The sequence below is a fragment of the Corythoichthys intestinalis genome, chromosome 11, assembly GCF_030265065.1.
Source record: "Corythoichthys intestinalis isolate RoL2023-P3 chromosome 11, ASM3026506v1, whole genome shotgun sequence".
Taxonomy (NCBI): domain Eukaryota; kingdom Metazoa; phylum Chordata; class Actinopteri; order Syngnathiformes; family Syngnathidae; genus Corythoichthys; species Corythoichthys intestinalis.
In genome coordinates, this window is record NC_080405.1 from 52,790,043 (window position 1) to 52,930,725 (window position 140,683).

Here is a 140,683-nt window from a genome sequence, read left to right on the forward strand (position 1 = left end):
CAGGCATGAGAATGTCTAAAAGTGCACTTGACGTAAGGAATCCTAGCTTGCAGTTTAATGATCGACACTATAGTCATGTGATCAGACTTGCAACAAATGGGTAGGAACCTCTGGGTACCTCCCCATACGATACGCGATACAAGGCTTGTGTTGAAATTCGCCTCCCCAGACAAGCCGCACGGAAACAGCTGAATAAAGTGCCGCTCTGCCGATGCTGCCTCCGCGCGCGCCAACCGGGAAGGCGGAACTTTGCGCGTTCATCTCTGATATTAACCCTTTGTACTGACTCCATATTCCAAAAGTTTGAAAGAGACTCGCCGAAAGCAGGTTGACAATTTATTCGTCGACAATGGTCAAAAACAAGGCAAAAACAGACGACGGAGGGACAATTCTGGATCAAAAACAAGGCTACATTTTTCCGAGCAGCAAAATCTGTCTTATCTCAGTGTCCAGTGTTTTTTAAGTCCGTGAGCCGGCCGAAGGTGTGTCCAGGCGTTGCTTTGGGATCAGCCCTCTCTGGCCGGTTTCAGGCTGTTTAGGTTCATGCGTGGATGGAATGTGGTTGCCACAGCGACCGACGCTGGTCTTGACGTCACAAGCGCCTGCTTTCAACTGGCACTACTTGTTTTAGGACAAAGCGCGCTGGTCTTTGTCCTTGTTCGTTTGTCGGGAGGACTGATTGCCAGAGTTGGTGTGTCAATCTTGCTCGTGGCGCACACGTTTTGGGCTTCTGTGATAAGACTGCGTTGTGTCTCTACTCTGTTTCTTTAAACTATGGTGTGCTATTTATTTTACATTACTGGACTGTCTCAGAAAATTAGAATACACAATATTCTAATTTTCTGAGACAGTCCTGTACATTAATCCACCATTTAAAGCAGGGGTGTCCAAACTTTTTGCAAAGGGGACCAGATTTGGCGTGGTAAAAATGTGGGGGGCCGACCTTGGCTGACGTCCTTTACATAGAACAATATACAGGACTGTCTCAGAAAATTAGAATATTGTGTATTCTAATTTTCTGAGACAGTCCAGTAGGTGTGTTAGAGTAGTGCAGTCCTACAGTGAATATGAGAAATGCTACTATTCCCTGACTGATTATATTACGTGTGTTCGAGTAATGCAAACAGTTAGACGGTGCCTACAAGAAACGATACCATTTTTCCTTTTCCCCCTCATGAGCGCCGATAAGGTGATTCACTTTACTTTGTTCAAGGCCACTGAGTGGAGTCTGCCTAAACTATAGTTAAATGAATGTGTTATACTAATGCAAACAATTATATGGTGTGTGCGAGAACGGTACCTTTTCCCTTCACTTGCAATAACGATTTCACAGTGGCTGTATTTAAATGGACAACATTTCCTTAATCTGATCAGTTTTCTGATTCAAATTATAATGAGAAGCACTTTTTATGGACACAAAAAATATTCATCCGATTAGGATTTGCGTGCTATTTCTAAATGGAAAAATAAACGATGTTCATTTTTTGCACTGTTGCAGACTGTCAGTCATATACTTTTGTCTTCATGCAATTTTATTTATTTCAAGGGTGTAGGTTTGGGCTTAACATTGATAGGGACACTATAACAGCATAACATGCATGGCCACTTTTTGCCAGGGACGGGACAACCAAACAGATTGGGTAAACGGGGGTCAGGGCTATATTTCTCACGAATATGAACCTAATTAATTGATAGGCTAACTGAACATTGCAAAATAAATCTGTATTGAGTTATAACAGTGCTTCTCAATTCTTTTCTGTAATGCCTCTCATAGGAAGACACTATGCGCTCATAGGTCTTCAAAAAACTACCGCTTTTGTCCACCAGCGTCGCTAAAATCGACCAAAACTGAAAAGTTACCAAGTGTTGCTTTAAGACCACATAAATAAAACAAAAATGAAAATTGGGTAGAAGGGGGCAAACCTCGGTTCACTACATTTCTCACAGTCTAATTAACGTTAACTGCAGAAAATTCATACAAAAGTGGAGGATACGTCCCTCTAAGGAGCTTCCTACTCGAGTTTTGCAGGTTAGCAAATTCACACAGTTTAATGTTATGCAAACTCAGGTTGTGGCAAAATTTCAATAGCAAAATTAGTGGTGTGTTCCCCACCTCCATAACAGTGGCTGCTGCTGGCTGAAAAAAATTCTAATATCCTTCCTCTTTGAAGGGGGCGGATGAGGCGGCATGTTGGCGACATCTTGTATTTTTGTTGGGTCGGTGCGCGCGTGTGTGTGTGTGTGTGTGTGGTGGGGGTCATCAGCCAATCAAATGTGAGTTTGAGGGCGAAAAAAATGGACCCGGACATTCAGCAAGTGAAAAAGTCTGAACATAATGAAAATAATTCACTTAATAATGGTAGGGTCAATTGTATCCTTACAACATATGGGAAGGTAATCTAAATTACCTATATAATTGAACTCATTATAAAATGCAAGTAAGTTTGCCTAAACGTTGGTGGGGACAATTTGAGCATCCTGGAAAGTTGCTCGTGTTATGTCCCTACCGTCCCTATGCAAACCTACGCCCTTGATTTATATGTATTTCATTGCAACATTTCTGTCGATTCTCCTCCCAGTCAAAAATAAATTGGACATCTAGTGCTGTCAATGGCAACCAATAAGTTAATGTAGACACTTGTGGAAAACTTTGTTAGCAATCTGCTGTGTCCTTTAATAACACAGAGATTTCTTTTTTAAAATGGTATATTGATTCTTGGTGGGCCATCATATCGATGAGTTACACTTTATATTTCTTTCTCCAAAATTTCAAGTGCTGATTGGAGAATAATTTTGTTTTGCAGTGGGCTGCCGGTGGGCATCTGACAGCCATTTGCTGATCTTTCGCAATTGCACGATGGCCCTTTTCCCCTCTTTTAGGACCACGCGGCTCTCAAAGAGACGTCCAATCACTGGCTCTGTGCAATTAAAGGTCAGCTGCGGTCATCCGTCGTCCTCCGTTTCCATGTTTCTCCTTGGGCAATCAGTGGACTGCCTCTCTTTTGTACTCTTAAGTGCAACTTCCGACAATGCTTCAGAAAGTAAGCACAAAAAAAACAATTTTCACCAAAGTTTTGTTCGATTATGTTGAAAAAAAATTGCGAGAAACTCCATATATTGACTTTCTATCTACTTCTGTTAGTGCAGGCCAAAGCTACTGAACTGGAAAAATTGCACAGTTGTCAACACACACCTGGCGATTGAACCTCGCATTTGTGCCACACACAAACACGAGTAATCACGGCTAAGTTAGCATCAAGCGCACTCAGAGGTGGGTAGTTATGCGTTATAGTCAGTGTTGTCACAGATTACTTGAAAAAGTAATTTAATTATTGACGACTGATTATGCCTCAAAAAAGTAATCTAGTTACTTTACTGATTACTTCATTATCAAAGTAACTAAGTTACTTTAAGAGTAATCTATCAGTTACTTTTTACCCATTCTTCTCCCTTTGCCGCCTCAACATAAGAATGACAATAGAAAAGTGTCATCACATGTAATTGACTTTCTGATGATTGAATTTAAAGGGGAATATCAGAATTCCGCGCTAGTTTAGCCACTCCGGAGCCCTGAAACTAACAAATGTCTGACAAATTGCTTGGAATTTGTTGACATCAGACTCGGGACCAAAACAGGAAGTAATCAGACTCGGAACCAAAACAGGAAGTAACTATGAGCGGTTACCATAGAAACGAACGTGTAGTGGGAACCTTTCTAACATTTTCTATTCAAAATGCTTTTCATACATGACTACAATATTTTTCATTATTATGAGGCAATAACAACATAGTAATGCACAGATACTAAGGAAACTAACTTTCATCAGATTACTGGTTTGGAAAAATTAGCGCGTTAGATTGCTCGTTACTGAAAGAAAGTAATCAGATTACAATGACGTAACGCGTTACTGACAACACTGCGTAACAATGGTCACATGACCAACACAAGCTTGCAGTTGGAAGTCCTACGATCACGCCGGCTCGTTCAATCACATAGCATCTTTAAAGCGCCGTAAAAACTAAATTATTTGACATAACATGTTGCCGTCAACATGACTAGAAAGCGTGAAAACTGGCATTTGTCTCGTTGTGTTCTAGGCTCCCAAGCCACGTTTTTAGCTGATGTCATTGTCATGAAAAAATTGTTAATTTACGAAATACTTTCGTTATCGTCACTGTTGACGAAAACGAAACTGCTACCCACCTCTGCTACTGTCCACTGATTGGTTGAGAGTGAATTGTCCCTTCTGCCTTATGGTGGAATGTAAGAATAGAAAGGAACTATGCGAGCAGCTAATGCATTATTTACACATGTCACATAACGCAAAAACAACAACAAGGTTTTATCTGAACCGTTGCCATGAACTGAACCGAACGTTCATCTCTCGTAGCTAGCTGGATGTCTCAAAGTTCTTGCCTTTCTCTGTTAAAATCCTTAGAGATTTACCTATTTCCGTCAAATTTTGTAGGCAAAGAGACTCGTGTTACCTCTTCCATGCTTCTCCTCCGAGACTCGTGCAACCGTAGCCGGTCGCTAGTGTTTCTGCTTTTGAGAGGAAGTTCCCAATGAGAGGACACTTTACTTGAGCCTCAAGGGACGTATAGAGCTTTACAGCGCGGGTCTATCTGTCAACAGGGTCTAACATTGTCATGATGGCAAAGTTATGAGTCTGATTGAGTTAGCTTTCAGACCTCCCCAACTTGAGCATTTCCCTCAGAGCTGCCCTTCAGCGTCACCTTCCTGTGTTGTTTTTGCCCCACTATTTTACGACTACACCGGTGATCCGTCGCCACTGGCAGAGCTGCTGGTGTCAACACGGCTGAGGTGCTTTGTATTTTTAGGAATGAGGTCCTTTTACAACAGGGGGTGTCCAAACTTTTTTCCAAAATCTTCCTGGCTTTCTCAGATAAATTTTAGCAAAGTCCAGCCTGGCTTTTTTATGTCTCTGGGTCAGAGTCCCCTTTTCATTCAGACGCCGACGAATAGTACAGGTTGACACTGTTGTACCCCTTGGACTGCAGGACATTTTGAACTTTTTTGGATGTTAGTTGAGGTTATTTATCCACCATCCACACAATCTTTCGTTGAAATCTCTCGTCAATATTTTTTTTTTTTGTCCACATCTATTGAGGTTAGCCACAGTGCCATGGGCTTTGCACTTATTGATGACAGTACGCACGGTAGACACAGGAACATTCAGGTCTTTGGAGATGGACTTGTAGCTTTGAGATTTCCCATGCTTCCTCGCAATTTTGCTTCTCAAGTCCTTAGACAATTCTTTGGTATTCTTTCTTTTCTCCATGCTCAATGTGGTGCGCACAAGGACACCCCCCCCCAAAAAATGAGGTGTTGAACTGACATAAAAAAATTATGGAAAGAATTTGCACCTGATAATATTGCTTTCCTTCAGCATTTAGCAATTGTGTCCTTTTAACATAAAGCACACATGTCTCGCCAACATTAGGCACTTATGTTGCGCGAACATAACGCACTGTTGTTGAGCCAACATAAGGCACTCATGTTCACCCCAAAATACATGTTGAACCGACAATAAAGAAATACATAATTTGCACCTGATTAAATTGCTTTCCTTCAGTATTAAGCAATTGTGTTCTTTTAACATAAAGCACACATGTTGAACCAACATAAGGCACAACTAGGGCTGTCAAATTTATCGCGCTAACTGGCGGTAATACATTTTTTAAATTAATCACGTTAAATATTTAACGCATGTACAGAACGACCCACTCATGCATTGCCGCAAACAGACTACAATGGCGCCGTTTTATGAATATATAGAGTTAAGAGGCAGTGACAAGTGAGTGGAGTGGATGCAGGCATTCATTTGGACCATGCTTTTAATTGCCTAAAGCTTTGACGTGTCTTCCACAACAATACTAACTATTGAGGTGAGCAAAATGGGGAAGACTAACAGGAATTGATCTTTTTCTTAACACCCTACATTTTACACAACACGGAGACGATATAGCATTTGCAGCCGCTACACACAGTCATGGTTACCCATTTCCCATTATGCATTTGGGCAGAACAGTTTTGTCACTACACTATCTTTTACTGAAAGCTCAACAAATACACTACATGGCAATATTTAGTCACAATATACAAACTCACATTTATCCTTTAACAATCTATCCGTGGATCCCTTTCACAGAAAGAATGTTAATAATGTTCAAGCCATCTTGTAGCTTTATTGTTATAATAAACAAATACAGTGCTTATGTACAGTATATTGAATGTATATATACGTCTTGTCTTATCTTTCCATTCCAACAATAACTTACAGAAAAATATGGCATATTTTAGAGATGGTTTGATTTGCGATTAATTAGGATGAATTAATTTCTAAGCTGTGATTAACTCGATTAAAAATTTTAATCGTTTGACAGCCCTAATTTTAACGTTAATGGCCGTCAATGGCATCAATTTATATATGCCTCAATGGACTCCAGTACATTGGCATCAATAGTAGCGACATTCATGATAGTCAATGGCATGGACGTACATAGCTGTCAGTGATATTGACTTATTTAGGCGCCACTTCAGTGTCAATGGGCTGTAATGGTAAGTGGTCAAAAATCACAACCACCTATGTTTTCCTGTCATTGAAAATGAAGGGAAAATGTTTGCCATTAAAAATGAATGGAATTCCGGTCATTTTGATATTTAAACGGTGCCGGTCGGTCAAACGGTTTGGAGTCTCCAGTGCGGCGAAAAAATGTGGATAATAAGATTATGAAAGAAAGAAATAAAGATAAAATTGAGGAATTTTACTAGCTGGGCCTATGCCTTGCAAAGCCCCATATAATAATAATAAAAAAAAAAACATCTTTCTCAAACAAAATAATAATTAAATGGTGACCGTTATGAGGCTGGCTGGCTCTACCAATGAGGTGTCACTTATTTTTTCAGGGAGTTGGCAACCCTACTTTTAAATCTCGCGACAAATGACGGGACTATTGCAATTGGTTGGAAAGGCACGTTGACATTATGTTGCATCAACATGATCTAATCTAGCTCCTCATTCACTGTTCATGTTTATGTAGAGAGTGCATGATTCAATCATGGTCACCTTGGAAGCATGATGGTTTCTTGCTGAAAATGCACATTGTCTTTTAGTAAACTTTACAACCTGCCTGATTCGTTTTTTTTTTGAGTGCAGGACAGAGGTTAAGTCAACTTTAATCCATTTAAATGGCTGCAAGTGTTATTTAGTCATTGCCACCACCTGTTATGTGCTACAGGTAAGAGTTTTGTGTACAATGATAATGATTTAATTTTTTTTCCCCATTCTCTTTTGTGGTTATTCATTGCAAATAAAATAAATGAAGATATTACCACCAAAACATTTGTAATTGCAATCATTTTCTGGGAGAAATTGAGCATTATCTGCCAGAATTGCAGGGGGGCCAATACTTTTGGCCAGCACTGTAAGAAAACAAAAGCAAAATGTAAAAGCTGCACCTGACACGTGTTTCACAAAAGGAGCCTGGAATGGGCACATGTGTAAGTCTATGTGCTTGGTGGGGGAGAGTCGGAGGAAGGTGCAGCATGTCACATGAGTGACACGACTAAACACTGCTAAAATGCGTTATAACTACACATACGATAAGAAAATATCTCACATTGTGAACTCATGACGGAATTTTCGTATCGTTCTCATCTCGTCAGATGACAACTGGCATCTATCTGTTTTAGTGTCCGAAGACACGTTTTTAGCTCGTCATCGTGATGTCATCGTCATGAAAAAATTGCTCGTTGACAAAATGTTTTCGTTATCGTCATCATATACGAACACAACACTGCTCAAAATCAACAGGGCATAACCCAATATGAACAGGAAACAAACCTGAAATTTTCCAAAATCAGCAGGAAGTGATCTACTGTATTATCTACCAAAAGTATGAGTTGCCTCAAAATCAACAGAAAGTGGCATGATACACCATCCATCAAAGCTATCATCACAATTTGTCCAGAAATGGCATTTTCTAGTGTTTGCTGCAAGCTAATAAAAACTGGGAAGTGTGCCTGACCCCCCAAAAATATACATCCAGGTTATTGTATAGTATGTGCAACCATCTGTTATTTATAAGCATTCTGAATATTACTGGTAATCAACCAGTGCCAAAGTATTTATATTTACAAGGAGCTAAACACCTGCTAGGGCGATAAATTTAGGCGTCACCCAATATCTTGCTATACTCACCCGCCACTCTATCAGCATTAAAGTGACATGAATAGAACTCGTGTTGCACCGATATCATTTTTATGTGGCTATGTGATATCGGCCAATGCCAATACTGTATTGATACAAGGTTATTTAAAAAATAAGCAATTTTTGAAGTAAGTTTAAAGAAATTTCATCATGGTCAGACAATGCTTAAATTATTGGCTGACATTGACGGCGCTAGCATTGACTGGACGTCCACGATTGTTAATTAAGTGTTATAAGTATATTAAGTGAAGCATTATACCGTTTGGACCATAAGGCGCCACCCACCAAATTTGACACGAAAACAGCATTTGTTCGTAGATAAGTTGCACCAGACTATAGACCGCAGCTGTCCTCTCTATATTTACACCAAAAGATATTAACCGGTTACACTTTATTTGACAGAGGCATCATATGACTGTCACAAGACCAAATGAACCACCATGAAGCTTTGAACCAATTGGCTGCAGAGTTTCATGCTTGAAAAAGCTTTATTTGGCCATCACTGTTCCCTTGGAGGAGACAGTCAACCTCTGCTGCTACCTGCTGTTAACACTGTTGTTGTCCAACATGCCTCCTAGCATGCTTTGCAACGCTACAGATGTAAATAACAATCAAAATTCATGTTTTGTGCTAATTATGTCTTCAGTTCCTGTTCCATTTGTTTCATTAATTGCTAGTTATGTCATTTGGTACCATAGGCGGAGTTTGACTTTTGGGGCAGGGGGGGCACAACATGTTGATGACCCAAAACAGTGTCAGCAATAAAATGAACTTACAAGAAGAAAAATAAAAAATAATAAGTTGACGATGAGCGTTTTTTGTTTCCCATCATTCTTGAGGGGAATTCTAAATCAAGCTGCTTAGGTAATACTTTTCGCAAAGATCGTCATCCATTGAATTTGGTACGCCCGCCAGTGTCGTGCCAATGTAGTTACCTCAGTCAAAAATTGTATCCCCTGGGCAGAGCCATATGGACGTAGATCTGTGTCTTTATTATTCAATCCAAAAAAAAAAGTTGCTTCAAAAAAAAAAAAACTTGCTTCAATCAAAATATATATTTTCAACCGAAAAAAAGTCGCTTCAATTAAAAAAAAAAAGTGTTTGAATGCAAAATTTGAAACTCCAAACACATTAAAAAAATGCATGTGAAAGCTATTTTTTTATTTTTTATTTTATTTTTGATTGAAGCAACTTTTTGACTGAAGTAATGTTGATTTGTGTTTCGGCCACATTTTGGCTTGGACATTTTTCTCTTTATTATTCAATCATGAAATAAAAAATAGATTTTCAAAAAGAAAAATCACTTCAATCAAAAAATAAGAAAAAATTCAATCATAGAAAAAAGTTTTGGAATGCGAAAAAATATTTGCGATTGAAAAATTTGCGTATGGACACTTAATTTTTCATTGAAAAAGTTTTCTTTGATTGAAGCAATCCTTTTTGTGTTTGGGCCATATTATGATTAGGACATTTGTGTCTAAATCATTCAATCCCCCAAAAAAGTTATAATATATTTTTAATTAAAGAAAAAAAAACATTTTAAAATATATTTTTTTCTCTAATATAAAGTATATATATTTTCAATTATATGCAAAGCAAATGACTGTCTAAGGTGCTCGAAAAATAATTTCGACCAATTATAAAAATGTTTTTTTTGTTCATTTCATTCATTTTTGTTGCAGTTTTATTGCTTTACAACTTATATATATATACAGTGCCAGATACTGTTGTGGAGAAGTTTAAAGCCGGATTTGGATACAAAAAGATTTCCCAAGCTTTAAACATCTCAAGGAGCACTGTGCAAGCCATCATATTGAAATGGAAGGAGCATCAGACCACTGCAAATCTACCAAGACCCGGCCGTCCTTCCAAACTTTCTTCTCAAACAAGGAGAAAACTGATCAGAGATGCAGCCAAGAGGCCCATGATCACTCTGGATGAACTGCAGAGATCTACAGCTGAGGTGGGAGAGTCTGTCCATAGGACAACAATCAGTCGTACACTGCACAAATCTGGCCTTTATGGAAGAGTGGCAAGAAGAAAGCCATTTCTCAAAGATATCCATGAAAAGTCTCATTTAAAGTTTGCCACAAGCCACCTGGGAGACACACCAAACATGTGGAAGAAGGTGCTCTGGTCAGATGAAACCAAAATTGAACTTTTTGGCCACAATGCAAAACGATATGTTTGGGGTAAAAACAACACAGCTCATCACCCTGAACACACCATCCCCACTGTCAAACATGGTGGTGGCAGCATCATGGTTTGGGCCTGCTTTTCTTCAGCAGGGACAGGGAAGATGGTTAAAATTGACGGGATGATGGATGCAGCCAAATACAGGAACATTCTGGAAGAAAACCTGTTGGTATCTGCACGAGACCTGAGACTGGGACGGAGATTTATCTTCCAACAGGACAATGATCCAAAACATAAAGCCAAATCTACAATGGAATGGTTCAAAAATAAACGTATCCAGGTGTTAGAATGGCCAAGTCAAAGTCCAGACCTGAATCCAATGGAGAATCTGTGGAAAGAGCTGAAGACTGCTGTTCACAAACACTCTCCATCCAACCTCACTGAGCTCGAGCTGTTTTGCAAGGAAGAATGGGCAAGAATGTCAGTCTCTCGATGTGCAAAACTGATAGAAACATACCCCAAGCGACTTGCAGCTGTAATTGGAGCAAAAGGTGGCGCTACAAAGTATTAACGCAAGGGGGCCGAATAATATTGCACGCCCCACTTTTCAGTTTTTCATTTGTTAAAAAAGTTTAAATTATCCAATAAATTTTGTTCCAATTCACGATTGTGTCCCACTTGTTGTTGATTCTTGACAAAAAAATTAAATTTTATATCTTTATGTTTGAAGCCTGAAATGTGGCGAAAGGTTGCAAGGTTCAAGGGGGCCGAATACTTTTGCAAGGCACCGTATATATATATATATATATATATATATATGTATATATATATTATATTTAATGCATTTGTAATGTAGTTTATTTATAGGAAAGTCAAATACACGCAATGACACTTCTCGACCACCTGCCCCCCCCCTTAAAATCAGCTTATGTTTGGTAGCACTTTATCTGACAGCAATGCCATAAAACTGTCATAAGACCATCATAATGGTGACACAACACTGGCATGAACATTAATGAATGCTTATGACAGATTTAATTTTGTGTCATCCGGCAAATTATCTCACTTTGGAATGGATGTAAAAGATCCGAGCTGGACATAAATGGAGTTATTGACATAATTTGCCTGATGACACTTAATGACATCCGTCATAAGCATTTATTAATGCCAAATAAATCAACAAATAAGCCGCACTGGACGATAAGAAGCAGGATTCAAAATGAGGCAAAAAAAGGAGTGGCTTCCAGTCAAAAAATTACAGTAACTTGCTATAGTATTGTTAAATATTTCCCCATACGGATAACATCATTTTAGTATCGTGTCAGTATCGGTACTAGTAACACTAATAGAAACAATGAGAGAGCCGCACGTACCACGTAACACCTGCTGGCCATTAAGTCACACGTGGGTTTGAGCTTGGCTGGGCTTGTGAACTTTCCGTGTGCAGGTGATCAGTTAGCTGCGTAATGACGCCCGTTGTTGAGAGACTTTCGGGGTTTTGTTGGTGGTACCGCCATAGAGCCAACAGCACTAAAAGTTTTTATGATGTGGCAGAAGTTGATTCCGGGGGTGTCTGCCAAGACTAGAGCCATCCAGATGTTTCTTCATGCATCTGTTTCAGCTATGCACATGTACACACAAACATACTGTGTTGTGTTGCGGCACTATTTGTTTTATTTAAAACAATGGGGAGGCACTAAAACATTTATATGACTTACACTCAAAGTTAGGGGTGTAACAGTACATATAAGTCACGGTTCGGTCCATAACTCAGTACGGGGGTCACGGTTCAGTATGTGGTCGGTACAACAAGAAAAACAAAGAGGCTTTTTGTTGTTGTTATTGTCCTATTAGCTAAAACTAATAACCAGCTCTTATCAAAGTGCAAAATAAATAGAAGAAAAGATCAAACTTGGTGTTTCGGACATTCTTTGTTTCAGTTTATGTGCAAAAATAAACAACACACCTTTTTTTGTAGGGATCGACTAAGGCAGTGTTGCCAACTTGGCCACTTTCTTGCTAAATCTGGCTAGTCATGTCATGTTTATGTGCCTTCTCAGTTCTTTTCTTTCCTTTCCAGCACATTATGCAGCTGGATGGGCGGGGCTGTGCTGCACACCTGTGGCACATTTGGAGCGCTCATTATTTAAGGACTCCTGTCACCGTCTGCGAGTGTCGGACTATTGCATTTGCTTGTTACCTGCTTTGCTTACCGCTGTGTGCTCATCGTCACCCTTGGTGCTTCCCGACATTCTTCGATCGTGTTCTGGTTTGATCTCATTTACCTTTGTGTTTTATTGGGATTTTGTAATTATAATTTTGTACTGTTATATTCACGCCATTTTGGCGTGCTCTCTCTGTTGTATTTTCTTACCCGCGTTACTTAGCGTGCTCTCTCAGTTGTATTTTCTTACTCGCGTTACTTTGGCGTGCTCCCTTTGTTCTCGTTTTTTGTAATAAATACTTCTAATTTCAAAGTCTGTGTTTGGATCCATATTGTAACATAACAGAATAGTCCGACCATGGATCCCACAGATTCTGAAAGTACTCGTCGTGTAATCGCCTGTCACGGTCACGTGATCAGCCAGCACGAACAGTCACTGCGTGAACTAGCAAACGCGATCGGCTCGCTAATTACACGAGTAGAAAAGATGACGTCACCTTCACAGTCTTGTGGCATAGTTGACGCTGCGGTGGCGCCCGATCAGCTCCCTCCCTCTTCGATGGGTCCGCCGGCGTCCTTTCGGGAGCCGGTGTTGCCACACCCCCATCGATATGAGGGAGAACCCGGTGCTTGCCGACAATTTTTGCACCAGTGCTCCCTTGTTTTTGACCAACAGCCATACACATTTGCGAGTGATAGCTCCCGTGTAGCATATGCCATGAGTCTCCTCGCCGGTAAAGCTGCTACGTGGGCCATGGCGGTAAGCAACTCTACACCCACGATCCGTCAGTCATACGAGACTTTTAAGACTGAGTTTATGAGGGTTTTTGACCATCCGGTTAAAGGCAAGGAGGCAGGCAGCCGCCTGCTGGATTTTTTTCAAGGCGATCTGTCTGTGGCGGACTACTCCATTCAGTTCCGCATTTTGGCCGCGGAGTGCGGTTATGGCGAAACGGCTCTGTGTGGTATTTTTCGGCGGGGGCTGTCGCCTGCTGTCAAAGATGAGTTGGCGGCCCGGGATGATTCATCAGGTCTGGAGGACCTGATTTCTCTGTCCGTGCTTTTGGACAATCGTCTGAAGGAGCGCGAGAGGGAACGAGCCATGGAGACTCGGGGACGTCGTTGGCCTTCGCCGCGGGACGGCCCGACAGCGGACCGTGCAGATGGCTTCGTCGAGCCGTCATTTGTCTCCACGCCGACGCGGGGTCCAGGCTCGACAGGAGTGGAGCCTATGCGACTCGGTGGCGGTCGTCTTTCTGCAGCGGAGCGACGGAGACGGATGACAACGGGTTTGTGTCTGTACTGCGGCTTGCCGGGGCACCATGTCGCCGCCTGTGACGCGATCCCTTCAGGTCGCCTCGGATCTTCGGCCGCTGGGGCTCCCCTCGCCCGAGGGGGAACGAGATTCAGGCATGACCGCAGTCCATCGAACGAGTTGCCTCGCGACAAATTAAATGAACCAATACACCCTCGAGGTGATTTGAGACTGCAACTGCCGGGAGAGGTGTCATATAGTGGGATTAATTTTAGGTTTACTGCTTTAGTTGATTCGGGGGCGGATGACTGCTTTATAGACCGAAGTGTTGTTGACGCTCTTAAATGTCCGTTGATAAAACTAGCTCGGCCTAAAAAGGTTTTAGATCTCGATGGGCGACCCCTGGCGGACGTGAGATTTATTACGCCTCCGCTCAAAACAAAGCTTTCCGGTAATCATTTTGAGATCCGTAGTTTTTTAGTGATGCCGTGCAAGTCGGCTCCAGTTGTACTTGGGCTCCCCTGGTTAAAAGTGCATAACCCTAATATTGATTGGGCCAAGACACAAGTAGTGACGTGGAGCTCATTTTGTTATGCGCACTGCTTACGTTCTGCATGTTTACTTCCTGGTCAAACGCAGGCGGCCATCGAGCCGGTCAATTTGGAGAATGTTCCGGCCGAATATCATGACCTCCAGCACGTTTTTAGCGAAGAGCGTGCCAAGACCCTGCCACCGCACCGTCCGTACGACTGTGCAATTGAATTATTGCCTAATGCCGCGTTGCCTAGCTCTAGATTATACCAGGTCTCTAAACCGGAACAAGAGGCAATGAGGGAATACATCTCCTCTTCCTTGGCTGCTGGCCTTATTCGCCCGTCATCTTCTCCTTTGGGGGCGGGGTTTTTCTTCGTCGGCAAAAAAGATGGGGGTCTTAGGCCGTGTATCGACTATCGGGGTCTCAACGAGATCACTATCAAAAATAAATATCCGCTGCCGTTGTTGGATTCGGCTTTTGCTCCGTTGAAATCAGCCACAGTATTCACCAAATTAGACTTGCGCTGCGCTTACCACTTAGTCAGGATTCGTGAGGGAGACGAGTGGAAAACCGCTTTCAAAACCCCGCTCGGGCATTTCGAGTACCTGGTCATGCCTTTCGGCCTAACTAACGCACCTGCTGTTTTTCAGAGCCTCATAAATGATATATTGCGTGACATGCTAAATGTGTTCTGTTTTGTTTATTTAGATGACATTCTGATATTTTCTAGAAGCCTGCAGGAACATCACCAACATGTCCGCATGGTTCTGCAAAGACTACTAGAAAATAAACTGTTTGTCAAAGCTGAAAAGTGTGAGTTCCACCAAGGGTCAATCCAGTTTCTTGGTTTTATTGTGGAAAAAGGGCAGCTACGACCTGACCCAGCTAAAATTAAGGCAGTAGCAGAATGGCCGACTCCCACTTCACGTAAGCAATTACAAAGATTCCTTGGGTTTGCCAATTTTTATAGGCGTTTTATCCAAAATTATAGTATGAGGGCTGAGCCCCTGACCAGGCTGACCTCTAACAAACGCCCCTTTGTGTGGTCTCCAGTGGCAGAGGCCGCATTCGTAAGTCTTAAACGGTCATTCACGAGCTCGCCCGTCCTTGTCCATGCTGACCCAGATCTTCCTTTTGTGGTCGAGGTTGACGCGTCGAGTTCCGGAGTGGGGGCAATCCTGTCCCAGAGGTCTTCAGTCGACCAGAAACTGCACCCCTGTGCCTTCTACTCCCGCCGCCTCACCCCTGCCGAGGCGAATTACGATGTGGGCAACAGGGAGCTGCTCGCTATAGTCCAGGCTTTGCAGGAATGGAGGCACTGGTTGGAGGGCACAGAGGTACCGTTCCAAATACTTACCGACCACAAGAACCTGCAATACCTTCGGGCCGCCAAGCGTCTCAACTCACGCCAGGCCCGTTGGGCATTACTCCTGACGCGATTCAACTACGTGATCACTTACCGTCCAGGTTCAAGAAACGGGAAGCCCGATGCGCTTTCAAGGCTTCATGAGCCAGCGGGGGAGGAGCCTTCGGAGGAGCCTGTTGTTCCTGGAAACCTGATAGTCGGCGCGCTACGCTGGGAGGTCGAACGGCTTGTGGAAGAGGCCCTGCAAGGCGTTAAGGTGCCTGGAGGCTGTCCTGCTGGCAGGCTATTTGTTCCGGTTGCTCAGCGTGCAGCAGTGCTGAAGTGGAGTCACACTTCAAAGTTCGCCTGCCACCCGGGTGTGTCCCGCACATTCTTCCTACTTTCCCAAAAATTTTGGTGGCCAGGTATGAGAAAGGACGTCATGGACTATGTTTCTGCTTGCTCCGTCTGCGCTCGGGGCAAGGCAGTCCACCGTGCTCCAGCAGGACTCTTGCGTCCCTTGCCTGTTCCATCTCGCCCTTGGTCCCATGTTGCACTTGACTTCATCACTGGCCTTCCACGCTCCAGGGGTCATTCCGTCATCTTGAATGTGGTGGACAGATTCTCCAAGATGGTACACTTCGTCGCTCTCCCAAAGTTGCCTTCGGCTCTGGAAACCGCTGACTTGCTGGTAACGCACGTGTTTCGGACTCATGGCATCCCGTGTGACCTCGTCTCCGACAGGGGACCCCAGTTTGTCTCCCGGGTTTGGGCAGCGTTCTGCAAAGCCTTGGGGGCCACGTCAAGTTTGTCTTCTGGTTACCACCCACAGTCCAACGGGCAGACTGAACGGGTCAACCAGGAGCTGGAGGCCGCCCTCCGTTGCGTCTGTCACCTGCACCCAGCTTCCTGGTCTTCACACCTCCCTTGGGTGGAGTACGCTCACAACACCCTCGTTTGCTCAGCCACCGGGAGGTCACCTTTCATGACCGCATATGGGTTCCAGCCGCCGCTATTCCCGTCTCAGGAGGCCGAGGTCGTTGTGCCATCTGTCCAGGTGCACCTGCGGAGAGCCCATAGGGTCTGGAGAGACACTAGGGCGGCACTTGTCCGCACGGCAGCCCGCAACCGTCTGATTGCTGATCGCCATAGGAGACCGGCTCCAGCTTATCGTCCGGGCCAGATGGTCTGGCTGTCGGCGCGGGATTTACGCCTTGCTGGGACTTCTAAGAAGCTAGGCCCTAGATTCGTGGGCCCTTTCGCGGTGGACTCTGTGGTGAACCCTGTCGCAGTCAGGCTGAAGCTTCCCAGCTCGATGAAGATTCACCCCGTTTTCCACGTCTCGCTGCTCAAGCCTGTCTCCACCTGTCCTCTGAACCCTCCGCCAGTGCCTCCTCCTGCTCCTCGCATAGTCGACGGTGGACCAGTGTACACGGTGCGTGTCATTCTCGATTCCAGGAGGAGGGGTAGGGGGGTGCAGTACCTGGTCGACTGGGAAGGTTACGGCCCTGAGGAACGTTCCTGGGTACCCCGCTCCTGGATTCTCGACCCGTCACTTCTGCGGGATTTCCACTCCCTCCATCCGTTGAAACCAGGTGGTCCGCCAGGGGGCGTCCGTTGAGGGGGGGGTTCTGTCATGTTTATGTGCCTTCTCAGTTCTTTTCTTTCCTTTCCAGCACATTATGCAGCTGGATGGGCGGGGCTGTGCTGCACACCTGTGGCACATTTGGAGCGCTCATTATTTAAGGACTCCTGTCACCGTCTGCGAGTGTCGGACTATTGCATTTGCTTGTTACCTGCTTTGCTTACCGCTGTGTGCTCATCGTCACCCTTGGTGCTTCCCGACATTCTTCGATCGTGTTCTGGTTTGATCTCATTTACCTTTGTGTTTTATTGGGATTTTGTAATTATAATTTTGTACTGTTATATTCACGCCATTTTGGCGTGCTCTCTCAGTTGTATTTTCTTACTCGCGTTTTCTAGCGTGCTCTCTCAGTTGTATTTTCTGACCCGCGTTTTCTAGCGTGCTCTCTGTTGTATTTTCTTACCCGCGTTACTTAGCGTGCTCTCTCAGTTGTATTTTCTTACTCGCGTTACTTTGGCGTGCTCCCTTTGTTCTCGTTTTTTGTAATAAATACTTCTAATTTCAAAGTCTGTGTTTGGATCCATATTGTAACATAACAAGTCATAAGCGACTAGCGACAAGTTACTATCAATTTTCTTCCTGTTGTACTGTAATGAATTTCTGGTCCATTTTCGTTGGCAAGTTCAAAAAAAGGGTTCATTTGTCATTCTAAACATATATTGTTGTCGTTGTTTTTTTTTAAATATATTTTTTGCCTCTCCCACGACATTATTCCTCTCTCCTCCAGCGTCTGTTACAATTACATGCAAATTGCCAATTATGAAAATTAGCCAACGGCATCATCTAGTGTAGTCTAGTCTACTTTTAGGACAGCCAATAGCTACTCTCCTTACAGGAGAGTTGGCAACACTGGACTGAGGTATTAGTTAAAGTCAGCACTTGCTAGCTGGCAACCTTTTTATAAAAATAAGATGCTACCATTTTTGAAGTTGGATTACACGAAGTTAAGTGTAAACCATTACTAGTGAACATACTGTACATTCCTACATAAGATATACAGTGGGGAGAACAAGTATTTGATACACTGCCAATGGGTTTTCCCATTGGCAGTGTATCAAATACTTGTTCTCCCCACTGTATACGGAGCCCCTAAAGGGACATCGGGAGTCTTTTACGCATTTATTCACAAGAATTTTCACCAGAAAAGCTCTGTTTACATATGGTGGCCGCCACAGTGACTGACAGGCTAGCATCGTAGTTCGATATATTTACGTAAAATAAATGCTAACTGCACTGTTTTTTTGCTTTAACCAAGAATCGAGACCGTTTTACGCCCATATCTATAAAGAATTCAGGGATTGAAGCATTTATTCACAAGAATTTTTACCCGAAAAGCTCTGTTTACATATGGCTGCCGCCACATTGACTGACAGAATAGCATCGTACTTCGACAAATTTACGTAAAATAAATGCTAACTGAACGTTTATTTCTTATTTTTTGCGTTTAACCAAGAATCAAGACTGTTTTACATCCATATCTTTGAAGAATTCAGTGATTTAAGGATTTTTTTCACAAGAATTTTCACCGGAAAAGCTCTGTTTACATATGGTGGCCGCCACATTGACTGACAGACAAGCATTGTACTTCGACGCATTTATGTAAAATAAATGCTAACTGCAAGTTGTTTTTTTTTTTGCTTTTAATCAAGAATCAAGACTGTTTTACGTCCATATCTATAAAGAATTCAGGGATTCAAGCATTTATTCACAATAATTTTCACCGGAAAAGCTCTGTTTACATACGTATGTTGGCCGCCACATTGACTGACAGGCTAGCATCATCCTCCGACATATTTACGTAAAATAAATGCTAACTGCAGGTTTTTTTTTTCTTTTAACCAAGAATTGAGACTGTTTTACATTCATATCTTTAAAGAATTTAGGGATTTAAGCATTCATTCACGAGAATTTTTACCGGAAAAGCTCTGATTACATATGGTGGCTGCCACATTGACTGACTGACTAGCATTGTACTTCGACATATTTACGTAAAATAAATGCTAACTGCACGTTTTTTTTGCTTTTAGCCAAGAATCAAGACTGTTTTACGTCCATATCTATAAAGAATACAGGGATTTAAGCATTTATTCACAAGAGTTTTCAATGAAAAACGCTCTCTCTGTGATTCCACTCGGTCAGCTTTGACGGCCACACCAACAATGCAGGCCCCCTATTAATCGGCCCCGCACCCTGTGTCCCGTCAATATCATTATGAACTCTGTGGCTTATCTATGAACAAATGTAGTTTCGAGTCAAATTTGGTGGCTGGCAACTTATAGTCAGGTGCGCCTTATAGTGCGAAAATTACAGAACATATTTCCTAAAACCCAGATCTTTTTCACCCGATTCCGATTCCTCTGAAAATGAAGTAATCGGCTTGGGGACATTCCTGGTAATGTGTTATTTCAATCATTCCAAGGCAAGTGTGCCTTACGTCTGTGTTTCATTAACTACACTGTAGAGGAGTCACTCTGAGTTTTATTTTGGTCTTCCAGCCACCCAAACATGGAGGTGGGCCCTCCATGTCCTCCCTCTTCTCAGCATAAGTCTAGTGGCTGACAAGCAGTGACCCACATTCCAACAGTGACAGTGAACAGGACTTGAGTCACAATGCCAGATGGACCTTGAACTCTTTCAAGGGATGTCTGGCCTGGCAGCAATGCCCCTTCCCCTCAATATAGCTCCCTCTCTCACTTTTCCTGACCACAAACTGTAACCCTATAGCTTCATTGTCACGCTCCATATCCTCTCGCTGACCCCGGGCTCAATTATACAAGTGACCCAGGCTGGATGATATAACCTTGGGCGTCTTTTGGGGGCTGCTGTGGATCAAGCGGGTCCACCTCTTGTCTGTCATGACGTGTCAGCTCTGCGTGTGCGTTAACCAGACACTTCCCCGAGTGGTCCCAATGGGAATTATAGGGGCGGAATAGTGGCTCCAATGTGAGGTCTGCTTTATTCCAACACTTTCCCGTAAGGGCTCTTTAAGAGCAAAATGTCATCATAAAATAATTAAGAGAGGTTGTCCTACACACAAGGAATGGGACGATACACTTAAACTCACGATATGATGACAAGGTCACGATACGATATAAAAAAAAGTTACCAAAAAAACCCAAGTAATGAAAATTTACCGTAACTTCAAGACAATAAGTCAATACTTTCTTCACTCATTTTGAATCCTGTGCCTTAAAGTCTAGTGTTGTTTATTTGTTGATTTATTTGGTTTATTTGGGGGACGGGAAACTGATAAGCATTTGCTTCATCTCGTCCGCCTTTGTCGTCTTCTTCGGTTTCTTCGGGCAAATCATATCACATTTTGTAAATTTCAATGATTGTCAATGATACTGATGATGATGACAATAAAATTCCATTAAAAAAAATATATATAGTAGTGCTGCAACGATTAATCGATTAACTCGAGTATTCGATTAGAAAAAAAGATTAAATTTTGCTGCTTCGAGTATTCGTTTGATTAAAGTGGCGTTGTAATGGTTTATTTTGAAAGTGTTTGCATTTAGTTTGATTGATTTGGGTGGATGCACTGCCTTCTAGTTTGCCTCATTTCACATGGCTGAATCCCGGTGCTCCCTGTGAAGACCAACATAAGCTACGTTTTTGTTTGAGCTCATGTTTTTTTAATGCATTTGTAATGTAGTTTATAGGTATTTTAGCCTATTTTTGTGGGAATATGTGTCTGAACCATTTGTTAAGGTCATTATTAAAAAATTAGCATTTTATAGCATTTGAACTAGCGGACTTTTGCCATCTATGTTAGCCCGTTGTTCTTTTGTTGTATATAGATCCTCCTTTATTTATTTTTTACACCGTTTGAGGCTCAGCTCAGGTAATTTAATTTTTCATGTTCCTTATCCGATTACTCGATTATTCGAACTAATGGTTCATCGATTAATCGACTACTAAAATAATCGATAGCTGCAGCCCTAGTTAATAGGTAACACTTTATTTGACAGCGGCATCATATGACTGCCGTAAGACTGCTATAGTTATGACATGACACAATCATGGGCATTAATGAATGCTTATGACAGGTGTTATTAAGTGTCACCTGGAAAATTCTGTCACTAACTTCATTTATGTCCAGCTCGGATCTTTTACGTCTATGGCGGAAAACACTCAGGTGACTTGAAGTTCCGCTCTGAGACCCCCAATTTGGCCAAATTTCAAAATTGTCCTATATGCATGTGTGATGCTTCATTGGAAAGCTTAAAATCTCAATTTTCTGGCGGAAGAAAAAATTGGAACAGGAGAGCGTTTAAAAAAAAAACAAAAAAAAAAACATTTAAACAGCAAAACTCTAACTGGAGGCGAGAGCAGAATTAAAGACGCCACGATTTTAACGAGATATTATCGAGTCCTTACCTTGTTTCGATCCAAAAACTCTATGTAGCATGTATCACCGAGTGTCAAGACACAGCTCTGAATTGCCACAGCCAGATTTTTGGGGGATTTTATTGGTGAAACATGGTGATATAACGAGGGTCGTGATGCAGAAATCGCAGACAACAAGGAGAGGTTGAGATTTTCTTTTTCATATAGTTACCCTTTTAAATGTTATTTTTCAACTTTTCTTTGTTTGAATCGATTATTTATCATCTAACATATCGGGGAAAATGCAACAGTAACAAAAAAATATATAATTAAGCGATATTTATGAGGTAGATATCCGTGACTTTTTTACAGACGCCAAATTTTTCATTGTGACGTAATTTGTTTAAAAGTTTAAAATATGCGCGTGAATAATTTTTAAGTCTTTTTTTGTTTTTTCGGCTGTCACTCCGCTGAGTCAGGAAAGCGAGTGTGAGACATGCTGTTCTAAAAATAACTTTCAAATGCTTCACTCCCATTGGCTGGCTCACGCGCATCACCGCTAAGGTTTTTGTTTGTTGCCCACCTCCGCTCTTCAAACCCTCAGAAAAAAATGATTTTTGTTGTTGCAACGTGTATTAGTCCGGACAGCTTGAAAACCGGTCCAGACGGCTTGGGGTCCGGAACCGGACCGAGATCCGCGGTTCCGTGACCTCTGGAATAGGATGTCAACATATCCACTCGTACAAGTGACTCACATATTACAGGGCTCTACCCCTCACATTGCCAATTTGTGTATGCTCCACTCCGCCTAATCACATCTCTTTTGGACCCCCCCCCCTCCCCGGCCCACCACATGGTGTCTATGGGAAATACAATTAGCTAACGATAGCATCATGATATTCAGAGGTAGTGTAGGCCACAGGTGTCAAACCAATTCCAGAAAGGGTCTAGTGCAGGGGTGGGCAAACCGGTCCTGGAGGGCCGCAGTGAGTCCTGGTCTTTGTTCCAACTGAGCCAACACAGATAGTTTAACCAATGAGGTTTCAGCAGAAATGAGAAGCACCTGACTGCAATCGACTGATTGCACTTGTAAAACAGCAGATTGGTGAAAAGGTGTCCTCTTAATGGGTTGCAACGAAAACCCCCACCCACTGCGGCCCTTTGTGGAATTAATTGCCCACCCCTGGCCTAGTGGGTGCTGGATTTTGTTCCAACCGATAACGCGCAGAATTTAACCAATGAACTTCCTACTGAAACAAGCAGAACCTGACAAAGCTTAACTGATTACACATGTAAAAGATTTAATTGGTAAAAAAGGTGTCCTCTTCATTGGTTGGAAAGCAAACCTCCACCCACGAGGCTCTTTCTTGAATCGGTTTGACACCTGTGGTGTGAGTGTTCATTTTTTTTTTTTTTGTTCCTCTGTTCTGTCTCCCCTCTGTGTTGTATTTACTCTATTTTTCTGCCACACATTGCCAGTCCATGAAAAAAAGACGTCACACAGGTCCTTGTTCCAAAAAAGATGAGGGCCCCCTGGTATGAAGCGTCCACAAAACGCAATGGTGTTGTCAAAACGCCTGTTGTGACGGCCCTGGCCGTTTAATAGTTAAATAGTTAATTTTCTGAGGTTCTTCCAGTCAGCTGATCGTCGCCTCCACCAGCTGGCTGCTTCCCCTCCCACTGTGACGACAGCTGATCGACGCAGGACGGACCGACGACGTCACCACCGCTGATTGGCCACGGAAAAAGGCGCCAAGCTTCTTAAACCTGCCGCTGTCAACGTTCTGGGAGGTCGCAATTTGGCAGCATTCCGTCGCGTTCCTCCTCGCTAGCTGTTTGCTCGCCATTCACGCTCGTTTGCATTTTGATCGCTAGTTTGATACACTCCCGCTTTTTCGGTGAGGTCTTTTGTGTTTATTCGTTATTGGATCGTTTTTGTTCACCACTGTAAATAAGAGCACTGAAGCAAGTAAGGGTAAGTCACCATTTCTGTTCAACCCGTTTTCTCCTGTTTTGTATAGAGTAGGAAGTTAGGTTAGAAGCTGTCTTTTCTTTGTTCCTTTTACATGATCAGGGCTTAGTTAGCGGGTGGGGTTTCAGTGTAATTCCTTTTGTTTGTTGTTTTGGCCTGGGCTTACCCTGAAGTCACGCTTCCTCGGCATTTTGTACATATTCATTGCGAGTTTGATTATTGTGTAAATAAATTTGTGTCCACTTGTACATTTGTGTGGATTGTTTTATGTTACGCCTTTTGCGAGCCATCTTTGGCACGTAACACCTGTTGTAGCTGACCGCTCGGAATGATGCGACACGCAGAGGGCTTCGACGGGTGTTCTTTAACTTTATTTTCAGTCATTTTTTGTTCTTTTGTTGACACCGTGAAAACTACAAAAATTCAAACGTAACAATGGTGTGGCATTAAAATACAATTCACAAAACCAACAATAAACATTTTCATTTCTCCTACCTCCATCTGCTTTCCAAGCGTGCTATCTTCAATCGGACCAATACAACCTCTCCACACTACAGTCTTTACACAAATACAAGCCAAACTAATATAAACATAAATTCCCGCAGTAATAATAACCCTTGCGATTTATTTGTGGACTCACCTACGATGTGGCTGTGCTGCTTCTTAGACAGTGCAGCGTGTGGACAGGTTTACAGACAGGTGTGCTAGATTTCCTCATTAAGAAAAACACGGGAGCATGGGGTTGTGCGCGGTGCCTTTCAAAATAAATGCAAAAACGGAAGTGCCCGCAAATTCACAGACCCACACGCCATTTACACTCCCACCAAATTCTGTTACAATGAACAAACAGTAATATGAATTGTGCAGAATTTCTCGACGGTGTGCGTGTATAACTACTGTCAATTCTCCATGAGAAGAACTAGTTTTTGAATTGGTGTCTCGATAACGGACTTTTTAAAGGAGGAACTCTGAATTTCTTGCGCCTTGCGTGCGCCAACTTTGATTCGCCGAACTAAGTCATTGCCATCTTGGACTGCCTCAACTACTCGTCCTAATTGCCACTGATTTCTTGAAAGGTGATCGTTCCTTATGATAACAATATCATTGACATTTAGGTTGCGCTTTGGTAAGTGCCATTTCTTTCTTGTGCATATGTTAAGGAAGTATTTCCTTTTCCACCGACTCCACAATTGTTCAATAAGATATTGGACTCTCCTCCACCGCTTTGTCCCATATAAATCTTCCTTTACAAATACTCCAGGAGGAGGAAGGGAAACTTGTGCTTTCAACATGAGATGGTTTGGTGTTAAAAGTTCCCAAGTCTGTGGATCATTGTCATTTCTAATTAATTGAGCACAATTCACAACCTGTTTCAATTTGAGAAGATCATTCCTCCATTCCTCCCACCGTGGTCTAATATCTTCTGAGAATGGCTTGTCCCATCCAGTGTTGCGTTGACTAAGCTCTTGAAGGATTCGCTTTCCTGTTAGAATGAATGGGGCAATGAATCCAGGTTGATCGAAGAGAGAGGCGATGACGGACAAACAGCCACGGCGGGTGGAAGGCTGATCCTTTGCAGATATGTTAAAGTTGGAAGCGTCTTCTTTAATTGACCACTGAACACAGAGACACTGTTCTGACGGAGATACATCTTCATTCGACTTGAACTTATGCAGGCGCATGCCTCCTATTTTGCACAACTCTTGTGACTCGGTGATCAGTTTCTTGGCTTCTTCCACTGATGACACACTAGCTAAACCATCATCGACATAAAGGTTTTTCTCCAAAAATGTTAATGCCCGTGGATGATTATCCTTGTATTGTTTTGCTAGATGCTTGAGGCCAAAATTGGCACATCCCGGAGCCGATGCGGCTCCAAAGAGATGAACTGTCATTCTGTACTCTTGTGGTTCCTTCTCCAGATCACCACCTTTCCACCAAAGGAATTTCAAATAATTTCTTGACTCCGGAGAGACAGAAAATTGATAAAACATTCTTTCGATGTCACAGATAATGGCTACCTTTTCCTTTCTGAATCTACAAAGCACTCCTACTAAGGGATTAATTAGATCAGGTCCAGTTAGCAGTGTGTCGTTTAAAGAAATTCCATGAAATTTTGAAGAACCATCAAACACAACTCTTAACTTATCTGGCTTTTTAGGATGATAAACGCCATGATGCGGCAGATACCACTCTGTTTGACCTTTGAATGTTGTAGGGGCAGGCTCTGCATCACCCTTGTTAATAGTTTCCTCCATGAATGTTTTGTATTGATCATAATATTGTTTATCGGCCTTCAATTTTCTTTTGAGACACTGTAAGCGAACCATAGCTAATTTCTTGTTGTTTGGCAGATTAGGTAAACTGTCACCTTTGAAAGGAAGGGGCATCTCATAATGGCTGTCATGATTTTGCTTAATATTTTTACTGAGAAACTGTATAAACTGGACATCTTCTTGTGACACGTACCTATCCTCGTACGCTTTCTCACTGAAGTCTGCTTCAAGGGCCTTTATAACATCTGTCGTTGTTGGACATGGCAACTCCTTGACTGTGAGCCGGTGCACAAAGCTATGACTTCCTTGTCTGTCTAGGTGGGGGTTTGATGAACCTATTATACTCCATCCTAGTTCTGATCGTTGTGCGAACGGCTGGTTTGTGTCACCTAAAATTACTTCACGAGGAGCCAGTGCTGTAGGACAGTCGTATCCGATTAAGAGCCCGATATCACAGTCTTGAAGAGGTGGTATTTTACATGCCAAGGTTTTGAGATGAGGCCAACGCAATGCTGTCTCCTTTGTTGGAATATAAGACTTATCTACTGGGATGAAGTCACGACTATAGGCTTTTTGTATTTGAATGAGGATCTCAGAATTGAGTCCTCGTACTTGTAGACCATGAACGCACTTGCTGGGTATAATTGTGTCAATTGCGGTCATGGTACTAAGTTTCAAGTTTACTGGTTGGACGTTTACACTTAATTTGTCGAGCACATCTTCTAAAACAAATGTTGAATCACTTTGTGTGTCCAGCATTGCATATGTGAGTACTTCTCTGTGTGGTTCTTGAACTGATGACACAAAAACTGGTACAATACTTGAGGTGGCAGACGTATGTTGTGTTGATATGTGTGACACAGCATGGTGTGGCACTTGACTTTCATGTCCTTCTGTGGCAGCAGAGTTACTAGTTCGTGCTTCCACCAGTTCTTGCCTTCGGTCCTCATGCAAACAGGTTGGGTGACGTCGATTGCAGGTGCTACAGGTGTGTCGTCTTTTACAATCCTTGGTCATGTGACCCTTTCTCAAGCATCCAAAACAGAGTCTGTTTTCATGTATAAAGGCTCTTTTATCCTCAATGCTCTTAGCTGCAAAGGTGGGACATTTTGTGATGACATGTGTCTCATTTTTACACACAAAACAAGGCCATTTGGGTTTACTGCTAATTGCTACTTGGCTTTCGTGTGCAAGATCTCTTGGTTGTGTGTTTGTATTGAAGGCTTTAGCTCTCTTTAGGTTCCTGTCATCTATAGTTCTGAAATTTGTCAACAGTTGAGAAGTAATGGGATTACAAGAGATTCTCGCTTCTTTACTTAGGAACTCAGTGAAGCATGCGAAGTCTGGAAAGTTGCCTGTTGTGTCGAGTTCATCGACCACAATTCGACTCCACTTTCTAACAATCCATTCAGGTAGTTTTTTGAGCAACCTTTGATTTTCTTCACAATCGTTAAGAATAGCTAGACCACTGACGTGTGGCATTGCTTCAACACAGCTTTGGAGGAAGTCAGAGAACTCTTGTAGTGCTCGTGGGTCATTAGTGTTTATCTTTGGCCATTTTAAGAGCTTATCACGGAACGCTTTTTGTACAATAAACGGATTTCCATATCTGTCTTGTAGAACTTTCCAAGCTCCGTTATAAGCATTTTCGGAATCTCGGTAAAAGAAACCTTCCACAGCTCTGCGCGCCTCTCCAATAAGATAATTTTTTAAATAAAACATTTTTTCGCTTGCAGGGAGGGGCTTTCTGTCAATGAGAGTCATGAACGACATTTTCCAATCTGTAAATTTTAAAGGATCGCCACTAAACATGGTGGGTTCAGGCACTGGTAACCGATTCATACTCAAAGAACTAGCAATTGCTTGTGCTAGGCTACTTTCCTCTTGCGTCGTATTGTCAAACGATGCTTGGCGAGGTTGAAACGGTGCTGCACCTGGATTCAATGAAGGCTCAGTTTTAAGTCGTCTGTGACATACAGGGTTAATTCTGTCATTGATTCCTTCGTTGCGATTCTCATAGCCATCAAAACCATCATATGCTCTCACACGAGCTGCTGCAATAGCGACCTCCTTTTTTGCTTGTAACTGCTGCAGTTTGGCCCTCTCCTGCTCTAGCTGCTGCTGCGTTTCAACTTCCCTTTGTTTCATTTCCGACATCATTTTTGCTTCTTTAAGCTTCCATTCACTTTCCAGTTTGTGGACATGGGCTTGCTGTGCTTGAATTTCTTCCATGGACTTGGATCGTTCAATCCTAGCGGCTAACTCTGCTTTGGCCTCTACTCTGCTGCTTTGAGTGCTGCTTGACCCAGAATGATCACTTGTTGTTTCAGATGAACTTGTAGTTTCCGTTATGGTGTACCCAAAAACTGAGCCATATTCATTTTTATTTAAAGCTGCTCTGACTCGCTCTTTCTCAAGTTGGTCATTATAATCTTCGTCAACAGTTTCAAGGCGGTTAACTATTAGATTACTTATTTCCTTCGTTAAAGTAACACAGGCGTCCATTTTGTTGACAATTTCAGGTGTGGTGTTACTGTTCCTTAAAATAGGTTCATATTGCTCTCTTACAGCATTGTGCTTCATTTCAACATCTTGCTTTGATTTGTTGAGTTCTTCTGCTAAGCAGAGGGTCTTTAATTGAGTCCTTACATCCCTCGCCGTCAATTTCCAAGAGTTATAAGCTTTATGAAATATTTTAGCATGTTTTTTAGCCATTTGCTTCTGCATCTCTTGGCCCTTTTCTGTTAATTTTCTCTCACGTGAACTAGACCTGAGTGGCATGTCTATGGGATTGTCTGTTTTCTCGGCTTGAAGTGACATTTTAATTTTTTCTTTTTTTTTTTTTTTTTTTTCTGACTGTCTTATTTGCTTGAAACCTTTTATTGTCCCACGCTTGAAACTATACTTATAAGCTGCAGTTATTTTACACCACAGAGTAACACTTTGTCAAGCATTTAAAACTTATGGACCTTCAAATAGAATTTCAGCATACACAGTGACAATCAAAAAATGCCATTAATGGAAATCCCTAAATAGACATTAATAGCTATAGAGCTTCAACCGTATTTCCCTTTTATAAACAGACATGTCATGTAATATTATACCATAAACATTTGAACCAAAATTGCGCCCCAAAGTTTTTAATTTACGCCACAAATTACTTTGACGTCATCTAATGCGAGCTGTCATGGCTGGATCTTCAATTCCACTGCCAGATTGGGTGCGTATGTCCCTCCTCTTTGCTCCTTGTCGCTCTGTGTCATGTGTCTGTGTCCGTAGATTACCTTGAATGCGCTTTTCCCTGCGCAAGATGCCGATGGGAGTGGAGTTAGTTTAGTTGGCTTGTTGTTGGACGATCGATGAATTTAAGGTACGAGGGCGTCCGGGCCTCCACCGAAATGGCAATCCGTTGCAGCCGGGAAACATGCGCTGGTCGCCGCCGAGGAGTTTTCACTGTAGCTGACCGCTCGGAATGATGCGACACGCAGAGGGCTTCGACGGGTGTTCTTTAACTTTATTTTCAGTCATTTTTTGTTCTTTTGTTGACACCGTGAAAACTACAAAAATTCAAACGTAACAATGGTGTGGCATTAAAATACAATTCACAAAACCAACAATAAACATTTTCATTTCTCCTACCTCCATCTGCTTTCCAAGCGTGCTATCTTCAATCGGACCAATACAACCTCTCCACACTACAGTCTTTACACAAATACAAGCCAAACTAATATAAACATAAATTCCCGCAGTAATAATAACCCTTGCGATTTATTTGTGGACTCACCTACGATGTGGCTGTGCTGCTTCTTAGACAGTGCAGCGTGTGGACAGGTTTACAGACAGGTGTGCTAGATTTCCTCATTAAGAAAAACACGGGAGCATGGGGTTGTGCGCGGTGCCTTTCAAAATAAATGCAAAAACGGAAGTGCCCGCAAATTCACAGACCCACACGCCATTTACACCTGTCATCTCACATTTTGTCAAAAGAATGTTATCTAATGCTAGTGAAATACTTTCCAGCCCCAAAAAAGAAACTGTTTAAAGCCAAACACAGCGGAAAAGCTTTTATTTCTAAATGCTGCAAAGTTTCACTGCTTCATGAAGCTTCATTTGGCAATCACTGCTCAATGTAATTTCATTTGAAAGAGAATATCTGCCGGCACATGCTGTCAACACTGTTGTCCATCCATCCATCCATCCATCCATTATCTTCCGCTTAGTCCGGGGTCGGGTCGCGGGGGCAGCAGCTTTAGCAGGGAAGCCCAGACTTCCCTCTCCCCAGCCACTTCAGCCAGCTCCTCCGGCGGGATTCCAAGGCGTTCCCAGGCCAGCCGAGCGACATAGTCTCTCCAGCGTGTCCTGGGTCGACCCCGGGGCCTCCTACCGGTGGGACATGCCCGGAACACCTCTCCAGGGAGGCGTCCAGGAGGCATCCGAACCAAATGCCCGAGCCACCTCAACTGGCTCCTCTCAACGCGGAGGAGTAGCGGCTCGACACCAAGCCCCTCCCGGATGACCGAGCTTCTCACCCTATCTCTAAGGGAGAGCCCGGACACCCTGCGGAGGAAACTCATTTCGGCCGCTTGTATCCGGGATCTTGTTCTTTCGGTCACGACCCACAGCTCGTGACCATAGGTGAGGGTAGGAACGTAGATCGACCGGTAAATCGAGAGCTTCGCCTTTTGGCTCAGCTCCTTCTTCACCACAACGGACCGGTGCAGAGTCCGCATCACTGCAGACGCTGCACCGATCCGCCTGTCAATCTCCCGCTCCCTCCTACCCTCACTCGTGAAAAAGACCCCAAGATACTTGAACTCCTCCACTTGGGGCAGGATCTCATCCCCGACCCGGAGAGGGCACGCCACCCTTTTCCGGCTGAGGACCATGGTCTCGGATTTGGAGGTGCTGATCTTCATCCCAACCGCTTCACACTCGGCCGCGAACCGCCCCAGTGAGAGTTGGAGGTCACGGCTTGATGAAGCCAACAGCACCAAATCATCTGCAAAAAGCAGAGATGCAATGCTGAGGCCACCAAACCGGACACCATCAACGCTTCGGCTGCGCCTAGAAATTCTGTCCATAAAAATTATGAACAGAATCGGTGACAAAGGGCAGCCTTGGCGGAGTCCAATCCTCACTGGGAACGAATTCGACTTACTGCCGGCAATGCGGACCAGACTCTGACACTGGTCGTACAGGGACCGAACAGCCCTTACCAGGGGGCTCGGTACCCCGTACTCCCGGAGCACCCTCCACAGGACTCCCCTAGGCACACGGTCGAACGCCTTCTCCAAATCCACAAAACACATGTGGACTGGTTGGGTGAACTCCCATGCACCCTCGAGGACCCTGCCGAGGGTGTAGAGCTGGTCCACTGTTCCACGGCCGGGACGAAAACCACACTGCTCCTCCTGAATCCGAGATTCGACTTCCCGACGGACCCTCCTCTCCAGCACCCCTGAATAGACTTTACCGGGGAGGCTGAGGAGTGTGATCCCGCTATAATTGGAACACACCCTCCGGTCCCCCTTTTTAAAAAGGGGGACCACCACCCCGGTCTGCCAATCCAGAGGCACTGTCCCTGATGTCCACGCAATGTTGTAGAGGCGTGTCAGCCATGACAGCCCTACAACATCCAGAGCCTTTAGGAACTCCGGGCGGATCTCATCTACCCCTGGGGCCTTGCCACCGAGGAGCTTACCAACCGCCTCAGTGACTTCAACCCCAGAGATCGAAGAGCCCACCTCAGAGTCCCCAGACTCTGCTCCCTCAAAGGAAGGCGTGTCGGTGGAATTGAGGAGGGCTTCGAAGTATTCTCCCCACCTACTCACGACGTCCCGAGTCGAGGTCAGCAGTACACCATCTTCACTATACACAGTGTTAATGGTGCACTGCTTTCCTCTCCTCAGACGCCCGATGGTGGACCAGAATTTCCTCGAAGCTGTCCGGAAGTCGTTTTCCATGGCCTCGCCGAACTCCTCCCATGTCCGAGTTTTTGCCTCGGCGACCGCCGAAGCCGCAGTCCGCTTGGCCAGCCGATACCTGTCAGCTGCCTCTGGAGTCCCACAGGCCAAAAAGGCATGATAGGCCTCCTTCTTCAGCTTGACGGCATCCCTTACCGCTGGTGTCCACCAGCGGGTTCGGGGATTGCCGCCATGACAGGCACCAACACTGTTGTCATTAGGCCTGTCGCGATAACAAGTTTTAGTGTGCAATAATTATTCTCATAAATTATTGCGATATGCGATATTATTGCGCCCCCCCAATTTTTTTTAACCAATTTACAATAACACAGTGCGAATACAGTATATATTAATAGATCAAGTACACCCATTTAAACACGATAAATATTTACTCTTAAATTCAAATATACTTTTTAAGAAATCACAACTAAAAACAATAGACCCTGCCTCTTAAGTAAAAAACAACAATATTGATACCGCACAGAAACACAGAATAAATCAAATGTGTTTAATTAAAAAAAATTGCACTTAATAACTTAAGCATTTAGGAAAATGAAAACATTTCTCGTCATTGCTTCTGCAATGGTGTTCCATAGGAATGCAACGATACAGTTAAGTCATGGTTCGGTACGAATTTTGATATGGGGGACACGATTTTTGAGCCGATTCAATACATTTAATGCTCTGTAAAAAAAAAAAAAACAATTGTATTTTTTGTTTTTTTGTTGTTGTTTTTTTTGCTAACGAGCAAAAATTAAATTGCCATCATATTAACATGCATTTTAGTGCATAATATTTACGTGCTTACTTCTTACTGATATGAAAAAAAATTGTATAAAAGTGCTGAGAACAATCTTTACTGTTTGTAAAATGAGGCAGGGCACACCGTTGATTGCTACAGCTCTCTTAGCAGCTAGGTTTACTACATGAGCAAGACATCCTATTTATGGTCCGAATCCATCTGTGTCACGTACTGAATTAACAATATTTGCAACATTATCTATAGTCACTGGTATGGATTGATTTGGCCTTCTTAACCTCATGTGACAAATGACAGTTTAGAATTCATCGATGTAGTATATGGACTACATGTCCCATAATCACTCTGGGCTCACATAGCCAATGGCATGGACCGTAGCACATCTAGTTTGCCATTTCATGATATCTAGTGTGTGCGCGCAAGCATATGACGGCTTTCATAAACAGGACGAGTTTGAAGCACAGCGCTCTTAATTTCATTCAGCTGTTCGTTGTCAAAGTGAGGTTATTCGTAGCAGTCAAGTTGGTAACAATGTTTTGCGGACTTCGTTGTAAATATCCAGCGTTGTGCCGAAAAATAGCCGCCCCGCGTGAAATGTCACTCCTGACGGGAGCGCCCACACGTCAACAACACCGGCGCGCCATAGATGGTCCACAGTCACTCCGGAGCACTGATGCGGCCGGTATACGTTGAACAATAGGATATAATGGGAATGATTGGCTCTGGCGCTAGTTTTTGCCGGACCTGGAACGAAGATGCATTTTGCGCAGTTGGTAACGAACTTTTAACAGCATGTCTGCCGCACGCGCGCACACACGTGCACGTGAGGCGATAAATCGCAGCGGAAAAATTACCGCCTTCATTTTTATATATCGCGCGATAAATGGAATTAATGCATATTGCGACAGGCTTAGTTGTCATACAACATATTGCTACAATCCCTCATGCCTCCCAGCATGAAATGCGGCGCTCCAGATCTAAATTAAGTTAAAAGTTCATGTTCTGTGCTAATTACTTCTTCCGTTACTGTTACAGTTGTGTCATTAACTGTTAGTTATGCAATTTAGTTTGTTGTTATATGATAATTTTAATTTCCTTTTAAAACCGTGAATTTGAATGACCTTTGATTGAATGACCTGCTATTAATGCCGTTGCTCCGCTTACACATTTTAGTGAAAAATGATCATCAAATGGCTAATGGCCTCTCATAGTAAGATTGCTGGGTTAGTAAAATGATTTGACAAAAATATTTATGGGCTAAATTGCTCAAATCATGTGGCCGTACATCTAGTTTATGTAGGACACTGAGCTGAACATACTTCGCCTGATCTCTAGTTGCTTTTCAGGCTACCTGTCTTCACAAGACTCAAGCAGCTGATTTGCATTTGGGAAAGAGAAGGGGTGAATTTTAATACGCAGGCTCATCACTGAAGATACGAGGGACTGTTTTTTAGCTTTGCACATAAACCTCTGCCATGTGCAATTTAACTCAATGTAAATTTTATAGCGCTTACTTAACTTTTATCTATCGTTTTGCAACGGTGATAACACCGCTGCAGTTCAAGCTCATATATCTTTGCAATAAACCTTAGATATTTTTAATGATTGTGCACAGTTGATTTCTAGTATTTTTTTTAATGAAGCAAATGTTTAAATGACCTTTGTTAGACTTGATAATACCAGTATTTTATTATGAATCCCGTTGTTTTGAATTTGTCAGCATAAATGTCACACGATTCATTGCACTGTACAAAATAGAGCCGGGCGGTATACCGTAAATTTACCATTACCGAAATTCTTCACGATGACCGACGTAATTTTGACCATTTCGGTAAATTCGGTAATTTAATAAAACAAGAAAATAGTCTTTCCATCCCGCTTTGACTCTGTGTTGTTCGGCTATGTTCAATCCCCCTTTAAAGAGCATACGACAGGAGAAAAAAAGTCTTAAATAGCATTATTATGTGAATTACAATCATATTTTGAGACGATTCGACTATATGCAACAATTTAGCAAAGCGCAGATGACGAGAAATTAGTCTTTTAATCTGCCGGTTAGCCACGCCTACCGTTATAGGGCTCGGGAGACTCAGCGGGAGACTGGGCTCATCGGTTTTACTATTCAGTCCATTGAAGGGGAATTATTCAGAACGAGGAAAACGCGACGAAGAGAGCCGCAAAATGTCATTTTTTCAGTCTCTCTACTCCAATATTTTTACAGGATATTTTTTTTATCCAAGTATTTTCCCCAATTGCTAAATAAATGGCATGGTCATGACAAATAACAGTCTTGTGCTAAATGGAATATGAAAGCATAAAAATGCACTTATTCAGGACGACATGGCAAAATTACTCCATAATGGTCAAAACTGTCGACTTCACCTTTACTGTCACACCTCCTGAAAGATATTTTATGACACCTAAATCGGACATACAGTGCTGCTCAAAAGTTTGTGAACCCCCTCAACATTTTGGAATTTTCTATTATTTCAACCTGATTTCCTAATCAATCAATTCAGTAGTTTTTTTTTGTTTTTTTAACAGTTGTGTTGTCGAGACTAAATTAAAAAGAGTTTTCATCAACTGATGTAGGTGCAAAATTGAACTGTTTGGTCACAACCAAAACCGCCATGTCTGGCGAAAAGTCAACACTGCATACCACCAAAAGAACTTTCTCCCAACAGTGAAGCATGGAGGTGGGAATGTCAAGATCTGGGCTTGCTTTTCATCCTCAGGACCTGGACAACTCCACATAGTCCAGGGAATCATGAATTCTGAGGAATATTGTCAAATCCTAGAACATAACCTGACGCCATCTGTTTTGAAGTTAAAGCTTGGCAGAAGGTGGATCATGCAACATGATAATGATCCAAAGCATTCCAGCAATACAACCAAGGAATGGCTGAAAAAGAAGAAGATTCGTGTTCTGGACTGGCCCAGTCAAAGTCCTGAGCTAAATCCCATTGAAATGCTGTGGCGGGACCTGAAGCGAGCAGTTCATGCCAGACGCCCATCAAACCTCTCTCAACTGACTGCGTTCTGCAAGGAAGAATGGGCAAAAATCCCCCAAAGTAGATGTGAGAGGCTGATTAGTCACTACAGAAACCGTTTGGTTGAGGTAATCTCTGCAAAAGGAGGCGCAATATCCTATTAACTGAAGGGGTTCACATACTTTTGCACACATGATATCTGAGTTTTTCTTAAATCAACCACTTTTGTTAAATAAAGAATGACAATATAACTATTTCTTTTGTTTCAGTCCATTATTTGGAATGTCAGTATTGTGGATTTGGGTATAACTTAACATTTAATAAGGTTATTTTAGTTTTTTTTACAAAAAATCTGACCATCGCTGTGGGGTTCACAAACTTTCGAGCAGCACTGTATGTCATTTCCCTTCCCCGGCTTCGGAGAGTGTAAACAAACCAAGAGGCGTGACAGCTACCCGACATGCTAACCAGAACCGAGTGATGTTTCAAAGTCTTCGAAGCGGAAAATCACACATAACTAGCCCAGATTATTTGACATGACGACTGGGTTGTCGATTGTCTTCGCGGACTGGCAAACCGTCCGGCGGAGAGCAATTTACAGCTCGTTCCCCGAAGGAGGGCGGCTGCAGTTGTTGTGCAGCTAACGTGCAGCTAACGTGGACGAGGAGAGCTTTTTACATGCCTTTCAATGATCAAACATAAGTAGTCCTTTGTTTAAAGAAAGTTTGTAGTGTTTACATTGTAATCGCTGTATTCGTATTTGACATAATACAAAACAAGATGTTTACTCACTTCCTCGTCAGTCCAATGGTCCCAGAGTAGTCGGGCTTGTTTTGGCCAATATCCACGGTGAATGGGAACCTTTTGAAACTCCAAAAAGGTGCATACGCCTCTCCCTCATACAGCAAGATTTTTCTGCAGCCGTTTGGCTGGCGTGATGCGAAAAATAAACGTATTAATCCGCAAAATCAACTGAATCCTTCGTCCTCATACACAACAGTACACTGTAGCGTGAAGAGGACGTCTTCTCCCGTACACGTCACAGCGCCCTCCTCCTTAATGCAAGACCGAAGCCGGAAGTCACTCATTTTCCTGGCGCGGGATTCAAAAAACTAAATAAATATAGCGATCGCTTCCACCCACATCCAAGCCGTCCATATCATTCAGGAGCATAAAATACCGCGTATAATATGAAATAAACATGCTTTTTCGTGTCACATGCACTTTAAGAAAGCAGTCAGTGTGCTTACGTATGAAGTCACATGGTTATCAGGAACTCAAACAAACAGAAGCCCGGTAGGCTAACGCTAGCGGCTATCGCTACAAGCAAACTTGATAGAGTCGGGCTTAAGGGAGCTTCGCCAAACTTTCTTCCGACATTAAGTAGACTCTTGGCGGCCTCCAAAAGGGCTTTCACTCACTTTCCTCCCTGGTTCTTACGGTTTCAGGAGAGGGTGCTTTCTACAGTTAGCCAGGCCACAGGCTAATGCTAGCGGCTAACGTTATAAAACAGGGTTGTTCCGATCATGTTTTTTTGCTCCCGATCCGATCGTTTTAGTTGGAGTATCTGCCGATCCCGATATTTCCCGATCCGATTGCTTTTTTTTTTGCTCCCGATTCAATTCCAATCATTCCCGATATTTTTTCCCGATCATATACATTTTGGCAATGCATTAAAAAAAAAAGGAATAAAACTCGGACGAATATATACATTCAACATACAGTACGTAAGTACTGTATTTGTTTATTATGACAATAAATCCTCAAGATGGCATTTACATTATTAACATTCTTTCTGTGAGAGGGATCCACGGAGAGAAAGACTTGTAATTCTGAAAGGATAAATGTGACTTTGTAGATTGTGACTAAATATTGCCATCTAGTGTCTTTGTTGAGCTTTCAGTAAATGATACTGCAGCCATTTAACTTCTGCCCAAATGCATGATAGGAAGTGCGACCATGACTGTGCGTAGGGGCACCAATTGATATATCTTCTCTGCGTTGGGAAAGAACTTAGGGTGTTAAGAAAATGATCATCTAATTACTTTCTTCCCCACATTGCCTCCCATGTTATTTTAATTGCTGAGAGGTATTGTAAGGCTTTAGCCACATATAAAATGTCACCAAAGGCTTTCAAAATTGTCTCTACTCATTATACGCTGCCTTTTAGCGCTATCTGTAGGTAAAACGGCGTCTTTATAGATTGAACGCGACAATGCGTGAGTTGGTCATGCAGCGCATGCATTAATTATATAACGAGATTAATTTAAAAAAATTAATTACCGCCGTTAACGCAATAAATTTGATAGCCCTACTTTAAGCCAAAACTACTCTGGATGAGTGTAAGATGTTTTGTCTGTAACGTTAAATACAATTAGAAAACGATTTAAATAAAATATATAAATATATTTAAAAAAGGCATGTCCGATATTTTTTTGCCGATTCCGATACTTTGAAAATGACGTGATCGGACCTGATCGATCAGGACATCTTTAGTATAAAATGAACATGATGGAGTCGGATATCTATTAGCGGCTGTAACCTTGTCAAAACGGCTGAACTTAATGAGTGGATTGGGCACGGACTGCATCTAGCAATTAGTATATTGCGTTATTTTGTATCTGTGTGTGTCTGTGATTTCATTGATATCTTTTATGAGGGTAACGCATTCAGCATAAATTATAATGCAACAGTAAAGCCTATAATATGACCGTTTAATGGCCACAGCTATTTTTCTGTAAGTGCTTGCTTCATTCTGTGTCATTACTGCCATGATAAAATCTTAAATGTTTCATTGGCAAAAGAGCAATATAGCTTTAATGTGTGTGTGTGGGTGTCTGTGTGGGGGTGCATGTGTGCATGCATGTATTGAAAAATGCTCTGGGGGAAACAAACCTGAAAACTTGAATTAAACACTTGTATAGCAGCCATAAACAATAAGTTGTCTGTTTGAAGTGTTTTGTTCAAACTATAAGTCTTTTGTGTTACAATGACATGTTTGCACAGTCATCGTATTGATTTTTACAATGTTGTAAGCTGTTATGAATGTTCGTACTTGAATTCTTATGGTTTACAAGAAATATACTTAAAATAAAAATATACTTATTGTTTAGACTGCATGTACAATTGTTTAAAAAGTGTTTCTTTTGGCCAAAAACGACTCGACACTGTGTTTTCTTAAAATAAGATTTTTAATATTACTTATTATCATAAAGATATATTTACACACTTTACAGAAATAGAAAATAAAAACACAAAGCTACGCATGAAAGGAAAATAAAATAAGTACTCCAAGAGCTAAAGCTTATCTTTTATAAATTAGAAACCAAAAGTTCAAATATGTACACAGTATTTCAACCATTTCCGATACACTTGTTTATTTTATTTTATTTATGTCGTTTATTTTTGCCCAGTTCAACATCAAAACAGAGACAGGGGACTGTACATTTGGCCAGGTGAGTAATATTGAGCACACACCTTAAAACAGAACATACTGTAGGAGTAATACATTGTCTTTCTGCTCGAGACCTGGTAACACTGTTTCGCCAGCCCGCAAGTCTCCCCGTGTGGTGGGCGCGACGCTTTTCACGTGGATGGAGAATGTGTCACAATCAGGGCAGGAGGGGGGCCTGGTGTGCTATTCTAGGTGTCGGCAGTTTCATTTGCCAGGCTCCGAGATAATGTCACATCATAGTCATTCCCGCGGGAGATAAAACCTCGTTATCCTTTGGGTGTCCTAGACAAAGGGAATACACATGTCGGCCATAACGAAGGCCGAGATGATATGTTTGGGGAAAAAATAATGGAATGTCTTGAAAGGCTTGTTCAGACTGGCAGGTAAAATCTGATTTTTAGCCAATCCAGATTGAAACTGGATGGTTATTTTGTAGTCTGAACAGTCCCAAAGCACCGAAATCTGATTGAAACCACAAACCGGAGGTAGTTTTATATCAGATTTGGACAAGATGCTTTTCGGTCTGAACGGGTCAAATGGGATTTGACTTTCCGTGACGTCACTCTATGCTGGATGACGCCTTTGCCACATCAATTTATCAGGTGTGACAAAATATCGAAATTGTGATACTTTGCATCCCAAAATGTTATCGATACGCTCATGCCAATAATTGAGATACGGTTTTAAAATGTTTAAAAAAACAAACAAACCAAAAAAAAGGAACCAACAAGTTGCTACCACAATCTTCCACCGTAATAGTGTCTCAGTTAACTCTATCACTGGAAAAATGCCACTTCTAAAACAAGTAAAAAATTTTGTGAAATGAGACAAGATTTGCTTATAACAATAACATTTTGCCAATGGAACAAGCAATTTTTGTCTTGGTAAGAATTCTTAAAATGAGATCTTGTAACTAGTTATATTTTACTTGTTCATCCAGAATGTTTTAAGAATTCTTAGCAAGACAATAATAGCTTGTTCCATTAGCAGAATGTTCTTACTTGTTCTAATTTCAAATAATTTTTTACTCGTTTTAGAAGTGGCATTTTTTTGCAGTGTATGGCTGCCATTGACGGCGCTCAACTCCCAATCTACTGGGACTGGGATGGGCAAATGAACGTTCATTCAAAACCAGAGCATTCACAGTCACGCTTTACGATTTCTGGGGCATTTACAGGTAACTTCCTGTTCTGTTACCCAAAATCAACAGCAAGTAACCCATAAAATGCCTCAAAATCAACAGCAAATGACTGAAAATCAACAGGTGATGACCTGAAATGGCCCAAAATGACCTCGATGCCTGGCATTGGCTGCCACTGATGGCCACAGAAGTGGGAGGGGCCCGTTTGAAGTGGGAGGGGTTCATTTGCTGCTACCCTCCCAGTTCAAATATATTGGACGTCTGCTAGAGATAAACTTGTTATTCTGTTTATTAGTTGTTTTGTAGAATATCCTAGAATGATTTCCTGACCAATGTATCGATAATCGTTGTATCGCCATCAGTGTTGTCACAGATTACTTGAAAAAGTAATTTAATTACTGATTATGCCTCAAAAAAGTAATCCAGTTACTTTACTGATTACTTTATTATCAAAGTAAGTAGTATCAGTTACTTTTTACCAATTTTTCTCCCTTTGACGCCTCAAAATAAGAATGACAACAGAAAAATGTCATCGCGTGTAATGCACTTTCCAATAATTGACTTTAATGGGAAAGATCCGAATTTTTTACTTTAGGCTTGATCTTTGAGTTAGCGGAGGTTTAATTTGTCGATGGAGTTTATTTCAACCACTATTAACTTGTGCTAGCTTAGCTACTCCAGAACCCTGAAACCAACAAATAACTGACAAACTGCATGCAATTTCTTGATATCAACTCCACCGACTAATTCAACTCCCGCTAACTCATAGATTAAGCCTAATGTCAAAAATTCTGAACATCGGGTTAGGGTTAACAGCATGTCAGTGCTAATGTAAAACAATGCAAAATGACTGGACAATAATCAACAACACGCAAATAAATTGCACAGTGCAATAAACATAAAGGTCGAAAGTACGCCGTAAACACACGCAGTCAATTTGGCCTCAAAACGTGGCGGCAACTAAGCACTTTACACTTAATCGGACTTACAACACATCCCTAAGATGCTAAACGAACACGTCACCTCACGGCATAAATATGCAACACGTATATGATGTAAAAAATGGTCGCCAACTTCGAGAGGACGAGCGGGAGCGACAATGACCTGCCGTTGCAAATGCAAAGCTACGAAACAGCCGCGCATGTACCGGCTCTAAACTATCGCTGGAACCCTCCAGAATGAAGGAAAAATACTTGCGTTCATTCATGGACGCACACAAATCAACATTCTCTCAACAAGTGGCTGCACTTGACTTGAATGTGCACCCGCACTGGCACCCATCAGTCCTAAAAAACTTAGCGCGTGTTACCCGGGACCAAAACAGGAAAACCTATGAGCGGTTACCATGGAAACAAACATTTACTGAGAACCTTTCAAACATGTTCCATTCAAAATGCTTTTGGTACATGACTATATTCTTCATCCTACATACATTATGAGGCAATAACAAAATAGTAATGCACATACACTAAGGAAACTAACTTAATCAGATTACTGGTTTGTAAAAATGAACGCGTTAGATTACTCGTTACTGAGTAAAGTAATCAGATTACAATAACGCGTTAGTGACAACACTGATCGCCTCATCGTGAGCTTTGTATCGACAATCGTATCATTTCATGGGGTACCTAGAGGTTCCCACCCTTAGTTAATAATGTGGCCTAATCTGAACTGATTTGGACAGTGTGAACAGTCAGCCTTAAAATCAGATTTAAAGAGTAATCCGATTGGAATCAGATATACCTGCAGTCTGAACGCAGCCTTAATTCTGTGTCAAATTTTTCGTCGTTCCTTAAAGTATAAAATGAGGGTGAATGTAATCACTAGTGATGTAAATCCCACTCTCTGTCAAATGTGTATGGACAAAAACAAAAAAAGTTGGGGCAAAATCTCAGAAAAAAACATGTTCTCAAGTGCATAGGAACATTACTCAGGTCTTGAGATGGTCACATAGAAGAAAAACCGGTGAGGAGACATTGAGAGATGAAGGAATGGTTTGTCTTGTGTGAGCCTTGCTGGAAAAGACCATTAGGGCAAATGGTTTAGCTCCCCGAGCATAATGTATTGGTTTACCGTTTCAAGCCCGAGCCCGAACGTGCTTGTCCTTCCACACCGCAAGGCCCATTAACCTGATGCGCTCTGGGCTACGATCTACAGAGACAGGGGATGCCTGAAAGCTTTCGTGTGTCCGCGACGTATTGTGCTGCAGACTACTTTTCTATTGTTACATCCACAAAAGATACAACGTTTCAGACTGTAGTCAAAAAGGTAAGCTTTGGACAACCAGCTAGACAAAAAAAAATGGTTACGACACACTAGAAAACCATTCCAAACCAAGAGACTCTTGTTTTCAGGGTGTTTTTTTTTCCAGCAGCATCATGTAATTGCAAAAATTAGCAGCCTGTCAAACCCATGCAGAGAGGCCTCGGAGCAAAGCTATTTTGTTGAGGTGACTTCAAACCCTACGCTTTGCATCGCTGGGATATTTGGCTTTGAATTTTGATTCCAAATAGGGCCGACGTTGGTTTACTCTGGTCTCTTGAAGGGCAGCCCGGCTGGTGCAGATGGTGAGGATACATTCATGAAGAACGGTGCGGATACAGCCCCGTTTACAATAACTTCTGAGATGGGTGGGGCTTGGATATCGTTTTTTAACTAATCATCCTGATCTATTCCACTTCAGGCATTACAACTTAATGTATATTCCCCAGCTATCTTCCCCCCGTCACACCCTAGGAGCGTTAATGAAATTTACATCTCTGTCTGAGAAGATATGAACAGTATAAATGCGGAACTGGAATTATTACTATTCGTTGGACTAGAGTATATCGTTCATTTTTAATCAAGGTATAATCTCGGCAGTCTTGGTGATACAGTATATCGCGAAACTTCTACCACCAAGAATCGATATGCAGGGAGTCCTCGAGTTACGATGTCCTCGACCTATGATGTTTACGACTTTATGACACCCGTGCCTCGTCCGCTATTAACTAATTTGCTCCCAAAAACGTATAAATACGTTCTATTTTTAATTGATTCAGTGTCCCAAAGACGTATTTATACGCCTTTTACGTTTAAAAAAATTTTTTTTTTACAAGAGACATCTCTGGGTTCTGATTCAATTTAGCTCCAAAGCACAAAGCTGAAAATCCATTTTAAAGCGATAAAACTGGCCACTGGAGGGCAGTTGTGCATTTAGTAAGACCCGCAACCCAATTCAACGGCAACGAACGGCATTTGTTCCCGGAAATAATTAGCCCCCACACGAGCGAAGATGACTGGAAAACAGATGTCTTTGGAGAGATTTTTTACGGTGAAAAGGTCACCTGACGAGCCAGAAGATGAGCCTACAACCTCGAAGACCCACGAACCGTTTGTGAACAAACCGAGTGATTCGAGTATGTCTGTGGAACAGGAGGATCAGCTTGTAGAGATCGCAAAAGATGGCGACCTTAAATGTACATTTGAGACAACAACTCTACCGAGGTTCTGAATTAAAGTCATTCCGGAATGTCCTGACATCGCTACGAGACCACTGAAAACCTTGCTACAATTTTCAACATTATATCTTTGCGAAGCAGGCTTCTTAATTAATACTTAACGACACGGCGAAGTCGTTAACGGTGAAAGAGCTGTGTGCAGTTGTGTGCAGCTAACATGGCAGGATGTGTTTGAGAACTTTTCTACATGTCCATCCATGATCAAAGGTAAGTTAATATTACTTTCTTTTAAGAAAGTTTGTGGTGTTTACTTTGGAATGGCTGCATTCGTGGCCATTTTAAACGTTACACGCATGCGCAGAACCGAAAAGTTGCAATTTTTGATGGGTTGCAAAATTTGTCAGAACACCGGTCCGTGAAAAAAAGACCCAAATAACACCGGTCCGTGGTGCAAAAAAGGTTCGGGACCCCTGACCAACCCGGGATGCCAGGCGCAGGACGACCGAGCAGAACGACCGGGAACACCAGTGCAGCGGATAGTGCCGTTGAGTCCGTGCTGCTCGCCGAGCAGACCCCGCAGAGACTCAAAAAAATTCATCTTTATGAGACAGGCGCCGATGAGGGAAAAGTTTACCCGGCTGTCGCGGCCACAACAGCGTAATCTCTCAGTTAGTTATGTGTAAATAAATTGGTACTTTGCTATCGAAAGCTCTATTTGTCTTGTTGTTTGTTATTTTGTGAAAGGAAAACATTATTCAGATGTTTGGGATGTAACTAAAGCAAAAAATAGCTGTGTTACAGTCAGTTATGTTTGAAATGTATGCTTTCAGAAAAAGCTCAATTTCTCAGTTTTTTCATCAGAAATTGGAAAATTGCTCAAACTAAGCTATTTTCTAATGCTCGTCACTAAATGCAGTTTTGTGTTCACAGAGACGTAACCTAAAAATAAGGACAGTGATGTTACGAATCGGTTTGCACATATTGACTAATCTGAGTAGAAATTTGTGTACGTCGCTTTCGAGTGGTTGGCTGCCATTACTGGGGTGTTTGCACACCTTTAGCAGCAACAGCCCAGCGGCATTTAATGTATCAGTAACATTAGCCGCTGTTAGCTGTGTGCTGCGGGCGGCACACTTCACGTTTGGCAGACGGGTACTTCCGGCCGTTTTGCTCGGATTAGTCAATACTTTAGGTCGCAATGTTGATGTGTTGAGTGTTGTTTTTTTTCTTGGCTGTCCCTAAACTGCGGGAGAGAGGGAAGGCTGGAGTAGTTGCGAACAAATAATTGCAAACCCAAAGGTCGTTTTATACTAGCGGCAGCCTGGTGTGAAAGAGTGCGCGGCAACCCATTCATTGTGTATTTGGCAGGGGACTTCTCAGCCATTTTAGACAGGGTGGAAAGTCTTGAGTGAATTTTCGCCTAGGGGTGGGGCCAAAAAAGAGACTTGTTCTATTTTCACGGTGCTGCCGTCAACAACTCATCCAATAGTTGAGGAGCAGGTTTACGGATATATGCGCTATCCGGCTGGTTTGGCGGACGGATACACACAAATCAAGGCCGATGAAACCTTTCGAGAGCTATGGGACCAGCGAAAAATGACTCTCACACTTCTCCTTGCTAGACTAAAGTATACCTCGATCTGCATTTGTGTGGAAATGTAGTTCACGAATAACAAAACTATTAACCTTCTCACTGAAACTAGTAAAACTCTTTACACGGCTATTATAATGCCCCCTACTTCTTAAAATGGGAAAAGTCGGTTTTCTTGTGTAACAATGAAAAATATTTGCATTAGTTCTTGGGACTGTAGTAAATATGCTTGAAAGTTTTTTGACGAAAATTTATACTTTAACAGTGAAACCCGACTTGCGCAAATTCGGTTTACGTCATCAGCGTAGGAAAGGACCTTGGTCGTAACTTGAGGACTCCCTGTATATCACAGCTTAATAAAGGAAGCAAGAGGTTGCTGCTGAAGTTTTCCTTTCAACATACATTTTCAGTGTCTATGTTATGTTAGAAATCCAGTCCATTTTGACTGAGAGTGGGTGTATGAATGTCCAGTGCTGTCAATACCACTCAAAATGAGCACTTCCTGTAGATTTTCTGTCATTTGCTATTCATTTTAGGGCTTTTTCAGGTATTTCCTTGTTAACGGCTACCATTGACAGTGCTAGATGTCCTATTTATTTCGACTGTAAGGGGCTAATTAGCACTCGGGATCGTATCAGGAGGTTCAATCCCTAGTCTTGACTACAATAAAGGCTTGCAAGCCTCTACATTTGATTAAAATACGTGCATGAGACACGGTCACAGAAAGAGACTTAAGATTTAGGTTGAAAACGTAGTGTCTTGGATCCGATTTCCCCTAAAGTTGAACAAATGGCAGAAGGTCTTGAGTGTTTGACATGGTTACGCACCTAACTAGCCTTGCTATGGAGTGACAGAGGGCGAAGGGGTCGGCAAGAGAGGCTGGGGGGGTTCCAGTCTAAGCCAATTTAACCGGCAAGCTCAGACTACGCTGCCCCGGTCAGCCTCGGGTGGAGGGGGGATCCATCTGAGAAAGATTAACTCTGAGGTTTAATGAGGGTAAGGATCAAAGCCTCGACCACCTGTGCCGTGGAAGAACTGGCGGACTGGCAAGGCAACTGTACCCAACTCAAAGTAGGCAAAAGATCACCACTGGAATGGGCCGCGACATGGATACATGGTTATATTGTACTACACGCGATGAGAGTAATGCTTTTTACGAAAATATGTTGCTATAAGCTTTAAATGTCGCAAACTCCGTGATTGTTTTATATGATAGACTGCTCTAGTACAAGCCTCTATGCTAGCACCCTGAGAGAAATAAAGATTTAAATACAGAGATAAGAGATAAACAGTGATGTATTCCAGTATGATGGAAAGGCATATATCGTTTGGTCAAAGGTTTAAAGCAACTGTAGGATTAAACAGCAAGAGTGTTATGGACTCGTTGGGGTTTGGGGTGCGAGCCGAGGGATAACCTCTTAATGGGTGTGGATCCTGCAAGATTTCAGATTTTCTGACATTTTCTCAGCGAGTAACGCAGGAGAACAAATCCAGACTTGGAGAAGAGCACTATCTTTGATTGAGGACGATTCCAATGCTCCAAACTGGAGCGTTTGGCCAGGGTTGTGCTGCCATTGTAGTTATTTTAGTCCAATTCAACTGGGCCAATGCTGATTCACCCTTTACTTCAAATGCGTGTTGGTTTTTCAAGATTTTTTTTAGAACAGAGGTAACTCCTTCCCATCCTGGCAGCGTTTTGGAGAGTGTTCATTATTTGGCACTTCATTAAAAGGCAAGGCCGGCCTGTCAGTGGCGCAGACCGCCGCTGCCAGTTAACAGTCGTGTGGCAGGGAGATGGTAGGTTTAGGGTGTAGGGACTTGCAATGTTTGTTTTGTTGTTGTTTTTAGGTTTAAGACTCAAGTTCAACCTTGAGCGTAGATCCGGACCAAATAAGTTTCCAATTACAGAATCTCCTAAATATTGTAGAAGTTCTTGATGCTGAATATGAATGGCAATCAAAGTAACTCTCCATTGTTTTTCATTGAGCAGGAAAATCTTTTGTAGCAGAAGACATCCAGACTATCAACTGAAAATAATAATCCTTGACCAATTAACCGTTGTATGACCATCAAAGCTGCTACAGAGTGACCAAATCGGGCTTAAATCTCACTGACGAGAAAACCACGCCACGGAAAAGTGACAGATGCTCTTAAGTTTCTGCACGAGAGAGTTTGAACTGGGCTCCCTCTTAGCTTCGTGTCATGCAAAGTGTGATACTCTCCAGGAGACCGCTAAGATTTGCATCTAAAAGCAAATGGTAGAAATAGAAAAACAACATTTGGGAGAAGACAGGAATAGATCAAGTTTTAAGGTGACAGAGGAATAGAATCAGATAGCTCGGGCTCAATAACTCCCCACCCCCCACCCAGCCGTTGCCCTCCCCCGTTCCTCCTTAGAGCTGAGGGTTGAGCGGCTTGTCCTGATTTTTTTCTTGTGGACAGAGTTGCTTGAAGAACCAGCAGGTGCTATGGACATCACTCTTCAGGCTGGGCAAGCGTAGGCCCTTCGCGGCAAGGCCCCCCAAGGCAAAGGAAGAGCATAGAAATCAGAACCTGGGGGAGGGCGCTTAAAGCAGTGCCTAGAAAACAGAAACACAGAGACGTATATAATCAGCACGTGCCCTCTTTTCTTGTTTTTGTTCAGGATTCACGCAGACATTTCAATTTCCTGTCGGGCCACATCGAACAGAGCTTTGTGTGTGCGCCGCCACATGCTATCTTTCGCTGGAAGAAAGAGTGAAGTAAAGGTTTACCCAGACATGTCTCGACTAGATTTCACGGACCTTAGGTCGAAAAACAATTGTATTTATCCCACGTGTGACACAAACCCGACGTTATTCAATGCCTGGGGGAACAGGATTAGCATTTGCACAAAAAGATATCTATGATCTTCCTTTAGCATTTTATCTACTCGCAGTCTGTGATCATTCCCATGCTTTTCAGTTACGTTGCATTACAACAAGTCGCCGCAACTGATAAAGGCTTATTCTTTTTTTTCACATCGACATAGTTCCACAGTCATGTAATGCCCGATGAATTGACGTACATGTATCTGATCTGCACTGAGTGTGAGATCTGTTTTGTTTGCCGGCTAGAATGATGTCACTTAGGTTGCTTGAGTTCGTTCTACATAAACAGAGGTCAGCAACCCGCGGCTTTTTGATCCCTTTGATGCGGCTCTGTTTTAATTTGATTAAAACTAGGACTGTCAAACGATTAAAATTTTTAATCGAGTTAAGTACAGCTTAAAAATTAATTAATCGTAATTAATCGCAATTCAAACCATCATAAAATATGCCATATTTTTCTGTAAATTGTATATATATTCTGTAAAATAAATTGTTGGAATGGAAAGATAAGACACAAGATGGATTTATACATTCAAGATACAGTACATAAGGACTGTATTTGTTTATTATAACAATAAATCAACACGATGGCATTAACATTATTAAAATTCTGTTAAAGTGATCCATGGATAGAAAGACTTGTAGTTCTTTATGAAAAATGTTAGTACAAGTTATATAAATTTTATATTAAAACCCCTCTTAATGTTTTCGTTTTAATAAAATTTGTAAAATTTTCAATCAAAAAATAAACTAGAACCCCGCCATTGTTGATGGCAATAATTACTTACGCTATAAAATCAGTCGCACCCAATCGCCAGCAGAGGGCAGCAAAACTCCGCAAAACACAATTAACAAGTGGGCCTTTCACTCTACTGTCATTTAAATCTGTCTGAGCTGGGAAAGTGCGTTAATTGCGTCAAATATTTTAACGTGATTAATTTAAAAAATTAATTAACGCCCGTTAACGCGATAATTTTGACAGCCCTAATATATATATAATTTTTTTTTTTTTTTTCCCAAAGAGCTACATAATTGGATGTGAAATCATTGCTATCAAGGCTTTGTCAGGCTGTTGCTTACCTCTGCAAAATAGGAAAAAGACTAGTACAAAGTATAATACTAGCCCAACAGTAAGAAAGTAAAAATAAGTTCATAATATTAAACTCTGAATGAACTGAGTAAACTTTTTTAAACCTCTCAAAGGCCAAACAGTGCAACTTTCATGAATTTATTGTCACATTCTGCTGCTGGTTAGATTGTGTTTTGTTGCTGGGCTGTTAGTGGGGGGCTGACGTCACACCTGAATCCAATGCGGGCTCATCAACGCAGCATTTAAGCACGGGTGAGCTCAGAGAAGGCTGCCGAGATATTTGCTTTTCTGATCGCCATTTGACATCTCTCACTATAGTCTCGCTACATTTGCTTGTTACGCCCCTGCATTGGGTTTTTTCTGTTAGTGTGCTGCACTCGTTTGTAACCTCTAGCCTGTGCAGGTATTTGAGTGTTTTTATTTTGGCTTTTTGGCTCGCTGCCTATCGTCTTAGTTAACCTTCGAGTTTGTAGTATTGAGCTTCGTCGACCTGCTGTCACAGACTCCGTTTGTTATTTCTACTATCCCGCGATCGCGTGTTATTTTTTGTTTGCAATCATTAAACCCTTGTACATATCCCCCGCTTGTTGTCCGCTTCGAGGTCCAACCTTGTTTCCGCATTTGCGGACGTTAACAATTATAAGTAATAATAATTGACCACAGCATCCCGTCTCTCTATTAGCCTCCTTTTTTCGGGAGGTGGGGAGTCCCTTATTTCTATTTCTGAAAGGTGTCAACCCTACTTTGGAAACACTTCCCAAATTACTGTGGCATTTCTTTCATTAAAAGACAATAAAAGTAAAGTAGACGAAGTGAACTGACCAGAGATAGTTGCTCCGGTCCAGCGCCCTGCTTCCTCTGGATAGCAGTCCTGCTCTTGCAGGCTCAAACTCGTTGTGTTCGTTCACGTTTCGTCTTCAAATGTTTTATCAGGGTCGAGGTGTTGAAACTGGCCGATTTAACTCCACATCTCGAAACTTTCAGGCCGCAAATCTTGCATGCAGCCATTGATTTTAATTGACGGGATTTCTATTTTGAAATATTTCCCGACCGCAGCCATGTTGGCGCCGCCAAGCGGCCTTGTCATTGGTCAGGAGTGGCTATTGGCCCGTTCTCATTGGTCTGGAGCAGGCCAATAGCGATAGCTGCTTGGTGTTCACGTGTCATCACTAGGGCTGCAGCTATCGAATATTTTAGTAATCGAGTAATCGACTGAAAATTCGATCGATTAATCGAGTAATCGGATAAAACAAATATATTTTTAGGTGAAGAGCAATTATAAATATACATGAGAAAACAAGACATTTCATCTAATCTTGAACCATTTTCATTCAATCAATGTCTTTATTTTCGATGTATATTGTTGAAAACAGCCATCAATTGCATCTCAGATGTAACTAGAATAAAAAAAAAAAGACTAATTCACTGCTTTCACTCAAAAAACTTTTAGTTCTCATTTATATGAATAAAGATACTACCATTTTCAATGTTGGATTACACACAGTTAAAGTAAACCATGACCAGTGAACACACACTCCCTCACAAGATATACAGGTATTTTTATATTGGCTAAATGCGCAAATAGTTCCAAAAGCATCTAGCTTGAAATAGTGCAAATACTCACTCAGTGTTTTAGTTACTTTGAGAAAAATAAGCATTTCCTGATTTGAAAATATAAAATAAATACACTTCAAAATGAGTTAGTAATACTGTATTTGATAGTTCCCACTCAGTACATTCGCCATAACTTTCTTAGTAGTGATCATTGATCACTTCCTTTTCATCTGTCTTAGTTTGTCTTCCTTTTCCTGTTATGTTGGTGGTTGGTTTAGGCACATTACCTCTACCGCCCACTGGACCGGAGGAAGACTAAGTATGACATGGATTTTAAAAAATTAATATTTTTACTCTAACGTATTTACCGTCTGACTGCGTGCACTGAACCGTGATACCGTGAAACACAGCTTAATTTCAGATAGCAAAAAGTATGTGAGGCTCCTTGTGTTATCCTTTCCTAGGAAACAGTCGAAATGGCTCTTTGAGGGGTTAAAGGTTGCCGACCCTTGACCTAAACCAAAGGAGCAGTCGTGGAATACTCTACATTTTTTGATGGAAAAATCATCAAAAGACTTGCTCTCTGAGCTTTCCCGCATAGGCGCTCAAGGAGTTTTCAGAAATCGCCCGTGGCTTCAAAATGTGTAATATCCTGTCATCTTTCTGTCTTTTAGCGGCTTGGCTTTGATCGAATGGTCCTGACAGAAGATTTGAATGTGATCATCTCACATCTGGAATGTGTCAGGCATTCACATTGCCCACAGCATCTTGAGGAAAAGAAAATTCATCTGATGGTTCTCTGACATGAAGATGGCAAGAGCTGCTAAATGACACTTGGTTGATGCGTATGAGCGTCTAACATCACTTCTCACGAAACAGGTAAGATTTTTGATTTGGCTCTAATTTCTGAGGTGGATGAAATTCTTCTGAATAAAGAGCTGCCTGTCTGTGAAAAGACACGTAGCCAAGTTGTAGTTCATTGGCAGGCTATATCATTCCTTGGTGTAAAGTCAAATCTCCACTGAGATGGTAGGTGTCATTTCTGCGGTCTGACCATGAGGAACTGTAGTAGGTTATCATCAGTAGAGTATGAGAAATATGTGTTCAATCAGACCACCATTCCAAACGAGCCGCATTTTGGCAATCAAGTTGTTTCAACTACGTTACTACTGTAAGAAGATATTCTCTCATTGGTGTTATCCTTATTGTTAGGTTTTGTGTTTTTCTCTTAGTGTGACTTGTCCTTGTGATTGCCCATTGATTTCACCTGTTGTACCTGCTCCTAGTGTATCCTCCAATCTGCATCCTCCTGTGCTCACCTGTTCCTCGTAGTGTCGTTACCCCTTGTCTGTGTGTGTGTATATAAGCTTCCGGTTTCTTTTCACTCCTTGTTGAGTCATTGTCAATGTTGAAGCCAAGTCCTGTCCAAGCCCTCGTGTACCTGTCCCTCATATTAAGTAAGTTTTGTTTGAACATTGCCTTTTTGATCCCTAGTCCTTTTGGTTGTACTTTGTGATTTTGTTAGTTATTATTAAAACATTTTTTGAGTTAACTAGCACTTGCCTAGTTGCGTTTTTTGTTTCCCTGCATTTGGGTCCACACCACTTGCCTGCCCCGCGTCCCTGACACTTATTGATTACTTGCAGAAAATTGCACGTGTCAGTATGATCCGAGTAACAAGTTAGTCCCGAGTCATGAGGTTTTGTCAAGTCAAGTGGAGTCGAGTCATGAGGTTATGTCAAGTCAAGTGGAGTTTAGTCACGAGGTTATGTCTAGTCAAGCGGAGTCGAGTCATGAGGTTTTATGGAGTTGAGTCTTGAGGTTATGTTGAGTCGAGCCGAGCCACAAGGTTGTAAAGACGAGTCGTGTCAAGTCAAAGGTTGTAAAGACAAGTCGTGTCAAGTCAAAAGGTTGTTGAGTCACAGGTTAGTCAAGGCCTTCACCATTGTTCCCCAGCCCACCCACAAAACACTTCGGTTTATCTTTGAGGGAAACCTTACTGTCAATGTAAGTCAAAGTAAAAAAACAAAACAAAAAAGAAACTGCAGCCTGGTCTGCAGGGAATAAACCAGCATTAAGGTGTTCCAAGCGGATCACTGGCATGTGGGAACCAATCGACGATCCAAGTTTTTTGAGTCAGCTTGTCGAGTCTTGAATGACTGCTTCACAAGTCGAGTCGAGTCTCGGATCCTCCCAGCTTGAGCGAGTCAAGTCCGAGTCTGTGTTTTTTTTTCTTCAAGTCCGAGTCGAGTTGCGAGACATCAAATTCACGACTCGAGTCAGACTCCCTATGACTCTTGTTTCTTTACAGCTTACTTTTATCCTATAAAGTTTCCTTGAAGATTTTAAATGAGCAGACTTTTGAATCAGAGAGGGATGTTGAAAAGTGGTGTGATTGTATAGTGATACATTGTTTCCCAATAGGTTATCGAGGCTGACCCCAAGAATAAATAGGTCTTACTGTTTAATAAAGGAACCGAAAGGCTGCTGGCTAAATTTTCCACCAGAATCGAGTCCATGTTAACTCAATAACACTCAAACATGAGCACTGGTGTACTTATCGACAGAAATGTTGCCCTGAAATATTCTAGTTTTAGACAGCTTGTCCGTGATAGTGCAGAAAGATAAATGAATACCGTTTATTTTTAAATTTAGAGCTTGTTGAAAAAGGATCTGAGCTGAAAGGTGAAGCTCTCGATTTACCAGTCGATCTACGTTCCTACCCTCTCCTATGGTAGCGGGAGATTGACAAGCGGATCGGTGCGGCATCTGCAGTGATGCGGACCCTGCACCAGTCCCTAATGGTGAAGAAGGAGCTGAGCTGAAAGGCGAAGCTCTCGATTCATCAGTCGATCTACGTTCCTACCCTCACTTAGGGTCACGAGCTGTGGGTCTTGGCTGAAGGAACAAGATCCCGAATACAAGCGGCCGAAATTCGTATCCTCCGCAGGGTGTCCAGGCTGTCCATTAGAGATAGGGTGAGAAGCTCTGTCGAGCCGCCACTCCTCCTCCGCGTTAAGCGGAGGTCTTGTTCTTGAGTGAGGGTAGGATGGAGCGGGAGATCGACAGGCGGATCGGTGCAGCATCTGCAGTGATGCGCACTCTGCATCGGTCCGTAGTGGTGAAGAGAACACTCACCTATGGTCACAAGCTGTGGGTTGTGACCGAAAGAACAAGATCCTGGATACAAGCGGCCGAAATGAGTTTCCGCCATAGGGTGTCTGGGCTCTCCCTTAGAAATAGGGTGAGAAGCTCGGTCATCCAGGAAGGGACTCTGTGTCAAGCTGCTACTCCCCCGCGTGGAGAGGAGCCTGTTGAGGTGGCTCGGGCATCTGGTTCGGATGCCTCCTGGACGCCTCACTGGAGAGTTGTTCCAGGCATGCCCCACTGGTGGGAGGCTCTGGGGACAACCCAGGACACTCTGGAGAAACTGTCTCTCGACTGGCCTGGGAACATCTTGGGATCCTGCTGGGGAATCTGGTTGAAATGGCTGGGGAAAGGGAAGTCTGGCATTCCCTGCTAAAACTGCTGACCCCGCGACCCGACCCCAGATTAAGCGGTACATGATGGATGAATGGAAACAGCTTGTTTTTCTCTTTAATCTTTGTATCGTAGAATATCATATTTCATGACCCATGTATTAATAATTGTCTTCTCACCATATTATAAGATAATCGTTATCGTGAGACTTGCTTCGCAAAACGTATCGGAAGGTACCCAGAGGTTCCCTACCCTAATGTTAAATGATGAGGAGCCAGTTGAGGTGGCTCGGGCATCTGGTTCGGATACCTCCTGGACGCCTCCCTGGAGAGGTGTTCCGTGCATGTCCCACTGATGGGAGACCCCGGGGAGGACCCAGGACAGGCTGGGGAGACTAAGGCTACGTTCATACTAGAGGTCTTAATGCACGAATCCAATTTTTTGTCATATCTGTTTTTTTGGCGTGCCCGTTCAGACTGCCTTTGTCCATTGAGACCATTCAAGTATTACGCATGCGCACTAATTCGCAGTCCAACAAGCGCTGAGCAAGACGACCCACTTGCGCAGAAGCATCAAAACAAATGACCACACATGCTAACTCTCATCCGTCATTCCAGGGATATCATACTTTGCTTTTTAAAAAGAGGACACAAATAACAGACATAAATAATCCCAGTTTAGTCTTCTATTCAAAGTATATGGATCGATTGCATGCACGCACTGTCCGTGCATGTCACACACACATACGCGCAGTTTGCCCCAACTCTCGGCCGTGTAAGCAATGTTGAAATTTTGCTTATATGGAGCAGACAGAAAACCGATCATTCTCAGGCTTATCCTCAACCCATTTTATTTTTTTTATGACTGTTGTCAAGTCCGACCCTTTCTAAAAAGCCGCGTTCAAGGCAAGCTAGGCGCTAATAATTAACGCACAGCTGCACCGCTACCGTGGCGTCTCTCTCGCTTTTTGATGACGTAATTGCTGCATGAATTCCGATTTGAGAGACTGGACAGTACAGACCGCCGCGACAGTCTGGAAAAATGTGGCCCAGATCGGATTTGAACTACATTCGAAAGTGACCCAGATCAGATTTGAAATGGTCCAGTTCTATGCGACTTGTCACGTTCAGACCGTCAAGTTAATCCCTCACTCGAGTCGGAAAAACACGAAAAAATCGGATTCGTGCATTAAGACCTGTAGTATGAACGTAGCCTATGTCTCTTGACTGGCCTGGGAACGCGTTGGGATCCCGCCCCAGGAGCTGGTTGAAATGGCTGGGGTGAGGGAAGTCTGGGGTTCCCTGCTAAAGTTGCAGCCCCCGCGACTCGACCCCGGATTAAGCCATAGATGATGGATGAATGGAAACAGCTTGTTTTTCTCTTTAATCTTTCTATCGTAGAATATCATAGATTAATTTCATGACCCATGTATCAATAAATGTCTTCTCACCATATTATAAAATAATCCTTATCGTGAGAGTTCGCTTTGCAAATCTTATCGGAAGGTACCCAGAGGTTCCCGACCCTAATGTTAAATGATGCGGAGACAGTTGTGATTTACGGAACCATTCCATTTCCAAAGCAACTTTCTTATTGTGCTGCAAACATTTAGCACTCACAAGTTGTTCTCCTATTTTATTGTCCCACCAAGAACACCGGGTAACCAATGTTCTGTCAAACGCATGTTGCGTTTTAATGTCGCTCATTGTTTTCTATTGTTCAGTACCCTTGAAATCCCTCAATGGAAGGCAGGATGATAAACTTGAAAGTGTGTAAAACTTAAAATTAGAAAAACACAATGAAGATCATAATTCTTTTTCCTTTGAACTGATGCCTCGACACTCACGGCTCGCGGCCTCGTCTCACTTGGGCTTGAATTTATGGCGGCTCTTTGCGGGTCAGTGTCGTCTGTCTTGCACTTCCTGGAGGGATATTGTGTCTGGGAGAGTTCCCTGTCTCTAGATGCTTTAACGGATCTTATGTTTTTGAATGCACACATTAATGCATTGCTGTTGCTTTCCATTCAGAGATGTGCAAACATTGGCGGGTGCGTAGGCCAACCGTGTGTATATACTATACATTTGATCACGTAGCCCTAGCATGTTTTAGTTTCTCAGCGACACCTCCCTCGACTGTTTTCTTTTGAAATACATAGTTTGCTTAGTTTCGGCGCAGAAAATCACACTGTGAATAGGTGAGAAGTAAAATATTGTCTCAGATTTTCGATGAAAGATTTTTCACACAACGGATTGTTTGACTTGACAGCAAGTTAAACATTCTTTCAAGCGCTAGAGGTGAACTAGAGAAACCCGATTCTGGAAAGTGTTATCCTTTCTAAAGAGTTTTAATTGACTTAATCCGATGGACAGAAGAAATTTATTCCAGTAGACCAGGGCCAAAAGTTTCTAACAATAACCATGTCCCAAATGGTTAAACGAACGAATAACGTAGCCTCCGTCGCACAATGAAGGGACGCAAGTTCATTAATCTGTTGAGACGTGCCTTTTCTTTTAAAGTCAACAATGGCATTCTTGTTCGGAATACAAACTTTCCTGTACTATTGTGTGAGTTTCGCCATTTAAACTCTTTCATCAGCAGTAACTCAAGGCAAGAAAGGTCTTTGAACCTCACCTTGCTCTAGAATGGCATTGGCCCCTTGTGGGAAAGACGGGGCCGTGGGCGTCTCCTCTTCCAGCCGGCCGGTCTGTGGCCCTGACCGCCCCTCGAGGGACTTTGCTGCACCAGTTTTCTCACCGGAGCCGCTTCCTCCAGCTCTCTGCCGTGCTCCGTGGAGGCCATCGGACCTGCAAGAGTCAAATACAGATTTTCTGTTTAGGGTTGGTAAACTCCCCGATACAATACGATTTGCGATACAAGGCTCACAATATGGCGATACAAGAAGTATCGATTTATGTGTCATTGTTGTTTTTGATTTTAGTCTTTTTTTCAACAAAAATACTTATTAGTCTCAGTCCTATTTTAGTAATTTCAAAATGTGTTCGTCTGTCAAGTTTCAGTCGATGAAATCTCAGACAAATTTCACCTAGATATACTTACTCAAAATCTTTTCATCTGTAAAATTAAAAAAAAAATGTGTCCAAAAATAAACGTTACCAACATTTTCGACAGAACATTCACACATGAGCACACATTAGAGCAGTGCTTCTCAATTATTTTCTGTTACGCCCCCCCAAGGAAGACGTAAATGTTTCGCGCCCCCCCAAACTCTGTAAATAGTATAATTTGTCTATAATATTACTATTAAAAGTACACCTCTGCCTCACATTGTATCTTTTTTACTATTAGAGAAAATAACAGATATCAACTTATAAAGTATAACTTTATTAACATTGTTTTGTTTGTAACAGAAAAGACTTAACGCGCATCAATTTGCCTGAATTAAAAAAAAAAAAAAAAAAAAAGTCACATCCAAACGAAAAATACACTCAAGATACATTTTTGACCATTTGATACTGAAAAATAAAATCAGGAAATAATAACAAATTCAAATTGATTAGAAATATTAACTCATGAGGACAATATGCCAAAAAATGTGATCAAAAAAACAAAACTGAATAGAAGAAAAGAAAAAAAAGTGTCTTTGGACAGAGGGACAGTTTTATTTTCGCTGCTCCCAGTATCACCTCCAGTTTGCAATGATGTGGGGTTATTTGAGCATGCTAGCATACTGAGCATGCTAACAGTGCTCACTGGTTTACTGATATAACACTGACAAAGCGGGAAGATTGTTGGCAATATTCGGCACATTTTCGCTGAAAAACAACCAAGCGGCTTATCAATGAGATTGGGGTCTAATGTCTTTAAGTGGCGTCTTAGTTTATTTGGCTTCCGGCTGTCCGCTGCAATCATTTTTAGACACAGTAAACAGTGGTCTTTCCTCGTCTACCAATGTATTAAATGTCGAAGCCAAAGGCAAACGGCCCGAAAAAAGCGCATTCTCGGCGGCCGAGGGAGAACCGTGGGTGAGGGCGGTCGTCGTGACGATCCCAAGCCGAAAATGGCACCTCTCGGCGGACATGTGAGAACCGGAGAAGACAGTGGGTCGCTGCGTGAGTCCGGCCGGAAAACGGCTTTCGAAAACGGCGCACAGCTCTCCAGCTCTTCATGAATCTCTTCCGTGTGCTTGTGCTTACTTCAAAAATACTGCGCGCACTTTGAAAATGAGAGCGCCACTGCCACCCACTGAGTGGATGTGCAAGTACACTTTATTCTAGTACGGCCAAAAAAAAAAACGTTCCCCGAGGTCACACGCGCCACCCCTGGCATGTCTCTGCGCATTAGAAGTACTGCATTAGAGGGACAACGGCAATTTCTGTATGATAATACACCGTCAGCAAGAAAAACAGTACATGATTTTCAATTCATTAAACCCACCTGGACACCATGAACTGTACGTAAAAAAAAGTCTGAGATAAGAGGACGCTCGCAAAGCTAAGTGCTAAAACAAAGATGAACGTGATGGCTATGCTAACGCTATAAGTTACATTTAGTGTGTGATGATCCCTCAGAATCGATCTTTAAAGGCTAAATCAACATTGTATGTGTGCGTTTGCTAAGATAAGAAAATAAATCTTACCATGTGTTTCATAACAAGCAAGATGGAGCGCAGCCTAGCTTGACACTCTTCCTAACACAACGCAGCACATCTCACATGAGTGACACGACCCTGCTACGATGCAGACATTTAACACTGGGAAGTCTGGGATTTTTTGTTGTTGCTATTTTTATAGTCTAGCCAGAAGTTGCAAGCAATCATTATATCCCAGAATTTGCTCATATACCAAACAAAACAGCTGAAGTTGGCCATTAACTAAATGCTATTTCTCCAACTGGCTCTCCCCTAGACTTACTGATCAGAAAAAGCCAAGTAGCTCTGCTTTAAATTGGCCAGTGTTTAGGAGGACGCTCGGCATTTCGAAGCTATTGCTAATGCTACGCTAATGCTAAAAGTTACATTTATTGTCTGATTATCACTGAGCATAGATCTTTAAAGGCTAAAGCAGCATTCCATATTCTCTCTTGCCAAGATAAGAAAACAAATCATACCGTGTTTCCAAACAAGCAAGATGGGGCGCAGCCTATAGCTCTAGACGCAACCCAAACTCTGGTGAGGAGAGTGAGGGAGAGGCGCACCACATCTCACATGAGTGACACTGCTATGATGCAAGCTGATGTACTCCACATACAATATGAAAATGTCACGCATTGCGAACGTAGGACAGAAATTGTCGCATTTTCGTCCCTTTGTCATCTGATCAGACAAAAACTCGCATTCGTTTCATTATTTTTAAGTCTCCCAGAACACGTTTTTAGCTTGTCACGTCATTGTCATGAACAATTTGTCCGTTTAACTTGTCATCATTAACGAAACAACAATGGTGTCGTGAAATTAATATGCCATTGTCTACGAGAAAAAGAAGCTAGAGTGGTAGCTCGAGATCTGAAAGCTTCGGTAAATGAAAAATTTTTCAAAAAGATTTCCGAAGCTTTTTTATTCGAAAGATAATACGTACTATAAATCTACGTAATTCCCACTCACAAAAGTTTTTAAAAGACATGCCGCAAGATCTTCCTGCCCTATTGTTGATGACGTGTCAATTTGGGTGTGATGACGTGCGCGGGCAGGACAGTGTTGTTGTTATTGCGAGCTGACGTCTTTGTATATTCAATTATCTACTTCAGCTGGACGTGTTGTGTTCGTGGCAATAAATGCCAGAAGTGATCCTGATCAGTTTGTAATTTCTACATGTCACTTCAAGAGTCGCAGCCAAGGGAGGTAAACCAAAGCATTTAATCCAAGCATTTTTCTATTACAGCACTTTATTGTTGTTTAAAAATAATTCGGTGGGACAGGTTTGTTTAAAACTAGGGCTGTCAAAATTATCGCGTTAATGCACGGTAATTAATTTTTTAAATTAATCACGTTAAAATATTTGACGCAATTAACGCACATGTCCCGCTCAGACAGTATTCTGCCTTTTGGTAAGTTTTACAGCAAGGCTTTTTGTGCTGCAGCACAACAGTTTATTTTTTTCTTGCCAGTTCATATGGCTGCACGACGTCTCGGGCTGAAGCCTATGTTGTAATGTTGTGCTTATATGATCCTTGGACAAGATTTGTCCGTAAGTATGGTTGTTGTAAAGAATGTACATATTATGTTAGTAAGCGAAATGTTTAATTTTTTTGTATGAGACGCTTTTTGTTTATGTTTAGTGAACCTGTATAACGTGGTAAGCTAACGTTGTTGCTAATGCAATGCTTGTGTACTTTTTTTTTTTTGTAGTTTTATGACGGTCTAAAGAGGACAATGGTTTGAGGCTATTTTATTAATAAATCAGATGAAAAAGGAAGAAGTCTTATTATTAAGGCGTCGTTCACTAGCTGTCTAGCTTTGGAAAAAGTAGACGCTTCGGAGTGAGGACAGCATAGACAGATTTAAATGACAGTAGCGTGAAATGCCCACTACAGTCCTTATGTACCATATGTTGAATGTATATATCCATCTTGTGTCTTATCTTTCCATTCTAACAATTTATTTTACAGAATATATATAATTTACAGAAAAATATGGCATATTTTATAGATGGTTTGAATTGCGATTAATTGCGATTAATTACGATTAATTCATTTTTAAGCTGTAATTAACTCGATTAAAAATTTTAATCGTTTGACAGCCCTATTTAAAATGTATTATAATTATTACATTTGAAGTGCTTAAAAACCATTTATTAAAATATATATATTCCTTTTTTTTTTTTTTTTTTCAAATCATTCTTTGGGGAAAAAACGTCTTATAAGTGTCTCTTTCTAATGCTAAATCTGAAAAAGTACATTCAACACACACACACAAACATTTGGTGGGGGTTTGGGGTGCGCTACTTCGCAGTTTTTCACTTATTGCGGCGGATTCTGGTCCCCATTAACCGCGAAAAACAACGGATCACTGTAAACGGTTATGTTAGGTATATTTGACCCTTTTTATCAAATTTGATGCAGTGTTTTAATACAGCTTGGAATACTAAAGCCACTCCCGAAGGAATTAATTTCGTATCTTTAGGTACCACTGTATTTTCAAATGAGAAAAATAAACAATGTTTGTTTTTGAGAATATTTCAGTGCAACATTTCTGTCAAAAACTATAGCAACGGTACGTATATTACTGCAACAAACAAATGAGTGTCTTTCTTAGTAAATTGCCTGTCACTGACAACAATCAACAATTCATTGCAATTCATTTCAAATTGGAGGGGTGACTTTGAATGGTCATGTTTGAGTGCAAATGAACGTGCTAGACATCAGTGGTAGCCATTGAGTTAACAGACACTAATCTAGTGAAAATCTTTGGTAGGCTTCTGTAACTAAACAATAATATATTAATTTTTGGCACAAACATATGGATACAGTGCCTTGCAAAAGTATTCGGCCCCCTTGAATCTTGCAACCTTTCGCCACATTTCAGGCTTCAAACATAAAGATATGAAATGTAATTTTTTTGTCAAGAATCAACAACAAGTGGGACACAATCGTGAAGTGGAACAACATTTATTAGATAATTTAAACTTTTTTAACAAATAAAAAACTGAAAAGTGGGGCGTGCAATATTATTCGGCCCCTTTACTTTCAGTGCAGCAAACTCACTCCAGAAGTTCAGTGAGGATCTCTGAATGATCCAATGTTGTCCTAAATGACCGATGATGATAAACAGAATCCACCGGTGTGTAATCAAGTCTCCGTATAAATGCACCTGCTCTGTGATAGTCTCAGGGTTCTGTTTAAAGTGCAGAGAGCATTATGAAAAACAAGGAACACACCAGGCGGGTCCGAGATACTGTTGTGGAGAATTTTAAAGCCGAATTTGGATACAAAAAGATTTCCCAAGCTTTATTAAACATCTCAAGGAGCACTGTGCAAGCCATCATATTGAAATGGAAGGAGCATCAGTGCACTGCAAATCTACCAAGACCCGGCCGTCCTTCCAAACTTTCTTCTCAAACAAGGAGAAAACTGATCAGAGATGCAGCCAAGAGGCCCATGATCACTCTGGATCAACTGCAGAGATCTACAGCTGAGGTGGGAGAGTCTGTCCATAGGACAACAATCAGTCGTACACTGCACAAATCTGGCCTTTATGGAAGAGTGGCAAGAAGAAAGCCATTTCTCAAAGATATCCATAAAAAGTCTCGTTTAAAGTTTGCCACAAGCCACCTGGGAGACACACCAAACATGTGGAAGAAGGTGCTCCAGTCAGATGAAACCAAAATTGAACTTTTTGGCCACAATGCAAAACGATATGTTTGGCGTAAAAGCAACACAGCTCATCACCCTGAACACACCATCCCCACTGTCAAACATGGTGGTGGCAGCATCATGGTTTGGGCCTGCTTTTCTTCAGCAGGGACAGGGAAGATGGTTAAAATTGACGGGAAGATGGATGCAGCCAAATACAGGAACATTCTGGAAGAAAACCTGTTGGTATCTGCACAAGACCTGAGACTGGGACGGAGATTTATCTTCCAACAGGACAATGATCCAAAACATAAAGCCAAATCTACAATGGAATGGTTCAAAAATAAACGTATCCAGGTGTTAGAATGGCCAAGTCAAAGTCCACACCTGAATCCAATCGAGAATCTGTGGAAAGAGCTGAAGACTGCTGTTCACAAACACTCTCCATCCAACCTCACTGAGCTCGAGCTGTTTTGCAAGGAAGAATGGGCAAGAATGTCAGTCTCTCGATGAGCAAAACTGATAGAAACATACCCCAAGCGACTTGGAGCTGTAATTGGAGCAAAATGTGGCGCTACAAAGTATTAACGCAAGGGGGCCGAATAATATTGCACGACCACTTTTCAGTTATTTGTTAAAAAAGTTTAAATTATCCAATAAATTTTGTTCCACTTCACGATTGTGTCCCACTTGTTGTTGATTCTTGACAAAAAATTAAAATTCTATATCTTTATGTTTGAAGCCTGAAATGTGGCGAGGGGTTGCAAGGTTCAAGGGGGCTGAATACTTTTGCAAGGCACTGTGACTTATTGGGATACAAGAATACAGTGTGGGTTACGAACGAGTTCCGTTCCTACGCTGGCGACGTAACCCGAATTTCCGCGTAAGTCAGACTGAACCATTAGTGATGGAGGATACACTGCCCTCTGGTGGCAGTGTTGGGTCTGGCTGGACTGTCGCCTTGTATGACAGAAGCAGACTCAGACCTCTGCAATGGATAAAGGATAGCTGTTCTCTGGTTTGACCCACATAAGGCTGTAAGTTGTTTCAGCTAATATATGTTTGTGTATGCATTTGTGATTAAGTTTACAGCTACAGTTTGTGGAATTACGTGTGAGCGATTTGCTATGGGAATTGTAAATACGTTAGCATTTGTAGCATTTAGCGGACTTTTTTTAGGCAAATTAGGCTAATTTAATGTTCGAAATTTGCATATTGATTTACAGACTAGATGGACGTTTGAACACAATTGTTTTGTGTTAAGTGTTTTATTGTTAAAACGCGCGTTGTTTTGAACATAAGTGTACGTATGTGTGGTAAAGCTTTACAAATTTTTAAAAGTGACGGAAGTAAGAACCTCAAAAAGCATAATTGCTTTGTCAGCTGTCTGTCGGAATGGACAACTTCAGGTTTAGTGAGGACAGAACATGTCATATTAATAGAGTGAAGTAAAAAATAAGAAACTGTGAGGTACAATAAGGTACTGTTTATGCGACACATAATGCAACAAAAAAAAAAAAAAAAAGACTGGAGACAAAATGAGGGCCGCGACACCAGCGTCGTAAAGTCGAAATCGCGTAAGTCGAGTACATCGTAACCCGGGAACTACCATCGTATCGATATGTTGTCACACCCCTAGTTCTGTTACTAGTATGTGTAGGAAGACAAGAAGGTAATAGATGAGGCACCACAAGACATGTATAGATATGTGTGTGTGGGCTAGTTTAGCCCACCCAGCATCGTTGTCCATCAAATGTGTGTGGCGGTAGCTAATGCAGAGCAGATTTACTTAGCTGAAGTAAAACAAAAAGTCCGTCCCTTGTGTTACATGTCTCGCTCACTCTTGCCTGTAGATTCTAATAAACACCTCGCGGTGACAGAACCTTGCCGGGGTGCATGCGTCCTATCGCTTTGTTTGGTCCCAAGATTAGAGATGAGCCTGTGTGTCTCTCAGATTGCATGCGAATGTTTGAAGTGTGTTTGTGCGTGAACACTGGCGTGTTTGAGAGTGATCCCAGATGTTCGCAGTTGGTTATTGCTGAAGTCTCGCCTGGTTTGTGAAATCGCCTTGTGGACCTGTTGGAGGGATCAAACTTTCATAAACTGAAGGATCCGGAGAACGCTGATCTGTAATTGGATTGTTACGTTTAGGGCTGCAGCTATCGAATATTTTAGTAATCGAGTAATCGACTGAAAATTCTATCGATTAATCGAGTAATCGGATAAAACAAATATATTTTTAGGTGAAGAGCAATTATAAATATACATGAGAAAACAAGACATTTCATCTAATCTTGAACCATTTTCAGTCAATGAATGTCTTTATTTTCTATGTATATTGTTGAAAACAGCCAACAATTGCATCTCAGATTTAACGAGAATAAAAAAAAAGACTAATTCACTGCTTTCTCTCAAAAAACTTTTAGATCTTATTAAAAAAAAAAAAAAAAAAAATTATATATATATCTTACCTAAAAATGCCGTTACGCTTGATAACACACATCACTTAAAAGTTAGGATTTTTTCCCTACGTGTTTCAATTGAATTTCTATTTGTGTCAAGCCATTTTTAAGTTCTAGTTAAGTTTTAAGTTAGTCTAAACTGTAAGTCCTGATAGGATTTTGAGTTTTTGCAGTGTTCAAAATAAATGTATGATACAGGCTGTATTGGAGCACATTAGGGACCAGTGCTACTTGGTGTTTTATCCAGCAATGAGTACTGAGCTAAAATTGACAGTTAGCATGATTGAGTTTTTATTTTACACCCTCATCACTCCACAACGCTATGTTATGTTAAAGCCTGTATGTAAGACACGTTAGCCACGCATCGACAGTGGTCATAATTAATAGAAACCTAGCCATCCGCAGGGCTAACATTACGTGAGCTTGTGACAGTAACGTTAATCTTATTTATTAGCGCTTCGCGCTCTACTGCTTTAAGATGGCGGCGGTTTACTAACGCTGCCCAGACGCGGCCGAGTCTGTCATTTCGCATCTAGTTCAACATACATGTGATCTCTACGCATCAGACGCTACCTGCTACCAACTAGCATCATGCGGGCAAGTATTTAGCAACGTCGGCGTCGTGTGTAGCGGCTGTCTGCTGCAGTAAGTTTTGTTGTTGTTGTTTTTTTGCTTTGTCCTCTACGCACGTAACATCAGCGCGTTGTCCCGCATTAAAAGTAGTCCGAGCAAAACGTGATGCTTAGAGCTGTCAAAATAAACGAATACTCGAGGTGAATAAAATTACTCGGATCAGTTTTTAAACTCGAGTTACTCGAGTTGCTCGAGTATTCGTTTCAGCTCTAGTTACGTTACAATAGAAATCATATAACTTGGGAATCATCGTACGTATTTTCATAGACTGCAATACCTTGGTTATGAAGTCTATGGTATTTTCCGCACCAGCATTGTTTTTGGCAGCCCTTTAAATTTTTGTCCTAGTCTTTTTGCACTATAATACTAATTAGTCTAAGTCATGTTTTAGTCATCTCAAAGTTTGTTAGTTTTCGTCTAGTTTTTGTTGACGAAAACTCAAGACTAATTTCGTGTAGTTTTAGTCGACGTTTACTAAAAATGTTTTCATCTGTAATATTGGAAATTTTTTTAGTCGACGTTTACTAAAAATGTTTTCATCTGTAAAATTGGAAATGTTTTTACTCCAAAAACAAATAAATAAAGGTTTTCAACTATTTTGAATGAACATTGACAAACGAGCACATAGTACAGGTTGTTCCAAAATGGTTACCCCATTCTAAATGCCCATATCTCGGAAACTACTTGAAGAATCTTAATGAAACTAAATACACTTTAGGTTGAAGGTCATAAGTTTTATTGGTTAAATTTACAAAGAAAAGTACAAATATTTGTTGGTTCTATGACAGATTTTCATAAATGTTAGATATGTGCGCTGCCTGCAAAATGCCTTATCAAAATGCCTTTCCTTTTGAAGTGAGTGGCATTTCTTAACCTGAAATGATAGAGATGCCAAACGTTACACACAAAAACTTGAAAAGTTTTTACACAAGCTGTGAAAATGTAAGGTAATTCCAACGAAAATTAAAATTATCGTCCTACGAAATGGGGTCAAACATTTTGGAACACTCTGTATTGTAGCGTCTACAAAGACAACGGCAACTTGGTGATCGGCAGGAAAACAGCACGTTATTTTCAATTAATTTTAGCCACCTGGACACTACGAACTGTATGTAAAAAGTCAGAGTTTAGAGGAGGCTCGCCGTTAGCATTAGCCTAATGCTAATGCTATGCTAATGGTATGAGTTACATTTAGTGTGTGATGATCAGTAAGCACAGACCTTTAAAGGCTAAACCAACATTGCATATTCTCTCTGGCCATAAAAAACAATCTTACCGTGTGTGCAAGCCTGCATGGAGACTGGAGACAACACACTGGTGAGTCGGCAAGGGTGGGGGAGTGCGCGCAGCACGTCACAAGTGACACAAGTAGACACTGCGACAATGCAGGCTAACTACACATAAAGTGTCACACGTTGTGAAAATGTGACAGACACTGCGCATTTTCGTCTCGTTCTTGTTAGGGTCCGCGAATGCGGAAAACAAGGTTGACTCCCAAAACAGACAACAAGAGAAGTGCATAAACAGATTTATTGTAACCAAACTAACACGCGATCGCTAACCAGATATAACAAAAAGGGTGCATGACAAACAGATCGACGGAGATCACTATAAATAACCCGAGGGTAGACCAATGTGGTAAAGATAACACAAATACACTCGAATACATGCACAAGGTAGAGGCTACTAAACGAAGGCGGCAGACAAACAAACCAAGGCAAGGCGAAACTAGTCAATTGCGAATAACAAGCTTGAGACAACTAGAACGGCAATGGCAACCAACAAGGCAATATCTTGGCATCCTTCTCCCGGATGCCCTCCGTGCAGAGGCGGATTTACTATTCAGGCGAAGTAGGCAATCGCCTTAGGCCCCCAACCAGTAGGGGGCCACCAACCAGCTGCCCTTGCCCCAATGAGCAAGGGCTTGGGCCACCGGAGCCAGCAGCACCCCCTACTATTCGTCATGTATATATGCATATCATGTATATATTGATATGCATGCTATCTCTGCATGCATATCAAAGGCTCCTGCGGCGCGACACTGCGCCGATAACGTCAGCACTCGTAAACGTCACAATGGGCGTGCGCAGCGGTACTACTAAACATTAAAAACAGCAAATATGGCGGAAGGTCGGCTTTAATTTACTGTTTTAATAATATTTTTAAATATGTTGAATGTTTCCATTTTTGTTCCTTTTTGAACAAAAGAAAAATGCCATTGCTTCGAGTGGGCGGGCATATTTTTTTCCGGGCTGAGGAACTTTGGTGGGGTCAAAGTGCATCATTCGCTGTCGCCTTGTAAATCTGCACTGCCCCCTAGGGCCTGGCATGAATACTACATCGTTTTCATGCGGAATTGCAGCATTGTTCGAATGGAGACGGGCCCATATATATGCAAATAAAGATGTCCCAACCGATCGGGATGCCGATCGATCGGGAACTCTTTATTTGCATATATATGGGCCCGTCTCCATTCGATCGGGTCCGATCACGTCATTTTCAAAGTATCGGAATCGGCAAAAAAATATCGGACATGCCTCCTTTTTTTAATATCTCTATATATATATATATATATTTTTTTTTTTTTTATTAAATCGTTTTCTAATTGTATTTAACGTTACAGACAAAATGTCTTACATTCATCCAGAGCACAGATGTCAAACCGATTCCAGAAAGGGCCAAGTGGGTGCTGGATTTTGTTCCAACCGATACCGTGCAGAGAGTTTAACCAATGAACTTTTCCTTCTGAAACAAGCAGCACCTGACAAAGTTTAACTGATTACACATGTAAAAGATCTGATTGGTGAAAAGGTGTCCTCTTCATTGGTTGGAAAGCAAACCTGCACCCACTTGGCCCTTTCTGGAATCGGTTTGACACTTGTGATCCAGAGTCTTTAGTTTTGGCTTAAAGCAGGGCTATCAAATTTATCGTGTAAACGGCGGTAATTAATTTTTAAAAAATTAATCACGTTAAAATATTTAATGCAATTAACGCATGCGCCGCACGAACCACTCATGCATTGTCACCTTCAATCTATAATGGCGCAGTTTTACCCATAAATAGAGCTAACAGGCAGTATAAAATGAGTAGAGAGAATTTTGGCAGTTTTTGGTGCCTCTTAATAAATGGCTAAAGCCTTAAAATCTCTCTCAACAATTAGAAATATTGTGGGAAGCAATGTGGGGAAGAGCGATAGTGGTTGATCTTTTCCTTAACACCCTATGTTACTTCCCAACGCAGAGAAGATATATCAATTGGTGCCACTACGCACGGTCATGGTTGCACTTCCCATCATGCATTTAGGCAGAACAGTTAAATGGCTACAGTATCATTTACTGAAAGCTCAACAAATACACTAGATGGCAATATTTAGTCACAATATACAAAATCACATTCATCCTTTAAGAATTACAAGTCTTTCTATCCGTGAATCCCTCTCACATAAAGAATGTTAATAATGTAAATGCCATCTTGAGGATTTATTGTCATAATAAACAAATACAGTACTTATGTACTGTATGTTGAATGTATATATTTGTCCGAGTTTTATTCATTTTTTTCTTAATGCATTGCCAAAATGTATATGATCGGGAAAATTATCGGGAATGATTGGAATTGAATCGGGAGCACAAAAAAAAAAAGCAATCGGATCGGGAAATATCGGGATCGGCAGATACTCAAACTAAAACGATCGGGATCGGATCGGGAGCAAAAAAAACATGATCGGAACAACCCTATAAGCAAACATGAAATTTTTTGTCTTCTCGGAGAGTCACCATGCAAACGGCCCCTAATGAGGACCATAGTGCTCAAAAAAGATATGCTAATGAGGGTCAGATGATCCCTCTCTGGTTACAAAAGTAATTTGTATCAATTGATCCGCCCTTGGTAGTTCTAGCGTTAAATGTACCGAATGCACTTGGTCTATTGTTGCTATGTAATGTAATTTTAACCTCCATGCAGCACTCAAAACACTCTTCCTCAAGGTTGACTTGATAAGTGGTTAGAAGGCTTTCAAATCTTTTCCCTGTCATTTCAGCTGCACCGCACTGAAGAAAATGTCAAAAGAACAACTGAGAAAGCTTGAATGGCATTTGAGAACGATGTCACTGAGCTAGTTCATTGAGTTTTTTGAATGTGTTATCCCTGAAATGCCAGACATCTCGAGTTCCATTTCCACACTAATCCCCTTTAGCGAGCACATTACATGCTATATTTGTAGCAGAACACTAGCCTAATTCATAGACCAGGAAAAGAAAATTCTCGGTTGCATATTTCCGCACCTAAAGCCCATCATTGCCGCAAGGAGCTTTATTCTGCACGTTATCCTTTTGTTATTGGTCTTCGATGCAGATTGAAAGAGGGAGTTTCACGCATTCTTAAAATATTCTTCTCATTTCTTTCCAATCCAATAGAAGGAACCTTAATATAGATGTTGTTTAGGTAGGTTTTAGGGATAACTGAAGCATCCTGGAAAGATTTAGTTTTTCTTCTGGCTATGAGACTCAGTATTTAGGTTGAGAACTGATTGAAAGATTTCAGGCCTCACTTTAACCATTTCAGGGACATTACAAAGGACCAAATATTCCAAAGCCTAAGCTTACCGTAATTTTCGGACTATAAGGCGCTTTATTTGTTGATTTATTTGGGTTAATAGGTAACATTTTATTTGACGGCGGCGTCATAAGACTGCCATAAGACAGTCATACAGTGGTATGAAAAAGTATCTGAACCTTTTGGAATTTCTCAAATTTCTGCATAAAATTCCCATCAAATTTGATCTGATCTTATCAAAATCATACAGATGAAAAATCAGTGTTTGCTTTAACTAAAACCACCCAAACATTTATAGGTTATCATATTTTAATGAGGATAGTATGCAAACAATGGCAGAAGGGGGATAAATAAGTAAGTTAACCATCACATTTAATATTTTGTGGGCCCCTTTTGGCAGAAATAACTTCAACCAGATGTTTCCTGTAGCTGCAGATTTGCAGTTTTGTATCCTTTCCCAGCTTTATACTGTATATATCAGCAATCCTCGATCGCAGGTCTTCAGACAGCTCTTTTGACCGAGCCATGATGCACATCAGACAATGCTTCTCATCAAGATAATTCTTACTAGGTGTGTGTTTTATAGTGGGCAGGGCAGCTTTAAACCGCTGATCAGTGATTGGGTACACTCCTGACTTAAATAGTTTGTTAAAGGCAGAGGGTTCACCTACTTATTGTTTCCCCCTTCTGTTATTGGTTGCATGCTATCCTCATTAAAATATGAAAACCCATAAATATTTGGGTGGTTTTAGTTAAAGCATACACTGTTTTTACATCTGTGTGATTTTGACAAAGATCAGATCACATTTGATGGGGACTTTATGCAGAAATGTGACAAATTCCAAAAGGTTCAGATACTTTTACATACCACTGTACATATGACATGACATTATTATGGGCATTAATGAAGTATCTTCCAGCAAATTGTCACTAACTCCACTTAAAATGAGATAATTTGCCGGATGACACAAAATGACATCTGCCATAAGTAGGGCTGCAGCTATCGATTATTTTAGTAGTCGATTAATCGTGAACTAGTTAGTTCGAATAATCGAGTAATCGGATAAGAAACATAAAAAACACCTGACCTGGGCCTCAAACGGTATAAAAAAAAAAAATAAATAAATGAGGATATATGTACAACAAAAGAACAATTGGCTAACTTACATAGCAAAGGTCCGCTAGCTTAAATGCTATAAAATGGCTTTTTTTTTTTTTTACAATGCTCTAAACAAATAGTTCAAACACATATTCCCACAAATAAACGTTAAATAAACCTTTAAACTAAATTAAAAATGCATTAAAAAAACATTATCTCAAACACAAACTTAGTTTATGTTGGTCTTAACAGGGAGCAGCTGGATTCAGCCATGTGAAAAGAGGCAGACTAGAGGGCAGTGTATCCACCCAAATCAAAACTAAATGCAAACATTTTCAAACCAAACCATTACCACACCACTTTAATTAAACGAATACTCGAAGCAGCAAAATTTAATTCGGATATTTTTTTTCTAATCGAATACTCGAGTTAATTGGATAATCGTTTCAGCACTAGTCATAAGCATTCATTAATGCTCATGGCAGTGTTGTGTCATCATTGTGATGGTCTTATGACAGTTTTATGCCACCACTGTTAAATAAAGTGTTACCAAATACCATAGCTAGCAATTAATGAAACAACTGGAATAGCAACTGAAGAAAATAATTAGCAAAGAAAAATGAATTTGGATTGTTATTTACATCTGTAGCGCTGCGATGCATGTTAGGAGGCATGTTGGATGACAGCAGTGTTGACAGCAGGTGGCGACAGAGGTTTACTCCCCCAAGGGAGTAGTGAAGGCCAAATGAAGCTTCTTGAAGCAATGGAGCTTTGCAGCCAATTTGTTTAAAGCTACATAGTGGTTCATTTGGTCTTGTACCGTCTTATGATGGTGCTGTCAAACCAAGTTTTTACTATAATATCTAATACTATAAAAGTTTAACTTGGTTATCTTTTGGTATAAATATCCCATAATACAGTACAGTGAGGACAGCTGCAGCTTATGGTCCAAACTTAGTATTATAGATTTTATCCCTCAGCCGCCAAAAAGAATGCTATTTTAAGTCTGTTTAACCTACGTTTATTTTAAAGACAAGTAACAAACTTTCGTTTTTTTAATATACAAAATATTAGGTGACCACTTCATCCCTCATCTGACGTGGCCTGGATGCCTTAGTGTCCAGACCAGAAAAATGGCCCTTCCCTGCTGCCACACATTGCCAGTCTGTGAAAAAAAGACACATATCACACCGGTCCGTGGTGCAAAAAAGGTTGGGGACAATTGGGCTTTAGTACAGTATAATAATAACAGTTCATATTGATGAAGTTGCGCTAAGAAAAAAAATACCATTATTAAAAAAATCCCCATGTTACTCATTACTTGAGTCTTTTAAACTAATACTTTTGTACTTGTACTTGAATACATTTTTGGGTGACCGCTTGAGTAATATTCTTTCGAAATAACTTGGGCTGTCAAAATTATCGCGTTAACGGGCTGTAATTAATTTTTTAAATTAATCACGTTAAAATATTTGACGCAATTAACGCACATGCCCCGCTCAAACAGATGTTATTACACATTTTATTAAAACGAAATTATTAATAGGGGTTTTCGTATAAAATGTCTATAATTTCTACTAACATTTATCCTTTAAGAGCTACAAGTCCTTCTATCCATGGATCGCTTTAACAGAATGTTAATGTAAATGCCATCTTGTTGATTTTTTTGTTATAATAAACAAATACAGTACTTATGTACAGTATGTTGAATGTATATATCCGTCTTGTGTCTTATCTTTCCATTCCAACAATAATTTACAGAAAAATATGGCATATTTTAGAGATGGTTTGAGTTACGATTAATTACGATTAATTAATTTTTGAAGCTGTGATTAACTCGATTAAAAAATTTAATCGTTTGACAGCCCTAGAAATAACGCTACTCTTACTTGAGTAAAAATTTTGGCTAATGTATCCACCTCTTTTATTTGTGATTTTAACAAAGCAAAAAGCAAAAAAAAAAAAAAAAAAAAGTAAATTCACAAATCCTTTTAAATTCTAATATTTATTATAATTATTGTCTTAAATATTGTTGCTGTTATCTCAAGTATTATAATTGGTTTGTCTATATTTTTGTTTTTTTGTTTTTGTTTGTTTGTTTATTACTTTTATTTTCTCATGTCCAAAATAAAGCATTCTCATTCTCATTCTTTTTTCTTGCAAATCAGTTGTGCAGTACAAAATCAGGTACTGTTGCAATATTTTAGGTTTACATTCCCTGCCAACTGATCTACTGTATACACCAATCTACAAAATAACTGGTATTGCAGCCATACCTCAATATACCAATCTGTGAAATTACTGTGCGTCCAACACAATCAAACCGTCAAAACCCATCTGCTGTTCCAGTTGCTGTGACTGTCACATGCAGCAATGAGACAATTTAGATGTCCACGGCCACGGCAGCCTGTCAGCGACCGCTTTGCACTGGGGGACAGCTTGGCCGATCTCAATCAATCCCTTCCATCAAAAAATGTAATGAAAGCTGCTAAAATATCCTGCGGGCCAGCGATAACACTGGCAGTATAGATGTAGTAGTAGTATAGATGAACTCTTTCAACCGGTAGGGAAATTATTGCAGTGTGACATACACATTTATCTTCCTCACATGCTATGAGAATATTTTTCAGTGCAACTTTTCTGAAAATAAATACAGCAACACAATGTCTTTCTGAACTCATTGCTTGACATTGACAACGATACACATCCAATTCATTTAAACTGGGAGGCAGTGCTGTTTTCATCAACGAGGACGATAATGAAAATGTTTCATCGATGAACACTTTTTTTCATGACAATGACGAGACGATGACGAGCTAAAAACGTGTTTTGGGAGACTAAAACATAACGAGTTTTCGTCTGACATGACGAGACGAAAATGCGCAGTAGTTTCCGTCACATTTTCACAATGTGTGACATTTTATGTGTAGCTAGCTCGCATCACAGTGTCTGGTTGTGTCACTCATGACATGCTGCGCCCCAGCCCCCTGACTCACCAGTGTCGTCTCCAGCTTGCATACGCGGTAAGATTTGTTTTCTTATCTTGGTCAGAGAGAATATGTTGCTTAAGCTTTTAAAGGTCGATAATAATAAATGTAACTCGTAGTGTTAACATAGCATTCGCTTTCACGTTAGCATTAAGCTAATGCTAACGGCGAGCGTCCTCTTAAACTCACGGACAATTTTTTTTTTTTAACATACAGTTGGTAGCGTCCAGGTGGGTCTAATTAAATATGAATTAATAACAATAATAAATAATCATCTGTTTTCCTAATGAGTCAGTTAGGCTGAGTGTGTATTATCACCAAATTGGCGTTGTCCTTGTAGATGCTACAATATGTACTCGTCTGTCAATGTTCATTTGAAATAGTTGGAAACATTTTTTTAATTTGTTTATAGAGAAGTGTTTTAATAATTTCACAGACGAAAATATTTTTGGTAAACTTCGACTATAACTAGACGAAATTAGTCTTGAGTTCTCGTCAACAACTAGACGAAGACAAACACATTTTGAGATTACTAAAATATGATTAATAAGACTAATGAGCAAGCCCGTCGACGGGGGGGCAACTGGGTTTGTTGTCCCTGGCCTCAGGACAAAAGGGGACGCTAAATGACCCTTAATTTATTTTACTTTACATTCACATATTTCTTTTTTATTCAAATCATTCTCTGAATAAATGTTATGTTCTACTCGATATATACTTATAGCTTTAACATATACACTATTTAAAAAAAAATTTTTTTTTCCTTTTTTATTATTTTTTTATTTATTTTACTTTTTTATTTTATTATTATATTAATTTAATGATGTGAATCACCCGTTAAAGTTGTTAAAATTGCTCCCTTTATTCCATAATTTCCCTTCCGTCTACTTTCGACATGTCAAGGTTTTAAAACTGTTTTATCATTTAACAAATACACTGGATGGCAATATTTAGTCACAATATACAAACTATGATGCTGGGAGCCATTATCAACAGTCTTGTTTGTTGTGAAGACAACACTCAAATGAACTTAAATTACAATGGACCTGAGAGGAAACTACGGCGTCAGTCGAGAGACAAAACGCAGTCATTGGCTTGATCTCAGATTAATTTAAAACTCGCCACTGACACCCTGTGGTGTATTTAAATCACTACCTTACATTGTTCAAGAGTGACACTGTGAAGTATGGCAGCGTGGCCATGTGACGTCAACAACAATGGCGAGCTACTAGTTTATTTTTTATTTAGAATTTACCAAATTTTATTAAAACAAAAACTTTAAGAGGGTTTTTTTTCATATCAAATTAGTACAACTCGTACTAACATTTAATTTCCAACAACTACATGTCTTTCTATCCGTGGTACCCTTTAATACGGTGTTTAATTTCCACTTTTTAAGTTCAGTATTTCAAATTATTGTTTAGCATTTCAGATTCTCTCACTCACGGCACAAATATCAGCCTATAAGCGAGCCATTTGAAGAAAAAGCAACATATCGCCTCAGTATGTGTTCGCAAAAGAGGACGGCGAACTGAGCAGCTCATTTCCACCCTGACAACTATTCCCCATCCTATTGGAACTCAATTTGCATCCCGCCATGACGCGCGGAAATAGCATCCAGACATTCTTCAAATTCCCCATATATTAAACTTTAATTTCTGCATTAGCAATGGGCAGATAAAGAGTTCAGATCTGGTGCAAAGAGCGAAAAAGAGGGTGCTGGGGGGTCCAAGGTCATCAGAGTGGAGAGCTAAGAGGTTTATTGTTTTCAGACATATGTTATCCTGCTCGTTGTGTGCTTTAGCAGCTTAAGAGAAACACGGGTATCTCTCTTGGGAAAAGATTAAAGCCGATGATACAGGGACTGCTTCCAATTTCAGGGCAATAAGATGGTTGTGATATCCTTGTTTATTGAGATAAAATATGCTTTAGGTGTATATCGTATATAGGAGGAGCATGACAATATATTGCAACACTAGTACCCAAATAGGTGTTGATAATCTCCCGCCAAGAATTGTTTGAAAAAGATGGCACTGTTTTTCCACAATTTTCCAGTAGATTAGTGTCTATGGTAACTCATTGTCTGCCTTTGAAGCTGGTAGACGTCCAATTCTTTTTGACTGGGACGAGGCGAATGATTCATTTAGCCACAGTCAGCCACACTAGAGGCGAGCGAAATTTCCGATTCTTAGATTATTCGCGATTTGGCCGTCGAAGATTCGAGAACGACGCACACACATCCAAATTCCCATGATTGAATTATACCAGGTAAAGCAGAACTAAAACACAGTCAGTGCGGTCTTCGGGACGCAATGAGGAAAGGACTGAAAGTAAATATCATGTATAACTCATGCCGCTAAATTAAAAAAAACAATGATACCTGACTGCGGCCGACAACTGCTTCAAAACACGCCCAGTTGCTAGTTGCTACAAACATATGGCAACATACTGCCATGGTAGATATCACAAATATTTAGAACTAGATGCAAAATGACAGATGACGGCGGAGTTAGAACATGTAAAGAGAACTAGACGTGAACTGACAGACTTACCGTTTAGTAGTTGACGCGTTGTAAACAGCCGCCATCTTAAAGCAGTAGACTTCTCTTGAAGGCACTGTAGTAGCGAACCGAATGAACTTTTTATCTAAAATACTCCTAAATCGCCAAAATCTTGACTTGAATCATCTTTAAAACTCATCATAATTATTACATTTGAAGTGCTTGAAAACCATTTATTAGAATATATATATTTTTTAAAGTTTTTTTTGTTTTATTTAGATAATACTTTGGGGAAAAAAGTGACCAAAAATATATCTTATATGTATCTCTTTCCAAAGCAAAATCTAAAAAAATACATTAAGCAAACACATACACACACAAAAATGGGTGGGGGGGTCGCTATTTCGCGGCTTTTTTACTTAACGCGACGGGTACTGGTCCCCATTAACCACGAAAAACAAGGGATCACTGTACAGTGGGCAAATAAGTATTTAGTCAACCACCAATTGTGCAAGTTCTCCTACTTGAAAAGATTAGAGAGGCCTGTAATTGTCAACATGGGTAAACCTCAACCATAAGAGACAGAATGTGGGAAAAAAAACAGAAAATCACATTGTTTGATTTTTAAAGAATTTATTTTCAAATTAGAGTGGAAAATAAGTGTTTGGTCACCTACAAACAAGCAAGATTTCTGGCTGTCGGAAACTACCAGTCAGAACGAACCAAATTCATGTGTGGAGTTCCTCAAGGATCAATTCTTGGACCACTCTTATTTAACATCTACAGTGCCTTGCAAAAGTATTCGGCCCCCTTGAATCTTGCAACCTTTCGCCACATTTCAGGCTTCAAACATAAAGATATGAAATTTTATTTTTTTGTCAAGAATCAACAACAAGTGGGACACAATGGTGAAGTGGAACAACATTAATTGGATAATTTAAACTTTTTTAACAAATAAAAAACTGAAAAGTGGGGCGTGCAATATTATTCGGCCCCTTTACTTTCAGTGCAGCAAACTCACTCCAGAAGTTCAGTGAGGATCTCTGAATGATCCAATGTTGTCCTAAATGACCGATGATGATAAATAGAATCCACTGTGTGTAATCAAGTCTCCGTATAAATGCACCTGCTCTGTGATAGTCTCAGGGTTCTGTTTAAAGTGCAGAGAGCATTATGAAAACCAAGGAACACACCAGGCAGGTCCGAGATACTGTTGTGGAGAAGTTTAAAGCTGGATTTGGATACAAAAAGATTTCCCAAGTTTTAAACATCTCAAGGAGCACTGTGCAAGCCATCATATTGAAATGGAAGGATCATCAGACCACTGCAAATTTACCAAGACCCGGCCGTCCTTCCAAACTTTCTTCTCAAACAAGGAGAAAACTGAGATGCAGCCAAGAGGCCCATGATCACTCTGGATGAACTGCAGAGATCTACAGCTGAGGTGGGAGAGTCTGTCCATAGGACAACAATCAGTCGTACACTGCACAAATCTGGCCTTTATGGAAGAGTGGCAAGAAGAAAGCCATTTCTCAAAGATATCCATAAAAAGTCTCGTTTAAAGTTTGCCACAAGCCACCTGGGAGACACACCAAACATGTGGAAGAAGGTGCTCTGGTCAGATGAAACCAAAATTGAACTTTTTGGCCACAATGCAAAACGATATGTTTGGCGTAAAAGCAACACAGCTCATCACCCTGAACACACCACTCCCACTGTCAAACATGGTGGTGGCAGCCTCATGGTTTGGGCCTGCTTTTCCTCAGCAGGGACAGGGAAGATGGTTAAAATTGACGGGAAGATGGATGCAGCCAAATACAGGAACATTCTGGAAGAAAACCTGTTGGTATCTGCACAAGACCTGAGACTGGGACAGAGATTTATCTTCCAACAGGACAATGATCCAAAACATAAAGCCAAATTTACAATGGAATGGTTAAAAAATAAATGTATCCAGGTGTTAGAATGGCCAAGTCAAAGTCCAGACCTGAATCCAATCGAGAATATGTGACTGCTGTTCACAAACACTCTCCATCCAACCTCACTGAGCTCGAGCTGTTTTGCAAGGAAGAATGGGCAAGAATGTCAGTCTCTCGATGTGCAAAACTGATAGAAACATACCCCAAGCGACTTGCAGCTGTAATTGCAGCAAAAGGTGGCGCTACAAAGTATTAACTCAAGGGGGCCAAATAATATTGCACGCCCCACTTTTCAGTTTTTAATTTGTTAAAAAAGTTTAAATTATCCAATAAATGTTGTTCCACTTCACGATTAAGTCCCACTTGTTGTTGATTCTTGACAAAAAAATTTAATTTCATATCTTTATGTTTGAAGCCTGAAATGTGGCGAAAGGTTGCAAGATTCAAGGGGGCCGAATACTTTTGCAAGGCACTGTATATTCTTCCGTTAGCTCAGATAATGGAACAGTATGACATCTCCTATCACGCCTATGCAGATGACACACAACTGTACATTTCTGTGTCCCCACATGATTATAGTCCCTTAGTCTCCCTGAGTAAATGCATTCATCAAATCAATGAATGGATGTGCCAGAATTTTCTCCAGTTAAATGTGGAGAAGACAGAGGTGATCATTTTTGGGCCAAAAAAGGAACGGTCAAAGATAAGCAGCCAACTTAGCACAATGTCACTTACAGCTACAAATCAAGTCAGAAACCTTGGCATAATTATTGACTCAGACCTAAAATTTGATAGCCATCTAAAGTCCGTCACTAAATCCGCTTATTACCACCTAAAAAATATAACCAGAATTAAGGGGCTTCTGACTCAACAAGACATGGAAAAACTTATGCATGCATTCATTTTCAGCAGATTGGAATATTTCAACGGTATATTTACAAGTCTTGATAAAAAAATCAGTCAGGAAGCTGCAGCTAGTACAGAATGCTGCAGCCAGAGTCCTCACAAATACAAGGAAGCTGGACCACATTACACCGGTTTTGAAATCGCTACACTGGCTTCCAGTGAGTCAAAGGATAGACTATAAAATACTACTGCTCGTCTACGAAACACTTCATGGCCTTGGACCAAAATACATGCTTGACTTGTTAGATTCCTATGAGACATCTAGACCTCTAAGGTCGTCTGGAACCGGTCTTCTGCATGTTCCAAGAACAAGAACCAAGCAGGGTGAGGCAGCATTTAGTTATTATGCTCCTCACCTCTGGAACAAGTTACCCGAACGTCTGAAGTATGCTCAAACTGTTAGCTCTTTTAAATCAGGGCTAAAAACGCTTTTGTTTAGCACTGCATATCCATAACTGTCTATATATTTCAATCTACCTGCTTTCTATTCCTCTTGTGCTTATCTCCATAGCTGATTTCAATTATTATTAGTAGTAGTTTTTGTTTTTGTTTTATTTTTTATTTATTTATTTTTATTCTGTGATTAAATGTGATCTTTTGTCTTGGTTTTTACGTTGTGTTGATTTAAATGTGATTTTTATGATCTTCATGTGATGTAAAGCACTTTGAATTGCCTTGTGTTAAATTGTGCTATATAAATAAATTTGCCTTGCCTTGCCTTGCCTGTCAAAGAGGTCTAACTTCTTCTAACGAGATGTAGCGCTCCACTCATTACCTGTATTAATGGCACCTGTTTTAACTCATTATCGGTATAAAAGACACCTGTCCACAATCTCAGTCGGTCACACTCCAAACTCCACTATGGCTAAGACCAAAGAGCTGTCGAAGGACACCAGAGACAAAATTGTAGACCTGCACCAGGCTGGGAAGACTGAATCTGCAATAGGTAAAACGCTTAGTGTAAAGAAATCAACTGTGGGAGCAATTATTAGAAAATGGAAGACATACAAGACCACTGATAATCTCCCTCGATCTGGGACTCATTGCAAGATCTCACCCCGTGGCATCAAAATGATAACAAGAACGGTGAGCAAAAATCCCAGAACCACACGGGGGACCTAGTGAATGACCTACAGAGAGCTGGGACCACAGTAACAAAGGCTACTATCAGTAACACAATGCGCCACCAGGGACTCAAATCCTGCACTTCCAGACGTGTCCCCCTGCTGAAGCCAGTACACGTCCAGGCCTGTCAGCGGTTCGCCAGAGAGCATTTGGATGATCCACAAGAGGACTGGGAGAATATGCTATGGTCAGATGAAACCAAAATAGAACTTTTTGGTAGAAACGCAGGTTCTCGTGTTTGGAGGAGAAAGAATACTGAATTGCATCCGAAGAGCACCATACCCACTGTGAAGCATGGGGTGGAAACATCATGCTTTGGGGCTGTTTTTCTGCAAAGGGACCAGGACGACTGATCTGTGTAAAGGAAAGAATGAATGGGGCCATGTATCGAGAGATTTTGTGTGAAAATCTCCTTCCATCAGCAAGGGCATTGAAAATGAGACGTGGTTGGGTCTTTCAGCATGACAATGATCCCAAACACACAGCCAGGGCAACAAAGTAGTCGCTTCGTAAGAAGCATTTCAAGGTCCTGGAGTGGCCTAGCCAGTCTCCAGATCTCAACCCCATAGAAAATCTGAGGAGGGAGTTGAAAGTCCGTGTTGCCCAATGACAGCCCCAAAATATCACTGCTCTAGAGGAGATATCCATGGAGGAATGGGACAAAATACCAGCAGCAGTGGGTAAAAAGCTTGTGAAGAGTTACAGAAAACGTTTGGCCTCCGTTATTGCCAACAAAGGGTACATAACAAAGTATTCGGATGAACTTTTGGTATTGATTAAATACTTATTTTCCATCATGATTTGCAAATAAATTCTTTCAAAATCAAACAATGTGATTTTCTGTTTTTTTCAGAAACATTCTGTCTCTCATGGTTGAGGTTTACCCATGTTGACAATTACAGGCCTCTCTAATATTTTCAAGTGGGAGAACTTGCACAATTAGTGGTTGACTAAATACTTATTTGCCCCACTGTATGTGCTCACGAAGCGAACGTGTGATCAAAAACAGACGTTGTAATTGGCCGATAGGATGTTCTTACCTGAGTTTTGCAACTTCAATTTTTTACCTTACTTTTTTGTACTTTACAAATTTCTGAAGAAATGATATTCAGTTTTCAATGCAATGATTCAAGTCAAACAACACAATTTCAAATGAAGTCATTCAGACCCAATTTAGAAATTCAGATTCAGTTCGTCTATTTTATCATGGCCCGTTGCAAAGAGGAATACTACAGCTCATCTGTGTTGATACTGCAACAGGCCATCATCGGTACAATGGCCTTTAGGGATATACTTTATATCTTCCTGGGGAGAAAAATGACTATCCTCTGGTTTAAAGCCAAATTCATCAGCTGCCCTCATGGCAGGCGAGAACAAACTGCACATCGCAGTGCTGCCAATGGGCCGGAGCGAGCTGCTTATGAATAGTCGTAAAGCTGATTTGTGTGAACTCGCTGCCAAAACAATCACATAACAAATGTCTGCGCTTGTAAATGGAGCGACAACACACATTTTTCAGTCATTTGAGCAGCAGCGATTAACTTACACAAGATTGCCAGTGGTACAATAGAGGCCACAGAGTTTGTCGCAGAAGACGGAACGCGTACTGTCCGTCGTGGCCACCGACATTTAATCCACAGTCGATACTTTCCGATGGATCGTTTCTTGAATCTAAACAGTTTTATGTTTACCCGTTTTGCTCGTCGACTGTGAGCCAACTGCGTCGCAATCTCATTGATCAAATCTCACGGCCGGATGAGCTCCTCAGTAGCGTTTAATCTCTCCGCCGTGTTGGCTTTACTCTGCTCACATCGCTTATCTGACACCTCGGCGAGACGCGCTGCAGATTGTACAGATGTGCCGTAAAACAGACAACTATCGAGTGGAAGGTTACGATTAGGAGTGTGACAGTATATCGATATGGTGATATATGGTGATACTTTGTATCCCAATAAGCTAACAAAATGCTCCCGCCATGAATCGATGTATCGTTTTAAAGGTTGAGACTGTTTAATGAAGGAGCTAACAGGTTGCTACCTATGTTTTTCACATGGATAGTGTCTGTGTTAACCTTTTAAGCACCAAAGTCCCAAAATTGTGACAATTGCATGAGTCACTGTGATCCGAGTCACAAATCCCGAGTCTTAGTTGTCGTGTCAAGTCAATTCGAGTCACGAGGTTATGTCGAGTCGAGCCGAGTCACAAGGTTGTAAAGACAAGTCGTGTCAAGTCAAAAGTTTGTCGAGTCAGGTCAAGTAGAGTCATAGGTTAGTCAAGGTTTAGCATACAGGTTTATCTTTGATGGAAAACTTACTGTCAATATAAGTCAATGTACAAAAAAAAAAAAACCTACAGTAAAGTCTACAGGGGATAAACCAGCGCTAAGGTGTTCTAACACTAGAAGTACTGGTACTGCTACTAGTCCCAAACAATGGCCAATATGGCCTCTCCCCCTGAAAACTTAGAGGTGGCCAAAATGACCCAAGTGCTTTTGAATTGGCAAGTCGTTGTCAGACAGACAACAGCCGTTCATATGGAAATGCAACCACTAGACATTGACTTCAGACACAATGACCACAATCCATACTCCATGCCCCTGATTCAGTCCTTCTAAACTACGGACACTGCTTTACACTCAAATTGCAGTTCTAAAACGCTTTTTCTTCTTCTTCAAAACAATGTACACATTTGGGCCATTCTTTCTGTCAATTTGTGTGGAATATAGGAGAAGTGAATTAAAAAATGTGTAAAAAGTGTCAAACTTCATAAATGTAATTAAATAAATGTAGCTTGACTTGAACTGATACAAACTATCACATGAGTCACGGAGGAGAGGCCAAATCGGCCATTGCTAGGAATATTTGGAGTGTTTGTCTTTGGAAAGGCCAAGTTGGCCTCTGCTGGGTTTTCTAGTGCTAAGCGGATCACTGGCAGGTGGGGAACCAAGCTACGATCCAAGGTTTTGGAGTCAGCTTGTCAAGTCTCGAGTCATTGTCTCACGAGTGAAGTCGAGTGTCGAGTTATTGCCTCGGAAATCGAGTCGAGTCTCGGACCCTCTCAACTCAAGCGAGTCAAGTCCGAGTCTGCATTTTTTTCTTCAAGTCCGAGTCGAGTTGCGAGTCATCACATTTGCTACTCGAGTCGACTCGAGTCTGAGTGCCTGAGACTCGAGTCCCATTGTCTGCAAAATTGCGATAAGCCAATGCTGCAAATATGGTGCCTCATGTAGTTACTACTTTACACCAAAGGATGGCAGATTTTGGTATACGAGGCCTCATGTAGATACTAAGTAGTACCAAAAGATTGCAGATTTTGCCTCATGTAGTTACTACTTTGTACCAAAATCTGCCATCTTCTGGTACAAAGAAGAGTCAAGTCGAGTTTGAACCATTTGTTAAGAGCATTGTTAAAAAAAAAAAAAAAAACGTTAGCATTTTATAGCATTTAAGCTAGCGGACTTTTGCTATGTAAGTTACCAAATTTTTTGTTGTTGTACTTAGATCATCAGTCATTTATTATTTTTATACCGTTTGAGGCTCAGCTCAGGTATTTTTTATGTTCCTTATACGATTACTCAATTATTCAAACTAACTAGTTCACAGATTAATCGACAACTAAATAAATTGATAGCTGCAGCCCTATTTTGAATTGGAATTTGCTAAATTAGTAGCTTGCTAGCTTAGATATATCGTTTTGGAATTTGAAAAAAAAAAAAAAAAAACCTTTATTATCCAACTACGAAGGGTTCGGTGAATCCACACGTGAAACTAGTGGGGTTTGGTACCTTTAGCAAGGTTAAGAACCACTGATTTAGAACCTCATTTATTTATTTATTTTTTTCATACAATTTGAGGTTAATCTCAGGTATTTCAATTTTATTTTTAAATGAAAGAACCTCATTTATTTATTAATTTTTTTCATACAATTTGAGGTTAATCTCAGGTATTACAATTTTATTTTTAAATGAAAGTGCAATTCGGCATAGTTTGAAGTAACCCTCGGCAATTTTATTTTGAAAGTGCAATCTTTGCAAGCCTTTGTTTTACATCCTTAAAATTTATTCTGCAACGCATTAAATGTTCCTAATCCAATTACTGGCTTAATCGAACTAACTAGTTGATAGAGTAATCGACTACTAAAATAATCGATAGCTGCAGACCTTGTACGGAGTTCAGCGCCTACCATGTGGAGTGGACTAAATCATATTCAGAGAAGGGGGAATGAAAGATTTCAATATTTAAATTAGGGCTGTCAAATGATTAAAATTTTTAATCGAGTTAATCACAGCTTAAAATTAATTAATCGCAATTCAAGACATCTATAAAATATGCCATATTTTTCTGTAAATTATTGTTGGAATGGAAAGGTAAGACACAAGATGGATACATACATTAAACATACTGTACATAAGTACTGTATTTCTTTATTATAACAATAAATCAACAAGATGGCATTAACATTATTAACATTCTGTTACAGCGATCCATGGATAGAAAGACTTGTAGTTCTTAAAAGATAAATGTTAGTACAAGTTATACAAACTTTATATTAAAACCCCTCTTAATGTTTTCGTTTTAATAAAATTTGTAAAATTTTCAATCAAAAAATAAACTAGTAGCTCGCCATTGTTGATGTCAATAATTACACAATGCTCATGGTGCTGAAACCCATAAAATCAGTCGCACCCAAGCGCCAGCAGAGGGCGACAAAACACCAAAAAACACAAGTAACAAGTGGACATGACACTGTGCTGTCATTTTAATCTGTTTGAGCGGGGGCATGTGCATTAACACTGGAAGTCCCGGGTTTTTATTGGCTATAAAGAAACACCAGAAAGGCGTGAAATGACTACTGGGCTTTGCCAAACGATAGACCACTCAAACAAACAATCAAGCAGGTTATCCCTCTACACACTCCTGTGGAGTCGCTGCCTAGGTGTGAAGATGGGGTTTCACTCTGGATAGCTGCAATTAGCATCTTGAATATAAGAGAGACGGGGGTACTTCTTGGTGGGTCTTGCAAAGGAATTGACTCGCTCTCGTGTGGGCGCAAAGGAGGCGCAGAAGGAAAAATTGCTTCGCTAACAACCTCCAACACCTTGCCCCGGGAAAAGGGTGAAGTGTCATATGTCAACACATAAAAAAAAAAAATTCTTTTGTTTTTTATGACACCATCCCCTTGTACTGTAGGCAAACTGCAGCTTTTGGAATATGTAGAAAGGTTGTCCGCCCATTTGCCTGCCTGAGCGGTCCACTGCCCAATAAAGCCAAGGCAGCTCCACAAACACTCAAGATGCTGATTGGACCAATCCAACTCCATGATTTTGCGAGTGTGAATGGGAATGACTAAAGAGGACCATAGTGCTCACAGACGATATGCTGATTAGGGTCAGATTATCCTTCTCTGGTTACAAAAGTGATTTGTACAGACTGATCCACCCTTGGTAGTCCTAGTGTTAAATGCGTCAAATATTTTAACGTGATTAATATAAAAAATTATCGCCCGTTAACGCGATAATTTTGACAGCCCTAATTTAAATATCACATTATTACGCGACTAAAATGAAAACTGAATAGATTTTGCGTTGAATTAAGTCTACAGCTCCAAAAATACTTATTGTGTCCCAAATTATTGGGGAGGACAGCTTTGTTGAGGAGGGTATGCGTCCCACACGTCCGCCCCGGGATATCCGCCCTTGATTTCGAGCAAAGGGACTTGTCCCCGAGTGTCTTGGACGCTTTTGCGAGATAAACATCATTTCGGAAATAGTTAAGTGCTCCCAAATGGAACACACACATTTTGTTATTTGAATTTGAATGCCTTTGAGCTAAAGAATAAAAACGAGCCATAAAAAGGAAGACTATTTTTATCACACAATAGATTTCAGTGTCAACGAGTGTGTCTCGGCATAGGCATAATAACAAGATGTTCTTGACAATTCTAGTAGATAAAAAGGAGAATAACATGCTCTGTGCTTGCAGCCCAACACATTGACAACGCGCAAACATCATTTGCTTTCGCAGTGGAAAGGAAGAATGAGTTCCCTGGAGGGTGTAGCCATGGTTATCGCGTGACGTCGGAGGAGCAAACCCGCTGTCTCTACCGTGTGTCTCCCCTCTTTTCATTCACTAAAAGCTGGTGAATCCAAAGACACGCTAACCCGCGCAGACAGAAGGAGCGGAGATGCTCGCCACGGCGTAAGCACATTAGAGGATCAGGATTATTTAGCTGGGATGAAGTGTTAATTGTGCTAGAACCATCCAAACACTCTCTTTAATAGCCTTTAATAAGCCCTCACGCTGTCACAGCATCACATTGTGATGGATTTATCAGCTCTGTCCGCACACGTTCATCCTACAGTGTATCACAAAAGTGAGTACACCCCTCGCATTTCTGCAAACATTTAAGTATATACTGTACAGTGCCCTCCATAATTATTGGCACCCCTGAAAAAGATGTGTTTTTCAGCTTCTAATATATATATTTTTTTATTCAAATAATATGGGACCTTAATGGAAAAAAAGAGAAAAATCCAACCTTCAATACAAGTGCATTCATTCAGTGGGGAAAAAATCCCACATAAAGAAAAAAATAATTTGACATCAAATAATGTGTGTCACAATTATTAGCACCCCTGGTGTTATTGCTTTGTACAACCCCCTTTTGCCAACAAAACAAGGTCTGGGGACTGAGATGGCCATGGGAGGAGCTTGATTTTGTGTCTGGTGAACCAGTTCTGTGTAGATTTGGCCATATGTTAAGGGTCATTGTCTTGCTGAAAGACCCAGTGACGACCCATCTTCAGCTTTCGGGCAGAGGGCAACAGATTTTGATTTAAAATGTCCTGGTATTTCAAAGCATTCATGATGCCATGCACCCTAACAAGGTCCCCAGGGCCTTTGGAAGGAAACAGCCCCACAGCATCACTGACCCACCCCCATACTTCACAGGTCCCAGTTGAAGCCTGTGACTTATACTCCAGTGCGACTTATATATGATTTTTTTCCTCTTCATTGGGCATTTTATGGCTGGTGCGACTTATAATGGGGATGGCTCAGTGGTAGTGTAGTTGTCCCGCAACTCAGAGGTTGGGTTCGATTCGCTGCCCTGATGAACTCGCCTAAATATCCTTGAGCAAGATACTGAACCCCACATTGCTCCTGGTGTTGTGTCACCAGTAGGTAGATGGCGATGTAGTATAAAGCGCTTTGAAAGGTGGAAAAGCGCTATACAAGTATAACACCATTTACCAAACTCAGGTGCGACTTATAGTCCGAAAAATACGGTAATTATAAAATAATTTATCAGTTTTTATACTTACTCAGTGTGAAACTTGGGCCTGTATTGATGAACGCAAAGCCTATATCTTGGCAGGAATCTCAGTCAACAGCTCTCAGTCACTCTCCGTTTTTATTTTTTATAGCAGTAAGGCTTGAAAAGCTCAGAATTATCAGACAGGGAGACTTAAGGAATGTCTTTAACCACATCGGGGCCAAGCATCGCGCTAACAATGGCTTTGCAGGCAGGTAGTATTGTCTCTGGCGCAGCGTGGGACTTTTTGGATTTAGCAACAAGTTCAGCAACAAGGTAACTGGCTTTGAGGGCTTTCTTATTTACCTTTGTAGTTTTTCTAAAAAAAAAAAAGTTTGTGTTTTCACAGAGGCAAACAAAATAGTCAATCGACTTGTTTTGAATAGAGATGTCCCGATCCGATATTTGGATCGGATCGGACGCCGATATGGGCAAAAAATATGCGCATCAGTATCGGATCGGCCAACACGGCAAAAATCCGATCCAGACTTCTGATCCAGTTTTTTTTTCCAAAGTCCGGTCCGGGTTTTCCAGCGCACCGATTGACATAATCCATTCCAGTTTTTGCTTCAGTTTCCCTAAATTCCGGTCCGCATTTTACGGCACACCTTCAACACACTACATTTACATTACCGTCTCCCAATTTACCGAGAGACATTATCTGTAAAAATGTCAGCTCTGTGGGATCATTTCACCTTAAAAGACGACAAAGACGAAGAGGCAGAGTGCAACATATGCCACAATAAAGTCAAGCGTGGTGGTAAAGCTGTAAGAAGTTTTAATACAACCAACCTAATCAAGCATTTAGCGAAATACCATCACAAACAATATAAGAAGTATGTTAAGAGAACCGAAGACAAAAAGAAAGGTCCTACGCAACTAACACTGGCAGAAACTTTTGACAAACTGGCACTCGACAGTCCCAAAGCCCAGGGAATAACAAGAGTCATGGCCGAAGAATTCATTTTGGATGACGAGCCATTATCTCTCGTGAGTAAAGACAACCATCCAACACCTAGAACCACGGTACAACATGCCCAGCCGTCATTACATCCTTGAGCGATTCGGCCGTGGAAGATTCGAGAACGATTCACAAACACCCAAATTCCGATAATTGAAATATGTCAAGTAAAGCGGAACAATACACAGCGCGGTCTTCGGGACGCAATGAGAAACGGACCGCATTGCGTCCCGAGAGTAAACATGCTTGTCATAGACCTGGGTAATGCCAATGCTCAACTCACGGCTTTAGCTCAACTCATGCCGCTGAATAAAAAACACAAGAAAACCTGACTGCTGCTGACAGCCGTTACAAACTACGTCAGCATCGTTTTACTGTAAATAATAGATATAATATGTATGTAGAACTAGATGCATAATCACAGACTCGACTGCGTTAGCAACATTGAAGTATTGAAAACTAGTTGCGTTAGTAAACAGCCGCCATCTTAAAGCAGGATACTTCCCTAGTAGGCTGTTGTGAACCTTCCAAGCAAACCTATTTTTTTTAATCTAAAATAGTCCTAAATCTGCAAAATCATGACTTGAATCTATCTTCAAAACAGTTTTAAAAATTTCACATGTCGAAAGTAGACAGAAGGGAAATTATGGAATAACGAGAGCAATTTTAACAACTTTAACAGTTGATTCGCAAAATTAAATGAATTGAATGTAGTTTAAAGCTGCTGATACAGAATGGGGACTTGAGTATTTTATTTACTGTTTTAAAATGTTAACTTGATACTATTTAAACCTGAGATGCTTTTTATACAATTTTTGTAACTAATGCACGAAACATTAAAAGCATCTAATAGCTTAGGGGGTTTGTGGGATTTTCCACTGAGGTTGTTTGTGTGTTTTGCTTTTTTAAGACAGTTTACAATATTATTTATACGTTTTACTGACTGACTTTGCCATTTCTGTTTGTTATTTATAATGTTTTGTGTTTGTCACTGAATAAACAGGTCAGTTTCTTGTTACCAACCGTTGTGTGTTATTCAAACTCACCTAATTCAGCTGGCTAGTTGTTATCAAGAGTACTAAAACCTTTTTCAACATGAGTCTGACAACTAAGTAAGGAGGCTAAATAACTTTAAACTTTAACACATGCTCAGATAGGTCAGTGTCGGACAGTATCAGTATTGGATCGGAAGTGCAAAACAATATCGGTATCGGAGCGGAAGTGCAAAAACCTGGATCGGGACATCCCTAGTTTTGAAACGAGGGCAGATGCAACTGCTCGTGTCACATTCAACAACTGCTCAGATTTCTAGCCATCAGCCACTTTGCTGTCCTCAACAATGTGTTAGAATACAACACGGGGAGGATTGACGGTCTCACATATGAATGAAATGGAAGGGATACTTTTGTGTATATTGACACTTGACGACTCTAATCAAATGATGTACAGTAGATGTGCTGGGGTCAACATTGTCGCGGACAGCAAAATCGCTGATGGCTAGAAATCTGAGCAGTTCTTGAATGCGACATGAATTTGCACACGACCGCAACCTTCCACCTACTCCTTCTTTCCCACTGCAACTCCACCTGACGACGTAGGAAAAAAAAAAATTCCGATATTGGATAACTTCTCGCGGCACACCTGACGAGCTCCCGCGGCACACCGGTTGAAAAACACTGACTTATGAACCCCAGGAAATTACAAATAAATTATTTTTAAAATCATAAAATGTGATTTCTGGATTTTTTTTAGATTATTTCTGTGGAAATGCATCTACGATTGAAATTTCAGACCTCTACCTATTTTTTAAGTGGGTGAACTTGCAAAATCACAAGGGGTGCTAATACTTTTGCTCCTCACTGTATTGTCACACCCCTATTGTATATACTTCACCAGATAAAACATTTATGGAGATATTTAGTCTGTCCGCTGGAGTTCAAATGCCCCCAACTCGCAGTAACCTTGTAGCCACAATTTCACCCCTTCAACTAAGAGTGTGACTGTGAATAAAACGGCAAGCAGGCAGTCAAGTAGCGAGGGGAGTCAGTCGAGAGCTTCATTAGCCGGCTCGCTGCTGCTGCCGGCGGCCCTTTGAACTGCCATCGCTCTGATCGTCGGCGAGCAGGCCGTCTCACACCTCATCATTTCATACGCTCTCTAATTCGGGCGCGAGGCAGGCAGGCAGGCTTACTCAAAGGGACATCTGCACAAAGTAGCGGGCCACTTGTTTTTTTCATCTTAACTTCCTCTGAACCTTCACTCGGAGGGTGTGGCGGCGGGTGTGTTAGAAACAACAAACGGGAGAAACTTTTCATGCGCGTTGGTGTCCTACTGGACAAAAATGGCCTTCGGCTCGACGGCGTTATCACAGTGCAACAATGCTGCAGTTCAAAGATGCCACAAAACAAGCTTCCCGGCGGCCTAACCGCACTGATAACATCATCAGAGCTTTATACTGTATGCCGGTATGACGACGAAATCTAAGTTTAGAACAGGGGTGCTCAATCTTTTGAAAATTTGAAGGCTTCATTTTCATTCGTACTGGACATCTAGCTCCAACAATGGCAACCAACGCTTTAAAAAAAGAAATGTATCACTAGTAGACATCCAATCCATTTGAACTGGGAGGTTGGCAGCCGTCAGTGGTACTTAAACATGAGCATTCAAAGCCAAAGCAACACTAGGTTACTTTTCAACCTTTATAAGATATTTTCATAACATTTGTGATAATATGTCGACTGACACCTCGTTTAATGACACCTCTTTTACTGTGCCCTCCATAATTATTGGCACCCCTGAAAAGGATGTGTTTTTTAGCTTCTAATATTTTTTTAAAATTTCAAATAATATGGGACCATAATGGAAAAAAGAGAAAAATCCAACCTTCAATACAAATGCATTCATTCAGTGGGAAAAAATCCCACATAAAGAAAAACAAAATTGACATCAAATAATGTGTGTCACAATTATAAGCACCCCTGGTGTTAATACTTTGTACAACCCCCTTTTGCCAACAAAACAAGGTCTGGGGAATGAGATGGCTATGGGAGGAGCTTGATTTTGTGTCTGGTGAACCATTTCTGCGTAGATTTGGCCATATGTTTAGGGTCATTGTCTTGCTGAAAGACCCAGTAACGACTCATCTTCAGCTTTCGGGCAGAGAGCAACAGATTTTGATTTAAAATGTCCTGGTATTTCAAAGCATTCATGATGCCATGCATCCTAATAACTAATAAAACATCACTGACCCACCCCCATACTTCACAGTGGGTATGAGGTGCTTTTCAGCATGCGCATCTTTCGCGGCACGCCAGACCCACTTAGAGTGTTTGTTGCCTTAAAGCTCAATCTTGGTCTCACACAAAAATACACACGGTCCCAGGCTTCAACTGGGACTGTGTGCGTTGGTCAGATGAGCACCTCATACCCACTGTGAAGTATGGGGGTGGGTCAGTGAGCAGAAGACCACGCCGGGTGCCACTCCTTTCAGCTAAGAACAGGAAACTGAGGCTACAATTTGCACAAGCTCATCGAAATTGGACAATAGAAGATTGGAAAAACGTTGCCTGGTCTGACGAGTCTCGATTTCTGCTGCGACATTCGGATGGTCGGGTCAGAATTTGGCGTCAACAACATGAAAGCATGGATCCATCCTGCCTTGTATCAACGGTTCAGGCTGGTGGTGGTGGTGTAATGGTGTGGGGAATATTTTCGTAGTACTCTTTGGGCCCCTTGGTACCAATAGAGCATCGTTGGAACGCCACAGCCTACCTGAGTATTGTTGCTGACCATGTCCATCCCTTTATGACCACAATATACCCAACTTCTGATATAATGCAGACCCATGGAAATGTAGTTCAGTCAACACACAGTAGGCTGTGTGCCACTAAACATTCTTATAAATTACTATCACGACAATTGTCGTTGACAATTCAATCAATTTTTATTCTCATTCAAGGTCCTAGATTGCACGCAAACAATAACCGAAATAAACTGACAAACCATTCAACCAGCATGTTTCCAAGCGCAGCAGCTCAAAACTACATTTCCCGTTATGCATAGCGCGGCTTAGCTCACTGATAGCTACTCAATTAGTGAGTACAGGGAGCCGAGGCAAAATCAAACTTTGCAATAAAAGTTTACAATCATCGGCAGCACAACGATGCGACACCAAATGGGATTTTACAGGTTACACCAGTACAAAGCTCCGACAGAAGTGAACAGTTGCCATTATATACGAATTTATCGTAAAAAAATTAACAACTGGGCAGGTGTTCTGGGAACACGTCACAGGCAGCAGTACGGTATTCAGTTCAAAGTGTCAATTTCAACACACCCTAATTGTGAAGAAATACTCCTTAGTGTCAATTTTGAATTTCCTTTTATTAACATAGATGACAGAACCCTGAGGTATAAAAAACACAGCTACTTAGAATATAATACTAACATTCAACCAAATACAAGACTAATACAATATACTGAATCTCTGTGAACACATATAACTCAATATACAAAAAAAGACATGATTGACATTAACAGGACATAAACTTACAGAAAGGTGTATGGAGCCAAGTCTCATAGAACTACTCCTTATTGTAGTCTGTAACTGCCTGATCTCTTGCAAAACCATCCACCCAGTAGATGGCGGTAAAGCCCCATGATACAAGGTATAAACTGCCAACAAAAACCAAGAAGAACCACTCCTTCCTTCCCTACTAGTGATAGCCACATCAACACAGGCAGGCGCTGCCCCCCCCCCAGTCGCCAGAGGGATTCTCTTCAAATTGGTCCCGTGAAAAATCATAAAAAACGGACATTTTCATGAATTGATAAAACCCGGCCGGACGCTACGGAGAGGCTGTGAAACGAGGACGTTTGGTCTCCCCGAGGCACACGCTCGAACCCCTTCTCCAGATCCACAAAACACATGTAGACTGGTTGGGCGAACTCCCATGCACCCTCGAGGACCCTGCTGAAGGTGTAGAGCTGGTCCACTGTTCCACGGCCGGGACAAAAACCACACTGCTCCTCCTGAATCCGAGATTCGACTTCCCGATGGACACTCCTCTCCAACACCCATGAATAGACTTTACGGAGGAGGCTGAGGAGTTTGATCCCTCTATAATTGGAACACACTCTCTGGTCCCCCTTCATAAAAAGGGGGACAACCACCCCGGTCTCCCAATCCAGAGGCATTGTCCCCGATGTCCACGCGATGTTGTAGAGGCGTGTCAGCCACGACAGCCCCACAACATCCAGAGCCTTAAGGAACTCCGGGCGGATCTCATTGACCCCCAGGGCCTTGCCACTGAGGAGCTCTCCCTTAGAGATAGGGTGAGAAGCTTGGTCATCCGGGAGGGATTCTGCGTCGGGTTGCTACTCCTCCCCGTTGAGAGGAGCCAGCTGAGGTGGCTCCGGCATCTGGTTTTGGATGCCTCCTGGACGCCTCCCTGGAGAGGTGTTCCGGGCATGTCCGGGCAGGTGGGAGGCCCAGGGGACAACCCAGTACATGCTGGACAGACTATGTCTCTCGGCCAGCCTGGGAACGCCTTGGCTGGGAAGAGGGAAGTCTGGGCTCCCCTGCTAAAGCTGTTGCACCCACGACCCGACCTCGGAGCAAGCGGAAGACGATGGTATGGTATGGTCACCCTAGATTAACGATACTGTACCTTGCTAACGTAACATTAGCCCTGCGGAGGGCTAGGTTTCTATTAGAACGCAAATTGTGTTTGAGTCTATTGCAGAGAAACCTGCAACGATGCTCTGGCCCGGCCCCCTACGGGAATCCGTGGCGCAATTTCTGTAGGAGCTGTCTTGTCAATTGAAGTCTATGGAATCGTGAAGTTTAAGGACAAACATGAAAACATTGTAGCCCCGTAACTAGAATTCCACTCCAAACTATTTCTGACCATGTCGGAGAGGCTAGTATCATTAAAGATGGCACGTCATGGGCAACACCACTCCACCTTATCCCTGTCTTCTGTGTCATCATCATCATTCCACGTCCTTCTGGGTTGTGAACCTGCCTTATTCCATTTGACAGACTGGGGGTAGAAAAACAGGAGGGAAAAGGCACTATGCAAATAACTCGGCTCCCCACACTTTACACTGTATATACACTTATGATGACAGGAAATAACAGCTACGTTGCATCAGACTGCTTTACCGAAGTAATAATGTTGGCTCAGACGTTAACCCAATGGGTGGCAAATATGTGCAGGACTACCTGCAGCTTGAGATGAAAGTAGCTTCGATTATTCTGAACGCAATCATCTCTGAAAGTCACGGTTATCTAGAATTAACATGGATGAAAACAAAGGAACAGACTAGACTAGCTTGAAATGGAAAATGACTTGCTACCAGTGTCGCAGATGAACCATAAGGTCTCTCTTCGGATAAACTGTTTCCATTTTGCGGATAAATGTTTATAAATGGTTTTGCTAATTTTATAAACATCTGTTTCCATTCTCCCTAACACTGGCGAGGGGCCCGGTACTGATCCAGGGGAGCCACCTGCGCGAATTGTAGACCTCCGCTATTATTCGGTGGCAGGTCATTTGACTGACAAACGTGTGAAATAGTCAGCCTTCGAACAACACCGCGTGCATTTTGACGACGCAACGATTGCGATGAATAATGGATGATTTCGCTCTCTGGTGAGTTGTGTAGGAAACGGGGGGAGGGATATTGTGATTTTCAAGCCGTTCGTTCAGAGTGAGAACACAGCGAACACGACAGTTTGAAAGCACTTGAGAGGCAACACAATAGCTTAGTGATGGAAACATATTGCTCAAAGTACCCCTTCACACCGTGTCCTCACGGGAGAAACTTTTTAAATTGAGGCTGAATCCCACTTCAACAGCCGTATCTGCTTTCTTCTTAGGCATTTTTGTTGTAGTCCCAAATTGGGCTAAGAACATCCTGCAATAATAGTAGCCAAATCTCAATTTGTGAGCCTCGGTGTAAAAGAATATGGGCTTCCAAAAAAAATGACATGTCCAAAGTAATACTTGACAGTAGGGGTGGGAACCTCTAGGTACCTCACCATTAGGGTTGGGCATAATTTGAATGTGAACGATTCCGATTCCACGTTTTGATTCCGGTACCAAACGATTCTCGATTCTGATTCTTTTAAAAGGTAGGGTCACAAAAATTGGATAGTTTATATTAAGGCTGCAGCTATCGATTATTTTAGTAGTCGGTGACTCGATGAAATAGTTAGTTCGAATAATCGAGTAATCTGATAAGGAACATGAAAAATTAAAATACCTGAGCTGAGCATGAAACGGTATTAAAAATAAATAAATGAGGATCTATGTACAACAAAAAAACATTTGGTTAACTTACATAGCACAAGTCTGCTAGCTCAAATGCTATAAAATGCTAACGTTTTTTTTTTCTTCCAATGCTCTTCCTAAATGGGTCAGACTCATATTCCCACAAAAAAGCGGCAAAATATACATATGAACTAAATTACGAATGCATTAAAAAACATTAGCCCATACAAAAACTTAGCTTACATTGATCTTAACAGGGAGCAGTTGAATTCAGCCATGTGAAATGAGGCAGACCAGAGGGCAATGTATCCACCCTAATCAATAAACTAAATGTAAACACTTTTAAAATAAACCATTACAACGCCACTTTAATTAAACGAATACTCGAAGCAACAAAACTTAATTTGAAATTTTTTTTTTTCTAATCGAATACTCAAGTTAATCGATTAATCGTTGCAACACTAGTTTATATTAATTTCTTTAACTTGGCGAAAACGTTTACACATGTTCTTTTGCCTATGTTTTAGAGTGTCTTATGCTGCACACATTTATTGTGTTGCATCGTTTGTTTTAGGTGGTATTTCTACAAGTTAGTTAAAGGCTGACATCTTGCAGATGTCAGGCAGGGAGTGTTCTGTCCCTTAATCTTAAATTGACTTCTTTTTGGGTTTGATTTCTTTCTAAACTGATATATTGTTCACAAGTTGTCACTATTGTAACTCCGGACTCTACAGTTTTTCTTTGGTTTTGCTATGCGCACTTGGCTTCCCCTAGTGGTGACTTACTGGAAGTAGCACACAGAAACGTATTACTTTAGTTGGAAAAGAATCATTGAGGTGTGTAGACACAACACCTCCTCTGCACTACACATCGTTGGGAACACTTGATTAAACAAAATCTGTAAGTTTGCACGTTTTAACACTGGTCTGATATCATTTCTGAAGCTGAAACGAATACTCGAGTAACTCGAGTAACTGGAGTTTAAAAACTGATCCGAGTAATTTTATTCACCTCGAGGAATCGTTTAATTGTGCCAGCTCTAAGCATCACGTTTTGCCCGGACTACTTTTAATGCGGGACAACGCGCTGACGTCACGTGCGTAGAGGAAGAAGCAATAATAATAAAAAAAAAAAACTTACCGCAGCTGACAGCCGCTACAAACTACGCTGACGTTGCTAAAAACTACGCCCGCATGATGCTAGTTTGGTAGCAGGTAGTGTCCGATGTGTCTTATAGATATCGCATGCATTTGAGACTAGATGCGAAATGACAGACTCGGCCGCGTCTGGGCAGCGTTAGTAAACAGCCGCCATCTTTAAGCAGGAGACTTCTCCTCGCTAATAAATATAACGTTACTGTCACTCGCTAACGTAACGTTAGCCCGTCGGAGGGCTAGGTTTCTATTGATTTTGACCACTGTCGATGCGTGGCTAACGTGTCTTACATACAGGCTTTATTTAATCTGTAAAAACACAGCGCTGTAGAGTGATGAGGGTGTAGAATTAAAACATAATAAAGTTAACTGTCAGTTTTAGCTCAGTAGTCATTACTGAATAAATGTGCTCCAATACAGAAGGTATCATACATTTATTTTGAACACTGCAAAAACTCAAAATCCTACCAGTACTTACAGTTTAGACTAACTTAAAACTTAACTAAAACTTAAAAATAGCTTGACACAAATAGAAATTAAATTGAAACACGTGGGAAAAACATGTAGCTTTCAAGTGATGTGTGGTATCAAGCGTAATTACATTTTTAGGTAAGAAATATGTTTTTTTTTTAATAAGAAGTTTTTTGAGTGAAAGCAGCGAATTTTTTTTTTCTCGTCACATCTTAGATGCAATTGTTGGCTGTTTTCAACAATGTATATCGAAAATAAAGACATTGATTGACTGAAAAGGTTCAATATTGGATTAAATGTCTTTTTTTTCTCATGTATATTTATAATTGCTCTTCCCCCCCCCCCCCCCCCCAAAAAAAAAAAGATAGCTGCAGCCCTAGTTTATTTTGTTACTTTGTTACTTTTTCGTGACAATCTGAAGTGGGTAGAGTTGCCAAATCGTTTACTCAAGTAAGAGTAGTGTTACTTCAAAATAATATTACTCAAGTAAAAGGGAAGTAGTCATCTGAAAAATGTACTCAAGTACCAGAAGAAAAAAAAACTATTAAGTTAAAAGAATGCTCAAGTAATGAGTAATATTGTGAGTAACTGCTTACAATGTTTGATTATTATTATTATTTTTTTCCAGCAAAATGTTATCTATAAGAACAGTTTTTATACTGTACTAGAACCTGTTACATAACCACATTTAGCCAAAGGGGGAAAAAAAACATTGGTGAATTTCAGTGAGAGAAAAAAAAATCTACAGAAATGAAGCATTATTTCATTAGTCGTTTTTAACAGAGCAGATGTCGCTGGCATAATTACAAAAGTCTCTGGTTCAATTTAGAACAACGGAATGAAAACTGAAAAATTATTTCTGTGAATGTTAACCAGATCGCTGACTTGTTCATTTTGCTGTCAATCAAATCAATCATCCAATGAACACACACACAAAAAAAGCAGAGCGTCCAGGCCAGCCAAGCCCCGCCCACTGCTCATTGACCTCCAGTGACGAACAGTGTCCGATAGGCTGGACAAATCCAGTTTTTAGCCGTTCTTAACAAAAGTTGAGCGGGTTGTAGCTCATATTTCGTCGATGACATGTACACACAACAGGATCCCTCACAGGTCTTAAAGCAATCACCTCTGTGCACCATATATGCACACAATAAGTATCACATCTCCACCGGCTATAACCAGCTATAAGAATTTAGATGAGACCCTTCTCCTATACAGCCTTGGTCCCATTGCGCCCCTTTTTATTTGAAAGTCCCTCAGTCTTTTACTTGCCTTTGCTCTTTTTTCCCCTCCGTCCCTGCGCTGCATCTGCTCTCCGGGGAAGATCTAAGTGAGTAGATTTATTCATTCAAAGGGTTCCGAATTGCATTACAGCAGCCTAGCGCTCACATATGCCAAAGTCTTCAGCATTCTCCAGGGTCCCAAAGGTTAGCCTTATATCCCTACCAAATGACTTATGATTTTTCTTTAAGTCCTTAACTCCCACTTGCTCCGGAGAAGTTGCGGGTGCCATTCACTAAGCTCGCCTCGGTCGATATTATACAGACGTCTGCATGTCTTTAAAAATGTGCTCATTTGAGCCTAGCACGTCTCTATGGGGACGGACACTGCGGCTGCTGGCACGCCATGTTTCACTTCAAACATTTGGCCACAATATTAAGCACACCTGGTATGAATCCAGTGTGATCCAATGCTTTTACAAATACAATAGGGATCAAAATGGGTATGAATTGTATCCCATTAGGGAAACACAAGGAAAACTATATCTAAATCTAAAATTTTCATGGAGTTTTGACCTTTTCCCCCCTCATAGTTTCAGTGTCATGTAGTTGACCAAATCGCATTTTTGTTACTGTTGTTGCAAAACCTTGATGGTACATTTCATCACAACCGAATGAAAAACATGTACAGTGGAGCCTTGAGATTTGAGTGAATGGACTTTTTGAGATACGACGTTTCATTTGCACCCCTTTTTTGAGAGACAGCGAGAACGAAAAGTGGTATTTGGTACATTACAAAATGGCTTTTGGCATGTTTTTTTTTTTAATTTTTTTTTTATTGTATGTGGCAAAAAGCCTTTTGGTACATGGAAGTTTTATTATGTATGTGGCATTTTTTTTGTAAATGGCAAAATGAGTTTTGGTATGTGGCAGAAAGACTTGGTATATGGCATTTTGTAGTATGTGGTAAAATGACTTTTGGTATATTATTGTTTTTTTGTTGTTGTTTTTTTTTTGTATATAGCATTTTTTGTGGTATATAGCATTTTTGCAGCTCATGCACTTCCATGCCATTGACGGCTATGCACGTCCAAATTTTCCATTCATTTTGAATGTCGGAAAAACGTGTGGTTGTGATTTTTGACCATACACTTACCATTACAACGCATTGACATTCAACTGGCACCCAAATAAGGCCATGCCATTGATGGCTTTGCACGTCCAAATTTCCCATTCATTTTGAATGGCAGAAAAATGTGTGGTTGGGATTTTTGACCATACCAATATCCATTTTGCCCCATACAAAAAAATGCCACATATGAAATAAAAAAGTCATATACCAAAATCCATTTTGCCACATACCCCAAAAAATAAAATAAATAATAATAATAATGGCATATACCAAAATCCATTTTGCCACATACAAAAAAAATGGCACATACCAAAATCTATTTTGACACATACAAATAAAAAGAAAAAAAGAAAATCCACATACCAAATCATAATACCATATACCAAAATCAATTTTAGCACATACAAAAAAATGCCGCATACCAAATAAAAATGCCATATACCAAAATCGATATAGCCACATACAAAAAAAAAAGAAAAAAAAAGATAATGCCATATACCAAAATCCATTTTGCCAAATGCCAAAAAACATGCCACATACCAAAATTCATTTTGTCACATACAAATAAAAAGAAAAAAAGAAAATCCACATGCCAAATCATAATCCCATATACCAAAATCAATTTTAGCACATACAAAAAAATGCCACATACCAAATAAAAAAGGCCATATACCAAAATTCATTTTGCCACATACCCACCACCCCATAAAAAATGCCATATACCAAAATCCATTTCGCCACATACCCCCCCAAAAAATGCCACATACCAAAATTCATTTTGCCAAATACCAAAAAAAAAAAAACACATATCAAATCATAATTCTATATACCAAAATCCATTTTGCCACATACAAAAAATATGCTCCATACCAAATCATAATTCCATATACCAAAATCCATTTTGCCACATACCCCCAAAAAAGAACACGTAGCAAATAAAAATGCTATATACCAAAATCCATTTTGTCACATACCAAAAAAATGCCACATGCCAAAAGCCATTTTGCCAAATACCACTTTTCGTTCTCGGCCCTGCTGGGTTTTTTTTGTTGTTTTTTTTGCGTATTGTCTTATAAGAGGTTACTGATATGCTCCCACTAAGAATGGATATTTTGTTTTAAAAAGACGTCCAATTAGTGGCAGAACAAATGTAAATAGGGCCCATAAACGGGCCCCCCAAGTGCACCGTCAAATGTGTGTGTGTGTTTGCGGGCCCCTACAGACAACCGACCAAGCGGATGGCAGAAATATTTTAACACTTAAACACTATACTGTATTTCAGCTCAGGGTATTATCTTACCTTTCTGTATGCCCCTTCCCTTGCCCAAACACGACCACTTTACGCCCCCAAACTAGGCCCCTTAGAGGCTTAGGCCTCTCTAAGTTCCACCTCTGCGTCCAATTTAATTTGACCAGCCAAAATAAATTGGACATCTAGCACAGTCAATGGCACATAAACGTGAGCATTTACAGCCAGTCCTCCCAATTTAATTCAACGTCTATTGTTGTCAATGGCGGACAGTGTATTAGGAAAGATATTCATTTTCTTTTACAAGAATGTTGTTATAATATAGTGTCGCTGTTAACATAGACACTATTCGAGTGGAAGATTTTGGCCGTTTTTGGGTCACTTCCTTGTTAGCTCATTGGCTGCTATTGACGGCCCTGGATGTCCAATTCATTTTAACTGGGAGTTGGCAAATGACCATTTTTTAGTTCCTTTATTAAATACCATAACCTATTGGAAAAAAAATAACGCTATACATATAACATATCGATTTATTGTCACAACTCTAATTCTTATAGTGGACTCGAAGTGACCCAGTGTGTTTTTTAGCAGCGTAATAACTTGTGCATGTGTTGGTAATTTCTCCAATAATGCTGCGCTAACATTCTCACCGAGTGCCAGGTAGATATTCCTGGACATCTGGAAATATTTGCCAGCGTTTGTTCTCTCCTCAGTCTGCGTAATCACATCCAAAGACACAAACACCTTCTTTGCATTAGCGCACCCGGAGTAATGATTTACACTTGCCAATCAGACCTGACCAGCCGCTGTTTTCCGGCCCCCCTCTGAAATGCCTTACTTGCTACGTCTAGTGCAGTTTTTAGCTGTACTTTGACCCTTAACACTAGTGTTGGGTAGAAACACGTTACAGTGACTACGTTACATTTACTTGAGTAACTTTTACTTTTAATAGTATTACTAAGCCATACTTTTTACTTTTACTTCAGTAGATTTGTGAATGGTAAATGGTGTTATACTTGTATAGCGCTTTTGAAGAAACGCTTCTCTTTCTACTCACACTACTTTGGGCTACATTAGAGTTGTTACATTTATCCTCTTTTATTCTACATTATATTTTACTTTGACTAGTTTCACCAATAAGACGTCGCAACAATAAACACATGAATTCATTGTACAAATCATATGTAACAATACAGTCACATGACCACACACAAGCTTGCATTTGGAAGTCCTATGATCACGCCGAAGTGTTCAATCGCTTTGCGTCTTTAAAGCACTGTAAGAAATACACTATTTGAGATTAAGCGCTGCCGTAAATATTTTAATTTAGCACTGAAAGACCACGAACAACCAGTGATAGGACCGTTTTAATTTCATGCGAGGGAATGTTTTCTCCACTAGAGGGCATCGTGCTCTTTGGACGGGTGATGTTTAATTTCTGTAGATTTTTGTAGTCTGAATTAAATGATTTTTGTGTATTTTTTGGGGCTCATGTGGTCATGTAATAGTCAATAGTACAGTATAATCATAAAAGTTAATAGAGAGGTTGTGCTGAGAAAAAAAAAACCTTTGCTTAAAAAAATCAGGCATTGTAGCTGTTGCTCACAATGTTACTTATTACTTGAGAAATTTGGGTAACTACCGTATAGTGTCATATGGCAAATTATGTCACTACCACCATTTATGTCCAGCTCAGATCTTTTACAACCATTCAAAAGTGAGATGATTTGCCGGATGACACAAAATGACATCTGTTTTAAGCATTCATAAATGCTCAGGGCAGTGTCATGTCATAATTCTGATGGTCTTATGACAGTCTGATGGCGCCACTGTCAAATAAAGTGTTACAAAATCCTATAACTAGCATTTAATGAAACAACTAGAGCAGTAACTGAAGAACTAATTAGCACAGAACATGAATTTTGATTGTTATTTATATCTCTCGTACTGCAGTGCATGCTAGGAGGCATGTTGGATGACAAGAGTGTGGGAGCAGTGATGGCCAAATGAAGCTTCTTGAAGCAATGAAGTTTGCAACCAATTAGTTCAAAGCTTCATGGAGTTTATTTGGTCTTATGATGCCGCTGTCAAATAAAGTGTTAATATCTTTTGGTGTAAATATCCCATGATACAGTGAGGACAGATGCGTTTTTTTTATTCCAGTGTGGCTTATCTATGAAGAAATGGTGTTTTCGTGTCAAATTTAGTAGGTGGCGGCTTCTAGTCAGGTGCGCCTTATAGTCCGAAAATTACGATAATACATTATTACATCATTTCACGTGTTATTTTCACACTAAACTGCAAATGGGTGCTCAAGGCTTTTGTTTTGAAATTGGTGGTAACTTATAAAAACAACTGAGATGGGCTGAACAAAATGGCAATGAAAAGAAAATCATATTCTGCAAATTACAAGCTGCGAGTGGTGAAATATTCAGCGGAAAATGGTAATCGACCACCTGAAAGTTTAGAGTTCGCGAGAAACATGTAAGGGACTGGCGAGATTGACAGATTTAGTGATTAGGAGTGACACTGATGATGTTCTTTATGCTATAGTTATCTGAGTAACTCTTAATAGCTACAGTATGTTATGTTAACAAACCGGGCATGCTTTTAGTTTATGCGTCATGTAACGTTAGCAGACCGTACACTTATTCAGTCTGTTGTTCTCTACAGTGGTATGAAAAAGTATCTGAACCTTTTGGAATTTCTCACATTTTTGCTGAAAATCATCGTCAAATGCGATCAGATCTTTGTCACAATCACACAGATGTAAAAACAGTGTCTGCTTTAACTAAAACGACCCAAACATTTGTAAGTTTCCATATTTTAATAAGGATAGCATGCAAACAATGACAGAAGGGGGAAAAATAAGCATGTGAAACCTCTGCCCAAGGAGACCTAAAGAGCAATTAAAACCAATTTTTTACCAAACAATTTAAGTCAGGTGTGTACCCAATCAATGATGAGTGGTTTAAAGCTGCCCTGCCCACTATAAAACACACACCTGGTAAAAATGATGATTGATGAGAAGCTTTGTCTGATGTGCATCATGGCTTGGCCAAAAAAACTGTCTGAAGACCCGCGATTAAGGATTGTTGATTTGTGTAAAGCAGGGAAAAGGATGCTAAACCCTCTCTAAAAGTCTGGATGTTCATCAATCGACTGTCAGAAGTTATCTACAAATGGAGAGAGTTTGGCACTGTTGCTTCTCTCCAAAGGGGTAGCCGTCCACCAAAGATAATGCCAATAATTCAGCGCAGAATACTCAGAGAGGTTAGAAAAAAAGAAAAAAAAAGAGTGTCTGCTAAAGACTTACAGAAATCACTGGCACAGTACAATATCTCTGTGCACAAATCAACTATATGTAAAACTAGGACCAAAAATGATGTTCATGGGAGGACTCCACAGAGGAAGCCACTGCTGTCTAAAAAAACATTGTTGCTTGTTTAATGTTCGCAAAAAGGCACATGGACACTTCACATAAGTTTTGGCAAAATATTTTGTGGACTAATGAAACCAAAGTTAAATTGTTTGGGAGTAACACACAACGTCATGTGTGGAGAAAAAATGGAACCGCTCACCAACATCAACACCTCATCCCCACCGTAAAGCATGGTGGAGGGAGCATCATGATTTGGGGCTGTTTTGCTGCCTCAGGGCCTGGGAAACTTGCAATCATTAATGGAAGAATGAATTCAAAAGTTTATCAGGATGTTTTGCAGGAAATCCTGAGGCCGTCTGTCAGATAGTTGAAGCTAAAAAGAGGATGGATGCTACAACAAGACAATGATCCAAAACACAGAAGTAAATCAACTAGGGCTGGCAAAATTATCGTGTTAACGGGCGTTAATTCATTTGTTTAATTCATCACGTTAAAATATTTGACGCAATTAACGCACATGCCCCCCTCAAACAGATTAAAATGACAGCAGTGTAATGTCCGCTTGTTACTTGTTTTTGGTGTTTGGTGCCCTCTGCTGGCGCTTGGGTCCAAATGATTTTATGGGTTTAAGCACAATGATTGAGCATGGTGTAATTATTGACATCAACAATGGCGAGGTACTAGTTTATTTTTTGATTGAAAATTTTACAAATTTAATAAAACGAAAACATAAAGAGGGGTTTTAATATTTCTTAAAATTTCTTTAACTTGTACTAACATTTATCTTTTAAGAACTACAAGTCTTTCTATCCATGGATCACTTTAAGAGAATGCTAATAATGTTAATGCCATCTTGTTGATTTATTGTTATAATAAACAAATACAGTACTTATGTACCGTATGTTGAATGTATGTCTCCGTCTTGTGTCTTATCTTTTCATTCCAACAATAATTTACAGAAAAATATGGCATATTTTAAAGATGGTTTGAATTGCAATTAATTACGATTAATTAATTTTTAAGCTGTAATTAACTCAATTAAAAATTTTAATCGTTTGACAGCCCTAAAATCAACATCAGAATGGTTTCAGAAGAACACAATACATGTTCTGGAGCGGCCAAGTCAAAGTCCAGACTTGAACCCCATTGAGATGCTGTGGCATGACCTAAAGACAGTGATTCATGCCAGACATCCGAGGAATCTGACTGAACTACAGCAATTTTGTAGAGAAGAATGGGCCAAGATGAATCCTGATCGATGTGCCAGACTGATCTGCAGCTACAGGAAGTGTCTGTTTGAAGTTATTGCTGCCAAAGGGGGGGCCACAAAATATTAAATATGATGTTTAACTTAGTTATTTTCTTCCTTCTGTCATTGTTTGCATACTATCCTCAATAAAATATGAAAACCTATAAATGTTTGGGTGGTTTTAGTGAAAGCAGACACTGTTTTTTCATCTGTGTGATTTTGACAAAGATCAGATCACATTTGATGTTGATTTTATGCAGGAAATGTGAGACATTTCAAAATGTTCAAATACTTTTTCATACCATTGTATTCTGTTTTTATTGAAAATTGGATTTCAAGATGACATTTCTGTTCTTGGGATTAGATTTTATCAAATAAATTTCCCCCCAAAATGCAACTTATATGTTTTTTTTCCCTCTTCATTTTGCATTTTTTGGCTGGTGCGACTTATAGTCCGAAAAATATGATATTTTTATGATTAATTTAAAGTAACGCTACTCTTATTCGAGTAAACTTTTTTTGCTACTCTTCCCATCTCTGCGTAACACTGATTTGGGCATCTGAGAGCGCTGCAGTGCGGTGCGCTGCCTTATGCGTGCAGCCAGTCCCAACAATACATCAAAGTTTCATACGGAATAATAGCGGCGATGACAGCCGGGATGATATCGCCCGCTTTCCAGGCAGCGGATTTCTCGGTCAGATAAAAGCAAAGCATCAGGGCTGCCTGACGACCTCACCTTTTTAATCTAGGTAGAACAATTACACCTATATGCGCGTGTGTGTGAGCGACCATTGTGTGTTTTGCTATAGGGTGCATAGAAATGGATGGCTGCTCAGGCGACAGACACAAGGAAGGACTGTTTACGTCTTGAGAGTCGGAGCGAGAAAGAGCGATCGGCCTCGGGGATGAATTATGGATACCACATGTCTAAAGCTGGAGCCCACTCTTGAGCCAGAGTGCTTTTCAAGGATGGGTAATTGAAGTGCGCAGCTAGAGGATGGCAGTATTATAAAGAGAAGGCCACTGTTCTTTTTTTTTTTGTGAGATGATTTCGGATTTTACAAGGGGCTCAGGTACCATTTCCACAAAACCATTTTCAGCAGAGAATTGACCCCCCCCCCCCTTTTAATACTACAAGTGTCTTTTAGTTTGCATGGCAACACTGCTGGAATGTGAAAAGGTCTTCTAAAGTGGATGTTTTTCAAAACAGGTCAGCTGTGGAAGAATGAACCGTACATGACCGGAGTGCTTTTCTCGCATGTTACTTGAAATATTTCTTCAAAGACTAGTTTCTTTAAGGGGACCTGTCGCGGTGGGAGTCGCTGGGTACTTCCCGATAAGATAGGATGTACGATGCAAGGCTCACGGTAACGATGATCTTACTATATAGCGGTACAACAATTATCTATGCAAGGGGTGTGACAATACAGTGCCTTCCATACTAAGGCTACGTTCATACTACAGGTCTTAATGCACGAATCCGATTTTTTGTCATATCCGTTTTTTTGGCGTGCCCGTTCAGACTGCCTTTATCCATTGAGACCGTTCAAGTATTACGCATGCGCACTAATTCGCAGTCCGACACGCGCTAAGCAAGAAGACCCGCATGCGCAGAAGCATCAAAACAAATGACAGACGTCATCCGTCATTCCAGGGATATCATATTTTGCTTTTCAAAAGGTGGACACAAATAACAGACATAAATAATCCCCGTTTAGGCTTATATTCAAAGTTTATATGGATCGATAGCATGCACGCACTGTCCGTGCACGTCACACACACATACGGGCAGTTTGTCCCGACTCTCGGCCGTGGAGGCAATGTTGAAATATTGCTCACTTGGAAAAGAGAGAAAGCATTCTCAAGCTTATCGTCAAACCATTTATATTTTTTATGACTGTTGTCAAGCTCAGCCCTTCCTCAAAAGCCGTGTTCACTGCAAGCTAGGCGCTAATAACGCACAGGTGCATCGCTATGGTAACGACTCTCTCGCTATTTGACGACGTAATTGCTGCATTAAATCCGATTTGCGGGACTGGACAGTACAGACCGCCGCGACAGTCTGGAAAAATTTGGCCCAGATCGGATTTAGACCACATACGAAAGTGATCCAGATCGGATTTGAAATGGTTCCGTTCTATGCGACTTGTCACGTTCAGACCGTCAAGTTAATGCCTCACTCGAGTCGGAAAAACACGAAAAAATCGGATTCGTGCATTAGGACCTGTAGTATGAACGTAGCCTTATTGGCACCCCTGAAAAAGATGTGTTTTTTTTAGCTTCTAATATGTATATTTTTTTATTCAAATAATATGGGACCTTAATGGAAAAAAGAAAAATCCAACCTTCAATACAAGTGCATTCATTCAGTGGGGAAAAAATCCCACATAAAGAAATAATTAGAGTTGTTCCGATCATGTTTTTTTGCTCCCGATCCGATCCCGATCGTTTTAGTTTGAGTATCTGCCGATCCCGATATTTCCCGATCCGATTGCTTTTTTTTCCCGATTCAATTCCAATCATTCCCGATCATTTTTCCCAATCATATACATTTTGGCAATGCATTAAGAAAAAAATGAATTAAACTCGGACGAATATATACATTCAACATACAGTACATAAGTACTGTATTTGTTTATTATGACAATAAATCCTCAAGATGGTATTTACATTATTAACATTCTTTCTGTGAGAGGGATCCACGGATAGAAAGACTTGTGACTTTGTATATTGTGACTAAATATTGCCATCTAGTGTATTTGTTGAGCTTTCAGTATATGATACTGTAGCCATGCCCAAATGCATGATGGGAAGTGGAACCATGACTGTACGTAGTGCTACCAATTGATATATCTTCTCTGCGTTGGGAAATAACATAGGGTGTTAAGAAAAAGATCAATTACAACTTGCCTCCCCACATTGCTTCCCACGATAGCTCTAATCGTAGGGAGAGGGATTGTAAGGCTTTAGCCAATATAAAAAAGGCTCCAAAGGCTTCCAAAATTCGCTCTACTCATTGTACGCTGCCTTTTAGCTCTCTATATAGGTAAAACGGCGCCATTACAGATTAAGCGCGACAATGCGTGAGTGGGTCGTGCAGCGCATGCATTAATTGCGTTAAATAGTTTAACGTGATACAATTTTTAAAAAATTAAATTAATTACCGCCATTATCGGGATAAATTTGATAACCCTACCTTAAGCCAAAACTAAAGACTCTGGATGAGTGTAACATATTATGTCTGTAACGTTAAATACAATTAGAAAACGATTTATTTAAAAATATATATATATCAAAAAAAGGCATGTCCGATATTTTTTTGCCGATTCCGATACTTTGAAAATGATGTGATCGGACCCCGATCGATCGGCATCTCTAGAAATAATTATTTGACATCAAACAATGTGTGTCACAATTATTAGCACCCCTGGTGTTAATACTTTGTTCAACCCCCTTTGCCAAACAAACAAGGTCTGGGGACTGAGATGGCCATGGGAGGAGCTTGATTTTGCGTCTGGTGAACTCACACAAAAATACACACAGTCCCAGGCTTCAACTGGGACCGTGTGCTTTGGTCAGATGAGACCAAGATTGGCAACAAACACTCTAAGTGGGTCGGGCATGCCACGAAAGATGCGCATGCTGAAAAACACCTCATACCCACTGTGAAGTATGGGGGTGGGTCAGTGATGCTGTGGAGCTGTTTCGCTTCCAAAGGCCCTGAGAACCTTGTTAGGGTGCATGGCCCTGCTTTTTTTTCTTTTTGTGCTTTGTCGCCCCCATTCCCTTTTCTTCCCCTTCACTGTGAGTTGGGTGTGTTGTTGTTGTTGTTTTTTTTTCTGGTATTTGAAATACCAGGACATTTTAAATCAAAATCTGTTGCCCTCTGACCGAAAGCTGAAGATGGGTCGTCACTGGGTCTTTCAGCAAGACAATGACCCAAAACATATGGCCAAATCTACACAGAAATAGTTCACCATACACAAAATCAAGCTTCTCCCATGGCCATCTCAGTCCCCATACCTTGTTTTGTTGGACTAAGTTCAAATAAATAAAAATATATATAATTGAAATATTGTAAATACAATTAAAATGAATGCAGTCCTTTAGGTGAGCCTAAACCCACAGCCACAGCTCAACATTATTACCATCAGAACCAAAATAATTGCATTATTTTCCATAAATAGCATGTGTGTATGACTTGTTTCGTGTTTACATTATACACACACTCTAATTCTCAACACAAAAATGTCAGAGAGAAAAAAAGACCACATTTTACCACCGCTAGACACACTAAACACGCTGGGGTTAACTGTCGTAGCTGGTGGGAAACGTTCATGACAGTGTTTATTAACCTTAAAATTTGCGAAATCATATTGGAGGTATTGCCTCCTTGGCAACCAGCCTCCGCAAACATGTTTTACATGTCGGTTGGCCCTCCTCCTCTGAGCCGCGTCCGTATGTAACTTTTCTGTAGCCGAAGTATTACCATACCAGCGATTTCGTTCGATGGGGGTAAAAAAGTTCACTGAGTTTTACCTCCTCCAGCCATCGTGTAGCACAGCTGACTCACTGACACTGAGCAACAACCGGTGAGGGAGGGTTAAGCCTTGCAGCTGCAATCGAGGGATTTCTCCATGCATTTCTGGGACATAAAAAATAGCTAATACTTTAGGGACGGTATGATGGAAAATTTTTGTGGTTTTAAAACCGTGACGTTTTCATACAACGGCATACCTTGAAACTGGTAATCGGCACATGTCTAGTTACTCAGCTACATCGTATCTTAATAACGTCATTTGACACTGGATTTGAGTCATTCAATTGAAAACTAAATATGAATAATTTCATTCAAAATGTGTAATTCATCTTCACATTAAATGGATACACTTGAAAAGCGATGCATTGCAGGTAACAAGGATATAATTTTAGCCAATTAGCACATTTGTTTTTGATCATATGACACATGCTCTTCGTGTCTGCAACTTCGGGAGAACATTCTCCAAATACCAAATCCAATTACACATGATCTTCAAGCTCACGAAGCACACGTGTCATTAGAACAGTGCTTCTCAATTATTTTTTGTTACACCCCCCCCCAAGGAAGACGTAAATGTTTCGCGCCCCCCCAAAACTCTCTGCCGCCACTGTAAATAGTATCATTTGTCCATAAAATTACTATTTCAAGTACGCCTCTGCCTAACATTGTGTCTTTTTTTTTCTATTAAAGAAAAAAAATAACATAGATCAACTTATAATAAAGTATAACTTTATTAACATTGTTTTGTTTGTAACAGAAAAGACTTTCCATCATCAGTTTGTCTGAATTTGAAAAAAAAGTCACATCCAAACTGTAAAACTACACTCAAGGTACATTTTTGACCATTTGATACTGAAAAATAAAATGTAATAAAATCAGTAAATAATAACAAATTCAAATTGATTAGAAACATTAACTCATGAGGACAATATGCCAAAAAATTTGACCAAAAAACAAAACTGAATAGAAGAAAAAAAGACTGTCTTTGGACAGAAGGACAGTTTTTATTTTTGCTGCTCACAGTATCACCTCCTTTGCAATGGTGTGGGGTTATTTTGCACTGAGCATGCTAACAATGCTCACTGGTTTACTGATATAACAATGACAAAGATTGTTGGAAATATTTGGCACATTATCACTTAAAAACAAGTGGCTTATCAATGAGATTGGGTCTAATAATGTCTTTAAGTGGCGTCTTAATTGATTTGGCTTCCAGCTGTCCGCTATAATCATTTTTAGACACTGTAAACAGTGGTCTTTCCTCATCTTCCACTGTATTAGAAGTCAAAGCCAAAAGGCAAACGGCCCGAAAAAAGCGCATTCTCGGCGGCCAAGGGAGAACCGTAGGTGAGGGCGGTCGTTGTGACGATCCCAAGCTGAAAATGGCACGTCTCGGGCGGACACGTGACAACCGGGGAAGACAGTGGGTCGCTGCGTGAGTCCGGCCGGAAAACGGCTTTCGAAAACGGCGCACAGCTCATCATATCTCTTGTCTGTGTGCCTTTGCTTAGTTCAAAAATAGTGTGCGCACTCTGAAAATGAGTGCGACACTGCCACCCACTGAGTTAATTTGCAAGTACACTTTATTCTAGTACAGCAAAAAAAAAAAATCATGTTCCCTAAGGTCACATGCGCCACCCCTGGCATCGCTCCCCAGTGGCGCCACCAGGGGGTGGCTACGGCCACCCCTATAAATTTGTTGGCCACCCCACTGGCCACCCCGCTTGCCAGTATATCGTTAGATTGTTGTAGCATCAGTTATGCATTTCATCCCAAATGAATGCATTTATTTTGTTTTGTTAAATGTAGGGCTGTCAAATTTATCACATTAACGGGCGGTAATTAATTTTTTTAAATTAATCACGTGAAAATATTTATCATTCACTCATTCACACATTGCCGCAAACAGCCTACAACGGCGTCGTTTTACTTCTATGCAGAGATAAGAAGCAGTGTCAAGTAGTGGAGTAGATCAAAGTATTCATTGGGGCCGTGCTTTTAATTGGCAAAAGCTTAGCATCTCTCCCACAGCAACTATAAATATTGTGGGATGCGACTTCGGGAAGAATGACAGGAGTTGATCTTTTTCTTAACACCCTGTAATGTACCCAACGCAGAGAAGATATAGCATTTGCAGCCACCACACACAGTCATGGTCGCACCACTTCCCATCATGCATTTGGGCAGAACAGTTAAGTCGCTACAGTATCATTTACTGAAAGCTCAACAAATACAGTAGATGGCAATATTTAGTCACAATATACAAACTCACATTTATTCTTTAAGAATTACAAGTCTTTCTATCCGTGGATCCCTTTCACAGAATGAATGTTAATAATGTTAACGCCATCTTGTGGATTTATTGTTATAATAAACAAATACAGTACTTATGTACAGTATGTTGAATGTATATCCGTCTTATCTTTCCATTCCAACAATAATTTACAGAAAAATATGGCACATTTTAGAGATGGTTTGAATTGCGATTAATTCTCATTAATTAATTTTTAAGCTGTGTTTAACTTGATTTAAATTTTTAATCGTTTGACAGCCCTAGTTAAATGTACACCTTATGCCTAATATATACATAACACAATAAAACAGAATAGTTGTGGAACTCAAAATGTTGACTGGACAGTTACGGACTATGCACATTAAATCATTAGTAACATCAAATATTACACAATACACCAAAGTATATCAGTAGCCGTGTGCTTAAGTCTTTCTGATAGTTTTCCCCTGACCGTTTTACTGCAATAATATAATGAAAACTTGAAATTATGGCTTTTAGTTTTGGCCACCCCAAGATTTTAAGTGGCCCCATCTGGCCACCCCTATGAAAAATTTCTGGAGGCGCCACTGTCGCTCCCCACTATTTGAGAAGTACTTCATTAGAAACAGACGTTCCAATTGGCTGATAGGACGTTTTTGCCTGAGTTTTGCAACTTGAATTTGTACTTTTCAAACAGAATTTGCATGGTGAGACCCAGTATTACCATACCCTCAATTTTGTTTTCTTCGATGGGGGTAAAAAAGTTCAGGAGTTTCACCTCCAGCCATCGTGTAGCACAGCTGACCCACTGATACTGAGCAACAACCGGTGGGGGAGGTTCAGCCTTGCAGCTGCAAGTGAGGGATCTCTCCATGCATTTTTGGGACATAAAAAAAAAAAAAACACCTAACTAACACCTTACGGACGGTATGACGAAAAATTTTGCGGTTTTGAAACCTTGATGTTTTCAAACCACGGTATACCTTGAAACCGGTAATCGGCACATGTCTACTTAGAACAATTGCCACTGATATCGATACATTCTCACACCCTTTCTGTGGGAGAGTGACATCGCCAACTACTGGCGTGGCATGCAAATTCCAGTGTTGCCGCGCTATATGAATGTCTCCCAACAATGCTTTCCAAAACTTTTCAACAACAAAATAACGAAAAGTTTCCCCAGGCCTCTAAATCCAGCCTCAACACTATACATCCTTACGAGCGGTCGTGCTTGTTTACCTTATTTCCCAGACACAAACACGGCTAAGACAGGTGCCCAATAACTGGAAAGCTCATTTGTCTCAACATAAAAGCCTTCACACCCACTCCCTACATGCAGATCTTCTCCCGACACCTTCCCGTGACGGCGCAGGCTGCTTTTTCCCCAGCTAGCATCCCTCCCCACACCCATCGCCGCAACACACTTGCCTCCCTTCATCTCCACCAGCTCTTTTTCTCCCATCAATGGAGCTCTGCTACTATAACGGTAGCGACCTGGGGGTAGCAAAAGGGAGGCATAGAAGCGGCGTGACTGGAACAAACACTAAGAGGGATAAGCTGTCGCGAAAGCTTGTTTTTCCGCCGCAGGGCTACGCGAGTCGCCTTGGGGTGCGAAAATCGACGCTGGCCGTGATGCTAGATAATTGCTTCCCATTTAGTCTGACAAAAATAGAGTGCGTCGCTGTACGGCGAATGTGCAGGGAAGAATAGGAAGTGGACGGTGCCGCTCTGGTGGATCGATACACGGGGATGGACAGCAACCTGGTTTGCCATTCTTCTCTTTTCTAAGTCTATAAATCTTGACATGTAGCATCATCAATATGGACTCTTCTCGAGGGTCTTCCCAGCAACTGTAGTTGGAAGGGAGGTGATAATCCCAAGAATGGCCCAGACATTTACACAAGGCCTAACTGTTGTTTTTTCGCACCGTGGTGTTACCTGCATCACATCTGCAGGTTAGGCCCTATGGCTAACCTTAGAAAAATCCACTATTAAACCCTGTGCAATATAAGCCAACCGATCATTGCCTATACAGTCCAATAACATATCCGACGGCACTTTACGGAAAATAACTGTGACAAGGCGTCAACACCGAATCCCAAAGGGAGAAACCACGCATCTGGGATTTGTGCGTTCTCCTCAGCGACCCGTACAACCATTATAGTCCTCATTATCATCACCGCGGGGGGCTTCTATAGGCAGCGTGTTGCTCCGCTGCACCATCAAAGTGGAATAATCATCATGCAACGCGGGTCAGATGGAACACGGTTCCTCAGTGGAACATGTGCCATGCATTTCATAACAAGAGTCTGCCGCGCATCCCTCGCGGTATTCCGTTTCCGTCGGTGATAAGGATGCACCTAAGCCGGGAGAACACATTCAAGTTGAAGCCTTTTGAACCACTGCAGTGCAGTACTATAGCCGGCCAGGTGCTCCTATGTTCCTGCCGAGAGCCCACACAAGCTGGGTAACTGATCAACCACACGCACAAACACAGATCAGCCCGCACCGGTTTATGCAGGACGGAAATAGAAGAGGAGAAAAAAGGTGCACGAGCGGTGCCTGGTTTTCTACTCACCAGCACTGGCAGAACACAGCAGAGACACCAGGAGCACAATCACCAGCGTCAGAATCTTCACATTCATTTCTGCACTCCCCTCTGGCTCGCCGCTAGTCGCTCGCTGATATACTGTAGTGCCGTGTGTGTGTATGTGTGTGTGGGGATGGGAGGGAGGAGAGAGAGAGAGCAAGTGAGGGAGAATGCAAGAGACTGTTTGCTCTGCTCTCAGTCTGTGTGTGTTAGAAAAGACTGTTGTCTAAATGCGTATTTGCGTATCCGCGTGTATGTGACAGCAGCGCTCCAAAGACCGGAGGCACGTCTAGATCCGAGCCCCCACGCAGAGTTGTCGGTGCGTGTCAGATGAGCAGCCAAGTTCAGTCAAGCTGTGAGCGTCTCCAGCTCGCTTTCTAGAAGTACCGCTCGCTTCGGATAAGGAGGCTGTCTGCTCGTGCGGCTTATGTATCTCAGACCCACTCGGTCGCAGGGAAGCCACCTCCCCCCCAAGTCGGTATGTGTGCATGAGATGGGAGTTGGCAAAAAGAGAGGGAGGGGTGTGAAGAAGAAGAAAACGGAGGTGAAGGGTGCTGCGCGCAGGTTTGTGGTAATAGCCAGTAGGGACGTGCCAGATTGGAAATTGGGCATGTCACGTATAAATTATGTTTTCTAATATTTTATAAAACATTTTTATCTATGTTTAAGTATTATCTCATTGGCTGACATTGATGGTGATAGATGTCGAAATCTATTTTAACTGGGAGGGCTGGCAGATTAAAATGTAGATTAGAGATGCCAAGGCAATGCAAATTATTTGTATAGCATCATTCAACACAAAGTAATTCAAAGTGCTTTACAACACATGAAGATCCACAGAGATAAAATGATACATAAAAATTACATTAAATCATCAAGAGAGTTAAAAAAAAAAAAGAACAAACAAACAAAACAAAAAAAAAAAAACAATTCAAATCTGAAATAAACAGCTAAAATTTCAGAAGAACGGAATCGGGTAAAAAAAAATAAAAAATTGGTTTTTAAATAGTATTTTATTTTTAAGTATTAACTCAATGGCTGGCAGTGATGACGATAATAAATCCAATCCAGTTTGACTGGGATGGTTGACAGCGATTAAAATTACAGTGGTGTGAAAATGTATCTGAACCTTTTGGAATTTCTCATTTCTGCATAAAATCACCATCAAATGTGATCTGATCTTTGTCAAAATCACACAGATGAAAAAGCAGTGTCTGCTTTGACTAAAGCCACGTAAAAATTACGTTGTTTTTTTTTTTTTAATATTTCATAAAACGTTTTTATTTGTGTTTAAGTATAATCTCATTGGGTGACATTGATGGTGATAGAGGTCCAATCCATTTTGACGGGGAGGGTTGGTAGAGATAAAAATGTAGATTAGAGATGCCAAGGCAAGGCAAATTATTTGTATAGCATTATTCAACACAAGGTAATTCAAAGTGTTTTACATCACATGAAGAGCCACAGAGATAAAATTACATGAAATTATCAAGAAAGTGAAAAAAACCCAATTGAAATCAGAAGTAGAAATAAAATGTTGAAATAAGATGTCCCCAAACCGTTTTTAAAAAAACATTTATTTACCGTGATCCCTCGTTTTTCGCGGATAATGCGAACAAGAACCCGCCACGATAAGTGAAAAACCGCGAAGTAGCGCCCTTGGCTACAAAAGAAAAAAAAAAAAACATTCCCAAGGAAAGCAAAAAAAAACAAACAATTATGTACATACAGTCATTGAAAAAATTAGGACACCCTATCGACGACTGTGCGTTTCCTAACATATTTGGTCATATGGATATTTAATATCAATTTTCACAGTCTTGAGAGATTCAAGTAATAAAACTAAACAAAACTGAGAGAAAGATTTTTTTATAACTTTCTATAAAATGTCATTTTAAATAAATTCAATTTCTGTTGAAGAATCAATTTGGACACTCCCACATTCAATCCCACTTAAAATGTCTAAAATCACACACAGGTCTATGACATCAGGTGCACATGATTAGAACATCATCACCCAGTGTTTTGAAGGAGGCTTGCCTTATTTAAACCTCACATTTTGTTTGGTGTGCCCCTGACTGTTGAAGTGAGAGAAAACACCATGATGAGATCAAAGGAGCTGTCTGAGGTCTTCAGAAAGAAGATTGTAAACGCTTATAAGTCTGGTAAGGGATTTCAAAAGATGTCAAAAGAAAATAAAATCAGCCATTCCATTGTCTAGAAAATAGTCTACATTCAAAACAAATGCCAACATGCCCAGGTCTGGCCATCCAAGCAAGTTAACCCCGAGAGCAGACCGCGAGATGCTAAAAGAAGTCTCCAAAAACCCTAAAATGTCCTCACGGGACCTACAGAAGGCTCTTGCTACTGTTGACGTAAAAGTGCATACCTCTACAATCAGAAAGAGACTTCACAAGTTTCACCTTCATGGGAGGTGTGCAAGGAAAGAACCTTTGCTCTCCAAGAAGAACATGAACGCCAAACTTAAGTTTACCAGAGTGAATGTAGACAAAGACCAGGACTTCTGGAATAATGTTCTTTGGACAGATGAATCTAAAATTGAATTATTTGGACACCAGAACAGAGGACATATTTGGCGTAAACCCAATACAGCATTCCAGGAAAAGAACCTCATACCAACTGTAAAGCATGGAGGTGGAAGTGTCATGGTTTGGGGGTGCTTTCCTGCAGCAGGACCTGGCCAGCTCACCATCATAGACTCCGCCATGAATTCTATCATGTATCAGAGGGTGCTTGAGGAACATGTGAGATTATCTGTGAAAAATTAAAGCTGAAGCAAAACTGGACCCTGCAACATGACGATAACCCAAAACCATAGGCGGATCTACTATTCAGGCGAAGTAGACGATCGCTTTAGGCCCCCAACCAGTAGGGGGGCCCCAACCAGCTGCCCATGCCCCAACGAGCAACGGCTTGGGCCACTGGAGCCAGCAGCACCCCCAACTATTCGTCATGTATAATTATGTCAGCATATGTACCAAAACAAAAAAGAAAGCCATTTGAATGCTGCATTTATATTATCTCCCCCCCACACACACGCATTACAATGGACCGTTCCACGACGACGGACTGAGTATCAGTTGCTTAGCTTCATTTAGCACCGTTTAGCATCGTTAGCTTCACCGAGCTCTCCCGCGGTTTTCACGCCACTAAGCGCTCTATTTTTACAGCTTACTTGCTACTTTGCACGTCGGCTATAGTTTATTTTCAACACATGAGCGAACCTGCTCTCCATGAGAGCCAAAGTGCAGTGAGGGAGAAGTTGAGAACAGGACGCTAATGCCTCTTTCAACTTTCTTCTTCTTCACACCGAACATAAAATACACGACAGCACACCCTGTGGCGAAACAATGTAGTACAGTTCCAATCAGTCATACAATTACACTCAACAGCTGGTTAACAGCAAAAGCACCTCATGTTCGTCTTATAAATAATGATTTCTGGAGTTAATCCCACATACTTCAGAATTAATATTATAATATGTTGAGTAAATATAACATAATACAGATTCTACACTAAGAATAGCTTTCAAATGACACTCTTCATGACAAATATGATTGGCAATGAATAATTATTCTAATTATTATACTACTATTATATATAGTAGCATACTATAATAATATTGCTAGAATGTTTTTTAAGAATTGTTTTGAATAATGTTGGAAAGGCGAAGTCAGTGTTCTGAATCTGTTTACTTTCCATTCTTTTGCACTAGTAAATGCTATCAACCTCATTGTTTGTTTGTGATTAATTATTGTTATTTACATGATTATTTGTACTTTATTAAAGAATTTAAGTGTTCCAAAATGGTTTTGTAAATAAATAAGCGTCAACAAAAAATTCATTGCTAAATTAGTAAAAAAATAAATAAATAAATAAAAAATTAGTAGATTAGTCGATTAATCGTAAAACAAGTCGGCTGACTAATCAGGAGAAAATTTGTCGTTTAGGACAGCCCTAGTGTACCGGAACATATTTCCCTTACACCCTTCTCACCTTTTTAACCCCTGACCCATGAAGAGGGCCCCTGGATATGTTTGCCTTAGGCCCCAAAATTGCCAAGTCCGCCCCTGCCCAAAACATACCAGTAAATCCACCAAAGACTGGCTGAAAAGGAAGAAATGGAGAGTCCTGGAATGGCCGAGTGAAAGCCTTAATCTTAATCCCGTTGAGATGCTTTGGAGTGACTTGAAACATGCTGTACATGCAAGAAACCCCTCAAACATCTCACTGCTGAAAGCATTCTGCGTTAAAGTGTGGGGCAAACTTTCTTCAGACCGGTGTCAAAGACTGGTAGATGGCTACAAAAAGCGTCTCACTGAATTTATTTCAGCCAAAAGGGGTAACACTGGCTAATAGGTGGTAGGGAGTCTTAACTTTTTCCTCAGTTAGAATATGCATTTTTGTTGATATATTTGGTTTAACCCTTTAACACTGAACGTGTCGGCAGCGACGCGTATACGCATATCGTCTTTGAAGCTTCGTCACGCTGTAATTACGTCACCCACGTGCCGCTGGTTGGTCTCATTTAAAAGTGCGGAAGTTGACGTCCACACCAGTTTTTATTTGAAGTCAATCGACCAAGAAAAACGGGAGATAATGTCATTTGAATTTTATATTTTTATTGCACTCATAAATATGCATTAAAACGCTGAATGGACCATGTATTTATCTCCATATTTCTAGAGCTGTCCCGACTAGTCGACATAGTCGACGTCATCGATGACGTAAATCCGTCGACGAGCACAACATCCCGTCGACGGTTAATGAAGGGTTAAAAAAAATATATGCGCGGAAAGTTCAGAATGTCGGATGCTCTGTATGCAAGCGCACACCAGAGTGTCCAAAACATTGACTTATTTCAAAGAAACAAAGGAGCGTACACTCTTCCGTCCTGTCTCTTCAATGCCAAGCTTGGCTGCACGTCGGCCGTGAATAAACACCTCCAGCGCCGTAACCCAGTTTGTAAATTTTTTTTTGTTTTTTCATTTTTTGTACACCAGAGGGTGCTGTCGCCTTACTAAATAATAATGTTTCATTGACAATGGGCCTATAAGTGCTATTAGTATTGTTCTTAATGCTAACTGAAAGGTTTATTTCATGTTATGGTTTATTTTATGGTATAGAAATTTATATAAGGTTAAAAGGTCATAAATATATACAGTATATACAGTGATTGCATTTAAGGGAGAGATTGTCAATGATAAGGTAATAAATTAAGGTAAAGGCAATTCATATAGGCAATTCATTGATATATAAATAAGGTTTCAAAGGAAAAAGGTGAAAAGTTTTCGTTAATTTCGTTCTAATTGTGTTGTTTTATTTGTGTGCACCGTAGCTTTTACGGTGTGATTACATCAAGGATGGAATAAAAGTTGTAAACCATCAGTTTAAGAGACCATCTTTTCAATTGGTATTGCTACACTAGTTAATTCTATCAGCATTTGAACTCATTGTTTATTTGTGATTTATTATTGTTATTTACGTGTTTATTTGTACTTTAATAAATAATTTAAGTGTTCCAATATGTTTTTTGCGAATTGATAAGCGTCAACAAAAATTTCATTGCTAAATTAGGGGGGAAAAAAAAAAAAAAAATTTTTTTTTTTAATTATTAGATTAGTCGACTAATCGTAAAAATAGTCGGCTGACTAATCGGGAGAAAATTAGTCGTCTAGGACAGCCCTACATATTTCCATCATTTCTTGTCCTTTTTCAAAACCGAAAGCAGCACAAAAGACTACACATCCCTAGAGCCGTTGTGATGTCAAGAAGGACGAACCGAATGTGATTATTTTTAATAAGTTTCCGAGCGAGGCGCCAACTAATGAAAGGGAGGCATGCGACGCAAGCAACGGCCGGTTGGTTTGAGCGAGCGACTTTGAGACGTGCAGAATGAATCTAAAACTACATTTAGCGCAAGCTAATGCATTATTTCATCAACTGAAGGAAGAAGATGAGCCGTATTTGTCGTTGTTTTCTTTGGATGAGTCGATGTCTCGGCGAGCAAGTAGAAGTGACAGCAGCGCGCAAACGGCGAAAGAGTAGGCTGTGTGACGCAGCTCCGTGACCTGTTCAAGAAGAAGCTTTATTGTGTGTGCAAAAAAAAAAAAAATTAAAAAACTTTATTGGGTCGCATGCCTGAAAATTTTCAGTTGAACTGAACTACTTGTCAGTATTTTTTAAAATACTTTTTTTCAATGTTAGATATATTTTTTTCTTCACTATAATCTTTTCAACTTTATGTAGATGTGTGTTCAAGGAGCTTGATTGCATGTACGTATATACTTTTGATAAGGTGATGGGTACAACACCTAACTTCAAAAAAGATATCTTCCAAACCCTTTGTGTGTTAGATGATATATATAATCTTTTTTCTCACTATTTTGCACTATATATAACCTGTTATGACCACAGTATGTGTAAAGGCCAAAAACGCCTATGACCATGCCTGCTGTTTGTGTTGAATTGTCAAACATAAAACTATTCAATCTTTTTTTTTTTTTTTTTTGTGAATGTTTATCCTTACAAGTTGAATAAATATTATCAAGCTTCAAAACGAGCATGTTTGGTTGTCAATGGGACATTACCAATTTTGAAAAAAGATTTTGGGATTTTTTTGTTGTTGTTGTTTTTTTGGGTCCAAAATGTGGATTATAATTGGTCAGTGAAGAAAACAACAGTTTGGACATGAAGTTCAAGGTGTCCTGAAAAAAGGGACCCAACTTGGCCATTGTAAACATATTTTTCTTTGAAAGATAAAGGCAACAACGAATGCATGCAAATTCGGCCAAAATAAGCTTAGGTGTTAAAGGGTTAATGAGTAAAACCATGTTAATTCTTGTTTTTTACCCGCAATTAAATCACTTTCTTTTCCAGAGACCAGATATTGATATGTGAACTGAATATTTAATGGGGTGTCCTAATTTTTTCACATGACTGTATATATTTGAATAAATGGTTTTTAAGCACTTAAAATGTAATAAATATGAGTTTTAGTTTTAAACATGTTACGGTCCCACCGAATTATTTTTAAACAAGAATTTATTAAATTTACGCCAAAACTCAAATCCGCTGAAGCTGCTCACTTACACACAATGAGTTGCCACAGCAACTGGTTAACAAGTTAAACGATGATTGACGCATGTAGCGCTTTGAAGCTTCGGCTTCCAAGCATCTGTGGCAAGATCAAACATTAAACGTCTGTCAATCATCGTTAACTTTAACAAGCAACTCCAGCACACTGCCTGACTGACAAAGAGCAATAAGAGGGAGACGACGTGATTGGTTCGTGATTGTTTTTTTGTTTTTGTTTTTTTTAATTGGGGGAAGAAAAAAAAAGTTGCGATGGACTGAGGGCGCGATGTTTGAATTGCGGAGTAACGAGGGATCTCTGTATTCTTAAGTATTAACTCGTTGGATGCCAGCCAACCAAGGTGATTAAAAAAAGAAAAAAAACGGGCCTGATCATGTAATTTCAGAGTCATTGACTGCCGGTAATGACGATAGACATCCAATCCATTTTGACTGTGAGCGTCGTTGGATCACTGCCAGCAAATTGAAAGTAAAAAAGGACAGTGAGTCAGTTTTTTTTCCTGAGGTATCAGATTGGTATCAACAGAAGCTTAAAATCACGGACTCAGATTCCGACTCGCATGCAAAAATATGTGATCAGTACATCCCTATTAAAAAAACAAGACTCTCTTGTTGAAAAATTGCAAAGTAGGGCAAAATGCCAAGAATCCAGAGGCATCCAAAAAAGCGGCTAGAGCGGATGAAAGAAGGGAAGGTGCGAGATGAGCTTCCCGCTTTTGTACCTCTAACCCACGCTCCATTCTTTCAACGGCGCGCCTCCGGCTAAATAGGTACGGAGGCCTAAATCACCACGTGCCTTTTGAAGTCGGCCTTGGTGACAGTTTGGGAGTAAACGCAGGAAAAAACGTATCAATTATTGACCCCCTCTTCCTTCAACCAGTCATTTTGTCACATCGGATATATTCTTTTCACTAACAAAGGCCGATAAGGGTGCGACTTATCTTCATTTTCATTTGTTTACCACACAATAAACAGGAAAAGTTGATTTTTATTGCGATGAATTGTGAGAATGGTCGAGTTTTCTTATCGCGCCTTGCCATGCCGAGACACCAAGGCGACGTGCTTTTGTGTCTGCTATTCGGAGATTTTATTTTTTTCTTCTGAAATGGCAAAATCTAAAGAATGTTTAAAACATTAGCTGTGTTTGATTACATCATAAACTCTGAGAGTTTGGTGCTCTTGTGTTGAAACAAAAATGGAGCAAACCTCTTAAGTGAACAAACTAATGTGGTTAGTAGTAATATAATACCTTCAAACTTAGGACTTACGTCATTTGTCACTAGGTCCAAACAGTCTTCTGGAAAATGTTTCGAAAACAAAACTTAAAGGGATTCACGGATAGAGAGGCTTGTAGTTCTTTATGCTAATCATTTCTTCAGTTACTGTTCCAGTTGTTTAATTAATTGCTAGTTATGGTATTTGGTAGCACTTTATTTGACAGTGGTGCCCTATGACTGTACTTAGACAATCATTATGACAATTATGACATGACACTGTCATGAGCATTTATGAATACTTATAAAAGATGTCATTTAGTGTTATCCGGCAAATTATGTCACTTTTGAATGGATGTCTAAACATCCAAGCTGGACGTAAATGCCGGAGAACACTTAAAGAGCATATGACACGAGAAAAAAAGTCTTAAATGGCATTATTATGTGAATTAGAATCATATTTTGAGACGATTCGACTATATACAACAATTTAGCAAAGCGCAGATGACGAGAAATTAGTCTTTTAATCTGCCAGTTAGCCACGCCTACAATTATAGGGCTTTAGCGTCCCCAACAGGTGGATGACGTCAGCGGTAGACTAGGCTCATCGGTTTTACTATTCAGCCCATTGAGGGGGAATTATTCAGAACGAGGAAAACGCGACGAAGAGAGCCGCAAAATGCCATTGTTTCAGTCTCTCTACTCCAATATTTTTACAGGATATTCTTTTTATCCAAGTATTTTTCCCCAATAGCTATATAAATGGCTTGAGAAGGACCAGTCAGCCCGTCGAGGGGGATCTATTCACAACGAGGAAAACGCGACGAAGAGAGCGGCAAAATGTCATTGTTTCTGTCTCTTTACTTCAATATTTTTACAGGATATTCTTTTTATCCAAGTATTTTCCCCAATTGCTAAATAAATAGCATGTTCATGACAAATAACAGTATTGTGCTGAATGGAATATGAAATAATAAAAATGCATTTATTCAGGACGACATGGCAAAATTACTCCATAATGGTCAAAAATGTCGACTTCACCTTTACTGTCGCACCTCCCGAACGATATTTTATGACACCTAAATCGGACATATGTCATTTCCCTTCCCCGGCTTTGGAGAATGTAAACAAACCAGAAGCCGTGACAGCTAGCCGACATGCTAACCCAAACCGAGTGATGTTTCAAAGTCTTCGAAGTGGAAAATCACACATAACTATCCTGGATTATTTGACATGACGACCCGGTTGTCAATTGTCTTAGTGGATCGGCAAAACGCCCGGCGGAGAGCAATTTACAGTTCGTTCCCCGGAGGAGGGTGGCTGGATTTGTTGTGCAGCTAACGTGGTGCTGCTAATGACCATTAGGAGAGCTTTTTAGATGCCTATCAATGATCAAACGTAAGTAGTCCTTCATTTAAAGGAAGTTTGTAGTGTTTACTTTGTAATCGCTGTATTCGTTTTTGACATAATACAAAACAAGATGTTTACTCACTTCCTCATAAGTCCAATGGTCCCACGGTAAATATCCACGGTGAATGGGAACCTTTTGAAACTCCAAAAAGGCGCATACGCCTCTCCCTCATACAGAATGATTTTTCTGCAGCCGTTTGGCTGGCGTGATGCGAAAAATAAACGTATTAATCCACAAAATCAGCTGAATCCTTCGTCCTCATACACAACAGTACACTGTAGCGTGAAGAGGACGTCTTCTACCGTACACGTCACAGCGCCCTCCTCCTCAATGAAAGACCGAAGCTGGAAGTCACTCATTTTCATGGCGCGGGATTCAAAAAACTAAATAAAAATAGCGATCGCTTCCAGACACATCCAAGCGGCCCATATCATTCAGGGGCATAAAATACCGCGTGTATTATGAAATAAACATGCTTTTTCGTGTCACAGGCACTTTAATGACATAAGCATTCAGTAATGCCCATGATAGTGTAATGTCATAATTACAGTATGACGGTCTTATGATAGTGTTATGACGTCGCTGTCCAATAAAGTGTTACCTATTAACCCAAATAAATCAACAAATAAGATGCACTGGACTATAAGACGCAGGATTCAAAATGAAAGAAAAAAGTAGCAGCCTATAGTCCGAAAATTGCGGTAACGCTTTAAATGCCCCTAAATTTCAAAATAACGATCCTAAAAGTGCAAAATTATTTTATTTTGTTAAATGATAGAGGATACATTGCCCTCCAGTGGCTGTGCTGGGTCTAGCTGGGCTGAGAAGCAGAGTCGTCTGACATGGATGGAGGACAGCTGCGCTCTGGTTTGGCCCACATAAGACTGTAAGTTGTTTCAGCTAATATATGTTTGTGTATCCATTCATAATTAAGTTTAGAGCTACAGTTTGTCGAGTTATGTGTGAACGATTTGCTATGATAATTGTAAATACATTTGCATTCGTAGCATTTAAGCTAGCTGACTTTTTTGGGTGCAAATTTGGCTAATTTAAAGTAATCTACTAAATTTACATATTGATCTGACTAGATGGACATTTGATGACCAATTGTTTTGTGTCAAGGCTTTCATTGTTATAATGCGTGTCGTTTTAAACATAAGCGTACATACAGTGGGACAAATAAGTATTTAGTCAACCACCAATTGTGCAAGTTCTCCCACTTGAAAATATTAGAGAAGCCTGTGATTGTCAACATAGGTAAACCTCAAACATGAGAGACAGAATGTGGGACAAAAAAAAAAAAAAGAAAATCACGTTGTTTGATTTTAAAAGAATTTGTTTGCAAATAATGGTGGAAAATAAGTATTTGGTCAATACCAAAACTCTGAATACTTTGTTATGTACCCTTTGTTGGCAATAACGGAGGCCAAACGTTTTCTGTAACTCTTCACAAGCTTTCACACACTGTTGCTGGTATTTTGGCCCATTCCTCCATGCAGAGTTCCTCTAGAGCACTGATGTTTTGGGGAAGTCGTTGGGCAACACGGACTTTCAACTCCCTCCACAGGTTCTCTATGGGGTTGAGATCTGGAGACTGGCTAGGCCACTCCAGGACCTTGAAATGCTTCTTACAAAGCTACTCCTTTTTTGCCCTGGCTGTGTGTTTGGGATTATTGTCATGCTGAAAGACCCAGTCACGTCTCATCTTCAATGCCCTTGCTGATGGAAGGAGATTTTCACTCGAAATCTCTTGATACATGGCCCCGTTCATTCTTTCCTTTACACAGATCAGTCGTCCTGGTCCCTTTGCAGAAAAACAGCCCCAAACCAGGATGTTTCTACCCCCAGGCTTCACAGTGGGTATGGTGCAATTCAGTATTCTTTTTCCTCCAAACACGAGAACCTGTGTTTCTACCAAAAAGTTCTATTTTGGTTTCATCTGACCATAACACATTCTCACAGTCCTCTTCTGGATCATCCAAATGCTATCTAGCAAACCGCAGACGGGCCTGGACGTGTACCTTCTTCAGCAGGGGGACACGTCTGGCAGTGCAGGATTTGATTCCCTGGCGGCGCATTGTTACTGATAGTAGCCTTTGTTACTGTGGTCCCAGCTCTCTGTAGGTCATGGGTGTCCAAACCTGTCCTCAAGGGCCGCTGTGGGTTCTGGTTTTTGTTCCTACCAATCGAGCACAGATAGTTTAACCAATGACGTTTGTGCTAAAACAAGCAGCACCTGACTGCAATCAACTGATTACACTTGTGAGACACCAGATTGGTGAAAGGTTGTTCTCATGATGGGTTTGAACAAAAACCCGCACCCACTGCGGCCCTATGTGGAATAGTTTGGACACCACTGCTGTAGGTCATTCACTAGGTCCCCTTGTGTGGTTCTGGGATTTTTGCTAACTGTCCGTGTTATCATTTTGACACCACGGGGTGAGGAGGGAGCTGAAAGTCCGTGTTGCCCACCGACAGCCCCAAAACATCACTGCTCTAGAGGAGATCTGCTTGGAATGGGCTAAAATACCAGCAACAGTGTGTGAAAAGCTTGTGAAGAGTTACAGAAAACGTTTGGCCTCTGTTATTGCCAACAAAGGGTACATAAGAAAGTATTGAGATGAACTTTTGGTATTGACCAAATACGTATTTTCCACCATGATTTGAAAATAAATTCTTTAAAAATCAAACAATGTGATTTTCTGTTTTTTTTCCACATTCTGTCTCTCATGGTTGAGGTTTACCCATGTTGACAATTACAGGCCTCTCTAATATTTTCAAGTGGGAGAACCTGCACAATTAGTGGTTGACTAAATACTTATTTGACCCACTGTATGTGTTTTGTCAAAAGTGAAGGAAGTCAAAAGTTTCAAAAACCACAATTGCCTTGTTTGCTGTCTGTCAAGCTGAATAACGTCATGTTTAGTGAGGACAGAACACGTCATAAAATCACTAGAACTACCAAGGGTGGATCAGTTGATACAAATTAGGGGTGTGACAAAATATCGAAATGGTGACATATTGTGATACTTTGTATCCCCAAAGGTTATCGATATGCTCCTGCCAAGAATCGAGATATCGTTTTAAAAAGGTGTCAATGTTTAAAAAAAAAAAAAAAAAAAAAACAGCCAACAAGTTGCTACCAAAATCTTCCACCATGATGGTGTCTCAGGTAACTGTAAGGCTGCCATTGACGGTCCTTGTCGCCCAATCCATTTAGACTGGGAACATTCGTTCATTCGAAACCAGAGCATTCGCAGTCATTCTGTCCGATTTTCGGGGCATTTACAGGTCACTTTCTGTTCATTTACAGGTCATTTCCTGTTGAATTTGAGTCACTGCCTAATCATTTGGATGATTCCCAGGCCACTTCCTGTTCTGCAGTTCAAAATGAACAGGAAGTGACCCATAAAATACCCCAAAATCAACAAAAAGTAACTGAAAATCAACAGGTAAATGACCTTAAATGGCCCAAAATGACCTCATTGCCTGGCATTGGCTGCCACTGACGGCCATAGACGTTCAATCCGTTTGAAGTGGGAGGGATGGCAGCGAATGAACGAATGTTCATTCGCTGCCACCCTCCCAGTTCAAATGGATTGGACGTCTACTAGTGATAAACTCTTTCCAATTCAATTGTTTTCTGTTTATTAGTTGTTTGTAGAATATCCTAGAATGACTTCCTGACCAGTGTATCGATAATCGTTGTATCGCCATATCGTCAGATCATCGTTATCGTTAGCTTTGTATCGCGAATCGTATCGTATCGGGAGGTACCAAGAGGTTCCCACTCCTAATACAAATCCCTTTTGTATCCAGAGAAGGGTCATCTGATCCTAATCAGCATATCTTTTGGGAGCATTGTGGTCCACATTAGTCATTCCCATCCACACTCGCAAAACCGCAGGGTTGGATTGCTCCAATTATCTTGAGTATTTGCAGAGCAGGGGTGCTTTTGCTTTGTTGGACAGTGGACCGCTCAGGCAGGCAATCGGGCGGACAACCTTTTTACATCTTCCAAAAGCTGCAGTTTGCCTACTGCACAAGGGACGATGTAAAAAAAAACAAAACATTTTTTATGTGGTAAAATATGACACTTCACTCTGGAGTTGTAAAGTCGAAATCACATAAGTCGAGAACGTCGTAACCCGTTGACTACCTGTTTAGGCATTGTGCTCTTGCAAAGAGTTATGAACTCCACTACTAGAACATACATTGAAACGAAACTTTTTATATTGAAGTTTTAATAAGTCCCTTGCGACTTTGTATTTTCTCCGGACTTGATGAGTTGCTCAAATGACATCTGTTCATTTTTGGGGCTGTAGCTCCTCGTCCCCAAAGGCATGCAGTGACACATGATGGATGGATCGCTATTAGATCCCACCCTCCAGACCCGAATCCCCCTTCTTCCCCAGCGAGGCTCTTTTTCTTGTTGTCACTAAACAGTCACACTTTACTGACGTGGACCTAAAAAGTCAGGCCCTGCGACCCTCAATTTTCCGACTCCTGTGTCACAACATTGTCCCTTCCGAGGGTGGGTCCCGAAGAGGCGACCTTGTCCATGCTACCCACTTAAGATCCATTTTTACACCCGGCACTTGAAGGCCTCTCCTGTTCATGTGGAGCGCTCCTTTTAACCCCCGGGGGGCTAAATATGCTTATCCGAGCCCCTTTTCTTAGCCGGGAGATAATTAGCTCTTTTGCTTTTAGAAGAATTTGTTCACGTCTTCGCAAATGTGCTCAGTGATCACTGACAGAAATCCTTCCCAATCGTCGCTAATGGCAGATAGATGGGGATTACGGCGCCATTACCATCCCAATTAGAATTTAGGAGTAATTCCAAATTCAATTTAATCCATCATTCGGGAAGGATTTCAAAGTAAGCCTGAGGACAATATTTCAAATGAACAGTGAGCGGAATATTAACCACACGACTCCAAATGCTTAAGAAATGAACTCATTGGCTGCCTTTGAACGAATGTTCATTTGCTGCCAACCTCCCAGTTCAAATGGATTGGACTTCTTCTAGTGATGAAATAATTGGTGGAATGGTGGATTTTGGCCAGATGAAGAACATTTTTTTTTTTTTTAACTCTACCATTGACGGCATTACGCGTCCAATTTATCATTTCAGGATGCTCAAATTGTCTCCACCAACTTTTAAGAAACCTTATATGCATTATATAATGAGTTCAGTTATACAGGTAATTTAGATAGTCTTTCCATACGTTGTAAGCAAGCCCGTCGACAGGCGGGGCCAACCGGGTATGCTGTCCCGGGCCTCAGGACCATAGGGGCCCCTGAATGACCCTTAATTTATTTTACTTCACATTCACATATTTCTTTTTCATTTAAATCATTGTCTGATTAAATATTATGTTTTACTCGATTGCTTTTTTTTGCTCCCGATTCAATTCCAATCATTCCCGATAATTATTCCCGATCATATACATTTTGGCAATGCATTAAGAAAAAAATGACTAAAACTCAGACGAATATATACATTCAACATACAGTACATAAGTACTGTATTTGTTTATTATGACAATAAATCCTCAAGATGGCATTTACATTATTAACATTCTTTCTGTGAGAGGGATCCATAGATAGAAAGACTTGTGACTTTGTATATTGTGACTAAATATTGCATCCTAGTGTATTTGTTGAGCTTTCAGTAAATGATACTGCAGCCATGCTGGGAAGTGGAACCATGATGGGAAGTAAAACCATGACTGTGCGTCGTGCTACCAATGGATATATCTTCTCTGCTTTGGAAATAACTTAAGGTGTTAAGACAAAGATCAATTGCCACCTTGCTTCCCCACATTGCTTCCCATGATATTTCTAATCATAGGGAGAGGGATTGCAAGGTTCTAGCAAATTGAAGAAAGGCTTCAAAGGCTGCCAAAATTCACTCTACTCATTTTGCGCTGCCTTTTATCTCTCTATATAGGTAAGACGGCGTCATTACAGATTGAGTGCGACATTGAGTGAGAGGGTCGTGCAGCGCATATATTAATAGCGTTAAATATTTTAACGTGACACATTTTTTAAAAAATTAATTGCCGCCGTTATCGGGATATTTTTGATAACCCTACGTTAAGCCTAAACTAAAGCCTCTGGATGAGTGTAACATATTATGTCTGAAACGTTAAATACAATTAGAAAATGATTTAATTAAAATATATATATATTAAAAAAAGGCATGGCGTATATTTTCTTGCCGATTCCGATACTTTGAAAATGACGTGATCGGACCCGATCGATCGGGACATCTCTAATAAAAACTAATGCTAACTGTCAATTTTAGCTCAGTAGTCAATGCTGGATAAAACACCAAGTAGCACTGGTCCCTAATATGCTCCAATACAGCAGGTATCATACGTACATTTATTTTGAACACTGCAAAAACTCAAAATCCTATCAGGACTTGCAGTTTAGACTAACTTAAAACTTAACTAGAACTAACCCTAACCCTTGACACAAATGGAAATTCTATAGAAACACATGGGAAAAACACCTAACTTTTAAGTGATGTGTGTTATCAAGCGTAATGACTTTTTTTAGGTAAGAAATATGTATATATTTTTTTATAAGATCTAGAAGTTTTTTTAAGTAAAAGCAGCGAATTAGTCTATTTATTCTAGTCACACCCTAACCCTAACCTGTTGGCTGTTTTCAACAATGTACATCGAAAATAAAGACATTGACTGAAAATGGTTCAATATTAGAAGAAATGTCTTGTTTTCTCATGTATATTAATAATTGCTCTTTACCTAAAAACAAATGTTTTATCCGATTACTCGATTAATCGATAGAATTTTCAGTCACTTCCTCGATTTCTTAAAATATTCGATAGCTGCAGCCCTAGATCATTGTCATGCTGAAAGATCCAGCCACGTCTCATCTTCAATGCCCTTGCTGATGGAAGGAGATTTTCACTCAAAATCTCTGGATACATGGCCCCATTCATTATTTTCTTTACACAGATCAGTCGTCCTGGTCCCTTTGCAAAAAAAAAAAGAACAGCCCCAAAGCAATTATGTTTCCACCCCCATGCTTCACAGTGGGTATGGTGTTCTTCGGATGCAATTCAGTATTCTCCAAACACGTTTTTCTACCAAAAAGTTCTATTTTAGTTTCTCTGACCATAACACATTCTTCCAGTCCTCTTCAGGATCATCCAAATGCTCTCTAGCAAACCGCAGACGGACCTGGACGTGTACTGGCTACAGCAGGGGGAAACGTCTGGCAGTGCAGGATTTGAATCCTTGGCGGCGCATTGTATCACTAGCCACGTTTACATGCTGACTTTTATTCATACCGATTCAAATCATTCCGAATGGAAATTTCAGATCAGCTGTTTACATGTCACTTCATCTATTCCGATCCAGCGTTTACATGTGACTGCCTTTATTCCGAAAGGACGTTTGACAACTGCCGTCTGACATGCGCAGATTAATCAAAACAAAGCGTCACGTTGCAAAACATGGAAATCGATCGTCGGAGTGCTGCTGTTTTAACTTTAACCCACTTGTTGTGTTTGTGGGGTCGTATCCGCTTCTGCTGTTTTGCTCTTTTGCCTTGTAGTAGCCGGTTTTCCACCGGTTTCTAATCTGGTCAACGCTCCGGTCTATTCCGGCTTCGTGTAACCTCTCGTGAACTTTTTTAAATAGTTCACTGTTCCTCGTTTTACGCCCGTCTAAGCGAGCAATTATATTCAATTCTTTTAAAGTTTGAATTAAATACAATCTTTCCGCCGGACTCCAATTAGGTGCGCTGTGCTTGGAAGCCATGTTGCAAGTGACGTTACTTATGTCACAAAGTGACGTCACCACGTCAGTACGGAGCATGTGCAGAAAGAACGCAACCAGACACCATTCCGCTTCCCTGTTTACATGATATAATTTTACTTCTAATCGGTTTGGGAAAAGGAATATTCCACCCCTGTGAATCGGAATGAAATTCCATCCGGTTTGGGCCTGTTCATTCCGAATGAGGTGTTTATATGGAACACATTTATTCGGTTTGAACAAATATTCCGATTGTAATTGGAATATTTGGCTCCATGTAAACGTGGCAACTGATAGTAGCCTTTGTTACTGTGGTCCCAACTCTCTGTAGGTCATTCACTAGGTCCCCCCGTGTGGTTCAGGGATTTTTGCTCACCGTTCTTGTTATTATTTTGACGCCACGGGGTGAGATCTTGCATGGACCCCAAATCGGGGGAGATTATCAGTGGTCTTGTATGTCTTCCATTTTCTAATAATTGCTCCCACAGTTGATTTCTTTACACCAAGCATTTTACCTATTACAGATTCAGTCTTCCCAGCCTGGTGCAGGTATACAATTTTGTCTCTGGTGTCCTTCGACGGCACTTTGGTCTTGGCCATAGTGGAGTTTGGAGTGTGACTGGATTGACTAGATTGTGGACAGGTGTCTTTTATACCGGTAATGTATAAATGTAATGTAATGTAAGTTAAAACAGGTGCCATTAATACAGGTAACGAGTGGAGCCTCGTTAGACCTCGTTAGAAGAAGTTAGACCCCTTTGACAGCCAGAAATCTTGCCTGTTTGTTGTTTTTTTCCACATTCTGTCTCTCATTGTTGAGGTTTACCCATGTTGACAATTACAGACCTCTCTAATCTTTTCAAGTAGGAGAACTTGCACAATTGGTGGTTGACTAAATACTTATTTGCCCCACTGTAAATGTTCTGTGATGTGTCTGCCATGTTTCTCCTCCTACAGAAACCATATTAAAACAACAAAATATATTTCTCTCCCCCATCTTTTTCCGTTTTCAAACATTTTTGAAAAAGCTCCAGGGAGCCACCAGGGCAGCGCCAAAGAGCCACACACGGCTGTAGAGCCGCGGGTTGCCGACCCCCAATCTAAGGTAAAAAAAGCATTGAGGCTGCTTTGATCTGAAATGTCACTAATTCTTGACAACGAGCATTAAAGGGTTAAACTGTGGCTCCCGATCCAGGTGCTTGACGCACCCCCGCCCCTGCCTTCTTTGTAATTTATAACTGTGGTTTTAGCAGTCATTAAAATGTCATACGCATATAGATGGGAATATGGGCTACATTGTAAAGTTGGCAGTACCAGCTCAGACATTTGCACTCTATTAGCTTTAATTGTCTTAGCTCGGCGCAAAGCCTTGTAATGAAACCGTAGCAGATGGCGTCGGAGGACGTTTGCCACGACGCGAACCCTGCCGCACGTTTTGCTAGGGGGTTTCTCGGGGTCAACAGGACAAGGGCCGAGGTCGGAAGGCAGCGGTAGGGCTAAACATCTGCCGCAACACAGGAAACACTTGGCTGTTTACAGGAAGCGCGCATGTAGGAATGTCTGCTTTTGATGACCCTTCCTGATTCCTGTCTTCTTAATAACAGGCAGACATTCTTCAGAAAACACATTCGGTCATGTATGATGCAAACGGCATATTTTTCCGATGTCAATGTCCGCAGCAGGTGGCCTCGCCATTCAACCGTGTGCTAAATTAAGTCCATGTTCTCTTGACTATACACAAATAACAGAGCTAATTTTCCGTTTCCATATATACAGTTTAAAGATGAGGATTCCAGATATGCTAATGAAGTGTCGGATGTTTGTTGCTATTGTTATGTTTTTACTGCCCGTGCATCGGATGTTTAGTTGACAAAAGAGTGATGACCTAGAATGAAGTTTTTAATTGCTTCTTTGGAGAAAAATTATCAGCAGATTGAATTGTTTTAATCTTCTTTCAGATGGCTCAATATTTCTTTTTACTGACGAGACCAGACTATCATTTGGGAGTTTTGCACTTCTGAGAGCGTAAATGAGATTTCTCTTTTACTTTTATCAAGCCATAAAATGTCTTGGAGGACAGCAAGGCTTTGAAACAAGGGTGTAGGTTTGGTCTCAACATTGGTAGGGACGGTGTAACAGCATAATCTGCATGTACATTTTTTTGCTCGGGATGTGACATAAAAATAAGACCAAATAGATTGAGTGAACGGGGGTCAGGGCTACATTTCACACGAATATGCACCTAATTAATTGATTACGTCGTCATGACGTCGATTATAACCGACCAGTCGATTGCAATGCTAGTGTGGGTAGCTCACGGCATCCCAAGATTTTTTTTAACGTAAATAGTTAATTGTGATTATGTTGTGTGAGCAACGTATGAGTTTATGCAGCACCCCTCTCTTTCTAAGCAGCTTTTTGCTGACGTTTTTCTGGGTCTATAGTTTCCAGCAAAGGTAACTTGATTTCTCAGTTTAACCCATTAACACCGAACGTGTCGGCAGCGAAGCGTTTACGCGTATCGTCTTTGAAGCTTTGTCACGCTGCAATTATGTCACGCACGTGCCGCTGGTTGGTCTCATTTGAAAGTGCGGAAGTTGATGTCCACACCAGTTTTTATTTGAAGTCAATCGACCAATTAAAACGGAAGATAATGTCATTTGAGTTTTATAGTTTTATTGCGCTCATAAATGTGCATTAAAGGGATCCTCTATTTTAATGACAAGTAATTCTTTAAACATAAATGTTAGTATGAGTTATAATAATTTGATATTAAAACCCCTCTTAATGTTTTTGTTTTAATAAGGTTTGTGAAATTATTTTAAGTGATAGGTCGCCATTCTTGTTACGTCGCAGTGCGTGACGTCACTGGCCCCGAATGCCGAAATTCCAGCTTGTCACTCGTTAGCTCTCCCAACATGTCGTCAGTTCTACCCTTCCTATTTGAACCAGATCTGAAAAGTGAAGAGCACGACAGCACTGTCGGTCGTTCACAAAACGAGCTTCAGGGAAAAATGCGTGCAGCAAATACCTGATAAGACAAAAGTTGGGCAAAACTGTTGATGCGAGAGAGTGCTGTTGAACTCCGGTTGGGAGCGAGAGTGTATGCCGTTTGGAAGTCAAGGTAAGCATATTGCTTTTTTAAAACTTATCCCAATATAATTATGTAGATTGTTAGCATCCAGAGCTGTAGTGTGCTTTACATTCAGTACGGGCCAAAGAGCACACCTTGTGTAATCCAGGTACATTGTAACGCGTGGTAGCTAGGATACGTGTATAAAAGTACCAGAAAGGGGAGAAGCTTCCACTTATGCACATTTATTCACAAAAAATAATATTTGCACCTTGACCACTCTTCACTCGGGAGCTCAGCAGTACGCAAACATGCATTCCCTGACGAACGCCAACATTGTTGGAAGGTCCACGTCAGAGTCACTGTCGTCACTTTAGCGTGCCATAGTGCTTTAATTATTTAGTATGATTTGGGGAAAACTCCCACGAAGAATAGTCAACAAAAAAGATAGCAATAGTAATCCAAATCTGCGTTTTTTACTCACTCGAAGATCCAGGAATTAGACCGATACCATGGCAATGTCGCAGTCGCGATTAGGCCGTCGATTCCACAAAATAGACTGATCCGAAAAGCTGCTGTGGGACCGACGAATCAAAAAAATGGACAGATCCGAAACCAATATTGCAGACGCGGTGGGACCGTCGGATCCAGAAAATAGACGGATCCCTTACTTGACTGAGGATCCAGGAAAAATGCTCGGGCGCTAGTTTTAACGCATGGTGGGTAGGATGCGTGCATACAGGGACCAAAAAGGGGGAGAAGTAATGTGTGAAATGTGATTTTTATGATCTTCATGTGATGTAAAGCACTTTGAATTGCCTTGTGTTGAATTGTGCTATATAAATAAATTTGCCTTGCCTTGCCTTTTGAAATGTGTTTGCATAAATGTACTCCCAGCCCTTGAATCTGACTCTCTTCCCTGCTCTTTTCTAGAGTTGCAACTCAACAAGGAAATACAGTGAGCAGCTTTCACATTAAACCCAATGAGCATGCGCAGAACCTGTTGCAGACCCTCATGGACGTGTCAAAGGCAGATATTACAGAACAACAAATAGCCACTGAATCAGTCTAATCAGATGACAGAATCTCGTGAGGGTGTGTGTTCAGGTGCCAGGTGATAGCAGCACCCTCCTGTTCCCCGGCTACCGTTGATTGCCTCTTCACTTGTCAGCAACCATCTTAAGCTCGGCCTTTAACCTCACCCGCGTCCGTCGGTATGCGCGCGCGATGGCAGCGTGCCAGCTTCAGGCACCGTTCTAACAGGCTCAATGAAAAACACTCGCTTCCCGCGCGTTCGCTTCATTGTTTCTCAACAGATAGCCCGACGATCCGGCCTTGTTTTTCCAGCCTTAAACGGCATCAAACGCAGTCAAAACAAGCTACGAGCAAAGAGGCGTTGTCTCCAAAGTGGCTCTCTCCAATGTTGTCGCTCTTATCAGACTCGTGATCCGTTTAGAAACGCTTGATTTGTTTCTTGTGGATGCAGTCTGGGAGGCTGGGGGCCGAGCGTGCCGGGGCCTGGGCTGGCCGACTGGGAGATGTGACGTGACAGATGAGAGATAACTCAATGTTTTGCAGGCTAGGGGTGCTAAGGGGGGACGACAGCCTCTGAAAAAAGAGAGACATGATGTGTCTTTGAAAGAGGTTTTGAGGAGTGAAAAAAATGGAACCTTTCACGCCATCCTCTTAAGCCTTCCGCCATCAGTACCGAGACAAAGAGTCTTTTTGTGTTTCGACTTAAAACACAAACTGAACTCTTAAACCCTTTTAATGTCAAAGATGGTTTTGCTTTTGCAGGTTTTATTTTATTTTTCTTCATGATTACTTATTATTCCAAGCACATACAGGCATATCCCTTTCCACTACATACGCTTGCATGACCCGTATTAACTTTTGACATTTAGTAGTTCATATATAAAGTTTGTAACCTGGCACGCCAGATTGATTGTTCCATAATATCCGCTACGAACGTATTCCACATATCACTATGGGAAAGATCCAATCGAGACATGGTTCATGAGAGGAACCTTTAAAAAAAAAAGATAAACGAATGCTGATTGGACGATGGTTTTTCTCGTTACTGGCGAAAACACTATAGGGCGCACCTGACTATAAGCCGCCATTCACCAAATTTGACACAAAAACGACATTTGTTCATAGGCACAGTGGGGCAAATAAGTATTTAGTCAACCACTAATTGTGCAAGTTCTCCCACTTGAAAATATTAGAGAGGCCTGTAATTGTCAACATGGGTAAACCTCAACCATGACATTTTTTAAAGAATTTATTTACAAATCATGGTGGAAAATAAGTATTTGGTCAATACCGAAAGTTCATCTCAATACTTTGTTATGTACCCTTTGTTGGCAATAATGGAGGCCAAACGTTTTCTTTAACTCTTCACAAGCTTTTCACACACTGTTGCTGGTATTTTGGCCCTATTTTCCGAAATTTCCAGGTTCGCGGTGAATCAGTAACAGGCACACGTTTGCTCAATAGACAATGTTTATTGATTAGAAAATGCAGAATCAATGAGATTTATTGGTTACAATCCCACAAGAGCAAGCAAACAAGTATCAACAAATGTCAACGATGACGCTAGATTTGGGTTTGTCAACCCCAGAATCCCCGCGTTACCGTTACAGCAAAACGAAATGTCCCTTAGCAATGAAAACCGCTTACCGTGACAAATGAGCGGGGAGCCAACACACTCCGGTAAGGCAGCGAAGGAACAAAGCCAGGCAATCCGCTGGCGGACTTCACGGGTCGCCCGGAAATGTCCAGTTTTTGTAGGGACGCGCCGCGCGGAGGCGGAGAGGCCAACCTCCGTCTCCGAGCGGCGCGGCCCTGCCCAATGACAAACATTAAAGCTACTTTTGGTTCAGCCCCCTTGAAAAAGGGCTTTTCACATGGGACAAATGAGCTGTGCTGCAACAGATGCAACAAATGGTAAATATTATGGGTGCAAAACAAATTATCTCGTGAGATTCCCTTCAAGCTATGGGTTCCAGGCGTGTAACTATGGGACCCAGGCGTGTAATAAAACAATACTATGGTGCAAAACAAGTTATATCGTGAGATTCCCTACTCAAGCGTGTCTCCTAACTGTGGGAACAAGATGAAAAACAATAGAAGTTGTTCACAGACATAAAAACAATAGAAGTTGTTACAATCTATGTCACAGAAGCAATCATACATCATAAAAGCATAATGTAATATTTTCCCCCATCAGGCCCATTCCTCCATGCAGATCTCCTCTAGAGCAGTGATGTTTTGGGGCTGTCGTTGGGCAACATGGACTTTCAATTCCCTCCTCACCCGATGGCGTCAAAATGATAACAAGAACGGTGAGCAAAAATCCCAGAACCACACGGGGGGACCTAGTGAATGACCTACAGAGAGCTGGGACCGCAGTAACAAAGGCTACTATCAGTAACACAATGCGCCGCCAGGGACTCAAATCCTGCACTCCCAGACGTGTCCCCCTGCTGAAGAAAGTACATGTCCAGGCCCGTCTGCAGTTCGCAAGAGAGCATTTGGATGATCCAGAAGAGGACTGGGAGAATGTGTTATGGTCAGATGAAACCAAAATAGAACTTTTTGGTAGAAACACAGGTTCTCGTGTTTGGAGGAAAAAGAATACTGAATTGCACCGTACCCACTGTGAAGCATGGGGGTGGAAACATAATTGCTTTGGGGCTATTTTTTCTGCAAAGGGACCAGGACGACTGATCTGTGTAAAGGAAAGAATGAATGGGGCCCTGTATCGAGAGATTTTGAGTGAAATTCTCCTTCCATCAGCAAGGGCATTGAAGATGAGACGTGGCTGGGTCTTTCAGCATGACAATGATCCCAAACAGGGCAAGAAAGTAGTGGCTTCGTAACACATGGAGCTAACAGCACGAACACAACTTGTGGCTCTCCGCAGGCTGTGCTACTCCCATCTCACTCCCGCATCACGTGACCAAAACAACAGTCACGTTGCGTGCACTTCAGGCTGCCTTGGAAAACATTATATCAGAATATTACACATAGGTACGGTCATTACAGTATAAAATAAAATAACAATCTGCAAAAAATTATTTACAGAACAAATCCCAAGAATTGCATGTTGTATATAAAAATTTAACTTCATTTGAAAGAGTCGGAGATTTGTTGATCCAATGAAAAGCTGGACCAAAAAATCACGCCCCTTAGATAAAAAGAAAAACTTGAAATTTGCAGCAAATGTTATTTTAACATGCCAAAAAGACAGTTGCATTTACTTTTTTTTTTTCAAAAAGAAGAAAGATTGTTTAAAACGAGTCAGAAAAGCACAAGGAAAAGAAAGAAAAAAAGAATTTAATGTATTTACTAGTGATGGCCAAATGAAGCCTCATGAAGCAATGAAGCTTTGCAGCCAATTGGTTTGCACATGTAGCAAAGCTTCATGGTGCTTCATTTACCCTATGGCGCCATCAAGTGTTCTAGAAGCCCAAGAGGTCAACATTGTTAAGAATTCAATGGCTATTTGCTTAAGACAAAGATATGAATGTGCTTGTGTTAGTAATTTAGTATGTGAACAAAATACATCAAGTGCTAAGGGTAATTTGTTATTCATTTTTATTTAGAAATAATAGCTTTCCCA

General features: G+C 40.9%; 1 protein-coding gene across 1 annotated transcript; it reads right to left on the reverse strand.

Moving 5' to 3' along the window:
* Window positions 1-38,813: 38,813 nt before the first annotated feature.
* apln (apelin) lies at window positions 38,814-115,861 on the reverse strand. The gene is made up of 3 exons (XM_057850231.1): window positions 115,438-115,861; window positions 56,838-57,010; window positions 38,814-47,812 (listed from the first exon to the last, which is right to left on the reverse strand). Exons 1-2 carry the CDS (start codon window positions 115,502-115,504, stop codon window positions 56,844-56,846), a joined length of 234 nt encoding a protein of 77 aa, XP_057706214.1. The 5' UTR covers window positions 115,505-115,861; the 3' UTR covers window positions 38,814-47,812; window positions 56,838-56,843.
* Between the last annotated feature and the right edge of the window lie 24,822 nt (window positions 115,862-140,683).

What these genes read in the sequence shown, in the direction of transcription:
- apln (XM_057850231.1), bottom strand. Translation starts at nt 115,504, where the DNA reads ATGAATGTGAAGATTCTGACGCTGGTGATTGTGCTCCTGGTGTCTCTG. An exon ending in GCTGTGTTCTGCCAGTGCTG is followed by an intron (nt 57,011 to 115,437) that starts GTGAGTAGAAAA and finishes TGACTCTTGCAG; the next exon opens with GTCCGATGGCCTCCACGGAG.